The following is a 135,092-nucleotide window of genomic DNA, read 5'->3' on the forward strand; positions in this document are numbered from 1 at the left end:
ACCAGCTTTGAGAACACTTTCATGATCAATCATTATAAAACATATCATATATATTATTCTGAAGTGGACCAATCTGCACAACGACTACTTTTACTGTTGCTACTTTCACTATATATGATAATACTTTTGTACTTTTACTTGAGTAACATTTAGAATGCAGGACCTTTACTTGTAACAGAGTATTCCTACACTCTGGTACTTCTACTTTTACTGAAGTACAGGATCTGGTGGGGGGAGTACTACCCCCCTCTGCACACTGCCTGTTCCCAGTCTCTCCCAGGTCCCTGGCTCATGATCCCTCTGCTTCCTTTTACTTCCAGGCTTGTCTTTTGCTGTTTGGGTTCTGGCATTGTGTGGGCACATCATGCAGGCCATGCCTTGAGGTGTGAGCTGATGCATATAATATGTGGTATCAATAGAGACTCTGTTGTGCATATTTAAAAAAAGATTCAGAGTGTTTTGTACTTTTTCAGAGTCACGCATGCAGTCAACAGTTTCCAATTCTTCATCAAAATGTTTGAAAGAGCATATTATTGGTTGTCCCTTATCAAATATATCTGCTGCCTCTTTGTCATACTGAATTCAGCTTAGTTTAGCTTTATCTCATCCCTGACAAAGTGGTGTCACGGCCAAGCTTGATTCAGGTAGCAATAGAGAAGCTGGCTATTGTAACAAATAGACAAAATATAGTAGCTCCAGCTGGTGTCGTGGCTCCGTATTCCTTATTCACTGAATGTAAATGTAGCCTGCAGATTAGATGTCATTGAACATTACCAAACATATGCTGTATTATTGCAGTGGTACCACTCTTTACATTGAACTATCATTTATAACAACCCTTCATTACTCAATACGTTTCTATAGAGCCATGAAGTGAATATTTAAAGGGATACTTTCACATTTTGGGAAAAAAAGACAAAACAAATATATATATTGCAATAAGATATAAACATTTAAAATGAAAAAACAAATAACAGTTTATCGTTTGTGTCCGATTGTGTTGTAGCATTATTTCTACCATTGTCGCTGCATTTGATCTTGTTTTGCATAATACTTTTAACTTTTTGTATAGTACATATTGCATATTTTCTGTGTGGCTTTTCACGACTTCTGTAGCTCTTCCTACTCCTGCCTCTTTCTCCACCTCATTCCTCAGCTGGACAACATGCACAAACAGAAGCAAAGGCATTTTATCATTTAAAAGTGTAAACCCTTATGAAACTTTGGATTACAACCTGCATCAGAGAATAATCAGAATCAGACATGCTTGCAGTATCTTTTGATGTAAACAGACTTCAATTAGTAACCTGAGAGTGAATTACATTCCAAAACAGGAAAAACCATGTTATCAAACATATCAGTAACATTTCACCTATCCACAGTCCTTAGTTTACTTACTTCATCAGGCAATGCCACTTTGAAGCATTGGAATTGAGATTTTACCTTCAGGGTGCTCCAGTTTGCCATAATAGGCTGCTTTGTTACAAATATGATACACTTCTCTACAATGAAGCGATTGTGTTCCAGGAATACATGCACATGATCAAAAAGTGCATTTAGCATTGATAATATTTGACCCAACATGGGGCTGCTGCAGTGTGTGCTGCTGCTCAGGGACGCTAATGGTTCCCGGGCAATGGCCCGTTTTGGCTGACCTGCCCATCTGGAGAGAGCAAGAGTTTTTTTCTTTTTATGTTGTGGCTGAATCAACATGATAAGCCCACAATTAGTTTGTCAGCGCTGTCATCTTCCCCCAGTCACGTGACTTTGTTTACAATCTGACAGCTGAAAGCAAAGGAAAGCCCTCCGAGTCCGGCCTCATGGCCATCATACCAAATGCCTGCCCAGGTCAATCCGTCCCTGGAAATGTCCCCGTTTTTAAGTATGCTTTAAAAACACATAGCAATTAGCAAGGTAAAATAAAATGTATGTTTCAATGGCGTGGTGCTTGTTCGCAGCAATACAATTATTGTAGCCTTAGCAGCTTAATTCTTCTTCTACTACTTATTCCTCTCCTTCTTCGCCTATGTAATTGCGTGCGAAATGTTGAATGAAGAACTCGTTTCAGTGAACTCATTCCGCATTAGTGATGTGTCGCGAGCGAGCCGATTCTTTTGAACGGCTCTTTGGTACGAACGAGGGGAACCGAGTCGTACTTGGTGAGAGCCGTTCTTGTTATCGTTCTATCGTTGTTCCGCACTCACAGCCTGCCAAAATACACTCGCCTTCTAAAAAGCTTGATTTTATTCCCCAAACGTATTCTGTGAAGATCCGCCCCTACTCTGATTGGTAGGTTTCAGCACGAAGAGTGAGATGGGGTGGGTCTTAACGGAATACGCGAGAGAGAGAATTTATAACAACGCAGCAGCATTTGCATGCACTTCAACCAAAACCCAGGCAGTGATAAAGCGCACCATTTTATCCTTTAAAGCAGGGTCAACAAATAATCTCCATCGCCACTTAAAAACACAGTATCAAGTGTTGCGTGAATTTCATTCAAGGCAAGTCAACTTTATTTACTTAACACATACAGAGGGTAAATTCAAAGTACTACATTCACTGACATGAATGTGATAGATATGGCGCCACCTTGTGTCATGTTTACAATGCAGATTATTGACATTAGGTCTGGCAATACAGTCCATCATTATCCTGGTGATTATTTCGCAGATAAACCATGGATGTATAATAAGAATACGAAACGAGATAAACCTAGTAACCCCACCCCCTTTAAAAAAAACGGCTCTTTTGAACGGCTCTTTGAAAGGAACAGAGCCATACGATCTGGCTCCCTTCAAAGCAGGGGCGGATCTAGACAAATATTCATGGGGTGGCAAGACGGTGGCAGGAGATTTTGAGGGGTGGCATCCCCTGGCAAAAGTATATGCTGATTTAATCGCAGTCATATCAATCAATGTTAACTCGGAAAGCTACAATATTAATATTTTAACTCAATAACATTAGGTGACATTACTGTGGCATATCAGTAAAGCCTTAAATGGAAATATATGAGGTGGCAGACATAATTGAATGAATTTTAACTGAACAATAACTGAATGCATTTGTTTCACTCTTAGACCAGCAGGGGTACCAAATCTATGCAGACTGCTGCAATAAGTACATGAATTAACTGTCTCATCGATGTTTGTCTGAATGAATATGATAATATTAACAATCATATTATTTTTTCATATTATCATTTTCTGTGCTGCAGCACCTCTTTTCACCCTCTGTCTGAAACAAGAGCCCAGTCTGCTCTGATTGGTTAGCTGGCCGGCTCTGTTGTGATTGGTCAACCGCTTAGAGATGTCGCACCCATTAGCCTATCACGTACAATGTGTTAGAGAGCTAGGCAATAGAAGCATGAGTGTTACATAGTGATGTCAGTATATTACTGAAGTAAACCAAATAGTCAGCGGGGGGGGGGGGGGGTTTGGAGGGTGGAACCAGGGGACTGTCCAGAACCGGCTTGATTCGGCTGACGTGGAACGTTGGATGAACCCGTAGTGACCTGGGCAGACGGAGACGGACAGATACAGGATTGATTATTTTAGTGACAGGAAATGGACCCACAAACCTTGGAGCGAGCTTCTTTGACAAGACCCTGAGTGACAACCACACCCGCTGCCCCGGTCTGTATGTAGGTGCCGCCCGCCGCCGTTGATCCGCCACCGTCTTCATCCGAGCCGAATTCCTCAGGAGGACACGACGAGCTGCAGCCCAGACACGGTGGCATCTTCTGACTAAGGCATGAGCAGATGGCACCACCACCTCCTTCTCAGTTTCTGAGAATAGAGGAGGCTGATAGCCAAAGACACAGTGAAAGGGAGACAGACCGGTAGCAGAGGTGGGCAAAGAGTTGCGTGCATACTCCACCCATGTCAGATGCTCGCTCCAGGTTCTGAGAAACCAGGCAGCGCAGGCACGTCTCCATCTCCTGATTCAGCCGTTCCGTCTGTCCGTTGGACTGGGGATGATAACCTGAGGTGAGGCTGACGGACGCTCCCAGGAGGGTGCAAAACTCCTTCCAGAACCTGGAGGAAAACTGAGGACCTCGATCAGACACAATGTCTCAGGGAATACCATGAATACGGACAACATGAGTCAATAACGCCTGAGCAGTCTCTTTAGCTGCCGGCAACTTTGGCATGGCAAAAAAATGGACCATCTTAGAGAACCTGTCCACTACAGTGAGGACAGTGGTGTTACCCTTGGATGGAGGAAGACCCGTGACAAAATCCAACAAAATGTCAGACCAGGGCCTGCTGGGAACGGGGAGAGGCTGCAGCAGTCCCATCTGTGATTTTGATGACGTCTTGTTCCTGGCACAAACTACACAGGCAGCCACATATTCGGAGACATCCTTAACCAAGGAAGGCCACCAAAACCTCTGTCGAACGACGAATATGGTCCGCTTGACCCCTGGATGACAAGTGAGCAATAATGTGTGAGACCAATGAATAACCTGTGACCGCATGGATTCAGGCAGGAATAGCCTGTCCAATGGACAGCCACTAGGTTTCGGCCCCTCACCATTGACACGTTTCACCTGATCTACTATAGGCCATGTCACCACCCCAACCACACGGGAGAGTGGAAGGATCCTTGGCCATGGGCTCTGGGTCATGGAGGCGTGAGAGGACGTCAGGTTTGCCATTCTTGGACCGAGGTCTGAAAGACAATGTAAAGTCAAAACGGTTGAAACAAAAGTTGCCACCGGGCTTGGCGTGAGTTCAACCTCTTAGCTTTGCGGATGTATTGAAGGTTCTTGTGGTCGGTCCAAACCAAGAACGGCTGTGGCGCCCCCTCAAGCCAGTGCCTCCACTCCTCCAGAGCCATCTTGACTGCCAACAGCTCTCGGTTTCCGACGTTGTAGTTTCTCTCTGCGGGAGATAGTTTGCGAGACAAAAAGGCACAAGGATGCATCTTATGATCCCCAGCCGCTCTCTGTGAGAGAATGGCCTCCACCCCATCATTGGAGGCATCCACCTCCACAACAAACTGTCGTTGAGGATCAGGAACAGTCAGTAAGGGAGCTGTGGTAAACCTTCTTTTTAACTCATTAAAAGCCTCCTCTGCCCTGAGGCCCCACACAAAGTTAACCCCTGGTGATGTCAGTGCATGAAGGGGAGCAGCAACAGAGCTAAAGTTCCTAATAAATCGTCTGTAGAAGTTACCAAACCCCAAAAACTGCTGTACCTTCTTCCTATTGGTGGGGGTGGCCCAGTCTGCCACGGCACTGACCTTTGCAGGGTCCATCAGGATTTGTCCAGGAGAAATGATGAACCCCAGGAATGAGACAGTTGATGCATGGAATTCACACTTCTCTGCTTTTACAAACAGGTGATTATCCAGTAGGCGATGTAGTACTTGGTGGACATGTTGCACATGAGTCTCCTTATCAGGAGAGAAGATTAAAATGTCATCCAAATACACAAAGACAAACACGTTCAAAAACTCCCTGAGTACATCATTGACCAGCGCCTGGAAAACTGCTGGGGCGTTAGTTAACCCGAAAGGCATTACGAGGTACTCGTAATGTCCTGTTGGGGTATTAAATCCAGTTTTCCACTCATCCCCCTCCCTTATTCTTACCAGATGATAAGCATTGCGTAAATCCAGTTTTGTGAACACTTTAGCGTTCTGCAATAGGTCAAAAGCAGACTCAATGAGAGGGAGGGGGTATCTGTTTTTTACCGTGATGTCATTCAGTGGACTGTAATCGATGCAGGGACGGAGAGAACCATCTTTTTTCTTCACAAAGAAGAAGCCCGCTCCGGCAGGAGAGGAAGACGGTCGGACGAGTCCTGCCTTGAGTGAGGTGTCGATGTAATCCTTCATGGACCCCTATTTTGGAGCTGACAGGGAGTACAGACGGCCCTTGGGAATCGTGGATCCTGGCAACAAGTCTATAGCACAATCATAAGGCCGATGGGGTGGTAGTGCACTCGCCCTAGCTTTACTAAAGACTTCCTTTAGATCATGATAACATGTGGGGACCTTTGATACATCAGGGTAATCAGAAAAATAGTCAGAAAGAGGTTCGTTGTGACAGTCTGCTTTAGAAGTGGAGATCTTCCTCAGTATCAACTTACGCTGATCGTGTACTTCTGTTTACACAACATTCCCCACTCTTGTACTTTCCCTGACCACCAATCAATGACAGGATTGTGCAAAAGTAAACAAGGGTAACCTAAAATGATCGGGTGTTGAGCTGATTTAAACACATGAAAAACTATGTTCTCAACATGAGTGTCATTCTTACAGGTGTGGTGCAATGAGTCACTGTGAATAGTAGGCCCCCATCCAACGCGTTCGCTTTTAACGGTGAAGGTAATGGCGTCAACGTCAGGTTAAGCCTAAGAGCTAGCTCTTTATCCAAAAAACTCTCATCGGCTCCAGAATCTACAAGTGCCCCCTGTTCAATAACCTGATTACCTTCACATAGCATAACTTGAGTTAATGTGCTTCGAGGGAAGTCAAAAAAGTCAGATTGGCTCACCAGTGTCTTCCCTTCCCTGAGCCTGTTCTTTTACTGGACACATGGCTTGTTGATGACCCTGTTGACCGCAGTAGAAACATCTTGCCTCCACTAGGCGGCGACGTCGTTCCTCCGGTGAGATTCTGGCCCTGCCGAGCTGCATCGGCTCCTCCGAGTCAATGGGGGGCGCTGTGGCCTCTGAAGCAGGTGACGAGCCGAATGATGTCCTCCGGACAGGATGAACAGCTGTTGAGAACCCTCTGGTTCCGCTGGACGAAACGTCTTCTTTCTTTCTCTATCTCTCGCACAGATGCGATTTTCAATCTTAATAGCAGCTGCTACCATACTTTCTAAGTCTGTGGGAGGATCCATAAGCAATAAATGATCCTTAATTTTCTCTGATAGTCCGTTCCGAAATATGTCCCTTAACGCTGAATCATTCCAATAGCAATCAATAGCCATAGTGCGGAACTCAATCGCATAATCCGCCACTCGGCGTTGATTTTGCTGAATGTATCTCAAATTCTGTGCGCTCTCTTACAGCTCGTGTGTGATGTGCAAACACTCTCTTAAACGAGTGGATGAACTGAGAGACAGAGTTGCAAGTTGCAGAATTGTTCTCCCACTCCCCGTAGCCCATGCAGCCGCACGGCCGGACAGATGAGAAAGGATAAATGCAATCTGAGCATAATCAGAGCTATATATGTAGGGCATTAACTTAAAGTGTAGATCGCACTGAGTCAGGAAGGATCTACAGTCATTGAATCTCCGGAAAACTTATCTGGAGGGCCCAAGCGAGGCAACGGGACAGCATGAGATCCAGGAAGCCGCGCCGCTGTAGTAGGAGGGGCTGCCAGCTGTTGAGGATGAGCCGCAGCATCAGGTAATGCCGGAGCAGTGGCACCGACATCCAGGCGTGCCAGCACACGATGCACCGCCTCCGCCATGTCGCTGATTTGGGTGTTGACCGAGGCTTGGAGTCCATGTTGCTGCTCCGCCAGGTCCCTCACTGCCTGGTGTATGACAGAGAACCTCTCCTCATGATGGTGTGTAGACGTTCGCCCTGAAGTCCTATCGCTGTTTTAACTGGTTCTGCATCTGCTAATTCCATGTTTTGGCCAGATTGTACTGTTAGGGCTGTACAAGGGCGTGGAATCAAATGCACGACGCAGAGACAAACAAAGTATCAAAATAAAGTGTTTTAATGTAGACAGGTCATAACACACTGAATACATAAAGCAACAAAACAAAAACTACAAATACACTAATCTAACTCTATGGACGATAACTCTATGGACAATGACAAAAGGATCTTACGCTGGAAGGCTTGGAACACTCAAGACAATCTGGCAACGAGACAGGGGAAGACGAGAACTATATATACTAGACAGACCAGGGGAAGACAATTAGACAATCACAACCGTGGGAAAACAGACAAGGCAGGAAACGTACTTTAGACACATGAGGGTAGACAAGACTATCAAAATAAAACAGGAACCTATCTAAACACATAACATGAAACCTAAACTAGGGAACAATCTTAGGAGAGCGGCACAACAGAGTCTTATACAATATGTGTGTTATTGGAGAAATTCACCAGACTTATATTTTACAACTACTACAACTTTGCTTCTCACTGAACAGCTTCTCTCCCCCTTTAAAAAAAATATAATAACAATACTAATACACTATTTTAAATGCAGTAGGCTACTTCCTAATACTGGGATAGAGTGCCATAATTATAGATAATTTATTTGGGAGAGCAAACAAAAAAATGCTTATTTATTTGATTTTTAAATGGCCCTACTTTAGCTTTGTTTGTAACGTTTTGTATCACCTTATTAATTTAGGACTTTACGGTTAAAAGTGTCTTTAAAAGTGAAATCCGATAAAGGGACAGCATACTGAAAAGGTTTGCGTGGTGTGATATCTCTTCATGCTTCTAGCTGTTGACATTTACAGAGTGAACCCACTCCCACACATCCTGAACACGTGTTTTCTACCCATAGCGACTGCAGCCCAGGGCTGCAGTCGGATAGTTTAAAAATCAGCTCCTAAGTTCTAACCCTATCGTCTATTCCTTGACCTCTGAGTGAAACGTCACGGGGTTAAGGGATAGTGGATAGGAGAATTCAAAAGGATTTAGGAGAAGAGACTGCGGTACTTTAGAAAATCCGAATGCACTTTCACTATCCGACGTGTTTATGATGCGCCAGCGGACGTCATTGTGTGCGTCTGCTGCTGTGGGGAAACCATGGAAACCACAGTTTTCTATACAGCGGACTACAACATGGATGTTTAATAAGAACGAGGGACTACTGTGAACTCATCTAGAGACTCTGCACCGTGCTCTGATGCTGCTGCTTTGCTTTATGAACGGGGACAACAGAGAAACATATTCTTCAGGACCAAAGTTGGAATTGAAATACAAAAGGAAAGTGAAACTTCTGCTCGTCCCCCTCTCCCTCCAGTCCACATTAATACACATGATCCCAATAGGCCTACGTATGATTGTATGAACTAAAGATCTTAAAATCAATACAAATGTATTTATTATAAACGTTAGTCCTTAACATCTATCACTGTGTATATCACCATTCAAACATCTTTTAAAAGTTGAACAAACCCCACACAGCTCAGTAAAGACTGAAATGTTGACTTTATTTGATAACTTCAGTGAAAACTAACGTTCATATTTCTCTTTTTGATTATAATACTGATGAACGTTCAAAACAAAGCACTTTGGCAACTTACCACCTATGTTTTAAAAAGCTTAATAAGCACCGTAACTTTCATGATATCATTTCTCGGTCATAATCGGTTGTTTCCGTGAACGGCCGACTGTTGAGTGACGGCAAATGCTGCGGCTGCAAGGCATTGTGGGGCAGCATTTTCGCTTCTCCTGTCGGTTAGGGAGGTCCAGTGGTTCCTAAGCTAAAGGAGGTTATAAAGGAAGTTTGAAACCTCCTTTCCTATCATTCTCATCATTCTAGAGATTTCGAACAGCACTTATCATGGCTGCCACTGAGGGACTTCCGGGTCATTTCACTCCTTTAGGAAGGTTCCTAAGCTAAATGGACTATTCGACTTCAGCCCTGGATACAGCTGTTAACCTGTAATACAGGAGTGTCACCATGAGGGGGGGGGCTAACACCAGTTATCTATCTGTGAGTCTGCCTTCTAACGTCAACAAAGCAGCTTTAGGAAAGCAATCTGTGAATAATGTTCCTGTTTCTAAATCATAACATCTATTATAAAGATGTCTGCAGTGCAGGTCCAAATGGTTCCAGATCCCATACAGCCGTGATATTATCTGTGTTCGGCTCTGTGACAGACGTCATGTGTTACCTTGGCTACTTATTGGCTTGTGATGAATTTAATGGAGCAACAAGCTAAAGAGCAGGTGCCAGAGTAAACAGGTTAGTGTTGTTATGTTAACCGAAGGTAAACCGGATTAAGGATATACATTCTTGCAGATGTTTTATAGTTTTATCATTCTGAAGGTTACGTTTGTGGAGAAGGCTTTCATTATATAATACATGCATTGAAATAGAAGTCTTACATATTCCATCTCAGCATTTCCCTGATATGTTCTTGGTGCTGCTGCCTCGGTCGCGGCGTCAGCAAGGTTGCTGTTTGTTTGTTCTAATATGGGAATAGATTATGTTCTATCTGCCCACTCAAAGTGCCTCAAGGTAATCAGCATTACATAATCACAGGAAATACCTTATCTGCATCCCCTCTCTGTCCTCCAGGCTCAAACAAGTCTCCTCCAAACCACAAGCTCCTCTTCCAGAAAATCCAATATTCCAGGCCTTGATGCCAGCTTTGTTTCTTTTAATATTCTCTGTATAAAGAATGTATATCATTTGCTGTTGTGCTGCATGCATTCTTATGTCTTGTGCAATAAAATCTGTCATGTCAAGACACATTGCATCGGTGCTTTCACACATGCCAATTGTGTTTCAATCACAGAAGTCAGTGTTGTCTGCTCTGATGGATGATAATGCACGCTGCACGTTAATCTGTTATATAACGGAGTGCACATTACCTTTGATGGTGCGTTCCCTCGAGATGCAGTCTAACAGTGTTCTCTGAAAAGATGCCAGCGAGAGAGATCTCCCAAGTACAGACACTTTGCAAACATTGCAGGGAAAACATTAGAAATCTCCACACTTCAGGCAGCTCTATCCAAAACCATATACAGATCATTAGTGTGATATTTATGCTTTATTGATGAACATCTCCATCTGAGCATGATGAAGAGGATCACCTAAGCATGTTCCCTCTGCTCTCCAAATGTTCAAAAAAACCAATGATGAAATACAACATATGCACTCAATAGGTTAAACCAGGGGTGTCCAACTCAAGGCCCGGGGGCCAAATCCGGCCCGCGACTTCATTTCATGTGGCCCCACAAGAGCTTGCAAAGAATATAATATGTTTATTATACGGTTAAATGCCACTTTACAGAAGCACATTGTCCATAAACTACATGTCCCACAATGCATCTGAAATTAGACTTTTTTTCTCGGAATTTGACTTTTTTTCTTCAAAATGTTACTTTTTTTTCAAAATGTCACTTTTTTTTCAGAATTTGGCTTTTCTTTTTAGATCATTTTGTCACATGCGCACTGAAGAGACTTGCAAATGTTTGCCCTAGACTTCTGCTTTCAGACGTAGTTAAGTATGAAGTTATTACCCTATCCGATAATAATCCAATGCAGAGGCAATAATGTAATATAATACATTATTTTATATATATTAAATATTTATATATTTATTCTTATATTTGAAACTGGCCCTTTGAGTGCAACCATCATGCTAATGTGGCCCGAGTTGAAATTGAGTTCGACACCCCTGGGTTAAACCCTATGGACTGGATGATGCCAGTGGTGCATTCACTTGCTCCTCGGATGGTCCTATTTGCTAAATTACCCGGTAAATAATGAATTAATACAATATTTTAAATAGGATGGAATTATTCATGACTCCATTGTGGTGTTCAAGCTGAAAACACTTCCCATGATTTTTTCTGGAAATAGGCCATTTGTTAGCTTTAATAGGAGGTTACTTTTTCGGTTTGATTCGCTGGTTGGAGTGGATCCAAATCACAGGGGGTAATACTGTACATGCTTTATTTTTTAATTATGGGAACTATAGTACGCTAGTGGCAGTTCTAGAGCAATTTAACTTTGTTTCAGGTTACAGCACAGTATTTGCAGCAACACACAAATGGTATCATAGACCCATGGCTAGTTGACCTGTATCACTCTTTTGAGCACTACATACTGTATGTCCCTCTATATCTTCACATAAAGCTAAATTACATTTATATATATTGGACAACTGTGATAAAAATGTAGTAAGATCCTAAACATTCATGCATTTAACCATTTCACATTGATAACATGAAGTAGTGTTATTATTACATTTTGAACATCTCCAACAGCGACAAATCAACAATCATTTGTATGTTGTTATGGTCACTACATCACTGACAGTCCCATATTCTCCACCACACCCTGAGGGAAATATCGCCCTCTATCAGCTCAATGCTTCACGGTGCTCACCAGCCGCTCATGTGGTCCGTTTAGCAGTTGGTTCTGAAAGGCTGTGTGCAGAACAGTAGCCTAAAGCTATAAGTGGATGTTAAAAGTGTTTACGCCTGGCTGAGATTGACACATCACTTAAGGCAAAATGAGACAAAGTGCACTTTAGAGAATTAATGATGATGAAGCATGTGACTTTAAAGCAATGTAATGTCAACACAATTTCATATTTCAATCCAGTTACAGTAACATGGTTTCTCACCATTTATGCTTTGCACTTTAAAGGCCCCATGACATTGGTTTCTCACAGCATCTCTGCATAGTATGTGTATTCACTCTTTGTCCTACACGGCTTGTTGGAGCTCCTGCCCCTCCCTGTGAGCCCAGTGTGCTCTGATTGGTCAGCTCGCCCACTCTGTTCTGATGAGTCCACCACCGTTACAGCGGAACATCAGTGATTATGTGTTACCATGGTGTTTGTTAGCAACCAGGAAATGACACCAGTAATGACAAACAGATGAGAATGCTGCGTGGGGTCTGGGTGCCGTGTTGGCGGGACGTTGCTGGGCTCGCTGCTCCGCCCTTTGAGGCTCGAGGAGCGGACAGTGTGAGCTGTATTACTGGTGTCGTTTCCTGGTTGCTGCGTGGGGTCTGCGAGACAGCGAGAGACAGAGACACCGCAAAACTCAGCCTGAGCACACACACAGCAAGGCTGTTCGCCACACAGTTCGCCACACTCACAGCCTGAGAAAAGATAAGGCTGAGTGAGTGTGTGTGCCAGCGAAACTCCGCGGGGTAGCGCGGCTGAGAAAAGATAAGGCTGAGTGTGTGTGTGAGGAGCTCCACGGATTAGTCCATTTGGACCTGGGTATGGTCATGTCCAGTGGCGACTGGTCATTAGGGGCAGGTGCACAGCCCCACCTAGTGTCAGCAGAAAGTATTAAAAATAATGATTACAACAAAATGCAAAAAAAAATATATAAAATATATTTCAAGATCTGGTTTAATCATCTGATTCGTCTGTACATTGCTGTTTTAGTCTGTGTTCTTCTAATTAGTGTCTACAGTGTGTGTCTATTGAGCTGTTTCGAGCCATGTGGGACAAACCCCGATCCTGCCCCTCCCTCTCTCTGTCAAAGTGAACGGTGACTGTAAAAACTACACTGCGCATGCTCAGAATATTTTCCTATTTAATGTGTGTGGCAAAAAATAATGACCATAGGGGCATAGTGCTACCATCCCTACCATACGTCATCTCACATCATTCAGAGCTGATTGGCTGTAAGTACATGTGCCGCGAAAAGTGTGGTGTGTGAAGAGGAGGAGAGAGAGCTGCAGTGACGTCCTAAAACCCGGAAGTAAGCTGCGCATGGCTTCCCTCCACAAAATAACAATGATATTTCTCCATAGGATTTTAGAAAATAGCTCAAAATAAGATCTGTGGGAAACGTAGCTGTTAGATAAATGCACGTTTTGTTCAGCCGGTTAATATCCACATGTCTACCCTACTTTTATCATTTTCGAATCATAAATCTATTGATTAGATTAGATTTTTATTTTTTTTGAACAAAATGTTTATTCAACCATATGCAGATCAATTTTACATTGTTGAGATAGAAAAACAAACAAAACATTACTTACAGTTCGGCAAACACAGATAATTATACATCATGGTATCTTAAAAGTTACATCCAAACAAAGAGTAATGAGAGAATAGTGAATCGGCAACACACAAATACATTTAAATAAACTAGACTTAGTTTTGTTCAAGTCCAACCTTATATCGTTACAGCACCTTTTCACGCTACGGGGTGTACTTTGAGGGATTGTGACTTTGCAGACCGTTACATGCATAAAAAGCTACATAACACACAAGGGGACGGTTGATAACTGGAAAAGCATGACATGGGACCTTTAATGTTGCCATTTTGTTGGATTCTGTTTGTAGATTTTCTCAAATTTGAAATTACTTACATCACTAGATCCATTGTTTAAACAACATATTGCTTAGTGAAGACGAATGAAGCAGTTTACTTAGAACAGAATCCGTGTATCTACCGTCCTTTTTTTATTTTTTATTAAACAAGTAAACGGAAGAGCGTCTGAGAGGCCTTTTTGCCTTTTGCCTCACTAAATGGTCTAATGGTCATTGGAGCGAGGGGCGGGGCGAAACTCACAGAAGTGATTTCAAAACAAAAGCACTCATTTGCTTGGAACTGTGATAATATTATAAACAAGGGGAATTTAGCGATCAGAATGAAATCGGCCAAAAAACTAATTATTATTAAGGGCTGTAAATATAATAAGCCTATTTCTAAAATGGACAACATTGTAAGGAGATTTAAACTGCAGCGATTCTGCGGTCAACTCAGCCGTCTCTCGAGTTTGTTTTTTCAAATCAGCTGCTCTTCATACAGGCCCAGTTCTACGGGGGTGCATAGGCATGCATTGCACTCCCACTTGAATGTTCTGCACCCTCTATTCGAAAAAGAACAGAGCGAAAAATACAAACAACAAATTGTGTCAGGTGCGCGTGACCTGCTTCGGTGCGCGTGCATCATTTCCAAAGTGCTTCCACAGCAGTGACACACATCTGTGTGGATAATCATGGATATATACGAAAATGTTTAAAGCAACCATCACTAAACGCCAGCAACACTGCATCTACTGCAGACAATAGCAACAGGTCAGATGGGGACATCACGTTACCCACCGTCGTGGACACTAGCTTACTCCCGCCTGACTCGCCGCCCTTGCCCCTGGAGCAGCAGTCTTCGTCGCCCGAAACAGCCCGCAGGTAACAGGACACCTCGGCAAAACAGAGCCTGCCCAGATATATCTAAACAAGTACCCAACTCGCCTGTACATGTTAAGGTTCGGCAAAAGTTAGGACCCAAATGCAGATTAAAAGGGAAGTGGCTTTCAAAACAAAAGCGAGCTTTAATAAAAAAAAGCTGATGAACATAAATAACATGGCATGAAACACATAGGTAACACGAGGAAGATACAATACCAAAAACTATCGTGACCAACATGGAGCGAGACAGGAAAAACAATGAACCGACAAGGCACACAGGGGAAGACAAGACTAAGTACAGAGAGGGGTAATCACAGGACAAGAAACAGCTGGGTAAGGGAGGCAGAAACACAAGGGCAACAGGTGAACACAATAGGGGCGTTCACACCAAGTTCTTTTCCCACAATAGTTCATGAAAACTCAGTTCATGAGAACTCTTTTAGTTCTGATGAACTAAAGCAGATCGCGTTCACACCGCAATGAGTTCCTGCGTCGTGGATTAGGCAAATTAAGCCGCTGACGTCACTTTTTCTTCTACTTTGGGTTTACTGGCAGGCCGCAGACAACTTCACGGCATTTACTGCCACCCGAAGTTCCCGGCCGGAAGTCCCCGGAGTTGGGGACTGGCTTTTATTAGAAGCTGCTGGGAGTCCCAGCAGCTTCTACTGATGCCTTCCAAGTAAATCGCCAGAACGCCGACACCTCCTCATCTCCACTGCTCCCATGTTTTCTTTTGTGTTGCCATACATTAGTCTCTCTGCGTTTCTGCGCTGGGCTAATGCTAACAATGCTAATGCAAGGATAATAAAATGGCGGCTTCACAAAACGTTTTTGGAGTTTTACGGGGCGTGGTTTGCATTCCGCCGAGCCAATCAGAAATAGGAACCTTTTTCTCCCATGAAAGTCCCTGCTCTCTAGCAGGGACTGAAAAGGGGGTAAAAATGGTTCTGATGAACTAATTTAGTTCAGGGTTTTTTTTGGTGTGAACGCAAATATATCTGAGTTCTGATGAACTATTGTGGGAAAAGTACTCCGGTGTGAACGCGCCTAATGAGACAATCAGACACAGGAAGAAAAACATAGGAAGGAAAACAAGAGACAGGGAGAACAGAACAGCAAAACAAAAGCCATTACGGGTTTATCACGGCAAGACGTGAACATGTGAAGATTTACCATGCTGGGAGAAGTGAAGATGTCACGATTTCATCCCTTCAAACGTGACAGTTACACGGTATTGTTAACATGGCCCAACCAGTGGAGAAATACCCGGAAATGCCAAGCAAATCCTCTACCCCGACGGTCGGTTGTTATTGTCAATATTAATATAATAATGATTTATTTTTTGATAGTCACACTTCATTTCGCCGATTTTCTTGTTGCCCCAGCTGGTCGACACCTCTTTAAGCAGAAACAAAGGCTACATTCATGTATTAAATCGATGTTAATCCATGTGTGTCGTTGTGGAATTAACGGACGTGATGTTGTGTGATTGCGTTGCCAGGCAACAGCTTGCGTTCATGTTAATTTACAAACTCTTCAACTAGAACCGTAGTTATATTTAAAAACATTTTAGAAGGCCTCACAAAATACTTTAATGTAAATTTCAATTTAAATGTGAAGGAATGTGTCAGGGTGCGTGGAAAAGGTAGGACCCAAATGCAGTATTAACGACCTTTAATTTACAAAAGAAAGCCGATGACAAAAGAAAACAAGAGACAATCTTAGCATTACCAAAACAGGGGAGCACGAGTAAATAATCCAGGACCAAAACTTCAAGGACAAACATGGAGCGTGACATGAAGGGAAAGACAAACAATGAACCGACAGGAAGAGACAAGACTAAATACAGGGAGGGGTAATCAAGGAACAAGAAACAGCTGGGTAAAGGAGGGAGAAACACAAGGGCAACAGGTGAACACAATCAGACAATTAGACACACCAGGGAAACTAACGACATGGAGGAAAACACAGGGAGAAGGACCAGACAAGACACAAGGAGGAAAACATGAAACGGGGAGAACAAAACAGCAAAATAAACCCAAACCTCGACATACAAAACTAAAAACGTGACATAACATAAGAATCGTGACAGAACCCCCCCCCCTCAAGGGACGGATTCCAGACGTCCATAATAAAGTCCAACATTTCCAAAAGGGTGGGTGGAGGGGGTCTGGAGGACGGGTTTGGGCTGACAGCCCGGGGGCACGGCAGAGGACCAGGAAGGGGTCTCGGGCAGACGGCCCGGGGGCAAGGCAGAGTTCATGGAGGGGATCTCGGGCGGACGGCTCGGGGGCAAGGCAGAGTTCGAGGAGGGGTGAAGGCCACAGCGGGCGAACTCAGGGGGCCGGACACAAGGACGGGCAGGTAGGCAGCGCCGGGACAGTTCCGGAGGAAGGGCAGGAAGACGGCGTAGGCCGCGATGGGACCACTCCATTGTCAGCTGGATCGCCAGAGCACTGGGATTGAGAGCAGGAGCTGGTGGAAGGGACTCGAGAGAGGACTTGAGAAGGAACTTGAGAGGGGACTCGAGAGGAGACTTGAGAGGGGACTTGAGTCGGTCGGTACGCCGACAGGACACGGAGAGCTGGCGTAGGCCGGAGAGCCAACAGGAGACGAGGTGCTGGAGTCGGCCGGTACGCCGACAGGACACGGGGAGCTGGCGTAGGCCGGAGAGCCAACAGGCGACAAGGAGCCGGCGTCGGGACCATGACTGCTGGGCCCGGTACTTGAGCCGGAACCATGGCTGGAACTGGAGCCGGAACCATGGCTGTATGGGCCGGTTCTGGAGCAGGGACCATGGCTGCATGGGCCGGTTCTGGAGCCGGAACCATGGCTGTGGGAACCGGAACTGAAGCCTGGATCATGGCTGTGTGGGCCGGTTCTGGAGCCGGAAACATGGCTGTAAGGTCCAGTTCTGGAGCAGGGACCATGGCTGCTGGGGCCGGCACTGGAGCCGGAACCATGGCTGCTGGGCAAGGAACCGGAACACGGAACCATGGCTGTGTGGGATGGTACCAGGAATTATTGTGTGGGTGGGCCTGGAGAAATGTAGGTGGGCCAGGGGGAGACATATTAAGCGTGGGGTCTGAGCTGAAACTTCATTAATGATTTTTTAATGCACTAATAGAACATAAGCATAAATTAGCAGTGAAAACAAAAAACATAGGCACGGCGGCCTCAGAATGTGTGTAAAACTGACATCCACATAGGGATGGGTATCGTTAAGGCTTTAACGGTACTACTACCTTTATCGATAGCGCTTATGCTTATGCTCCAGGTTCAGTACCAACCACATCATAAAGTACGCGGATGATACAACAGTGGTGGGACTCATCAGGGACAACAACAAACAGGCCTACAGGGAGGAGGGGAAACATCTGACAGACTGGTGTAACACCAACAACCTGATCCTGAATGTCGATAAAACAAAAGAGATGAATGTCGACTTCAGGAACAAAAAGCACTGTCACCCACCACTCCACATCAACGGCACAGCAGTGAAGACTACAGCCAGCACCAAGTTCCTGGGGCTGCATATCACAAGCAGTCTGACCTGGTCCACTCACACTACATCACTATTTAAGAAGGCACAGCAGCGCCTACACTTCCTGCACAGCCCCCCCTCCCATCCTCACCACGTTCTACAGAGGAACCACAGAGAGCGTGCTGACCAGCGGCATCTCCATCTGGTCGAGAGACTGCAACGCCAAAGACTGGAAGTCTCTGCAGAGAGTGGTCAGGACAGCAGAGAAGATCATCGGAGTTTCTCTCCCTCCCATCAGAGACACCGCTCAGAAACGCTCCCTGACAAAAGCACAGAACATTTTTAAAGACCCCACTCATCCTCACCATGCTCTGTTCTCCCTGCTGCCCTCCGGCAAGAGGTTCCGCAGCATTAAGAGCAACACAGCCAGATTCTGCAATAGCTTTTCCCCCAAGCCATCAGACTGCTGAACAGCAAGCAGACCAGTAACATAAAGATTACATTATTATGTAAAGAGCACATATTTGTTATAGTATGTCTATTTTATTTATATGTAGTAAGTCTTTATATTTGAAATGCACAATTTATCTTTAATTGTATCAGCACCACGTCACTATTATTTATTTATATGTACAATTTTAGCAAGTTTTTATATTGTCCTGTTCCTGTAAGCCAGTACAACGAAATGTCGTTTTAATAGTACACTCTGTGTCTTGTTGAAATGACAATAAAGTATGTCTATGTCTATGTCTTATCGATCCGGTCCTTTAACATTACTTTTATCGGTTCTTTTGGAGAAAAAAATAAGGTAAACTAACTTAACAAATTGTGAACAAAACTAACATTGCTTTTTATTTAAATTAAATACATAATATTTCACATCAAAAGAAACAACAATGTTTTAATAAATGGTATTAAATAATGTGATGACAGAACTGTAAACAGAATAGCTGAAACTTTAACAAAATAAATAACTCAGTTACCTCTAATCATAACCCATGTTTGTATAATGGAGTATCTCTGTGTGTTGCTGCTAGCATACATAACACCTGACGTGGAAACGTTACTCGTGGATGGAGCTACAGAGCTGCTAGAAAGACAGTCCAACCCGGTGCATTCCTCCGTCTGGATGTGGAGCACTTTTGCTAAATGTTTAGACACATTGCTCGTGTTACCGCCCTGACATGCTAAACTCTTATTGCACTTTTGGTAACGAGTATTGTCCACATCGAGACGGCTAAAGTTTAACCACACCTCGGAGCGCGTTCTCTCCGCCATCTCCTCCGTGTGTGTGTGTGTGTGTGTGTGTGTGTGTGTGTGTGTGTGTGTGTGTGTGTGTGTGTGTGTGTGTGTGTGTGTGTGTGTGTGTGTGTGTGTGTGTGTGTGTGTGTGTGTGTGTGTGTGTGTGTGTGTGTGTGTGTGTGTGTGTGTGTGTGTGTGTGTGTGTGTGTGTGTGTGTGTGTGTGTGTGTGTGTGTGTGTGTGTGTGTGTGTGTGTGTGTGTGTTGCTGCATGTAGCAGCTGCGTGTGTGTAAACTGCCCCGCCCCCTCGCACACAGACGGGGGATAGATCTCTTAAACGGAGTTGGCGACACTTAAACTGCAATGTAATGGTGTAGTTAGGCAATGAATGAAAAACTTGGGTCGCAGGTTCCTCAAAAGTGCATGACAAGACATCTATCAATATGTGTGTATACCTCTACCATTAAACTGTCATATTCTGCACATTTCTTATACTATCTACATACATCTTATAAGAGTATAATACATATATATAATATCAGTTAAAATAAGTGCTTCAACACAGTTAACATTGCAGGAAAGCAATATATTAGACGTTAAGTACTTTGGCTTATATGTATCTGTAGATACCAGAGGTGGGAGTAAGTCCTACATATGCAAGTCATGAGCAAGTCTCAAGTCTTGACCTACAAGTATCAAGCAAGTCCCAAGTCACTGTGGTGAGAGTCAAGCAAGTCAAGTCATTGCTCAGGTCAAGCAAGTCAAGTCAAGTCATTGCTCAGGTCAAGCAAGTCAAGTCATACGAAATTCTGATGAATAAGCCCAGTTTCCGCATTTCCGCATCAGTTAAAAGACAGTGGTTATGAAAATGGATTTAACTCACACTATGATCTTCATTACATACACAGTTAATCATTTGAAATCTAATTTAGATCGATGACAATCATATTAGATTAATATTAACCTTAGAACTGCAGACAACATAGCTAGGACTCAATCAAAAAGTCTGTTCAAAAAGGCAGAATTCCAGGTAAGAAAATCATATATGGCATTTGTCATTACACATATTTAATTTAAATTTTTGTTAACACTAGAACCGCCAACAGCGTCAGCACCTACATACATATCATTTTCAAATCATTTAATTTGTTCCTCTTCATAATTTCCTTATAAACTAACAGTGGCGGCTGGTGGAAAATATTTTTGGTGGGGCTATTGATAGAGTGAGTAAAAAAAATTTTTTGGGAGAAATGACCCCTTAAATTAGGACTTCTGGTGATGTAATGGCGCGTTTCCAGTGCAGCGCGGAGCTCGCTTTAATGCTGCGTTCAGACCGGACGCGATGCGAATATTCGCTTCTCTCTAAACGCTCCTATCGCATCGCTCTAGTCGCTCGAGTTTCACCCATAGACTGTATATATAAATGGACGTAGGGTCCGTGACGTCACCCATAGGATTCTGCAGAGTTGCCGTGAAGCCCTTAGTAGGCGGAGTCGGCCACTAACGGCTCGACAGTGACGTCAGTGTCTAACTCCCGCCTTCTCCCGCCTGCTCCAAATAAGGGCAAAGAGGCGGTGCTGAGGCGGAGCCGAGGCGCGACAGGGCGGGACCTGCTGCCACCGAGCGTGACGTTCCAGACCTAGCTCAGGCTAAGAAGCTAAGCTAACATGCTCTCAGTATTAAGCTAACAACCTATGCTAACAACAGTCTATGCTAACAACCCAGCTTGCGGTCACTGCTCCTCGTTCCCGGCATATTCTGAAGGTAAGATACCCTGTAACTTTTGATTTCAGATGGTTGACATTACACACAAACATACTATACATATATGTATATATACATGTGTGCACAATTGTAGATAAACAGCACACAGTATATACATATATATATATAAACTGTGTGCTGTTAATCTGTTTTTTGAGGTTTTGCTCTCTTGTTACTTTTAACCATACAGGTGTGATTTCATAGTTATTTTGCATGTTATTGTCAAAGGAACAAAATGAGAAACCCTTTATAATTCATTTGATATTCCTCATTATCTGAAGCATTTGTTACTCTCATTTATTTTCCTCCCATAGTGACTGTATGGATAATTGGAGACAGCTATGGAGCGTGGAGCCCAGAGAGCTACAGAGACCATCGGCAGCAACCTTGGCCTCGACCTGAGGGTGTGCTGGTTCGGTTGGGGTGGACTGCGCTGGAGAGGTGTCCTCCCTTTCTTTTCCTACTCCCTGAGAGGAAGAGCAGTCCCGGATGTCCTCCTCATCCACTGTGGCGGAAATGACTTGGGGGATGTGCCCAGTGTTCAGTTGCTGAACCAGATGAAGGAGGACCTGGACCAGCTTCACCATCGGCACCCTGGCATGAAGATCATGCTCTCCCAGAGGCGCCGGTGGAGGGCTGGTGCAAATCCTGTCAAAATGGACAAGGCCCGGAAGTTTGTTAACAGTGTTATGGCTACTTTTGTTCATAGCCTAAATGGTGCCATTGTTGACCACTCCAACATGAGACATGACAGTCCTGGGCTGTTTTTTTTTCCCTAGGGGAAATTATATATTTTTTAAGTCACTAGCCAATTGCCTGAAAGACCACCTCCAAAGACTGTGAACTGCTTAGTCAGTATCACTGTCTTTGGATTTGGCCTTTAGAGTATGTATTCTAAGGCCCTTGCTAAACCCAGACTGCCATGGCTAATGTTGAGTTAGATATTACATCTGTAGCCATAACACTGTTGACATGGCTGCTCTTCCTCTTAAGCTTACCATACAATACAGAAAACATTACACATTAAGGCTCAAATCTTTTCCCAAGCCGGAGCAGTCTGAAAAGAGTCCCAAGTTTAACAAAACAAAATCTTGACAATGAATACTACGCTGTCATTTATCAGTGACAATGCAAACAACAGGAAGGTCTCCCCTAATCCCATGTATTTTGGCATCAAATATGTCATAAGCATACCATAGAATGTAATTACGAAGTGCAATCCCTACAGGGTCGTACCGTCACAGAAGATAACACCTTTTAGAGAGTTTTGTTCAGTATGCAGATAAATATTTGTTTTACAATAGAAACATTTTTCTCCATAAATGTTCCCACATGTTGTGAGCATCAACTTTAAATCTTTTGTCAACAAATAAAAAACATCTTAATTTCCTTTAGGACAACATTTTGTTTATAACACCACTACATTAACAATAAGCATCGGAAAATGATAAATGTCAACATTTAAGATTGTGCTTTTACTCTTTATTTAATCAGATCTATTTACATTGAAAATGTGATAAATACACATTGAAAGTTACATCTTGCATTTTATGAAAAGTAAAGGTTTCGAATCATTGTATGACTTAAGTACACTAGAAAATAAATTAAAGATGTGCAACAACTGTATCAGTAATTAAAATGATATAACTTATGTACAGGCTTGGAAGGGCTACTTGCCAAAAACACAACCAGTAACTTCATGTGCGTATCAAGATATAAAAGTAATGTAACGTGATAACTTTCTTTTTCTTTTGGATTACCTCAATATCAAATGCAATGCAAATAAACACAGGAGAGAAGGAATATGAATATGATTTTTGTACTTAAATGTATAATATAATACCATAAAGCAGATTCAGGCAGTAGGTGTATAGATTCACAATTAAAGTATTAGCCTACAGAACAGTACGGCTTCCAGAGAAGAGATACCATTTGATCATTTTACAACAACCACTATATGCTCTTTTTAGGTTTTGAATAAGATTGTAATCCTGAGTTTCCCTATTATTAAAAAAAGTTAAACTAATCCGATTACATCTTTTCCTATGTATCTAAGGATTACACTTTCCTTTTTTTCTATACGATCTTGATTCGTGTTAGATGTAATCCATTACTGCCTAAGCCAATACAAGTCATAACTTTTGGAAAATGGTCTCAAGTTATAAGTGATGCCTTCAATCTCTTTCACGTGGAGAAGACATCCCATTGGCCGAGGCGTTGCAACTTCCCTCAAGCGTCCTACATGAAAGAAAGATCACATGTTAAAAACGTGTGCACAAACTATTCAGTATGACCCGTCTTAGTTTAAAGCCCACTCACCACGACAAGGTGCAGGTCAGGAATGGGAACATATAAGACGGGACAAAAATGCAAAATAAACTGAAAAGCATGGACACAGGACATGGACAAACAAAAAATAAAAATGAGACAAACACACACAACAAAGTCTGCACACAATGCTAAAAACCAGTGCAGAAGGGTCAAGAAGAAAAAACAGGTTAAGGCAGTTGTCAAAATCTTGAAAGATAGAGCTAAGATAAATGTTCGATAACAATGTAATAGGAACGTGAATTTGATGAACAATCAAAAAGAGGTAAACAATGAACAAAAGATCACTGATACATTCCAAAAGTATGTTTGTACAGTTATAAACGACCTATATCAGAAAATATATAATATCACGTGCCAAAAGTTACTTAGCCTTTCATCAAAACAGCAATCGAAGAAAGAAATATGTTTTTTATAAAAGTTTTACATTTTATAGATATATATTTTTTTATTTTATTTGCATTGAACTGATCCTTAACTTGGACAAACACATCAAGAAACCATAGCATACAAATGAATATTTGAATAAGCATATGTTTAACAAATCAATATGAGATTAGGCCCCGTTCATGCAGACTCTAAGACATATTGAACAGTTTTCCATATGCTTACTCGTTTGGCAATGAACAGTTGTTTAACTTTGACACACAACTTATGAAACTATCTACAAAAACATGAATATGGAGGACGTTGCAAATGTGGTTTATGGATCACAGACAGTGTTGGGAAAGTTCACTTTCTACATGAACTAGTTCAGTTCACAGTTCACACATTTTAAAATGAACTAGTTCAGTTCATAGTTCATAATTCAAAATGTTGAACTAAAGTTCATGGTTTCAAAAATGAACTAATTTATAGTTCATAGTTCTTTTTTCAATACGTTGCTGCGAGCTATTATTTGTCTCCTGTACGATGTTAATGGGCCATTTCAATTTTTACAATATCCTCAGAGGGCCGTACAAGTTATTGACCTCTGCTTAAAAAAACTAAAATCACAGCCCATTCATTTCATTCTGTGCAAAGAAAAAGCAACCTCTTAATCCAGATATCTCACCATGACTCGCGTATGCATGCACGTGCAGGGTGTGGCGTGACCACCAAAACAGAAAGATAATTTATGGACATGCTCCCCTGGGAAGATTTGTTGCACTTTGAGAGCAACATTAGGAGATCTATGGGCACATCTCTCAACACCCAAACACAACTGTAAGCAGATTTTCTTTTAATTTATGGATATTTGACAAATCACTACCCTTTCAAACTGTATTCTTCTTTATTAATAACTGTCATATAGTATTTTATACCTGTTTACTTTATTCTCTTATACTATAATGATCATATAAAGATGTGCCTTTACCTCACTGGTTGTAGACAAAGCTTCTTATATTCGTTAGCATAGCTAGCTAACCAGATGCTAATGATAACAACACAGTTATTGACTGTCTGATCAGTATGACAGATGAGCAGATCGCCACTGGGCTTTCAGCTAAAGAGACAGACACGCAGAAACTGCGGCATGTGTATGGACTTATCAGTACTGCAATTTCTGAAGTGCTGGAGTGGCGTTCTGGTGCTCTCCGTCAGAACTGCACCCCTGTCAGTCGAGACATATACCACGTGATGACACGTTAGGCTCGTGTTGTGTTCAAGGACCCTGACCGTGGCCAGGAAAAACAAGCACTCGCTTGTTGAATTTTTTTGCGGTCTAGATTTCTTTCATTTTTTTATTTTTTGCGTGTGTTTATAAATTACCTCGAGGGCCGTACCAAATTGTCTCGCGGGCCGTATACGGCCGGAGGCCGGAGGTTCCCCACCCCTGCCGTAGAGTCTCACTCTGAGCGAGTGCTGCTGCAGCTGCTCTCGGCTTCCTCCATACTAATTCATTCATTCATTCAATGCTCGCCGGTTCCGCGGTTCCACATTGTTTGTTGTGAGGAGTCTGATATATTTAGTATATTTATATTTTAGTGCGACAGCCAGGGGTGACAGGCGCGTACGCGTCACAGGCAGCTTGCTGTTGCCAGATTGGGTGGTTTTCCGCATTATTTTGAAGCCTGTTTACGGTGTGTTTTAACTGGGTTTTCGGCTGAAAGGCATATGAAATCTGGCACACTTTTGAACGCCGTTATAATACAGTGCTGAGAATGAACGCACTTTTGAACGCCGTTATACGCGCTGAGAATGAACGCGTTCTCAATTACGTTCATCTAGCGGAAATACAGTACGTTCAGTTCACGTTCGCCCAAAATATGAACGCGTTCATGAACGATCGTTCATTGAACGCGTTCAGGTACATCACTGATCACAGATCAATATAAACTTAGGCCCCATTCATGCAGGCTCTAAGATATACTGAACAGTTGAGGTAGGCAATATGTTAAGGCTCTTTGAACAATTTAGTATGATACATTCCGATGGTTATGTCTTTGAGTCGCATCCCGGCTTGGGTTTGAGAGTATCTTACAGTTGGGCCCCGTTCATGCAGACTCCAACTGATAATCGCAATAAACACTGCAAACACTGCAAACAACAAACCAATAATTTAATATATATTATATAGATGTATAATTATATTTACAGATATTTACAAATATGTACACACAAGTATAGACAAACACAGATAATAAACAGTTGTGCCCCGTTCATGCAGACTCCAACTGATAATCACAGTAAACACTGCAAACAACAAACCAATAATTTAATATATATTATATAGATGTATAATTATATTTACAAATATGTACACACAAGTATAGACAAACACAGATAATAAACAGTTGGGCCCCGTTCATGCAGACTCCAACTAATAATCAGGTTCACACAATACCCACACTGCAGTGCCACGAATACGTTGAAATTACCCAGAATATTTAACAGTAGACATTGAAAGTTACTCAGGCCCCTTTCATGCGGGCTCCAAGCAACATATACAATGTTTTCCAAAGAGAGTAAGGCTTGCCACTAGCCATGTTCCTTGTTCTAGGTCCGTAAATTACAAAAAAGGTATTAATTGGCCATGACACGTAAAACACAAACCAATAACTTAATATATACGATATAGATATATGCATACACAATTTTTGACAAACACAGATAATAAACGTACACCTGCAAAACACAGAAATGGCCAACAACCTTTTTTTTAGTCTCCGTAAAAATGGATTAATTTGGTCAGTTTTCTACGGACTACTTTTCCTTCTTTAATCTTATCCGTCTGCCGTCTTGCTATATGATTTAATCTGACTTTGCAGTACAAGGCAGAAGCCATCTTTACCAGAACATGGACATGGTTAGCTTCAACACACATGTCAAACATGTGGTTGTGCAGCTGTGGGAAGAGATTTTTCTCAGAACACTCAGAAAGCACCTGATGGACAATTGCCGCTGTTGTTCCTCTTCCCTGTGGAGCCTTTCCCTCATTGGCATTTAGAAGCCGCTGAAAACATCTTTCGGTAACTTGACACACTGAAGTGATGCCTGGTGATGGTTTCTGTAGGCCACCTCTGTTCTTCAAAGTTACAAATGGATGCACAGAGTCAGCTGATGTCAGTGCATGTGAGCAAGGCATGCAGGTGACCTTCTGTTCTATCTGTTTGACAATGAAGCCTGCGATGTATGAGATCGCTGCTTCTTTGTACTCAGAGAGATGGTTAACATCAGGAAGGTTAGCAAGGGTGTCATCCTCAGTCAAAATCTCTTCCACTGGCTCAATACCCAACCTGCGTTGGGTATACCCTACCAGGTCTTCGTAGATGCCAATAACACTTCTCCCACAAGCAATGAAACCACAGATGGGTGTTTTCTTCTGTGTGGCATGTAAAGGAACAAGTTTGTTGTCCTTTCCTTTCATTTTAAGCCCACGGAGAAGGGACTCAGCTTCTAATAGAATACCTATGGCACGGTGTTTAGTTGCTGGCTTGATGGGTGCTTTGTGTCCTCTTCCGAGTGGGTTTCGGCTGTTAAGGACGTCAAAGGCTGCATCAATTGTGCGCAGGAACTGAACTGTGGCTGCACTTCCAGTAAACTGAGGATACTTAAGCTCCTTTTCTGAATATTCAAGGGCTTCTGCCACACTGCTGCTAAATAGTTGGGCTGCAAGATTGACCTTCATTTTCTGATTTCTCCACTGGATGTGGGCCATTTTTAGTTTGTTGCCAAGACGCAAGCCCTCCTTCTCCTGCAGCTTGTGCAGCTCCTCGATGTACTTCCACATTATCTGCTGGCCATCTTCTCTTACCAGAACCCCAACTGTTGAGAAGACATTTCGAAGAAGCTTGAGCATATGACATGGATCAAGGATCACATAGATCTTTTGTGTGTGATCCTCAGGATGGAGAAAAAATGATCTCATGTCAAAAATGTCCAATTTGGCACCAAGCTCCCTTATCATGGCAAAGTTTTGGGAGGGTCCATCGCATGTCAAAGAGATAACCCTTACTCCAATTGCACGAAGCCTAACAAGGCTCTCTCGGATGAGGTTTGCTCTCTCGGTTCCAGTCATGCTGTTTATGAGGAAGTAAGCAATGGGGATCTTTCAAGACTCGTTGATTGCAACAACCATAAGGACCAATGCTTGGGTTGCAATCACATTTTCAATTTATCCAGAGCCAATGTCAACATACCCATGACAAGTAAGGCAAAGCCAAGTAAAACTTCTCTCTGACATAGTCATAGGCCTTTGGAGAGTAGAAGTGCAATGTGGTGGCAAATTGCTTCATGTTTTCAGAAAACACTGACTTCTTCTTTTTTTGTATTCTCTCAAAGACATCTCGGGGAACCTCATCAAGACCATCAAGAAGAGAGGCACAGTCAGTTGAAATAAGGAGTTTCGTCTGAAGTACTTTTACAATACCTGCCAAGGAAGAAACTTGTGCCGTCAGTCTCCTTGTCTGCTGGGCCTTCAACCTCAGTTTTTTGCGAGCTGCGCATAGCTTAACCTCAACGTGGGAATGTTTCCTTTTCAGTGTTTTTGGAGACTCAGAAATAATGTAGCAGTGATCACTCAGAGAGCTGCTAGCCAGCTGTGTTGTAATGGTGTAAGAGTGAACGGAGTCTGCCTGTTTTCCAATTTGTTTTGTTTGTTGGCTGCTGCTACCCAAACCAACATCCTCACAAGCATTGACTGTTGGAATGTCATTATGCTCGACATTTTGAACAACAAAGGCTTCTTCAGGTGTGTCTTGTATCATAATGATATTGCTCTGATCAGCAGCAAGACTGTTTTCACCACTACCATGGTCTACATCTGCAATTTCCTCCTCATTGCTATTAACAGGCCAACACGGAGTGTCACTTACCTCGTCATTGCTACTCACCCTGCTTTTCCTTCCAGGCTGTTGTTCTTTGGTGAAATAGAAAATGGTGGGCACTGCAGTGTTTTTCAGGCATCTCCTTCCCTAATAAAAATAATAAACAAAAACACATAAAATAACTGTTTGAGGTCTGTAGATATTCAACTTTCTTTTGAATAATATTGTTTTAAATTTAAGAGTGCATTATAAAAGACAATAGAGGGTCAACAACAATTGACACCTACAAATTGAACCATAAAAGTTATTTAATAAAAAAAAAGTATCTGTACCCATGAGTCTGTGCTGAAGTGATGACTCTCAAAGTGTTCACTGCACAGGCGAGAACACACTTTGGGGGTCCATTTATTTCTCCGGATGTTCAGCAACCACTGGTCCAGCCTGTCTGGATCATCTAAAGGAAACCTTTATACAAAAATACATGAGAAGTTATATGTTAGGTGTAGGGTTACAGACTGATTAACAAGCAACACATAGAACTTAAAATAGTGATGCAATGCCGAAATGTAAAAATGTGACAGTCAAAAAGTGTTTTCCCCCTTAGTTTGGTGTTCGCGGTCAAATTTGACCAGTCCTGTTTTAACTGCGATTACATTAACACAAAAACCATCACCACATTTAATTTAACAGTCTTTCAAACTGTGGGGGGATGGGCACATAAGAGCGGGAAATGTATCAAATTGTTCTCTGCATGTTTGTGTGTGGCAGGTGTGATAGGCACATAATGGGGAGGGGAAACCTTTATATGCTTTATATACAGTCTATGGGGAAAACACATCTAGTGTGTGCGTGGGTTTGTGTGTGTGTGTTTTATCTGATCTGGATGGTTAGTAATTCCTTTTCTTTATGGCGGTGACCGGGAACACCGTGGGTGTTACAACGTTGACTAAATCATCCATAATTTAATGAAAGTGGTGATCAGTATGTTCAAATGTGTAATGTGAAGGATATCATAAAGCCTTAATGCAATCGAATGTAAAACATGATTGATGAATGTAGTAAATCGGTCAGATTTGACCCGAAGACAACAGGAGGGTTAATGCCATATTCACTTAGTAACGCATGAACAACTTTTACAAATATTTCTATATAGTCTGTGTTGGTAAATGTAATCTAGGTTGCACATTTCCTGCTGAAATACATGCATGGGCCTACCAAGTTACTGCGTGGCACTTTAGTTTGGATAAAACTAGTATATAGTTTCACTATATAAACGTTACATTCATAATCAAACGAGACAATCTGCAAGATAATTAGCTATTTGGTATTATTCTTAATGCTTGTCATTCACAATAAAATAAAAGAAGTACCGATACATAGCAGAATAATTGTGGCGGTGTTCAGCTTACCTTGTTCAACATCATTTATTTAGCTAATACTACAGCGGGCTGCAGGCGAACCAAGTCCGAGTTTCGATGCATTCCTTGATCTCCAGTTATAACGCCGGACTCCGCCGCCGGTCAAAGCTAACGGAGCCCCAAGGGGCTAGTTACGGCCGCCGGGACCTATGGCCGGAACGCGCTAGCGAGCTAAACCCCCTGCAGCCCCGTTAGCTTCGGCGGCGTGGACTCCGGCGGCCCCACTGGGATAATTGGGTCCCCTTTTAACATTTGCTCCCGTTTAGCATTATCCATATAGTATAAAAGTCTTACCCAAGGCTGAATCATAAACTAAACTGTATATATATATAAAGGGTTTGGTCCTTAGCTGGCTAATAAGCTACATAACAAGCTAAGCTAACAAGCACACAAACACCTGCTAACGGGGTGTATAATATTATCATTTTACTCACCGAAAAAAGCTGAAAGTAGACTTCTTGGAAGGTCTGTTAGTACATTCAAGCGCACAGCACGACATTTTAATTATCTGGTATTTGTAACAATATTCCCTAACAGGCACGATCACCACGAACAAGGCTAAAGCTAAAGGGTCAAGTACAGTAACTACGACTAACTAACGTTGTAGCCTCTATGGTTGTAGCCTAGCAGAGTGGACAAGTTGCTGTTAGCTGACAGTGAGGCACGTATCTGTCAATCAAAGTGACCACGCCCTAATGTATGCACAAACTTTAAGACCTAATATAAATAAAAGGGTCGCGTTAGAAAACAATTCACTCACAGATCCATAATCATGAAGGTGGAATCTAACTATATTGATAATAAAAATGTATGGAGCCAGGGAGAGAAACATGTTTTTTTCCGCTGTAAAGTTGGGCATTTTAACATGGGGGTCTATGGAAATTGCTCCTTTCTGCAGCCATCGCCTATCGGCCAATATATGAACTGCAGTGTGTGGCACTTCCGTATTGGCTTCCCGGCTCTTCCCCAGAGTTTGCCGCTTGGTTTACTCGCATCATTCAAACAAGACGCGCTGGCTCGGGAGCTACAGCTACAACAACATGAACATATTTTACCGTGATTAAATTGTAATACACGTTTCTACATGATGCCGACGTAACAACATACTGATACCGGTTAGTAAAAACCATGAATTAATGCTTTGACAAGTCTGCAGACAGACGGCAGGCGAAAAACCTTTTAGAATGCTTGTTCCCTGAATGGAGCTTGGCTAAGCTAACGCTATATATGCTCCGACCATCCACACTCACAACAATGGCCTACAGACATAAATAAACCAGCGACTGTATTCTCCATGACACAGACAGTCTGTGGTTTGTACTTGTTTAACTTTTGTCTAGTTTCTGAACAGATCGTATCTGTCCCCGGCTGTTTGAAGAGCAAGCATGTGAAACAAAAGATAGCATTTACCTGTTTGCATCCAGCTAGCCATGTGAGAAGCCTTGTTGATACTTTTGTCTTTTTCACGAGCTTGCTGTGATATATAAAAATCGGGTTGGTCCGGTCCAAGGTCTTTAAGTATCAATTTATCTCCCAAACTTCTCCTTTCAAAAGGATTGAAGAGTAGCTCTTGGGCGGACCGAGGTTCCGGCGACTCCACCTGCACACCATTCTCATCCAAATACTGCGTCACCTTGGTCACTCACGAGTCTAAAAAACAACTCCTCACGTCAACGCACGTAAGCAACATGGGCGCCAACGTGAGCGCCCACGTGACCAAAATATTTGATGGCGCTGATTGGCTGAAATTATGTTTCGGCGGCACAGTTTACTATTGAGACTTTTGCAACCTGCTGGTTGCTGCTGTTTCGCTCGGGAGCTCTGCCCCGTAATGATAAACTAATGCCATGGGCAAGGCCAGGCAGGAAACAGGTGACTTATCAGTAACTTTAGACATCGTAACACAATTTTAAACGAGATTGTATTGTAGATTATACATTTTTGTGATACTAATTGTATGATATTTACCTTGTTCATTAAAAATTAAAATATAAAATATATATATTTTTTAAATATATTTGTTTTAAATATATATTTTTTTATTTAATATTTTTTTTTTTTTTTTATTTTGTATCTGGCAAGAGGTGGGGCGGCGCCCCTAGCGCCCCTATGGGCCGGCCGCCACTGTAAACTAAGTAGGACGATTTAAAACTCACTTAATTGGGTTAATTTAGAAATTGCTTCAGTTTATCATCATAACAGATTAAAAAGTTCAGATTCATTTTACAATAAATCAAGGAATGATGCACTTCTACAAACAAAAACAACATAATTAAAACATTTAAACAAACTACTAAAAGTAGATGAACTACATTATTCAAAAGTTTACACTAACTTCTGATAATAACACAGGGGAAATTATAAACGAGGCATCTCTTTTCCTCTCTCTCTCTCTCTCTCCCCCTCTCCTGACAGCCCGTCAGTATCAGGGTTAGTACAAATGAATCCCTTGGCGGTTCTAGTGTTAATTTACCGTTTTGTCTTCTCTTTGCAATGCTTAATCGATTTGAAACCAAGTCTAACATAGTTTAAACTTAACGTTAGCTTTCTAGCTAACACAACACATGCACGTACCTTTCTCTGTGTTTTTTTTTGTAGTGACGAATGAAGCTGGATGCTGCAGACCCTGCATACCGCTGTTCTCTTCTTATTACCGTCATCGACAAAATAATCCTTGAATCCAAACTTCACTATTTTTGGAGTAAAGCTAGCCGCTGCCATGTTAACTGAGACTCCTGCCTTCTAGTGGGTTGCCAGGTTTGCGCACATTTTTCGAAAAAACTAAACGTAATATCTCACTACAAAAACGCAAATATTTCATTTTAAACAGTGAAGTCCTTTCAAGTCATCTATCTCAAGCTTAAGTCAAGTCTCAAGTCATGAATACCAAGTCAAAGTCAAGTATTTTATCAATGTTAGTCAAGTAAGTCTCAAGTCAAAAAATATGCGACTCGAGTCTGACTCGAGTCTGACTCGAGTCCCCACCTCTGGTAGATACCCCCAAAGCTTTTTTCTTATTCAAAAGAAGACCATAACCTAAAGTATTCTTTAATGTTTAAATAAAGCCTTATTAGTTTGTCTGTTTTGCACATCCTCCAATTAATATCTAATAATACAAATAACAAAATTCAATAACGTGCTTTAACCACTAGGTGCCCTTTTCTATCAGCTGTGCACCGTTATGGTGTAAATACAGCCTATCTACCAATTGGATTAAATATAAAAGTCAGCCGAATTAGTGTTGATACTGCAAGGAGACGTATTGTGTGAAAAGAAATGTAAGATGTTGTTTAATTGCTGATATATTTATGATCCACGTCACGTTTTCAGTTTTGGCGGCAGTTCTTCCTGTTTGTCTAGAAGTCTTCTCTTCAGGGCTCTATAAATAGAGAACTACGGCAGATATGTAATATTTAATGCAGCCGAACCGTGTATTACAATGCCGTTATGTGATGACTTTCAAAGAGAAAAGCAAGCACTCTTGGAATAAAGTATTATTTTATAACACCTACGTCACTTCCGGGAAAAAATTACAGCCCCGCCCACTTTTGGGGGAAAACAACGCTGTCATTTGAATGGCGGTCAATACAAATTCTGAAGTTTTTGCCAATCCGATCAGAATTTTTTGAAAACCGTGGATTTTTGTATCTTCAAAGAGCCTGATTACGATGGCCAGTCAGGCAAACAATTACATTCAATCATTTGAAATCGACAATCGGTTTCGATATATGGTTAAAGGGGACCTATCATGCAAAATGCACCTTTGTACGTCTTTTATATATGAATATGTGTCCCCGGTGTTCCAGGGAACTCACCAAGTGTCAGAAAACACAACCCTCTCTATTTTCCTCCTTCGCCAAATCTCTAAAAAAGGGGCTGCAACGGATCTCCATTCCTGTTCATGTGTCTTCTCGCAATTATCACTGGCCTCGTGTATCTCCTAATCGCTATAACCGGCCCGCTCTCGTCTATCCCACGTGCTCCTCTGAGATCCAGCATCTAGTTTCAGGCGGCCTGTGGAACTGCCAGTCAGCTGTTCCTAAGGCTGACTTCATCTCTGGCTACGCCTCCCTACAGTCCCTGGATTTCCTTGCTCTCACTGAGACCTGGATTACTCCATTCAACACAGCATACTCCTTCTCCCATACACCCAGACCCTCTGGCAGAGGAGGTGGCACTGGTCTCCTGCTCTCTCCCACATGGAGCTTTTCCCTCTTCAAGCTACCTAACTTCACTCCTTCCACCTTTGAATTCCATGCCGTCACAGTGACCCATCCTATACAATTAACCATTGTTGTTCTCTACCGTCCACCAGGCGCCTTGGGGGACTTCTTGGAGGAATTAGATCATCTCCTCTCACACATCCCTGAAATCGGCCCTCCCGCTGTACTTCTCGGAGACTTCAACCTCCAGACGGGGAAGATAGACGAACTAACATCTCTGTTAACCGCCTTTGCTTTCTCACTGTCTCCGTCCCCACCAACTCATAAAGCTGGGAATGTCCTTGATCTCATATTCTCAAGGAACTGTGCTACTTCTAACCTCTCTGTAAACTCGCTCCACACCTCCGATCACTTCTTCATTTCATTCTCTCTACCCCTTTCCAAACATAACAAACTAATCTCTTCGCATCCTGCACTTGTCCGCCGTAACCTCCGTTCCCTCTCCCCCTCTACCTTTGCCTCCTCGGTGCTCTCAGCCCTCCCTTCCTCTGACTCCTTCCAACTCCTGCCTCCAAACTCTGCTGCAGAAACTCTCCTCTCTACTCTCTCATCCTCTCTGGACTCTCTCTGTCCTCTCACATCTCGGCAGGCTCGTCAGTCCCCTCCTGCTCCCTGGCTAAATGACGCACTGCGTGCTAATAGAACCGTCCTTCGGGCAGCAGAGCGGAAACGGTGGAAATCCAAACATTGCGACGACCTCCTAACCTATCAGGCTCTCCTCTCCTCTTTCTCTGCTTCCATCTCTCAGGCAAAAAGCACTTTCTTTCAAGACAAGATCCAATCTTCCTATTCCAATCCTAAAAAACTATTTTCCATCTTCTCCACCCTCTTGGACCCTCCCAAAGCCCCTCCCCCCTCCTCCCTTCTGTCAAGCGACTTCGTTAACTACTTTGAAAAAAAGGTTGACGATATTCGCTCGTCTTTTTCTGACTCACCTCTACTCACCGCTGGATCACCTGACCGACACTCAACCGGCACACTAACTACTTTTTCCCCTCTCTCGCCAAGTGAGGTTCTTACCCTCATTACCTCTGCCCGCCCTACCACCTGTCCTCTGGACCCTATCCCTTCAAACCTCCTTCAGACTATCGCTCCTGATATTCTACCGTTTCTCACCCATTTCATCAACACTTCTCTAACTTCTGGTCACTTTCCAAACAGTCTCAAGGAGGCAAGAGTAAACCCTCTCCTAAAGAAACCCACTCTCAACCCGTCTGATGTTATAAACTACAGGCCTGTCTCTCTCCTCCCGTTCCTGTCTAAAACACTTGAACGCGCTGTCTTTAAACAACTCTCCTGTTATCTCCATCAGAACAACCTTCTGGATCCGCACCAGTCTGGTTTCAAGGCAGGTCACTCCACAGAAACTGCCCTCATTGCTGTCACTGAGGAACTGCACACTGCTAAAGCAGCCTCCCTCTCCTCTGTCATCATCCTGTTGGACCTGTCTGCTGCATTAGACACGGTGAACCATCAGATCCTACTTCACACTCTCCAAGAACTTGGAGTTTCAGGCTCTGCACTTTCCCTCCTCACCTCATACCTCAAAGACCGCACCTACAGGGTAACTTGGAGAGGGTCCGAGTCCGATCCTTATCAATTAACTACAGGGGTCCCTCAGGGCTCTGTTCTTGGTCCCCTGCTCTTCTCCCTGTACACAAACTCGCTCGGATCTGTCATTAGCCCGCATGGTTTTTCATACCACTGCTACGCTGACGACACCCAACTAATTCTAGGGTGGTCGCACGCATCTCTTCTTGTTTAGCTGACATCTCTCAGTGGATGTCCGCTCATCATCTCAAGCTCAACCTTGACAAAACTGAAGTGCTTTTCCTTCCGGGAAAAGATTGTCCCACTCTTGACCTGACCATCAACATCGGCACCTCTGCTGTCTCCCCGACCCAGACTGCAAGGAATCTGAGTGTGATCCTGGATACAACCTGTCCTTCACTGTAAATATCGCTGCTACAACCCGCTGCTGCAGATACACGCTTTTCAACATCAGGAAGATACGCCCCCAGCTGACCCAGAAAGCGACGCAGGTTCTGGTCCAGGCTCTCGTCATCTCACGCCTAGACTACTGCAACTCCCTCCTGGCTGGTCTAACTGCATGTGCCATCCGACCTCTGCAGCTCATCCAGAATGCAGCGGCTCGTCTGGTCTTCAACCTTCCTACATTTTCCCACACCACTCCGCTCCTCCGCTCCCTCCACTGGCTTCCAGTAACTGCTAGAATTCACTTCAAGACACTGGTACTTGCTTACCATGCTGCGAATGGATCTGGCCCTTCCTACATCCAGGACATGGTTAAACCGTACACCCCAGCGCGTGCACTTCGCTCTGCATCAGCCAAACGACTCGCTGCACCCTCACTGCGAGGGGGACCCAAGTTCCCATCAGCAAAAACACGTGGGTTTGCTATCCTGGCTCCTAAATGGTGGAATGAGCTCCCCATTGACATCAGGACGGCAGAAAGCTTACACACCTTCCGGTGCAGACTGAAAACTCATCTCTTCCGACTCCACTTAGAGCGATAGAATGACTAACAAAGAACTGCTAACAGAGCACTTATATACTAATAAAGGACTGGCTTATCTAAAGCCAGTTGAGTAGCACTTGAACTGATTGGCTCTATGAAACCTGATGTACTTATATGATTCTGTTTTCCTCAAGGTTGTGTCTTCCTGGTCGAATGTACTTATTGTAAGTCGCTTTGGATAAAAGCGTCAGCTCAATGCAATGTAATGTAATGTAATCTGAAAAAAACGGATCCAGATTTCAACACTTTTCTACGTCACAGAGAAGTGCTCGGCTTATTGGTCAACTCTCCACCTATCATGGGAATGAGCCACGGCCACGTGCATTGCCAAACCTCTCATTCGCATATAGGCTATCGGCAGGCTAAATAATTAACCCCAGTCACATCTGTGTTTTTGCCTGCTTTTGCCAGGATGTTTAAGCCAGTTAAACGTTGTGTTGTTGTTGGCTGCAAGACTCGGGACAGGGGACTGCATGCAGATTTCTGTTTGTGTGTTCCAAACATTTTACCACGGACATGTTTATGAACTTCTCTCAAGTCCAACACGGATATGCCTCCAAACTAATGCTAAACCCGGGATCAATACCAACCATCCGGGACCAGGCCAGTGAGGACACATCCAATTTTGAAGCTGTAAGTTTTTATTTAGTGGTGTTTTTCCTGATAAAGCTATCTCTAGCTTGTATATGTAGCATATAGCTTCGCCGTATCAATGTCACCTCAAACCCAAATAGTAATCTGTTAGGTGTTTATATGTTTTTGTAACATTTTATTTTGTACGCTCCGCAGTCTTTGCTTTGTCTTTTATTTTAATTATCAGGCATTTGCTAACATGTTCAGACATACTGCCGTAATGGCGATCTGTGTGAAGGCTGTAAAGCCACGCCCTAGCCGATAACACAAGTATTTATTCTCCTATTATTAGTATTTAGTATCCTCTAAAATCATATTGAGTAAGTTATAATAACAAACGTAATCTTCTGTAGGCAAGTGCTGTTTTTTCCAGTGTTATATGTAAAAGCTTTTGTGATTGTAGTCTGTAAGAACGATCAGATATCATCGATCTGTAAGCTAAGCTACGCTACGCTAATGAGACATGCCGTTTTTTCCAGCGTTATATGTAAAAGCTTTTGTGATTGTAGTCTGTAAGAACGATCAGATATCATCGATCTGTAAGCTAAGCTACGCTAATGAGACATGCCGTTTTTTCCAGCGTTATATGTAAAAGCTTTTGTGATTGTAGTCTGTAAGAACGATCAGATATCATCGATCTGTAAACTAAGCTATGCTACGCTAATGAGACATGCCGTTTTTTGCAGCGTTATATGTAAAAGCTTTTGTGTGTTTACTTGTTTGCGGACATGAATATAAATGGGGGTGTGTTAGGATACAACACTGTGTATGTATGCGAGGGGGGACACACACCACGAGTAAAACTGAGCTAAAGCCCCGTTGGTCTCTTGTTGTTGACAAGGCCTTACCTCTAGCAACAGGCTAATTAGTGGCTAGCACTCATTACAGTCAGTCTACTGAGCTCAGCCCCTCTCCAACACATCACCTGTATTGAGTCAGAAACACAGCATGCACGTTACGGTTCAAAACTAACTCGGATTGGAAAAGGCTAAGCAAAGAGCTTTGCTAAATAGAGAGTTTTAGCCCCATCTTTTGGGATTTCAGACTATATTTATCCAAATAGTATTTTCTCATCCTGAATACTAAGTTGAGATGATTTTGTTCTAACTATGTGTTCTTCTTTACAGGCCAGCACCTCACATACTTACTAATTAGTGACAATTTGTACATCCTTTGCTATTATTTACATTTTTTTTTATCATGGCGGAAATGAAAGACTGTACCTGGCAGCCCTGCACTACAATGAAAACGCTGAGCGTGCACAAGCCACTACATCCACTGGAAACCCTCTGTATAAACTGCAGTTCCCAAAGGCCAGGAAGGGAGAATGCAGAGCAAAACCATTAAAGACTGACCCCACATTCCGTAAGTGATTAAAATATTTATTATACAACTATTTACAAATATAAAATAAAAAAATTAGAAAGAACTTTCAGTTTTTTACATGCATATACTAATCTAAACCACATTTATAGACGCTTTTATCCATAGCGACTTACATACTCAATACTGTGGGCAATCCCCACAGGAGCACTTTGGGGTGAAGTGTCTCAGGGACACAACGACATGCTGACTGCAGTGGGGTTTGAACCTGTGCTCCCCTGATCCCAACACCAGCACCACTATTCCACTGCGCTTCCCTTTTGCATTTTCATGAACTTAAGGGCATTTAAATATGGAATACCATTTAAGCCAAAATTAAATAAATACATAAATAATTAAATTAATACATATATATATATAAATATGCCTATGAAATAAATAAATGAGGCAATAAATATGTATACATGTACATTTAAATACACATTTATTTATTTCAAGAGACTTTTATTTCATAATGACACATTTATTTATTTATTTCAGGGGACTTTTATTTCATAATGACACATTTTATTTATTTCAGGGGACTTGTATTTCATAATGACACATTTATTTATTTCAAGAGGCTTTTATTTCATAATGACACATTTATTTATTTCATGGGACTTTTATTTCATAATGACACATTTATTTATTTCAAGAGGCTTTTATTTCATAATGACACATTTATTTATTTCATGGGACTTGTATTTCATAATGACACATTTCTATTCCTTATATGCAAATGAACGGGGCGTGGTTAGCTCACAGATCCAGACCAAAGCAACAGCACTACAACTGTCTCAATAGCTCTTGTTTCACACTCCAGTACTCTTAAGTGGTGCCAAACTGCCAATAAACCAAACCGGTTCCGGTTCAAGAACCGTTCTTGTGCTTTTCTGGTGCTTAACTGGTTCTTCTCTGGTTCTGCCCCTTTTCCACCAAACTGGTTCCAGAGCCAGTTCCGGGCTAGCCTGATTTAGCTCTGGTTCTTCCTGTTTCGGCCGCAGCGGAGCCGGCTCTAAACACCGAAAACCGGTTCTTAGCTGACCCCACTTGGCTGCCCGGCAAGAACCAAGAACCACGCTCATGTCGGAAGGGGGCTAGATTAACCTGAGCCATAATAACACTTTATGACGACTACGGAAAATGAAAGTAGTAACAAGCAGTAGCACTGAGCAAAGTGATTAGAACACACAAAGAACACACTTTATAAAATGAGGCAACACTAACCAGGCTTCGTGTGATTCTGTTTATTTGTACCTTACTTTGACCATCAGTTCACTGTCATTGATCATTGTGGAGAGCAGGCAGACGTTTTGTTTTGTATTATAGCAGAGAGACGGCTGAGTTGACCGCAGTTATGCAACAGCAACCAAAGCTAAACTGACTATCTCTCGTTTTTTTGTTGTACTCGCCGTGAAGTGGTTTTGCGGCCTGCCAGTAAACCCAGAGAAGAAGAAGACGAAGTGACGTCAGCGTAATCGTGCCTCAGGGAAAGTACTGCGGTGTGAATGCGATTGGCACTAGCCCCCTGGCGGATTTAGTGCCGTGGTACTTTAGTGCCGTGGTACTTTAGTGCCGTGGTACTTTAGTGCCGGCACTAAAGTACCGCAAGTCCTGCGCTGTGAAAGCGGCTATTGAGACAGTGTTGTGGTGCTGTTGCTTTGGTCTGGATCTGTGAGCTAACCACACCCCGTTCATTTGCATATAAGGAATTTAAATGTGTCATTATGAAATACAAGTCCCCTGAAATAAATGGAAATGTGTCATTATGAAATACAAGTCCCCTGAAATAAATAAACGTGTCATTATGAAATAAAAGTCTATTGAAATAATATGTATTTATTTAATTATTTATGTATTTATGGCTTGAATGGCATTCCATATTTATAGAGCAAAATAATGAACCCGTGAAATATAAACATTTTCAAAGAAATGTAGTTTGTTATCAAACCATAGCACGCCTGTCAGGCTACACCCCCGCCCCCCTCCTCTCTGTAATTGGTCAGAGCCCCACAAGTGATCCAACATGAGCCTCGCTCCGCTGCAGTCGCCCCGCCGCTCAGCCCTCCGCAGCCCGCCGATCAGCGCTCCGCCGCCCGTCGCTCAGTGCTCCGCAGCCCGCCTCCGCTCCACAGGACTACCGTGTCCAGAGCGGGGAAATGTGCACGGTTATTCCAGTGGGCGTTGCCTGATACCGTGCTGAAGTGTGCACTGATTTTTTCTTCCTGCAGCTGGTGTGAGATGTTCTGCATTTGCAATGGCAAGAGGTCTGTTTCCATGGGGGATCTTCACCAAGCCTCTGTACATCCAGGTAGGCTTCAGGGAATCCCACTCTGTGACACATCTGTTTACACGCGCGTTACCGGAAGCGACTGATCACTGTTATGCTATATTCTGATTATCATTTGACCTTCATGCTGCATGTGGATTGCTGGTAATGTGCAGCCATCACTGTAGGTTTTTGTGACTGAATCAGAAAGTCACTTGATGCTCGACAGAAATCAGCCATCCTCTGATCCCGTTGCTGTAGCAACCAGGTCCTGCATCTAAGCCTTGTGTTCATAGGGGATGTTTGAGAGGTTGAACAACTTTATTATCACCTTACATAATGAACTGTTCACTGTGAGAGAACAAGAAACAGCATGCACTTGGAACAAACAAATATGAGCATATTTAATCCTGTAGAGCAGGGTGCTCCAACACGTGGATCGCGAGCTACCGGTAGCTCGCGGGCAGCTTTTCAGTAGCTCGCCGCTCGCGGTTCACAGACTGTGTAGAAAAAATCCGACTACAATAAATGCACCTGAATCAGTCCGTGTCGCTGCGGCTCAGACACACATGGATTTATGTTTTTTTTTAAATACTCGCGTTAGCACCATGTCAGGTTTTTGGTGGATATAATCAAGTCTTGGATTGCAGAGTATAAACGTCCTCTTGCTATTTTTAGTTGATAAATACTTGTGTGAAGTTTGTGAAGGCAGTAGGAAAAAAGCTTCCGCGATCACCGTCTCCTCTGTTCCTCCAAACCCCGCCCCTCCCTAAAAATAATGAGTGACAGGCTGATAGTAACCTGATAGAAACTATATTATTCACTTATTCACTGATTGAGATATGATGAAGCTAACTTAATCTCATACATTCATGGGATTTATGTAACAGTGAGACAGAGAATGTAAGTGTGCACCCACATGCAGTATTTTTGTTTTTATATGCTGTTGTAAATACTCCTGTTGTCTGCTGTGTTCAGACTCAAGTCATGTTTGTGATGCCACATTCAGTGTCCTTTTTTTAACAGAAGACCGTTGCTAGAAGCTGTAGCTAGACTGCAGAAGTATTAGTTTTTTACAATTGATTTATTATGGTTTATAATTTCATGTCAAGACGAAGGAAAAGAAGAAGATGGCTGAACTGTTCAGTGTCAATCCTGTGGAGATGGAGGTTAGAAATCTCCATAATCATGTTCAGCTTAAGTCTCAGCAAAACTCACAACATTTCTGGAGCCTTGTAGACCCAGAAAACTATAAGAGCATTCACCAAGCAGCACTGAAAATGTCTGCTTTATTTGGCTCTACACACCTTTGTGAAGCAGCTTTTTCTGACATGAATGGCATGAAATCTAAATACAGAACAAGACTGATTGATGAACATTTAAGTGACTCTATTAGAGTGAACCTAAGTGGGTACACTCCAGCATACACCTCTATGGTGCAGTGCCAGTCATCTCACTAACTGTGAAAATTATTATTATTTTGCACATGTGCCATAAGATGCTTGTAAGGTGGTGATATGTATTTACTATGTGGGCCATAATAAGAAGTGAAAAAATTGTCTTTTTTTCTTGGACATTTATGTGAATTTTCAGTGATGTTTACTATGTGGGCCATAATAATATGTGAGCAATTGTCGTTTTCTTGGACCTTGATGTGAAGTTAAGATTTTTGATAAGCTTTAGATTGCAATTTCACATGTGTACAAAAGTAGCTTAATTCAACTGATGAGCGCTATGTGAATAAATGTGAGCGATGTGATGGAAGTAGCTCTTGGCCACTTTCATTTTTTCAAAGATAGCTCTCAGATGAAGAAAGGTTGGAGACCCCTGCTGTAGAGACACGGCACTGAATCTCATCAAGCAGATGCTGAGCATTATGTAACAGTTTGATGTGACACACGGGGTCTCAAGATCCATCATTTACACTCCACACACAGAAAGAGTATTATTAGAAATTCAACTTGGACCTACTAAGTGTAATTAAATACAATATATTGATCAATTAAAGACTGCCTCTATTAACACATTTGTCTTAGTTTGAGTTTCTTTTTGGAGGCTCCTAACACGTTTTCATGTAATCATTTATATCATTTATTTTGTATACTCTATGGTAGTTGTTATTTTACTTTTGAGGCCGTGAGACTTTGGAGGTATACTGGATGGAAAGAGTGATTGAGTGAGTGAAAATAGAAGATGATGTGTACATTGTATGATTTAGCTCTTTGTGATTTTGAGAAAACATAATATATTGAAAATTAACTTGAATACATGTATCTCTGAGTCATACTACCAAAGCCATACGTATTCATAACTCTTTACTCTTAGCTTAGGCTCACTTATAGCCTACTTCTTGTTTTTTAAAGAGGCCCTATACAGTTTTTTGGGGGGTTTCCTTTTCCTCTTGTGTGTTATACAGGTTTGTGTGCATATGGTCTGCAAAGGCTAGCATCCCTGGCAGGAAATCCCAACGCACCATTGGACTCCTTTGTTTACTTCTGTAACATAGTGACATCACTATGTAACATACGCTTGGCTAAGGGGCGGGACATCCAGGGCCGGCCCGTAGCACTGGCGTTATAGATGTTAGCCTAGGGCGCCAGATCTGGAGAGGCGTTGCGCTGGCAGCTCTGGGAGGGAAACACATTTTTTTGACCGTTGGTGCTCATCCTAATTTTCGACCTTGATGTAACAATATTCATAATTAATACATGAATATGTGTCCCCGGTGTGTCAGGGAACTCACCAAGTGTCAGAAAACACAACCCTCTCTCTTTTCCTCCATACCCAAATCTCTAAAAACAGGGCTGCAACGGATCTGATACAGACTGATACAGATTTGAAATTGTTCTGACGTCAGAAATGGGGTGCTCCGCCTATATGGGCAACTCTCCACCTATCAGGGGAATGAGAGGTTGCCGTTGCATGGTAACAGCATGGTAACAGCATGGTAACAGCATGGTAATATGATGCTTGTGCTTCACCCCCCTCCTTTGCAGGGGGGCGTGGTCAGCTGCAGCTCATTTGCCACAGAATCAGCCCTTGCAAAAACAGGGCTGGAATACAGCAAATAAAGCGAGGCATGGCTAAAATGCATGATCTGTTTGGTATTTTGAATAAAAAACTTCACAGACATGTTTTATATAGGAATGGCCCTACAATATATTATTCAAATATAGCATGATAGGTCCACTTTAAGTAAATGTAACACCCTTTTCACCCCGGTTACACTTTTCATTTGCCCTGTACGATGGGCGCTGTAAGTGATGAAAATGGGGGATGTTGGCTTATCTGGCGCCCGCAGCTCACAGCCAAAGGACGAGTGAGCGTGGGAGAGCAGGAGGGTACCCGGTAACGGCGTTGTTGTTATTAGAATCTGGTGCTAGCTGCTCTTACGGATATAAGAAGAAGCTGTTTCTACAATAATGTGGAGGAGAGCTCTGCTGTCAGACTGAGAGGCTCAGTGAGGTAAAGAACTCTGAGTGTTTAGATAGTTAACTTTAGTCTAAGTTATCTCAGTGGGTCTCAAACAGTTTGATCACAATTTATGTAAACACATATCTCCAAGGCACTCCTTTATAATTATTGGGATAAACAGGTTTGAAATCATTTCAATATACTATAGGACAGTAAACCAAAAATATCGTTTAATTAAAACAGGAGAGATTACCAAATAAGCATAAATAAATGTTAACTAGGTAAAATAAGATATGAATGAACAACAAAAATAAAATACATTACTTTTATTTGTTATTGGCTATGGTAGGCTATTGGTTATGTTCACATACTTATTTGATTATTAAAATGTAAACCAATATTTTTCATGTGGGTGTTCTAGAGTTGTACCCCCTAGATCTAGTCTCTAGTAATGTGTGCTCAAAGTGCACCAGATTGAAGCATTTTACTTTAAAATGTTCAACATTTTCTTCCCGGGGGGCACACCCCGGACCCCCCTAGAGGATGTGACGTCCACCCCCATTCTATTGTGTATTCCTTGGATACTCTATTGATCTTTATCTTTTCTACTGTACGATTCTCTGGGGGGGGGGGGGGGGGGGGGGGGGCGCCAGCTAAAATCTCGCCTAGCGCAGCAAATTGTCTAGAGCCGGCCCTGGGGACATCTCTAACCGGCTGACCAATCACAACAGATCCGGCCAGCTAACCAATCAGAGCAGACTGGGCTCTGGTTTCAGACAGAGGGTGAAAAGAGGTGTTGCAGCACAGACAGTATGAGAAAGATAAAGAGCTTTTTGAACATTAAAGCATGAAGACATGTCCCAGTAGAGACACACAATACTAATATAATATTGAAAATGAGCAGGATATGTCTTCTTTAATACATTCCTATATTTTATTCTATTCATTTTTCATATACTTCTTGGTAGAGGGAACGTTGATGTTTTAGAATGTTCTATGTGGCAGGAACTTGTAGGTTATAAGTGTATGGACTACTTTGGAGAAAAGATTGCTCTGTGTATGATTTTGATCTTTGTGTTTTTAACAACAAACATATCATCCACTGATTTATCCACTCACACATTTATCGTTGGGACATTCGGCCCCACAGTCATTTGTGCCCCTCATTTCGCTCCAACAATGTCTGATCTCTGCTGCCGTGTGCTTCCTGCCTGCCCTTGCATGTTAGAGACAAAAACTGTCAAGTGCTATGAACAGAGTGAGAAACAGGCGGTCTCCAGGGACAGCCACCAGCACCGCTCAGCTTTCTAGGCCACCTCAGCCTTCCAGTGACAACTTCAGAAGTGTCATTTAGTGATCCTCAGAGAGAAGCTATTTCCACTGAAATACAAGAAGTGACAAGTTCTGCAAGCCGGAAATGTGTGTCCAGTTCCTATGCAGATATTTCATCTTTATGTTTTATAATTATGCGAGATGAAAAGATGATTGTGTCTCCTATGTCTTCATGTCATGCTTCAGAGTTCGAACATATCGTTTAAAAATGACGAGTAAAAGCATGAACACTTCAGTGTCCATATGTTAAAGCTGGTGCTGCATAGTGACATGTGTTGAGGCTAATTCTCTGCCTTGTTCATTCTGAAACGTGTTCAATGCAATTTAATATTTCAACAAATGAACAAGCCATGTTAGCATCAATCTTTTTTTATTATTCACATGACTATTTAAAGGCTCTTTTCCACTGATGTTGCTGTATTTGTCCCATAGATTACATGTTATATAGTTTATGTAGAATTCTCTATTTAAAGTAACCCATATATAACATGAATTATTATATCGTATTTTTTCTGCAGAAATGATATGAATGTTAGTTTAAAGAAATATGGCAACTAGAAGCATTTAAACATTATGCATTTTGGAATAATTAAAAGTTATGATGATATATTCTCTTGAGGTGAGCATTAACTTTAACTGCTTGTCATAAATAAGATGCACAAACCGCCAATTATCCATTTGTAGTTGGCTCTATGATGAACTACTAATGCAAATATTTGCTGGCATGTTTTCACAAGCAGCAGTACAACAGGTAGAGATATAAACTACTTGGGTATTAGAGTGGACATTTGATACAAAGCCTACGAATATGCAAACATTTTGAGGCTTTATGAATATATCTCATATCTTATAAACTGAGATATGACTATATGTATTTTAGAGATAAGCCTAAGTATAGCAGACAATGCAGTCGCTAAAACAAGGTTTCCATTGTGTGATTCTGTTAAACCATGAGTATGTTTTATAAATACATTTAATATTATTCTTGTTAAACACTCGCAGAAACAATCAAGTCACTCAGCGATGTAGCGTCACATGACAACATCGCGTGACATTAGTCATATGACATATTGTTGGTAAACGAGCAGCGGTCTGCCAGTAAAGGTCCTGTTCTTGTTTGGTGCCCCCCCCCCTGCCCTCCAACAGTCTGTTGAACACCGTTATATTTACAGCATGATGACAGGCAGAACAAGCGCTGATAAAGTAATGTTCCCATGTGTTAATGTCGCAGTATTGAGTCAGCATGGAAAAGTGAGCGTTGTGTGTGTGTGGGTGGAGGAGGTGGTGTGTGTGACGGGGGTCCTGCTGTCTAGGCTGTGATGAGTCAGATCTTGTAGTGTCAGACAGTGTTGCATTCTTTTAAAGTCTGTGCGTTGGGGGGGCACAGTGACTCATTTGGGGGGGCATGGCCCGCGAATGGCCCCCCATGACGCCGGCCCTGGTGACAAGTGAGGATGCTACTGACTCTGCCAGGTAGCCCTTGACATCAATCTTTTATGCACATACTGTAAGGCTGGTATTCATATGTATCAGGCAAATTATGCTGTTTTCACTCCTGCAGCCCATCCTGTTGCTTTTCTGTTTTCACATCTGTCTTTTGGCTCTGCATATCAGTCCATTACCAAGCCACCTCTGAGGGATAGCTTTATAATCATACATTATGGATGAATGGTGTGCAGGCTGCAAAAACCGTGTGTCGAACAGTAATGTGCTGCTCTCCATCCGCTTTGATCTCCTCTCCCCCTCAGTGTCTCTACAGGGTGTATGCATGATCTCTCAGGGTTCAGATGGTTTGAACATGCAGGCTTCCTTACCCAGCAGTGAGGGGGTGCAGAGGAAGCAGTTCAACCAGTTCACGGCACACTGTGTTTTTTCCGCCCACCTCACACACATGGCCACAGCTCCCAGTCAGTCTCTAATTAATAGCTGTCACAGCAGCCACAATCGATATCACCTCATTAGCCATGTTTGTGTAACTCTGGCTTCACAAAGGGTCAATACATAATCCCTGAGATACAAATGCATCGGGCAGAATTGAAATGAAAGCCACAAATGATCAATTAGAGAAAAGCCAACCATACGTTGTTTCTCCGCAGAGTGTTATTACCATGCTTTTTGCTGCTGATGCATTTCACCTACGGACAGATCAATAGGAGGTATACTAGCAGCACTTGTGCGGTCAGTCACTGCAGTCGGGTCAGATTTGTAAAAAAAACAATCAATACTTAAAGCAGAAATAGCATTGAGTTAATCATTGATGATTGGATCGTTCCTGCAGGGTGTTTGCAAGATGATTTGTTTGTATATATTATAGCTGCATATGTCAATCTGACCTATTTTCTTACAGCAAAATTAGCAGTCAGAAAGAGACATGTTTGATTTCTGTATACGTGTGATAAAAGAAGAAATCCCTTTCTTATTATTTAATCCATTCATTTTAGTGACCAAAGCAGTTGAGATAAACCATGCACTTATCAATACCTTTATATTAGCAAATGATCAAATCACTTTACGAAATATGAAAGTAGTAGCTGATGCACCCCTAAAAACAAACCCAACCCAAAAACAACAACAATTAATATTCAGTCTCGAAATGATCGGGATGGTATGGTGGCCGACAGGTGCAAACACGCTTTAACGGCCCAAAATATTTCCATTAGGAGAAACATGCTGCAGCTTAAAAAACAATGCAAATAAAAAAGACGAAATATGCCAAAACACATGCTAATGAAGGAACATCTTCACCAACTTGACGAAACATGCGCAGCGTTTACTAAAAGTGCTGCATTAAAGGCGAGCATGGAGAGAAATATAGTCAATCGGAAGCTATTGGTACCTGTTTATGTGGATAATTATGTAAATGATGATGTCCTTTTGTTGTTCTATTTATGTTTATGTTTCATGTGGAACTACTTGAGCAGGTCTGCCTTGAAAAAGAGATCAAGGATCTCAATGGGATTTATCTGTAGGCCTATAAATAAAGGTTTGAAATGAAATATTACCGAGTGACATATGGCTGTCTGAAAGCTTGATATATGTATGATCTGATATGTGGTGTCAAAGACATTACATTGATTGAATATCCATTTACAGGCAGACACAAATGTAATGGATTGCCAATATGGAAGCACAAAAAAAAAACGTATTAGGTTGAGTGTATGGGAAAAGAGCAGAGTGACTGTTCTGGGAAACTGCAAAGTTGGGTTAGAACATCTCTGAGGAAGTAGAAGGGGGGGGATAGAGAGACTCACAGCAATACAGAATATTGGAAGTGAAAGGGAGCACATGGGAGTCCATCACTGTCAGGCACTGAGTGCAAGAATCATTAATATCAGGACTGCTAAAAACTCTGTTCACTAATGCTCTCCATTGGAAGGCTGCCATTATTGATCAGGCAGAATGTATTTGTCAGTGTGGGAATTAAAAAGTAAATCAAAAGACAAGGTAATGAGTCTGGAGTCGCGCTGGATGTTGGTGCTGTGCCAGCCCACAAACAGCATTTACTGTTAACGACCGCCCAGCTATCAGCTAGTACATTAGTGATGTACATTTGTGTTCCACTTATTCGTCTCTTCCCTTATTTATAGGGCAAATAATTTATCAAATAAATAATTACTATGTTGACGTTTTACTCATATTGTTATCTCTACATGCATGTTCCCTTTTATTTATTTAGATCCAAAGATGTGGGCCAAAGTGCTCCACTTTGTCATTTCAAAAGTGACAAAGGAAAGACTTCATTTTTAGTTTAAAGTACATTTATTGACACATGCGCCATATGATAACATGTTAAAAGTCTTTGGCGATTATACCCCGATCCTGATATTGTATATCTTAAAGAGGATATGTAGCCGCGAGCATATGGAAACCCCCCCAGGGTCTAGAGACTGGTGGTGATGTTGAAGATCTGGATTTGATGAGGAGATGGGATGAAGAGGAGGTGTGATGAGGTCTTTGGATTAGCTCTCCTGGCACCGGAAGTGATGGAAGGAGGTGATGGGTGGGAGGCCGCAGCATGAACACCTCAAATCACAGCTGACTGCAGGAGAGAACGGAACCATTTTAAAGTGCGACTGCAGCACGATGATTGGCTGCTGGAGATTGAGGTGAAATGTAAATGGTTAAAGAGAACGACCGTGTTGAGCTGATTATATGTAGCTGCGGAGTGAATGAATATACCCAGTCTTCCTGAAAGAACTTGCGCTGAGCTTCATTTACAGAACAGTGCTGCAGATTGAAATACTATGTAGTCCCTTGATGTTAAAAGTAAAAATCACAACAAGTCAAATCGAAAGCTGAGAGTCTCACAGGCTGAGGAAAGAAGCTGTTCAGGTAAAAGACAAGCTGGTAACTTTGCTTTTCTACAATCTCATATTTTTTCTCATGTTTTAGAGTCTAAGTGACTTTTGGGGACAAACAGTTTGATAGCTGACAGCTGCTAAACGGGCTGTAAAGTAAACCATCGCGCAATTCCACACCGTCAATGTACAATCACTACAAGTGCATGTATTTGCCCCCGAGAAGTGTAAAGAGCTCTCACTCGATACTGGACGAAACATTGTGCTCCCCATTAAAAAAATATTGAAAAAGTTGTTTCCAAAACACAAGTGGATCGGGTTGGAACCAAAGTAAGGCATGTCTCTCTCTCCCCCCTTCCTGTCTACTCCGCTATACTCAAGCAATATTACGCCAACTATTATAAATTAAAACAAACACGTGGGAAACTGGGTTCTAAGTTGAATATACCAAATGAGCCTGTAATACTCTTTGTGCTTTTGTTACGTGGTCAGACAAGACTCGAAATTAATGTTAATGGGAGGTGTGTGGCGCAGTGGAATAGTGCGGTGGTGTTGGGATCAGGGGGGCACAGGTTCAAACCCCACTGCAGTCAGCATGTCGTTGTGTCCCTGAGACACTTCACCCCAAATGGCTCCTGTGGGGATTGCCCACAGTGTTGAGTAGTAAGTCGCTTTGGATAAAAACATGTAATGTAAAATTGTTGCTGCATGGTGTCATGTTTGCCGGATAATAACTTTTGCTATAGCAACTCAATAAGGTGATAATATGTCCATATTAGTGCAGTGATGTTATCTTCAAAGTGTGGGAGAAAACACATTTGGCACTTTGTGATTATTATTTTGTGGACAGTAATATATTGTGCAGCTCCCCAGACTGAATACTGCTTCTAAGAATGTTCAGGTTAAAAGAAAATAAGAAGAAATGTCACGGTGAAGGCGAAAGAAGCATGACGCAAACACTATTATAAATCTCCTTGATGTTTATGTAAAACCAATTTGAACAGGCTGCCTCAGATCACCAGATCGCCAGGCCTTTGCACAATCCTAAGAGTCCACTTTCAAACACTTTTTTTAAACAGCAGCTCTTCCATTTTCAAATGCAGATATTGTGCACATATTTTAATTTGTTATTTTTGTATTACTTCTGTTGTAAAAATGGATATCTTTTGCAATAGTTTTAATGATATTTATATATTTGCTTTTACTTTACATTTTTATTTATCTTACTATATTTAAATATGTACCATTATATACCAAGGCAAATTCATTTCCAAAAACATCAAACGACAGATCATTTATCGAGTAGGAATCTGATTCAGTTATCCATTTAAAACTGATGAACAACCAAACCTTCACATTGGCCCATCAGTGATATTAATGTTTGTGTCCAACAGACCAAGTTCTCCTACCTGCACATGAAGTACCTGTTCTTCTCGTGGCTGGCAGTGTTCGTGGGGAGCTGGATCGTGTATGTGGAGTACTCGTCCTACACGGAGCTGTGTCGAGGGCACGACTGCAAAAACTCAATAGTGAGTATTTTATTTCTCATTTAATATGCGTCGACCTCACCTACCCAGGCCTCAGCGTACATGTGTCCTATAATGTTCTCTCCTGATGATATTGTTCTATTTCCAGTTTACCAATATTTCCATTGTATTTTCAGTGTGACAAATACAGGAAGGGAGTCATCGACGGCTCGGCCTGCAGCAGTCTGTGTGACAAGGACACGCTCTACCTGGGGAAGTGCTTCACCTTGAAGCCCAAAAGCCAGGTCCGTTTTTAATATCTCAATAAATCAAACACTCCTCTCCAGACTGCTTGTTGTTCAAGGGATTGTTTGGATATTTGAAGTGCGGTTGTTCTGTGGGATGAATGTGCATCGGTAGGTTCTCGTTCTTCTCCCATATGAAATGTCTGTATTCTCACTGTAATGCAATATTATGAAATATAAAAACTTTGGCCTCACTCCCTCGTCCTCGTCTTGAAGTTGTCATGAATTAGAACCCTGCTTCAACAAATTGGTGTTCAAGTTTGCTTATAGTGTAAAACGTTTTAAAATGTGTTAAATGACGATTAAAATACAACATGAACAATTAGGGCTGTCACAAAGCCCGACATCACAATCTATAGGAAATACACTGACCTCATACGACCTTCAAACAATGAGTATATTCATTTGACCTTCTTTAAGGTGTACTCTGGGACCTGGGGAGACCTGGAGGGAGTCATTAAGTGCCAGATGGAGGAGGCTCCTCATTATGATTTGGGAAATGCGATGCAGCACAGGAAGGAGTCTGCGGCCTTCAACCAGCCCACCAAGGGGACATCTGTGGAGAGGTTCCGAGAGATGATCCTCAACCACCTGAAGGTCAGGAAGCCTCCATCTAACACAAATACAATCCAACATAATGTGATTACAAATGGTTTTAAAACGTTTCTTTCCTGACAGTCTAAAGTGGGGGATCAGGCCAACCTCGCAGACCTGGCAACACAAGTCCTGTCCATAACAGACGCCAACAAAGACGGCCACATCTCGCTGCCCGAGGCCCGCTCCACCTGGGCTCTGCTGCAGCTCAACGAGTTCCTGTTAGCGCTGGTCCTGCAGGACAGAGAGCACACGCCCAAGCTGCTGGGCTTCTGTGGAGACCTGTATGTGATGGAGAAGGTCCCGTACTCGCCCCTGTACGGGATCAGTCTGCCCTGGGTCATGGAGGTGTGGATCCCGGCCGGTGTGCGCCGCAGCATGGACCAGTGGTTCACCCCCTCCTGGCCTCACAAGGCAAAGATCTCCATCGGACTGCTGGAGCTGGTGGAGGACGTGTTCCACGGAACGTTCGGCAGCTTCCTCATGTGCGACGTGAGCGCCACCAGGTTCGGATACAATGAGCGGCACGACCTGAAGGTGATGGACGCAAGGTACATTGTTCCGGAAGCCATCTTCCAAGAAAACATTAGACAGCAACGATGCGATGTGGATGAGGATTGTCTCTACGGGGCAGACTGCCTCACGTCCTGTGACCTCACCAAGCACCGCTGCACCCCCGAGGTCACCAGGCCCAACTTAGCCAAAGCCTGCGAGGCCCTGAAGGACTACACTCTGAGGGGGGCCCCGGCTGATGTGAGGGAGGAGCTGGAGAAGCAGCTGTACGCCTGCATCGCTCTGAAGGGCTCCTCAGAGCAGATGGAGATTGAGCACTCGCTAATTCTGAACAATCTCAAGACTTTGCTTTGGAAGAAAATCTCTCATACGAAAGACTCCTAAGCGCCGAGAGGCACGACAACCATACCTGAATGCTTTTAAATATTGTACAATCTTTACGTACGTTTAGGATTCACCTTATATCCCTTTGACATGTGTAACTGATGGTAAACCCTGAAGCTGTCGGGCATGGTGACTTTATTAAATCAAACAAGTAGTCTTTGTCAGTACTGGAGCAACATTTGACAAATGCAACACCTGGATAGTGAGGTCTTGCTTAACCCCTTTCAGTTTGAGAGCACTTTAAACTGTTACTCCACTTGTCTTTGCACGTGCTTACCCAAGTTCTAAAAGTTATGTCATTGACAATCATTAAACTATGGATGCCCAAAGGAGGCTACATTAAAATCTACCATTTTATTCCAACCCAGATTTAAGAGAAGTTATGAGATAAAATGTTCAAAGTGGTATCCTACTGTACAAAAATGTGTATAAATATATATACTATATATATATACACACAGTACGTATCAGATCTGAAAAGACTGTCACCAAATGTTCGATTCATGCAAGTGAACACATGACATTCACTCAACCGGTTGGTTGGAATTGGATGCCAAGTTTAGTTGCACTCATTTATGAATCCCTTCATGTGCTAATCAGTCCTTAGTGTCGAGTGGTTAAACAACACTACTGTAAAGAGTTCCCTTCAAAGGGCACCAAGAGGCTGCTGTAGTTTACAGAAAGGACACCAGAGGGTTGGATTCTTTTTCAATAGATTTATTAGAACAAATCTTGATGTGTGGAGCGGAGCAGTGACTCCTCATTCTGGATCCTCCTGTGCCTGAGCGCGGAGGAAGCTGGCCTTCTTCTGGGCGACACGGTCCTTCCTCTGGGCCAGGGAGAGCTTGGCCCGGTTCCACCTGTCACAGCAGAGGCACCATTAGCATTTACCAAGTGTCTGTGCTTTCCAGGTGTCTTAAACGTTTAAATAGCCAACACTTGGCACATGTGAATATCTCATCCACATTTTAACAGTGTTTCTCCAAATGTCAGCATTTCTCACCTCTTCTTCTTGACATCCTTGACGGGCTTCTTTTCGTGGACTGGGTTTTCACGAATGGCAGCTTGAGCCTTTTTGTACATTTCCTCGATCTGAAAGACATTCCCAGTCAAATGCTTGTCCAAGTGTTTACTGCACAGAATTCAATCTTTACACATACTAGCTTTCTTAAACCTTTCAAACTAATTCTGTACCCTAATATTTAAGCTCAATGTATATGAAAATATGTTTTTTGCAAATGTCTGTTTATTGAATAATAAGACATGTATTGTGATTGGTGGATTTATACACCAACAAGTCCACAACTTTTTAATGTGATGATATCTTTCAGCTGTCATTCTGATTCCCGTTTAGCACAATGTATATTCTATTGCAACATGTAGGAAGAAGCCACTCCTCAGTACGAGGTTCAATGGCTGAAGTGAAAGCTAATCTAAATGTCCAAAATGTATGAAATAAAGAGTGGCATTGACCGTACTAAATTCATAAGGGTTTGTTGCTTATTTTGCAGAGTCAAAGGCTGAAATCCCTGTGCCATGACTCAGATCTTTCTCATGAGGAATTACATGTGAAATCTGCCACTAATGATAAATAGCTCTTCAACCATGAGATAATAAGTTCACACATCACATTTCTCCCAACTCAACAGCACCCCCTACCTGCTGAATAAGTTCATTGTGGACAGGCAGTTTAATAACAGTGCATGAAAAGGACTTACCGCATCAGGGGCGACTCCGTTCTTGATGAAGCGGGAGAACTGCTTTTTGTAGGCGTCCTCGTCTTCCTCCATCAGGTAGCTCATGTACTCGGACACGTTGACGCCCATGATGTGCTTGCGGTGAACCTCTGCGTTGAACTCCTTGCTCTCTGTGTCGTAACCAGGGAAGCGCTTGGTGCTGGAGAGAAAAACAAAAAAGTTCAAGCCCAGCTAAATCAACTTAAGGTTTACATGAAAAATTACAAGACATCCAATTAGAACCTCCGGACTTAATATCATGACATAAGTCAAGGCACAATGAACGCACCACTGCTCTATGGCTCGTATAGGTCATCATTTCTTACTTGTGTATCATCAAAACTAAGTGTAAGGTCAAAACACCTCAACATCACAATGTTGTATTATCCCGTATCGTTCTTCAAAAACAGCAAACAGTGGAAAAGAGTGCCGTTTGGTGTTATTGTAACGGAACAACGCATTGCGCCGTAAACAATGTAACATGTTAGTATGGCCGGACATTAAAACGCATCTAAACGTGTATTCTGACATATCACACCCTTTATTATAACAGGCTGTCAAACTGCCACGTGCCACTTTCAACTTATGAATGCAAACAAACAGTATCGACCGCATTTAAACTAATCTGCGAGTGTAAACCGAAAGCCCACGAGCTGATCCAGAGGCATACTATAGTCTGTACAGAATGAAACAGTGTTCAAACAGGAAACTGACCCTCCTATAGATACTTTAACTGCTATTCAGTTTACTGTAACACCTGAGAGAAATCATAGAGTATTTTCTCTCTTTAGATTTACACTTTGAATGTCTTGGCAGAACCGTCAGTATCAGAATGTCAACATGACATTTCATTGTAAACTGTCCAATAGGTTACAACAGATTTTGCAAACATAAGTGAATTGTTTTTAAAATCTCAGATGAAGTCTGGCATTTGCCTTTGCTAGAAGAACTGACAGGATGTGTGGACTGATGGAGCTGAAGGCCTCTACACAACAAGTCCCTTTTAATTTAAACATTTCATCCAGTCATTCAACTGCACCCCAGATCAAACATTCACTGTGCAAATACTTTCCATTGTCAACATCTTCACTATCCCCATCCCTAAGAGCGATGCCTGTTCTCCTAGTCTTCTGAAATCACTAGTTTTGACCCCATTGCGGTGTGTCTGATTGGGGACTTCAAGCTCCTCTGACTTCTTTTTAATAAATACATTACATGTGAGTTTAAGCAGTTCGTAGGCAGGGGGAAACCAACCGTAGTGAAAAAGCAGTCTGAAATCATGTCAAAATTATATTAAATAATCTATAAAGCCAGCATATCTCCATCAAATAAAACAAATCTTATTCAGGAACAAAACCTCATTCCACATTGCCAGGCAAAACAATCATGTGACAGGAAGTTACCTGTGGGGGATGGACAGACCTCCATCCACGGCCCCCTTCACGGCACCGAACACCTTGTTGCCTGTAGTGGTTCTTGCGAGCCCAGCGTCCAGGTAGCAGGTGAACGCGCTTGGCTGACCATCGATGCTCTCCACGTTGAACTCATCGCCTGTCACCTCCACCTGGCCTTCATACACCTTATCCAGGCCAAACTTGTTCAGAAGCTGAGAACAGAAATCAGTCAAGATAAACATCTGGTTCAGCAGACAACTTCTATTTATGTACTAATCAAAACATCTTCTCTTCCTGGTGCCAATTAGTAGATGTAATCGAGTGGAGGAATAAGTTCTTGAAACTAAAATGTGTTGTTGGTTTGAAGCCAGGAATAAGGTCTGTGGTTAAGACAAGCTGAAGTGATATGTCAGTAAATACCCCACAGGTGAATGTGGCTTCTATGAGTCATACAAATGGTGGCTAACAACAAGTAACTGAATAGACTACTAAACGTCCTCACAGCGTTTAGCTTGGTTTAGAGGATGTGCAGCCATGCGTCTGTGATGTGGTTTGTTCATAGTCCAACATTAGCTTTCTTGGCGATTTCATGAACACTACAATAAATCACAAAGTAATGTTAATATTGGGATTGTGATGCCAACTTCCAGGTTGGCCTACAAAAATACATCACTGCACCACTATGACTGCACTCCCTCTAAGAGCTCATCTGGCTAAGTCTCCCTCCAACATTTGGAGGTGACTATGATGCGGAGAACCAGCATGTATAACATGTTAATACTTACTCGGCGGGCCAGCAGCAGACCAGTGCAGTAGGATGCTGCGTAGTTCGTCAGACCCACAGCAATGCCGTATTTTGGGAGCTCGTGTGAGTAGGCAGCACAGACGATCATGTCACCCTCAATCTTTGCATAGGCGATCTGCAACACAATCACAAGTAAACATGAATTTAGGGCACACTTGAACATGTGGATTGAAATGGATTGCAAAAGTCTTGACCATAGTTCTACACAACACAGGGGATGTTCTATATAACCTTTGTTGGGTGATTTCTTCCCCAGAAATGGCAGTGAACAATATTCGAAAACTATTTTACACCACTGACGATCGTATGGCGCAAGTATAACTTTTCAAAGAGAACTGAATTTTTAACCCTTCACTTCAGACATTGGAACATTAACATGATCTCTTGAGCTCTGTTAAAAGAAATGTCCACACAATGCTTGAGTCCTAAAATTGTAAGAGAAACCACACTAGTCTCACTACAGGTCGATGAAATCCTTTTGTAAACACAACGGAGTAGAAAACTGATAGCCATGTTTATAAATCTTGCATTAAGTCAACACATAACTTTCAGGTTATGTCCATAGAACTTCGATTAGGCCATACTATAATTGTAACTCATGTAATGTTGTAGCATTCAAACAGCATTTTATAAAAAGCCTTATTGATTCGACAAGGCATGTTGCTCTCAAGTTTAAGTGAAAAGCTATTAGCATTGTCTGTCATAGAACTATAGGTATTGGAGTCAATACAAGCATGTACCCATCTACAAACATAGCACTGTTGTTTTGAAATAAAAACTGGGTGATCTTAGCACGTGCTCACCTGGCAGCAGATGTCCCTGTTAGAGAAGCGGACAATCAACCTGTACTTGGGGGTGTTGTACTTGTTCTTATCTTGTACAACCAGGCGCTTGCGGGCAAAGAAGTCGGTCTTTCCCTCTGGAAGTAAAACATACACATTAGCATACAATACCCAACATTACTGGGGGGAAATGTAACTGTCATATGGGGTCTTACCTCTCCTCCTCCTGAATTTGACCTGGTACCTCTTGAAGTAGGACTTGTTCTTTACCACTTTTACAAAACCCTGCAAGAAGACATGCATTGATTGATTTAGCATCAGGGACTAACCAAGCAGTCACAACAGGTAACTTTACGTCAGTTTAGTGCATTACTTTGTCCACAGTAGCTGGCTGTCACTGTCATTTGGGTTCCGTTAGACCTGGCTAACATTAGCTAGCTTGGCCAATGAAAGTGAACGAGCTGTTAGCACAAACACCATTGTTCGCGATAAGCAAAGGGAAAATAGTTAGCTGTATAAAATGGAAATACAGGGGGTTTAAACTTAAGGGTCTAACTGGTCACAACATTGGGAAAATAAGACAAGTAGAAATCAGGGGAAAGGAAGCAGTGGGCTTGTGAGGGAAGCCATTAGGCCACGTTTAAGCAGACCCGGGTGAGCGTTAGCATGACTTAATCTATCTTCATCTGAACACCAGAAGCATGTTTCAAAATATCTGACACCACACAGCACATCATGTATGTCTTAGGTATGCATGAAGACACATATTGGGACGAATTACAAACCATTTTTGCAGTCTTTTTGTCTCCTTATGAAGGAGCCCGGAGCCAGAGACTGGGGTTTGACTCCACTGCACTGGAAAAAGGAAGAGGAGCGTGCGCATGCTCCGTAAATAGCGTGTCACAGGATGAGTCGTAGACACGCCATGCTGCACAGGATTTACAACTCTGCCCCTAGCGAGCTGGAGCGGTCCTTACACTAATGAAAGCTGGTGATAACTGCCCATGACTAAAGTGACGCCATCGAAGACAGAGAAAATGTTTACTTTTTGAGAACCAGAAGTGTGCTGAGGTAATTTGACAAATTGTACATATAGGCCTACCCATGTTTAAGCAGTAATACAGCTGCCAAACAAATGTATTGAATAACAACTAAAAGACAGCCATCTCAAATTGTAGTTCAGAAGAGATGTAAAGTGTCATGACACCTAAGGCCATATACGTTCCAGGCCCGGTTCTACGGGGGTGCATGAGGGTGCATAGCACCCTCAGTTGAGTCGTTATGCACCCTCATTTGAAAATAAGAATTTAGTTGAAATAAAATAAATTGGAATTGTGGTTAAATAACATTGCTGCATTTATTTGTCAATTTAAACGGTAAGTAACGTTATTATGTCAGGTGCGTGTGACCTGTGCCGCTGCGCGTTCGTCATCCGCAAGGTTCTTACAAAGCTATCAGTGTCAGTGATGAAAATGGTTAAAACAACCAGCCCTTATCGCCAGCAGTAACACTGCATCTACTGCAGGTAATAACAGTTCAGATCATGGGGACATTACGTTACCCGCGGCCACTGTCGTGGACAATAACGCCCGACTCGTCGGCTTTGCCCGCCTCGCCGGCTTTGCCCGCCTCGCCGGCTTTGCCCGCCTCGCCCACAGAGGCGGAGCAGCCGCAGCCGTCTTTGTTGCCCCAAACACCGCCACCCCTCAGCGGCCCGCAAGTGCCAGAGGACCTCGGTAAAACAGAGCCTGCCCAGGTATATTTAAAAAAGTCCCCAACTCGCCTGTAGGCTACTCATTTTGCAGCTCATTGTTTCAAAACAGAGATTGGCTGGAATATTTATGTAAAAAAGATGCCATCTTCTGCTATGCATGTAGACATTTCGGTTCAAGTAAGTCAGATGTCTTCACCACAACTGGCTACAACAACTGGCGCCATGCTCTTAGGCTACGTGATAAGGGACTGGGAAGGCATAAATCAAGCAAAGAGCACATAGATTCATAGATCTCTTCATTTTGCTCTCAAAGTGCACCAGATTGATGCTTTTAACTTCAATATTTAAAAGAAATAATCTTCCCGGGGGAGCATGCCCCCGGACCCCCCTAGAGGAGGTGAGGACCCTCCTAGAGGAGATGAGGACCCCCTAGAGGGTGTTAGGTCCACTCCCCACTTATAAAAATAGCACTTTACCACTGCACCCTCTCTAATCTCAGATGCACCCTGAGTCATTTTGTTCTGGAACCGGGCCTGACGTTGACCCAATCACACATGTGTACACATAGGCAGAGACTGTCATGCCATACAGGGTTCCACCTGTTCGGGAGGGCCAAGCAATCTTGAGCAATTGAGGGTTTGCCCAAGGACACTTCAGCATGTTGATTAGGAGGGCTGGTAATCGAATGCTCAGAATCAGAATCAGAATCAAAATACCTTTATTAGTCCCACAGAGGGGAAACGTACATTGTTACAGCAGAAAAAAGCCAAAGACAGCTTAATTTTACCTGAGTAGCATGCATAAAAAATATATATTAAAGATACAAAAAAAAGAAAAGAAAACTGATTGATGACGACTTTACCTCCTGAGCAACAGCTGCCCCAAAAAGCCACACTCAAGTAAGTACTTGTACTACATTGTAGTACATTGGTAAATGTCGCCTAGTTACATTCCAACATTGCTGGTCAAGGTCTCGCATTTTAGTCACATTACCATTTTAACGCCATGTTTTTTTTTTTCTGTTTGAAATAATATGGGCAGAATTGCTGGGGAGTTTTCAATGCCATTCAACACTACCACCTTTTACATTATGTTATTGGGTTTTTTAATTTGTAGTAAGTAATAGAGGTGTTGTTTTTGCATTGTTCGGTTTTCATGGGAACTTGTTGGACATGTTACAGTTAAACATAAGTATAAATTAAAGATATGAATTATGGCAACATTTCGTTTGGATGTTTCAGTTTCAGGATCCCGCACTTGAGCAAGTTGGCTCACACTGGCATGGCTTATATTAGTCTTCATTAATATAATTTGAAACGATAAGTAACACTGTTCTTAAAAACTATGAGAAATGAATACAGCTCATTTCTGCGATTGCTACAAAAATACAATAATACTTTGAAACAATCCTGGCTGTTGATCAGCACATTTTTCTACTAATAGTCAAATTCACGCAGAGATGATAAAGCGATGGCTAGACTACTGTAATGGTTAGGCTAAAACTCTAGTGGCTGACAATGTATAATGTCTAACATTAATAGTATACATCTGTATCTCATCTCTCATTGAGTGATTTTTCATTCACCTCCTATATCCTTGTTTCATTTTTCTTGATTTCTTACAAAAAAAGCTTGTATCACTGACTCTTTGAAATTAACTCTCCTTCTTAGCAGGCATTTCACTCACCTGTGTTGATGATGAATACAATGAGGTAGGATGCAAGATATCTTTCAGATCAGCCCATATATTTGAAAAGTCCAAATCAAATTCCTATCAGAATTAAATACACCAATCATACCTGAGTTGCAGATTAAATCAGCAACAGTGATGCACATTGTTGCTACATTTTGCAAATGAAAACAGATATAATATTTGTGTTGATAGTGCAGCAGATAGTTATATTTGTGATATTCAAAGATTGTATTCACGTCTACTGTATGTCTGCAGTTGTAACCGTCCTAAATCATGTTAGGCAGAGGTGGGAGAAGTACTCAGATCTTGAACTATAATGTAGGAATATTCTGTTCTGCAATCAAAATGTTACTCAAGTAAAAGTACAAAGGTATGAGCATCAACATATACTTAAAGTACGTATTATGCAAATTAGTCAATTTCATATGATGTTTTTTATAATGATTGATCATGAAAGTGTTCTCAAAGCTGGTAAAGGTGCAGCTAGTTTGAATGACTTTGTATACTGCAGGGTAGCTTGTGAATTTACTCCAGGTGGAACTAAAGTCTGATTTAACACTTGATTATATTTCACATTACATTACATTTCATTTAGCTGACACTTTTATCCAAAGCGACTTACAATGACCGATTACAGGGACATTCTCCCTGAAGTAACTAAGGGCTAAGTGCCTTACTCAAGGGCACACTAGTGCTGATGTTCCAGGCGGGATTTGAACTCACAACCGTCCTATCTTCAGCCCACCTCACTATCCATTAGACCACCACTAAATAAAGTGACTTTGTAGTCTGATTACATCATCAAGGTTGCATATAATCTGTTACTACCCCGCCCTTACCTGATGGAATTAAAGGTGTATATAGCACGATGTATCTGGGCATATGGGTGTGACTGCAAGCAAAAATCATCAAGGCAAGGCAAGGCAAGTTTATTTATATAGCACTTTTCAACACAAGGCAATTTTTACAAAAAACGAAAGACATTAAGAAAATGGCATTTAAAATCAGTCATTAAAAATAAAAGCTAATAAAATAAACATAAAAAGAAAAAATACATGGATAAAAGTTACAGTGGAGTCTAAGATATGAATAGTTCAATTAAAAGCAGCGACAAAAAGAAAAGTCTTCAGCCTGGATTTAAAAGTGGTAAGAGTTGCAGCGGACCTGCAGGTTTCTGGGAGTTTGTTCCAGATATTTGGAGCATAATAACTGAACGCTGCTTTACCATGTTTAGTTCTGACTCTGGGGACAGAAAGCTGACCAGTCCCTGAAGACCTGAGAGATCTGGATGGTTCATAATTTAACAGGAGGTCAGAAATGTATTTTGGGCCTAAACCATTCAGTGCTTTATAAACCAGCAGCAGTATTTTTAAATCTATTCTTTGACACACAGGAAGCCAGTGTAAAGACTTCAGAACAGGAGTGATGTGATCCACTTTCTTAGTGTTAGTGAGGACTCGAGCAGCAGCGTTCTGAATCAGCTGCAGCTTTCTAATAGATTTTTTAGTGAGACCTGTGAAGACACCATTGCAGTAGTCCAGTCTACTGAAGATAAAAGCATGGACAAGTTTTTCCAAATCCTGCTGTGACATTAGTCTTTTAATCCTAGATATGTTCTTTAGGTGATAGTAGGCTGATTTAGTAACTGTTTAAATGTGACTGTTGAAACTCAGGTCAGAGTCCATGACTACACCTAGATTTCTGGCTTTATCTGTTGTTTTGAACATTGCAGGCTGAAGCTCAGCGCTAACTTTTATACGTTCTGCCTTGGCTCCAAAAACCATTACCTCAGTTGTATCTTTGTTTAATTGGAGAAAGTTCTGACACATCCAGTCATTGATTTGTTCAATGCACTTACTCAGTGTTTGAATTGGAGCATAGTCTCCTGGTGAAATTGTTACGTAAATGTGTGTGTCATCTGCATAGCTATGGTAACTTATTTTGTTGTTTTTCATTATCTGAGCCAGTGGTAGCATGTAGACGTTAAAGAGAAGAGGCCCCAAGATGGAGCCTTGAAGTACCCCACATGTCATATTTGTCAACTCAGATGTGTATTTACCTATAGAAACAAAGTTGTCTCTGTCCTTTAAGTAGGATTCAAACCAATTTAGAACTGTTTCCGAAAATCCCACCCAGTTTTCCAGTCGGTCTAGTAATATGCTGTGGTCAACAGTGTCAAACGCAGCACTGAGATCTAATAATACTAACACTGAAGTTCTGCCACTGTCTGTGTTTAAGTGGATGTCATTAAAGACCTTTACAAGAGCAGTCTCAGTGCTGTGGTTTGGACGAAAGCCTGACTGGAACACATCAAAACAGTCATTTAAATGCAAGAAATTACTCAACTGTTGAAAAACAACTTTTTCAATGATTTTACCTAGAAATGGAAGGTTTGATATGAGCCTGTAATTGTTCATTACTGAAGCATCTAGATTATTCTTTTTTAAGAGCGGTTTAATGACTGCAGTTTTCAGGGCCTGTGGAAAAATACCTGAGTGAAGAGATTTGTTTACTATATGAAGTAGATCTGAGGCCATGCAAGGCAAAACATCTTTGAAAAATCCTGTTGGAATAATATCAAGGCAGCAGGAGGAGGACTTCAGAAGTGGTATAATGTCCTCTAAGTTTTTATCATTAATCTGATGGAATTGTGTCATGGTGTTTGACTTGATGTTAAGTGGACACAGAGACAACACATTTGCTGTACCTGATGCAGAGGCACTGACTGCTTGTCTGATTTTCTGAATTTTGTCAGTGAAAAAGGAGGCAAAATCATTGCACGCCCTGGTGGATAGAAATTCAGAGGCCACTGACACTGGGGGGTTAGTTAGTCTGTTGACGGTAGCAAACAAGGCACGTGCGTTGTTTTTGTTTTTGGTAATGATGTCAGAGAAGAACGATTGTCGTGCGTTTTTCAATTCCAAATTATAAAGGTCAAGTCTCTCTTTATAGATTTCAAAGTGAACCTGGAGATTTGTTTTTCGCCACCTGCGTTCCGCTTTTCGACATTCTCTTTTTTCTGTTTTCACGGTCATGGCCTTTCTCCATGGAGATATTTTCTTGCCAGACACTTCCTTTACCTTAGTTGGAGCAATGGCATCTATAACATTTTTAATTTTTGAATTAAAATGATCTACTAGCTCATTTACTGAGATGTTAGCAGGGGCAAGTGTGGAAGAAAAATTCTGAGTAAACATTTCCCTAGTATTTTCAGTTAAATATCGCTTTGTGGTTATCTCTTTTTGAACATTCTTGTGAACAGAAATAGAGCTCTCAAAGAAAACACAGGAATGGTCAGAGAGTGCAACATCAGTCACCACAACCTTAGAGATATTCAGACCCTTTGAGATAATTAAGTCCAGAGTGTGCCCCTTATTGTGCGTGGGCTCCGTCACATGCTGAGTCAGTCCATAGTTATCAAGAACACAAAACAGTACTTTAGCCCCTCTGTCCTGGGGGTTGTCAACATGGATGTTAAAATCACCAACAATGACTAGACGGTCAAAGTCAATATACACTATAGACAGCAGTTCGGTAAAATCGTCAAAAAAGCTTGCACAGTATTTGGGTGGTCTATAGATATTTAGGAACAGAGCTCGAGAGGAGCATTTCAGCTGAAGGGCCACATATTCAAAAGAATCAAAGTTTCCATACGATGTCTTCCTGCATTGAAGGGAATCATTGAACAGAATAGCAACTCCACCCCCTTTCTTATGCATTCTTTCCTGACTCATAAGGGAGGGGTTGATTCGATAAGAACAGCTGCACTGTTATTTTGTTCAATCCAAGTTTCTGTTAAAAACATAAAATCGAGATTGTGCTCAGTGATAAAATCATTGATTAAAAATGTTTTTCCTGCCAAAGACCTGACATTTAATAAAGCTAGTTTAAGTTCGTTAAACACACTATCAGTCAGGTTTTTTGTAACAAGCTGTGGCTGACATGGAATCACTGCTAAATTAGATAAACTCACACAAACGTTTGAGCGCTTCCTGTATCTAAGATGATTCACCGCTCTTAATCTATTACCTATCAACACAGATATCGGTAAAGCTACAGGCAGGCAGGGCCTCGGCATGTCCTGGAAATAGTTGAGAGTGCCATACGCCCTTGAGCCTGGACCCAGCAGATATCAGTTTGCAGCGTTTTGTACACACACATCCCTATCAGGCTTTGAAGGGGAGGGAGGACCCACCACCCTGCTCCTCTCAAAGGAGGGCAGGGTGAGGGCTACACTGTAAGCCGGGGGAGATGGTGCGCATCTCTGCTTCGGTGATTTTGGTGGGCGTCGTTGAGGGGCAGGGGTAAAGGACATGCTGCCAACCCTGCGTGTCGCCTTCATGCGGTCATCGAACTCCAGGGGGGTGGGCGAGGGTGAAAGGGTGAGCGGAGAGTAGAGAGAGCTGGGGGATGAATGAAGAGTATCCTCGAAGGCGTTGACAGGGGGGGTGACGGGCAGTGGAGACTCCTCCATTTGTGTCATAGGTCTCCCATAATCAGAACATTCCTCAGGCGGGTGCAGTGATACTTCTTCAAGGTTTTCTGCGCGATGTGTTGTGTCTTTCTCCTGTTTTGATTCCTCTTGCCGCTTGTCCTTGGCAGAGGGAACAGATTGATGACGCAGGCAGTTGAATATGTTAGAGATAAACAATTTCACTCCTGACTTGTTCAGGCAAACTCCATTTGCCTTGAAAAGATGTCTGCGGTCCCAATTGTCAATAAAATGGACAGAATGGTCAATACATGCAGTTGAAAGCCAGGTGTTCAGTGCAAACAATCTGCTGAATCTCTCCACTCCTCTTCTGACTGGCGGTAGAGGGCCACTGATGAACACCTCTGCATTTAGAGAGCTGACAGTTTCCAACAAACATTTAAAGTCTTCTTTCAGCACTTCTGACTCTTGTTTCACAACATCATTTGTTCTAATGTGCAGAACCACATTCTTCACAGTCGGATGTTCAGCCCCAATATGCAGGATCTTCTCAGCCAAGTCAGAGACCGTATCCTTGGGAAAACAGAGTACTTTGGTGTTGTTCTTACTACACATACCTTTTACATCTCTTACAGCAGAGTCACCCACAATCAGAGTTTCAGGCCCAGTCGTTAGCTTTCCCCTTTACTTTTGGAGTAGCTATTGGTCCTTACCCTGCTGTGTGAAGAGGACAGGTTATCCAGGTCATCAGAAAGAGATCTCCGGCTCTCGGTCAGCGGAGCGTATCTGTTCTGGGTTGGCACACTTGGTGGTTTAGGAGGATTTTTTGTAGTTCTCCCTTTAGCAGCTGTCCACTGCTGTTTAGGGGTTGAAGAGGCGCTCTTCCTGGGTGATAACAATGCAGGCCAGCCGGTCGCATCACAGATTTCAGAGTGCTGGGCTCTGCCTGTTATCCGTCCTCCCAAATCCCATGGAAATGATTTACTCTTAGGCTTTGCATCCAGAGAGTTCCAGGGAGGACGGTAGTGGAAACTTCTGTGTAGCAATGCAGTGGGAGTCACCGACTCAGAAAGGAGACACGGTAGAGCAGGAGCTTTGATGTCAAACACTGGAGGTTTATTTGGAGTTACGGCCGGAGGATTCACATCACAAATCACAGCAGTCACGGTGAGACTGCACGGGAGAGTTGCCACGTCAATTCTGGAGAACCTCTCTCTCGTTAGCCCATTTAACTGGTTTCACAGAGAGTAATCAACATATTTTGATAAGATAGTTTAACCAGTTGGGCACACTGAGTCACTTGCGTCCGTCACTTATGGCCTCAAAGATGTTATACCTTGGAGTCCATAAGCAACAAAGAAGGAAGTGTCCCAGTGCACCCACAACAACAGACCGTCTGTGACCTAAGAGGCTTCTCAATACTCAAATTTCCCCTCCTCGACTCCCCTCCTCGAGACTTAGACCCGCCCACAGGAGATGCGAGCGGAGGACCGAGGAGAGAGGAGGGGAAGCAGCAGACGTTTAAAGAAATGAGAACTCCTCTCCTCTGAGCGGTCATATTAAAGCGACGTCCGTTCATTATTACGTGGCAACAGCTGCATCAGCTGTCGAGTGTTTTGTCATATTTTATAATCTCTGTTAGATCAGCTGAACATTGTTCCCCCACATATTTACTTTGAATTCATTGAGAGTGCGGTCTAATGAGACAATAACAGGCTACAGATGCGGACACACACACACAAATATATTTATATAAATATATACAATTTAAAGTATGAGAGCACTCTGATAATAACGTAACACAATCAGAGACTGGATATATCCCCCCACTCTCTCTCTGGTCGCTGAAATGGGGAATTGAAATTACGGGCCAAAAGTTGTATTTGCAAGTATTAAAAGTAAGGACATCAAACCAACTGAGACCCGTCTGTCCGCGGCATCTGCGCACTGTACAACACACACCTACACACTGTACAACACACACACCTACACACTGTACAACACGCACCTACACACTGTACAACACACACCTACATACTGTACCACACACACCTACAGCTCCTAAAGCATAATCAGGCTACAGCCGTTGTGTATTTTATTATGTGAAGCACTAAATGGTTTTAGAAAAATATGGACTCTTTGTAGATATCTACTAAACTAAAGCAAATAAAGAGAGTAGGTCTGTTCTACTGAGTGATATATATTTTACACACTGCTCTGCTTTCTGCATGGGCCTCACAGCTGTTCTCACTGTAAACATCAGATGCGATGAGAGCAGGTTCTCAAATAATATCCAGGGGATGCATGCAGAGCTGTCATTGGCTGAGATAAGTCCGGCCGTGCGTCACGCCTCCACCGTTCCCAGAAATGCATCCGCGGAGGAGCCGTGGAGGAACCATCAGTGTATCCTCGGTTATAGCTCCTCCAGAGAGCCTCCTCGATGCTCGATCCTCGGTGTGCATTTAGAGAAATGAGACGTCCTTCAAAATGGCGCGCTGAAATTCATTTCCGGGTCACTACCGGAGGACCGAGGAGTCGAGGAGGGGAAATTTGAGTATTGAGAAGCCTCTCTAGTGTTGACCGGTCACAGAATGGGAACAATAACATTATGGCTCAAGCAGCCTATGTCCTTAAAGGAGATAAACAAACGTCAGGGTTGGTCCTGTACGTCATATCTAGGAGTCTAGGTCAATAATTTCCCTAACAAGGACTACCACTTGTAGATTTATTACCCGGTACACAGCCCTCCTGTTCCTTGGAATCATTGTAGCTGCTAACTAGCTGTGAGTTAGCATACCCTTTTCCATTATTTTGCAACACTGGTAAAGTGGTGTCATTCCCACAACATAGTCCATTCACTTCCACGTTAACTTCCAACCGTTGCATTTTCATTTCCAACACAGCTATCTTCTGTATAAGTTTGTGGAAGTCATCTGTAGAGAACGGAGGCATTTTGCTACCGACTAGCTTAAGCTAAATAGCCAACCCAGTCTCACGGCATTTCGTGTTCACCAACACGATTTTTAATCTATTGATTCGTGTTCACCCACACGATTTGCCCCTTTTTTTCGTGTTGCACAGCACGATTTTAAAAGCAATGTATTTCTACTGGTAATGTGTTTCGTGCCTGCAGGCTGCAGCACGTCTTTTTCTCCGGTCGGGTCGTGGAAGACCGGAAGCTGTGTGGTTCATAAAAACATGTTCTTACTCAATATCAAGCCACAGTTATTGCTTTTATTTTAAATCGTATAATTTCGGACTTTTGTTGCCGTCTGTGAGGAAAATAAATGGGGCTCAGAGCCTCAGGATACTGAAATCTGTATTTTTAAATATTTGTTCCTTCTAATTTGTTATTCTTTTCAAAATAACACACTGTTATTTACTCACCAATAACACACAATTATCCTTGCTTTTATTTATTGGTTTAATTCCATAATCTCGGGCTTTTTTGGTGTCCGTCAGGAACTGAATTTCAAAATAAAAATAACCGGAAACAGACGTAGGCCTATAAGGGACATTTCGAGCATCATTGCGATTGTCAACATTTCTGAGTTTAAGATGGCCGAAGACACTACACTACCCATAATCCCCAGCTATCGTTTAGGACTACAGTCCCCGTAAGGTTACGCAGAGCGTCAAACAGCTGTGTGAAATAAACCACGCCAGACTATCCAAAACTGGAATCGAACACCCCCCCAGAACTACACATGCTGGCTATTGTGTTTCGCAAAATGTTCTATGGGACATCTCTACTGAACGTTTTCGTTTTTCCCACAATTAGAAGTTGCCATTATTAAACACATTGTTGTTATCAAATGTAAAACATATAATTAATAAATGGGTGAAAATCGCTTGTGTCCATAATGCGCAGCATTAATATATAGCATTAATATATACCCACATGACAGCTCATTGCTACTTTGTAATTCTACTCCACTACAATTCAGAGGTTAACCTGGTATTTTTACTCCACTGCATTTATTTGCAGTAGCCTACCAGGCTTTAGCTGTTGCTAGGCCACGCTACTGTAAGACTGAGGTCGTCGTAAAAATGTTGAAATATGGCTGAAAACCTCCATCTATTTACGAACTGTCCCAGTGATAAGTTAATGTCCAGGAGCCGCTGCTCGAAGTTTTCAGAGAATAAGAATAGGAAAATCAGCATAAAAAGTAAGCAGAGGCAGGAGCAAGCAGAAAAGCGACATGCACTGTAAGAAAGATAAAATCAGTGCCCAAGGTGAAATAAATCCTGAAAAAGTAACTTGTCCTTTTACTGTTAACATTTATCTGCATTCATGTTCAGTCCATTTGATTCCTTTTAGGTGCTTAGTTTACGCCTTGCAGGCTGAGATGTGCTTATTGTGACACTGCGACAGTCACATACAGTGGCCATGGTGCTGCCATGTCTCCCACCACGTCAGTTGCTTTTCAGCTACCTCTATGAACAGAGGAATGTCCAACAAGCGAAAAAAGATATGCGTCACTGCTCCTTATGTGAAACCTGAAGAGTAGGTTTTAGGACTGTGTGGTATGTGAGTGAAGGCAGTCTGCTCCGTCACATTTTCATCAGAACACCTTTGCCTGAATGTTTACCTCATCATGAGTTTCTGTTGATATCTCTCGCTCAGTGAAAGTCAGCTGTGTGAACCTACCAAACCGAGCAAAGCAGCTCTAAGCCATGTTTATAGTTTTATTAAAGGCCTGGATACTTCAAGTTTTAGTTTAACCTTTATTTTTTAAAGAGCTAACCACAGAGTAAAGGTGGAGCTTTTCTAGATAGATTAATGGTATTTTCGGATTCTACGAGCACTGAGACCACGGTGTTCAGACTTCCAGAAAGAATTGTTTCTCTCAGCGATGAACCTGAGGTAAGTTATTAGAGATCAGATATTAGATAAGTGTTACTACACCTATAGAGCTACAGGAAGCCTGAGAAAATGTTCCTTGACTCAAGTCTTAATAATGTGCTGGATGAAACACACAAGATTGTACATTGTAAGAACTTCAATTGGCCTGTTAATGTCTCAAGTGCAGTTATATGTAATCAGAGATGTGTTGTTAAAACGAGCAGGTATTGGGTGCTAAGATGCTTCCTTTACTCGGCTTCTCTTTCTGAAACAAATGGTCTTAATCCACAGATCTTTTGTTTTTTCTATGGAATAAACACAACAGATTGAGGACATTAACTTGTCTAAGTCAAAGTCAACTTTATTGTCAATTTCTGGTGTGTAGGGGAGATTAAAACGTCCTTTCTCACCTCTCATCGAACTGATAAGATACAACTTTATTTGACATCAGTGACTAACAGAATAGCAGAAAAAGTAAGATTATTTTAATAAGCAAACTATAATCGGAAAGTTGTATTGGACATAAGATTTAATGGTGACAAAAAGTAGTATTGCACATGATACTGAAAGGTATTATTGCACATTATATTGAAAGTCATATTGCACATGTTATTGAAAAGTATAATGTCATTCCATCTACGATCGATTCATTCATCTGGTAATGTTTTTTTAATCAATCTATTCCATAAAATGGAAAAAGAGGTGAAAGCCAGCAGAGTAAAAGGTCAGACAGGGAAGTGCAGGCGGATTTAGTTTGGATATTTGTGTGAAGAACCTGTGGCAGCTCCAGCCTCCAGGGGCTGCTGTTGCTTGAAGTCAGGGGTGTCCAAACTACGGCCTGGGAGCCAACTGCGGCCCTTGGTCCATTTTGTATTGCCTACCACCTAAAACTTGTGCTTGTCTTAAACTTCTTAAATATATATATATATATATATGTTTTTTTTTTTTTTCTGCATGTGGCCCTCAGTGAAAAATGTTTGGACACCTCTGCTATGAGTAAAATATATGCTGTCATGACCTCTGGATAATCCACAGCAAATTCACTTTCATGTACTTTGATTGTTTAAGCTATTTTAAAGGTACAAACATTCCATGGTTCTATCTCAGCAAGAGAACATAGAATAGAATAGAATTCCTTTATTGTCATCGCACCAGGTACAACGAAATTTAAAAAAGCAATCCCCACATACAACGAATAAATATATATTTATATAAACATATACACATTAAACATGCTCACACATCCATACCAACATGCATACATGCCCGCACATTATTTAAATACAGTTTACAATATAAAAAAACACAGGGATGATATTTTGCATCTCTGATGTCGATCAGTTAATAAGTTAATACAACTATTAAAAAGTAGTGCAGTTGGAAGTTGTAACTGCGTTTGACGGTGTTCAGTTCTCAACATATTTGTTGTTTAGCTATTATAATAATAATAATATAATAACGTTAATAATTGTAATGCATTACTATTAATTAGACAAAACAAACATTGTGAAAGTGTCACTTTGGTCTTTGGGTAATTATGACAGCATTTCTTATGTTTATCACTAAACACTAAAACACTAAACCAATACATCACTAAAATAATGGGGAAAATCCTCAGCAGAATAATCATTTTACTTAAGGATATTCTGTCTCTGCTTCCACCCCTGACCGAATCCCAAACACCTCTTTTTGTTTAAACTATAACTCCACTTACACATGGAATGGAAATAAGTAGTAACACGTTTTGAAGTGCAGTTGTCATCGTGAACACTTGATGGCAGTGTTTTGTCAGGTTTGAGCAGTAAGCGCGTGCGCAGTGCGATGTAAACATTTGGTAGGCCGCCGCCGTCTGTCTGCTCTGCAGACTGTGTACACGTATTATACGCTGCATGGGCTGGACCGGAGAGTCAATGGGAACTAGCTAGCTAACCCAACACTGGCTAGCTTTCTAGTAGAAAAACCTAGATATGCTAACTTGGGAAAATATAGCTAATGTATTCCGATAAAGTGTTAGGAAGCCGGTCTTTTTCTTTTAAAAGTGGGACTATAAGTTTGTGCATGGGAAGCAGAGGACAGTTGGTGCGGCTGGTGAAAAACATTTCAAGGTAAAGGCTGTTCTTGTTTTCTCGGGCTATGACTAAGTACTGGAATAACCACTTACTCATAAAACGAAGCGAAGTTATCTCTGTATCAGTCCAAGTGTATGGCATGACATTTCATTTATAAAGAAGACTGTTTCAAAACGTAACTTTTGAATTTGTTTTCTCGGAATATCAGCTTGTTTACACTGGTTGTCAGTTGTGTCATTGAAAGCTTAGCTATGTGTTGTACAACTAGTTAATTGGATGGCTCCGGGCTCCAGCTATCGCCTGGTTTTCCTGCTTGGCGATGTCAAATGACTCTATCGATGTAACTTTGTAATCCTACTCTTACCCTCGTCGAGCTAGCCGACGTTAGAGCCTTCTGGAAGAGGACAGTATTCTGTTGCATTTGATGCTAGATCTCCATTTCAGCTCACAACACCAGCGAGCCAAATAAGGAGCAGAGACTTCTCTAATGCATCGGCCCTGTCTGCTGTAAACTAAACATGTTTTTCATAGGTGCTAGCATGATGTGAAGCATTTAAACCTCTCAGCATTGGCATGGGCTGTATTCAAGCCAAGGATATATTTAACTCCAACTTCGGGAAAGTTACTTACAAGTGACAACAACGCGGCTTTGTGTACAATAACCCCGCAATATAACTCTTACAACTGCAGAAAGTACTTATTTCTCGACTGTCATAAATAATGACAGTAAACAGCGGCAGGTCTGACAAATATAAGCGAGATGGATAAGGAGTTAAAGAGAGAACATGGAACGCTCAGTGTAAGCCGATGATGTTATGGAATAGTGTTTCTTGATGATCATGACTGTAATACTTTAACTCGCAACATGTTGGGCCATCCAATGGGGAACATTGGATGTGCTATCAGAGCTAAATGGCTCTCCTAAAACAAATCCTAATGTTTAATGGGCTGAGTGAGAAGTGCTGTGACTTATGTCTATTAAGCAATCAAGTAGAACATTTCACAGTCTTGCCAAACAGATATTCTCAAGTAAAATGCTAGTGCTTTTTAAATGTAGCTCATCATTTGATGGCATTCTGTTTCACTACACTTGTGCAACTGCATTCACACCTGGATGAATTTAGTTAAATGCATTTCTGTTCTCAGAATGTATAGTGATTAAATTAGCAGGGTTTTGTATGGGTTTAAAGGGAGTTTCCTGGTAGGACATACCCAGATGCTTCTTTATTATCCTCACTTTTCAAGGTGTCAATTGCAAACCGTCTGTAAGACTAGAGATGTGTATGCAGTTAAAACGGAAACCTCCAGAACCTCAGGATTGGCATGCATGACCCAAGGGAGTTATGCATCTTTTGGGACAAATAACAGGACAGATGATGTACTTTTCAGCAGTATACATATTTTTATTATTCACAAATAGTTTCAGAATGGAACAATAAATAAATAAAAAACACTTTGAGAAGCTGTCGTAATACCTGTCAAATTGACTGAGAACAAGTCAAATAAGTGATCTTTTTTAGTACTACCACTTACTGCTAAGAGATAGAAGGAGTCCGTTGAAGAACAGTCTCTGGTTTAGACAATGGAGATAACACACACAGCTTCGCACAATGATAAGTAGTTGGTGTTACCATAGCTTTCTCTCCAACAAAACACACTAGCAAATGCTGACATTTATGTGTTATTGATTGAAAAATACAATTCACAACACATTACTTTAAGGCTACTTTTTTGCAGTGCAAGTTTTCCAGGCAAATTGGAAAATAAAAGCTAGTGGTTGTAGCCCTCACTATGTGACAGCGTAATTAAGAATAACCTTTAGAAAGACTGATTGTACACTTGGAAAAATGGAGCTTCTCCCGGTATGTTCCGGAAAGGCCTTTCTTCTACCCAAGTGTTAGTGTGTCATTGTAGCACAGTCAGGCCTGTGTTTTAATTCTCTCTCACTCAGCAAGTGGGCAGCATGTTTCCCTGAAGATAGTCATGCTCTTTCCTGCTGGGACAGACATGTTTGTGCTTATTCATCGCCTAGAAATGGCACGTGATGAAAGAGAAGTAAAAGTGAGAACATTAATTATTGTATGACTGTTATTAACACCTTTTAGACTTCTACATGTGTCCTGGCTTAAAAGTTGATTCACATGTGTTTGCTTGGTTCTGCACTTTGAGATATATGTGAGGTGCTGTGCATTTTGAATAAGGAAGCCAATCCCAATTGTTTGGAAACTGTATCGCCGAGGCTTTCTTCTTGCCTCACTGTGGGTTGCATTAGCTATGCACACTGCATCTCAGGGCCCCTTTGAATTCTTTGGCAAACAAAAGCTGAACAAAAATCTCTGTATCCACAATTGATAGAGAAACCTTGCTTCAGTTGGCTGGACTTGATAGAAGGAATGTTTTCTAAAACCACCTGGACATAGACACATCCCTCAAATCATAGCCTTCCCTGCCCTGTCCTGACGGATTTGGATCTGCTCATACTTTGCTTCCCTCTGGTTTTTCTTGTCTGCTAAAAAGTGCAGTAAGACACGGTGTTGTTTTTCAAATAAGGTTAATTAGGTTCATCATTGATCAGACTGAAAAGTGCAAGGCAAGGTGGAGGCCTTACCTCTGCTGGGTTCAGCATGGTGTTTAGTCCTCCTCAGGGTCCTCTTTTCTCTCCCCTGTTAGTCCTGCATGGCAGCCCACATTGGGAGTCACTCTGTGAAGAAACCTCCGGCCCTTCCATTTCCCCTGTGCTTTCAAAGAGACACATTACAGATACAATGCTGGCTGGCTCAGCGGTGCAGAGCAGAGCTGGGTAGAGAGGGGAGTCTTTTTATGCACCAACTGTTTTTCTATTGTTTGCACATTACTTACATTACTGATTATGTTCACAAAGAATATGTAGTTCATTTTTTATATTCATTTAAGATTGAATGATTTCATAAATTATCTATAACTGGATCAGCGGGACATTAAAGGTGGGGTAGGTAAGTTTGAGAAACCAGCTCGAGTGCGCTAGAATTTGAAAATACACAGCCGGAAAAAATCTGCCACTTCCTCACAGAGCCCCTCCTCCAACACACACGAACGCGCACACGACCAATGAGGGCACGAGATAAGTTTGTGCACAGATGGAAGGCTGACAGGCAGGTAGGCCATCCAGTTATTTTAGCCGGGCCGGCTCAGATGATTGGTCGTGCTTTTTACAGTACTACGGCTTCCACTGATGACATTTATTTATGTATTTATTGTCAAAGCACTTCAGATATTCATTGTATCGGGACATTAAGAGCATTCCATGGAATATAACAAGAAGTGTATCTCGAGCCGGTTTCTCAAACTTACCTACCCCACCTTTAAGGAAGATAACATTTCCTTCTTTAGTTATTTAGTACTTGTTAATGAAGTCACACTCTTCTGTGATATAAGCAAATGAAATGAACTATTGAAGTGGTCTATAGTTTAGCCTTTAGTTTTCTGCTGTTGAAGTGGTATGTGCTGATCAACATCTGAGTCGGTTTGCACTGCACACACCCGCTGAGATAATCTGTCTTCGTGCAGAAGCGCCATACGTCTGTTACTGCTGTGATGGATCCTGTTATTATTTGTAATTACAGTCATGTGGGTAAATGCAACTTGCATTTTCAGAATCATCATTGTTGTGGTATCGTTGATGTGAGCAGTGTGCTGGGTTGTATGGGAGACAAATCACATCTGGTTTGTTCCTCACGTTACCAGAGACATATAAACAGATTTCGTCTGTAATATGGACAAATCATTTTGTAGATTGTTTAATTATATGTATAACACAGTGATCCACAAGGTATTAGGAAGTCAAACTGAAACTGTCAAGAAAACCTATCTGGAGATTTGTATTGTCATATTTCTTCCTTCATTATTGATAAGTCTTGTAATACAAATCATTGAAGTGAGGTAAGGGGTCCTTATTTTCACATCTATCTGCATGTACACTCGTGCACCTGTTCTGCAGACCTTTGTTGCTCTGGCAGCCGCCCAGGAGGATCTACAGGATGTGGATCTGTTAGTTTAGCTGTTCTGTCATATTGTTGATTGAAGGTCAGTAAAAATACGCCCCCCCCCCCACAGTGAAAGCTCTGGAACAGGGTGTTACTACAGTAACAGTAACAATGTGGTGTACCCCCACTTCCTGTTTCCATGTGGTAGAATGTGTAATGTTACATACAGAAGCTTTTATGATGCATACATTCAAATGTTTTTACTATATTTGCCGTGCAGTGTATTCATAATTAGAGATGCACAATATATATATTGGGTTGATAAATCATCATAAGGGGAAACTTATATTATAATGTATTACACTAACAAACTAATATATTATTGGAAAATAATACAATGCCAAATTGCTTTTGTTGGCTTAACAAGTGCAGCTTCTAACAGCAATTGTGGGTTAGCAACTTTACAGTTGGTTTGCGGATCTGTCAATAAACACAGAGAAGAAGAAGACGAGCACAGTACACTGACCAAAGAGCAGCATGTTGTTGCCTTTGTGGACCATGTCTCTTTCCAGAGGAGATATTCACTTGGAGTTTGCAAAACAAGTTTTTTTTTTAATGTATTTTACTTGATAAAAGAAATGAACATTTAAAGAGCTTTCTTTGTTTTTGTTGTGTTCGCAGTAGTGATGTCACTCAGATTGATTTGGTCAGACCTATGAGATATCAAATGTCTTTCTTTGCTCACTACATCTTAGCCTTTCTGTCCCTCAGGAAGGGGTGCATAACTACAGGCTTTGAACTAAAAAGATTGATTATAATATTCAGAATTGTAATGTTGCCTATATTACAGTAGATGGATCATATTGATGACTACAGTCCTCATATTGGTATATAACCTAGGACGCCACACTTATCGATTATATTTCATAGCCACTAAGCTTCCAAGGAACCTTGTAGACTGTTACTTGTTTGATTCAAAGACAAATATCATATCATTATTTGTTTCGGTTGCCGAGACATACTCTCTCTAAAGGGAAATAAACCATCTCTAGAAATATTCATCAACTAAAAACCTGATTCCTGGCTTTTTGTGATACGGGAGACACAGCATTTCTCACATATATGTTCAAATGTGTGATTGTAGCTTTCATTCAGTGTAAACAAAAATAGTATTGCTTTCTTTTTAAGTAATAGTTTATTTAAAGTGAATCAACTATAATATTGCTCTAGCTTTCACCTCTGCTGTGTGGTATCAGTACAGCTACGCAGTGTCTGTGTGTGTACAGGAGGGTAGCAAACCTCAGCCATCATTATACTTTCAGTGTATGGCACATTCCTCTCACCACATTCACCACACACTTTCCTTCACCTCTCCTTCTCTGCTATATCTGTGTCCCTCTGTAGACCTGATACTCGCAGACAAATGACTCATCATTTAGTGCCAAGTAAGATGCATGGTATGGTTTCCTGCCTGGTAGAACCCAGACTTCCTGTTGGGTTGAAACCAAAGAAATATTTGTTTTACTCAGGTGCGATAGGAATTTCAGAATCCCTTTTTCCGCTTTGTGTGGAGGTCTACTTCCTGTTTTACCATGACTTCACAGGAGACGTTTATAAGTCCTATCTTTAGTGGAGCACTTTGACCCCTCCTGACAGTGTGATCAGCATGACTACAGTCTGTCATTTCATAGGTTGAAGGTTCACAAGAGTGGATTACCATGGAATATTTCTTTTGTCTTTTTGTGGTGTTCTCTAGATGAGTGCATACTTGATTTCCTCATGGAGTATGTTAGCTGCTGAAAGATTGTGGATGATTTGGAATAGCAGGTATGAGTATAGAAGATTTCCTTCATGAAATGGTCAGGCTGTTGGTTGTGAACCAGGTGGCACATCCTCTCTGAAGTCTCTCTCTTTGAGGACAGTAGATTGGCCATTGTTGAGCTCCAACCACGTTTACTGTTAGCCATGATTCTTGCATTTGTCAGTTGTATACAACACAATATACAAACTTAATGAATGTGTTAAATGTCAGGAATAGGGGCTGCAATGAACAGTTATGTTCATCATTGATTGAATTGCTGATTATATTCTCCATTAGTTGTTTGATCTGTAAATTGTCAGGAAAAAGTCAGACTTTTTAATTTCACTCAAGGTCCAAGGTGATTTCTTTAAATCTTCTTGTTTTGTCAGTCCAATTTGTCTGCAGTGTGCAGGTGAAGACATGTGTCCATCAAACAGCTTATAGCATCTTACATCTGAAATAGAACAAATTGTCATTCAATTAAAGCAATTACTAAAAAGTAATTTAATGTTTTTTGCTAATGCCAAGTATGAAAACTATGCAGCTGTATGGATTTAGCAGATACTGCTATGTGCTACCTGTGCAGCTATTACAACACTGATAATGTATTTCTGGCAGGAATTATGTTTAAATAAATTCATGTTAGAGTGCTCTGTGGTGGTGTAGAATATTTGTATTTTTTGTATTACTAGGATCTAGTCACTGAATTAAGAGGTATTCTCCGTCCTCTGCAGGTGGCGACAGGTGCTGGTAAGCTGAGTTCTACTCTCTCATGGGTGAAGAACTCGGTGTCCCACACGGTCAGTCAGATGGCTAGCCAGGTGGCCACGCCCACGTCCCTGCAGACCACTGCCACCTCGTCCTCCACCTCTCTGTCCTCAGCCGGCCTCTCCCCCTCCTCACCCGCGCTGCTCAGTCCTGACGATGTGGAGCTGCTCGCCAAGCTGGAGCAGCAGAACAAGTAAGCAGTCTCTCTGGAGCTTCTCCTGCCTATCAAATGGAGAGGTACCCATGGATGGAGAGAACAGTCTGCTTGACAAGACAACAACAAGAAAAACATAATCTTTTAAAATGTTTAAACATTAAAAACATACAATAAGTCCATTTCCACAATATAGTAAAAATATTTTAGATGGCCCCTCGTTAGCAGACCCACTGAACTACTACAGTGTGAGGTTACCCTTCACTAAATTGTCTTCTTACATACCACCTTAAAGACGGACAACAACCCTAATGGATTCAATTACGTTACTTAATTTCTTGTGACGGTAAATCCCAGAAGATTAATGAGAAAAATGTAGGTTCATTTGGAATGTGTACCTAGGCTTGATAAAAAAATCCAACTGCTCAAGCATATAATCAACATTTAACACGTTATCCCCACTCAGCAGCATCAGTTATCATTAGTGCATGACTTTAACATTGTTTACTTTGTTAGTGAGTGAGGTTTTAGCACACTTATGGTACAGGACATAACAATTTGACCTGGGTTGACCTGGCCCATGAGGGTAGACGCTCAGAAAGAATGTACATAGGGGGGATACTCACCATCTTCTATCAAATGTGAGATGGGTTATGGGCTGTGATCTACAGATGTAGCACTCCAGATCAGACTCAAATGGGTGTGTCCCAGTCAAAAGCCCAGCGGATGCCAGTGGCTGGGGGTGTTGCCAAATTGCTAGAGGGCGTTGCCCAATTTCCCCATTTGTTCAATTACAGGATTTAACCATGAGATGGTGCTTCATTCACAAAATACACAAAGACAACTGGGTGTTGTAGAAACATCAATATGTTAGATCAAATAAAGTATATAGTTTGCTTTATGCAGTATATTTCTTGTAATATTGTTGGGGTGTTTTTACACAGTACAGTAGATTGAAGTAAATCAACTTATACATTAAGATAAGATAAGATGGACCTTTATTAATCCCGTGGGGAAATTCAGTAGTTCAAACAGCAACAGGGTGAGAGTGAAAAACAGGACAGCACAGATTCACACAGATTAATAAAATCAAAAATAAGATGAGCGATAAAAATAATAATAATGAGAAACTATGGAATAAGAAATGAATAAAACTAAAATGTAATTATCATATCATATATTATAATGTATTGTATTATTAAGTAATATCATACATTAACCCCATTATAGCAGATGCCACATTGAATGGATGAACACATGTATGCATCAATAATTACAACAGAGTATTTCTAAATACAAGTTGTAAAAATACTTATATGTATTTAATATTAACCCTTTGGAGTCGACCGTCACACCGGCGTGATCAGATCACATGACCTGTTCAAGCCGGTGCCACATAAAAACAACAGTCTGGACAACATTGCCGTGTGTTTCTGTCGAAAGTACTGGCTTGAAACTACTGTATATCCCAGTCTTCATGCAAAAAGACCCAGTAAACATGGAGATACGATGACATAAAGTTAATACATTTCAAAAGTATGAAAAATGGAAGCACATATTTGAATATCTTCGCCGTATTTGATCATTTTACGAAACGGAAAATACTGGAAACTGTAGATCCTGCTCAACAGGATGTATATGTGTATTTCTGTCGAAAGTACTGGCTTGAAACTATATGCCAGTCTTTGTTTCATGCAAAAAGACCCAATAAACACGGACATACAATGATATAAAGTTAATACAGATATATTTCAGAAGTATGAATAATGGAGGCACATATTTTAATATCTTCGCCGTATTTTATCATTTTACGAAACGGAAAATACTGGAAACTGTAGATTCTGCTCAACAGGATGTATTTACCAGGGAGGGGATGAGGTAATCAGGTAAACGGAGTGATACGAAACGAGACGAAAAGAGACGAAGAGGGACGGCGGGAACCGAAGAGAGATGGCGAGAAATGGAGAGAGACGAAGATATACGAAGACAGGCTGCGGGAGACAAAGAGAGGCGGCGGGAGACTGCGATTGAAGTAAAGTGACAGACAAACATTGAGAATTTAGATATAGTTAGATATATTTAGAGTTTTGAAGACTCAACTATGATGAAGAGAACTCTGAACGTGAGTCAAGCTTTAAGCTTGTTTTTTGACATGGAGGAGGAGGAACCTGTGATGTTGCCCTCTGTGTCGTAGTTGACAGAAACCGCTTTGAAGCGTGGCACAGATAAAGACAGAAAAAACTGATTTTTGTACATAATGTATATATATTAAGGCTGTCAGTCGATTAAAATATTTAATTGCGATTAATCGCATGATTGTCCATAGTTAATCGCAAATTAATCGAACATTTTTTATCTGTTCTAAATGTACCTTAGAGGAATATTTTTCAAGTTTTTAATATTCTTATCAACATATGAGTGGACAAATATGCTTTATGCTAATGTTTATTATCATTTGAACAATGACAAATATTCTCATGAATATTAAACGCAACAACCTCTGAACATTACAAATATTCGCCTCAATTCAACCTGGAACCTCTCATACGTGTGTGTGTGTGTGTGTGTGTGTGTGTGTGTGTGTGTGTGTGTGTGTGTGTGTGTGTGTGTGTGTGTGTGTGTGTGTGTGTGTGTGTGTGTGTGTGTGTGTGTGTGTGTGTGTGTGTGTGTGTGTGTGTGTGTGTGTGTGTGTGTGTGTGTGTGTGTGTGTGTGTGTGTGTGTGTGTGTGTGTGTGTGTGTGTGTGTGTGTGTGTGTGTGTGTGTGTGTGTGTGTGTGGTATTCTTCGTCGGGACTTCCTGCAACAACACCACGCCGTTATCAAAGATGTTCTATTGAGAAGACGATCACTACGTGATAAAAGTTTTCAAAACCGTGGCTACTGAAATCAATCTTATTAACTGCTGTCTGTACAATTTACTCCGCGAGTTGGCAGACTTTATTTTGCTTACTTTAACATCATTTTTCATGGTGGGGCTAAGCCATTTCTTGGTATGGGTGTAGCCTACCCCAGCCATACCCTGGCGCTGCCACTGGTGGCACGTATGGGGCGGGCCATTCTGCACATGCGTTAAATGCGTTAAATATTTTAACGCAATTAATTCAAAAAATGTATTACCACCGTTAACGCGATAATTTTGACAGCACTAGTTTTATTACATTTGAATTCAAAATGTCAAGTCAGTATTCAGTAGGGGTGTAACCGTATCCGTATCCGTCCCGTACCGTCACGGTTCGGACGTCACGGTTTGGCACATGCAGTCACACGGCGAATACGCCTTTTTTTACGAGTGGGGAAAAAAGTCTGTTCGTCACGCAGTATTACACTATATATAATCCAGGGGGCGGTATTGCGCCTAAAAGCCAGCCGCCCATAAATAACAAATGAAGAACAAGAACAAACACAACAAAACCAACACAATACATGAAGAAGAACAGTTGGTAGCTACGGCGAGTTCACACAACACACAGGCGCTAGAAGACCCACCTGCTTCTTTTAAATCAGCTGTGTGGGAACATTTCGGGTTCCCTGTGGACTACAACAATGATGGGGTGCGAGTTGTGGATCGGACGAGGACGGTGTGTCGGCGTTGTTCGACAGCGGTGCGGTATGCTAGAGGTAACACGTCAAACATGCTCAATCACATCCGAGTCAGTCTCAGTCCCCAGCGAGAGGGTTTTCTCGACGGCAGGTGACATAGTTACCGCCAACAGATCTGCCCTCACTGCTGACAACGTAGACTAACTCATCTTTCTGAAGACAAACTTGAAAATAGAGTAAAGCTTGAGTACCTTTATTTAGGCATAATGGCCTCACACACTCACAAGTTAATTACACATGTTAGACATTGCTCCTAAAGGTACAGATTTTATTTAGTTTTATATTTATCATTGTATTTATTTTATATTTTGACATCAGGAGATACAGTTCTGTATTGCCTTTTATTGATTGTGATTGAAACACTTACTTGTTATTTATTTTAATATTGTCAAGACATTCTTTTTAGTTGTACAGCTTATTTAACCTTTTTGTTTGACATCAGCCATTATAAATAATATGGCCATCTGAATGTGTGTGGTACTGTTTGTGGTTTGTTTTTAACTCTGTAATACAGTTAATGATTCCAAATGTTAGTTCCTTTTTTTCATACCAAAACTTGCACTACTTTTAAAAATAAATAACAGCAACAAAAAATTATGCATTTGGGTCTTTTTTTTGCTTTTCCTTGTTGTACCGAACCCGTACCGAACCGTGACCCCCAAACCGAGGTATGAACCGAACCGTGACTTCTGTGAACCGTTACACCCCTAGTATTCAGACATTTGTCCACCTTATTGTTATGTCTTTGCCTTGTCCTTTGTACACATCGGATTCTGCACCACTCTGACAACTGTAGGATCTTTCTGCATCCCCCTCCTAAACTACACATACAGAAGGTGACGTTCAACATGTTGTGACAGGCTGGGGAATATAAAGAGTCAAATACTGTTGGGAGAAGATGTACCAGTCTCCTGTTTTTACAGGTTCTGTGCTGACTTGTAATTAAAGGGTGTGTGACCCTGTTTGACCTGGCCTTCTGTGACCTGACTGCAACTTCAGGGAAGAAGAGACTGTCTGGTTTAAAGATGTTCTCAGTGCGTGTGTGAGAGATGGTTGGCCCATTTGATCTCATCCACTGGCTTAACAGAACCTGGGAGAAAAGGTTCAGATTTGTGGGAGAATGCACATCCTGCAGCTACTGAGAGGGCGTGAAAGAGAAGTTAAAATAATAACCCGTAGGATAGAAAAGGGGGAAGTGACGTCTGACTCAGAGGTCGCGCGGCTGTGGAGAAGAACCAAGCGGCAAATTGTGGGGTAGAGCCGGGACGCCAATACGGAAGTGCCACACACTGCAGTTCATATATTGGCCGATAGGCGATGGCTGCAGAAAGGAGCAATTTCCATAGACCCCCATGTTAAAATGCCCAATTTTACAGCAGAAAAAAACATGTTTCTACCCCTGGCTCCATACATTTTATTATCGATATAGTTCGATTCCACCTTCATGATTATGAATCTGTGAGTGAATTGTTTTCTAACGCGACCCTTTTATTTATATTAGTTCTTAAAGTTTGTGCATAAATTAGGGCGTGGTCACATTGAGTGACAGCTCTGTCAAGTGACTGCTGCTGCTAGCTTCTTGTCTCTCTGCTACCTGCTCCGTGAAGCTACAGGGACTCTGCCTGCTCAGTTCATCCAGGGAACACAACTTGAAGCCGGCCGTGGCAGTTTGTTCTTCATGCTTATATATCGGACTATTGTGACTCGCTCTGCGGTTAAAACAGATGGTGCATGAATGCGGTAAGTGAAATTCGAGTGCTTTATTTATGTGTTAATGATTTTAATCAGCTACGTAATGAATGGTAAGGCTTGGGTTAGCATATAAGCTAGTGGTAGCTACATCGGTGCTAACGATGCTAAACGTAGCCTCCAAGTTAAAATAATAGACAGTAGACTGTATATATAAAGGTTAAAATGAAATGGACAAGTGTTAAGCGTTAAGTGGGATAATACTGTTGAACAAACGGCTTCTGTTTGAGGTTGATAAAATAAGGTTACATCCTTGTAACTTAGAGAGATATTTTATTATGTAGGTAGGAACTGTATGCATCGCTAAGGTTAATTTAAATTGGCTATGCTCAAGTATGTAGACAAGTTAACGTCACAATAAGATGTGTATATTACAATTATTAATGTCATATTTCAAGATGATTACTTAGATATTACAATATGGCTGGTTGAGCTGGAGTTCATTTTCGAGCTTACACGTTAACGTCAGTCATCTGAAGAACAAACCCAAACCTTGTTGTTTTTATTAATTGCATTACCAAATGGGTATCAAATAAACAGTAAGCAATGGTAACACAACTTCCAAAGTTACAGTAAAATAAAAAGGACCCTGACTCGGACAATACACAACCCAAAATGTTCAACTGAAGAGAATCAGTTATATTGTTTGAACACATGGTACTTTACATATCTGTTTGTTTAAGGTGTCCAGGTGATGCAGACAGGCTGGACCAGAGAGTGAGAGACAGAACTGGACTCCTCACAGCAGTGAACTTCAGCACAGGTACAAAGACTCTATACTGTACGAAGAATCAAGAAAGATATTGGTTTAAATGAATGAAGTATTGACTTGAATACACTGATATACATTCCATTAAACAATACCAAATACTAGATCACCAACACATCAGCTAAGTTGAGGGTTTTTTCCATGCAAAAAGTTACATTTATATGTTAACAAGCACTATGATTTAGTCAGCTTTCTAATTTAATGTATTGAAGGCAAAGATATTTAACACATAGTGAGAACTGCTACTATTTATCTCTCAATATTGTCTGTAAAAAACGTGGTAAAAGTTATTCTTTCAGTGAGACAACAGAGCAAGCTTCTACAGTTGCACTACGTTTTGATAACAGTTAAATATTATTTTGATAATAACATATATTTCAATGTTGATGAACTTCATACTGTTCATTCATAATCTGATTGTCTTTGTAGCTCACTGTTGAAATAAAAAAAAAACATTACAATTACAAAATAATTATATCTACAGCCCCTAAACACACAAACACACTGCTTTCATAAATAACACACTTGTTCTGCAATAATATGTTTTATGTTTCCTGTAATTTTTGTTAGGAAAGGACATGCCTGAAAGACACAACATTTTCTCCTTCTCTGAGGGTCAAGAAGAACATCCAAGAGGAACATTAAAAGCTGATGTTATGAGATTTTAAGACCAGTACACTAAGAAACTACTTTTATTGTAAAAACAGTCAGCTGATCGAATGCAGCTATTTCCACATCTACACTCCATCAGCTGATTATTTCTATTTGCCTCACTTTATGAGCTTCACATCGCTTGTGCCTTGTACCGCAGAGTTTGCAACGTCACAAATAAATGGGGCCAATCTTCAGTCAGATGTGAATGTGTAATCGAACATTTTCAGTAAGAATAATGGACAAAAGGAGTGCAAATACAAATACAATGTATTGAAATGTGAACCAAAAGTTAATCAAATGTTTTAAATAAAAAGCACATATGCACAGAAGGTGTAAACCTATTAAATGTATAAGTGAACACATTTAGTCAAATAAAGTGACGGACTAGGCCTGTGCAGTTGGTATCAGCTTTGCCCAGCATGGGCTCCTCCATCAGGCCTGGTCCTCCTCGCTGAGGAAAGACCCTCAGTCCTCTCCAAACCAACAGACAGGACGTCCATCACACGGAGGTTTCTCCCTGAAGTCTCTGCAGCTTTCTGGACACCACGCTGTCTCAATCCGTCCACACTGAATATGAGAGGGGGAAAATGAAAATAATAAATGCTTTAGACAATAAGAAACATAAAGTTGACTGAGTTGCTCAGTTTTTTTAGATTGTCAATACTATTACTGTATAACTAATATCTCAGGTTAAGAGGCACATTCAAATAAAGATTGGTCTTTAAATACATTTTGTCTTTTGAATTGTTTGTCTAAAGTCAATGATCTAGAACTGGTACTTAGTTTTAATGATACAGTCTGGTTATGATGCTGTTTGGAGGAGGCCTCACAGGTAAGAGCACTAACTCTGCTTTATCACTGTTTTTATGGATGTGTTCTTATTTATGTTATGTATTGCATTGAGAGATGCCAACTGAATTTCGTTGCACTGATGTGTGATGACAATAAAGATATATTCTATTCTAACTAGCTACCATCACATGTACCTTAGCTTGACTTAAATGTATTACATGTATAATTAAGTGATATCAAAATATAAATAACTGTCATGCAAACATATTAATATTTGCTTGATTCCAGTATTGAATTTAGCACAATTGCATACAAACGTTAAGGGATTTTAAGATTTATGATAAGTATTATGCTAAAAACTCAATAACTTAGATTATTATTTATAGTTTTGTTGAATAGTTTCAAGGCCGCTTACCTTAGAAATGTAAAATGCCACGGTAGTGTGCAGATGGGGAGCATGATAGCTTAGCTTGGTAGCTTCAGCTAACTCTGGAACTTCCAGCTCGGTGGCAGCAGGTCCCGCCTCGGCTCCGCCTCTTTGCCCTTATTTGGAGCAAGCTGGAGTAGGCGGGAGTTGAACTCTGACGTCACTGTCAAGCCGTTAGTGGCCGACTTCGCCTACTAAGGGCTTCTCAGCAACTCTGCAGAATCCTATGGGTGACGTCACGTACCCTACGTCCATTTATATATACAGTCTATGAGAAGAACGTGTTGCCCACATTCTGTAACAGAGTTTAGGCTAGTTAACGAGCAGGTTTATTGTTTTGGGTGCAGTCACTTTTGCCTCCACTTGCTGTTCAAATAAATGTTGAAAGAACGTTGCATTTAACTTCAACATTTAAAAAAAAAAAAATCTTCCCGGGGGAGCATGCCCCCGGACCCCCCTAGAGGAGGTGAGGTCCACCACCTGCCCACACCCCCTGTTAAATTGTCTCACCCACATTGAGGATGCTTCCTAAGCCCATGTTTTATTTCATGCGTCAAGTCAGGCAAATTGGGTCCAAATGTTATTGCATCAATGATCTGTTAACATTAAAATCAATAAATATATGCTGTAACTATTTTTGCTCTAGGCAACTCAAGGGCTCAGGTAATGTGATTTATATATGAATAATGGTCCAAAATAACATAAAATGCATAGGGGTTAAGTAACATACTTTCGTCGCCGGCCGGCCGATACATGCCGCGCATTAAGTGGGCCTGTCTGTCAATTAATCCCCTGGCCACTTTCCCCCCCAGTCCGCCCCTGCTCCACTATGACATGTCTCCATGCTTTAATGTTCAAAAAGCTCTTAATTGTTCTGTACTGCTTGGGGTTGTGTGGGAGAGAAACTCCCTCTGGTGGGAACTTTGGGATGTTAGCCTTTGCAGACCATTTACATGCACACAATCCTATAGAACACACTACAAGAAAAGGAAAACTAAAAAGCAATAAAAGGGACTCTTTAAAGTGCTGTTAAAGGGTAATACAAAACCCTTCTACTGCCAATTCTTCCTCCGTTGTGTCAGTTGTAATGTGTTAGCATGGAAACCAAGCAAACAGTTCAGAGTTCAGGATTGTGTCACAGTTAACTAGAGGAAAGTAGAAAGCAAATGTCTGTTGAATGTCATGACTCATAGGTACGCCCAGAATGCCAAGTGACACTTGTGATGTTTTCCCTCATTAGTGTTGATCAAAACTAACCAGGGAAACGTTTCATTTTCTCCCTAACTTGCTTCCATAAAGCTCCGAGGAGACTTCAATCTGGTGAACAGAAGGCACTATGTCAAAGGGCTCATAGTTCATCTGCCCTTTGACCCTAGCCTCCAACCCAACATATAGTGGGGCCCTTTCACAAGACCCAATTTCTCTGCTGCCCCACTCCAACCAACCTGTAGCATGTGAGCAACAAACTGTGAAGAGTCCTGCGCTTGCTTACCAAGTGTTTGTGTGTTTGGTGAGGCCTTTGTACCCTTCAGAGCAGATAAAAGGTACGAGCGGTCATTCAATAGTTTCACACAGACGAGGAAGTCCCCGGCTGACTTCTACAAATATCGGACATGCCGTTACTGCTCCACAATTCCGAGAAACCAGAAATATGAGGAATACATCATGAGTTTGTCTTGGTAAGGTTTGTTTTGATCAGTTATAGGCTTGTTCTCTTGCTGTTGTGAACTGCGAAAGGAAGTCATGATGAAATTGTTACACTGACACATTTGAAAGAGATTGTCCCTTTTAATTGTGTGGCGTGTAGCTCAGAATTGTATTCAAACGTATCTTTTAACTGCAAACATTGCTATACTAGCTAATTCTCTTCATTTTTTAGTTTTCATATGTCTGAGACTTCAAACTTGTGTTTGACTACTGGTGAATTATTAGCAGAGGCCTCGCTATGTTCAGGTCCATGGTAACAGCCTGTTGGTGTGCTTGACCATTTGTGACCAAATAACTGAAATGCTTCAAAAAAGTGGAAACTCCTACCAAATTCTCTCTGTAAGATGTTACTTTTGAATCGCTTTACGTCAGAGCTGAATAGAAGTGAAGCAGCTCTGTTGCAGGCCGGTCTTTCTTGGCCTCCATTTCACTCCCTCCTCCACACCACCCACATTTGGCTGTAACCCTAGCCTTTCTGGGAGCACCCTCGCTGACGTCACGGTGCTTCGGCACAGGCCCAGGCCTTTTTCCGAGATCAGGTGTCTGAGCCTTTGTGTGTCGGGAGCCACACAAGAGCCGCAGCCTCTTGTCTCTGCACACTGATCCTTGATTGGGTCACTCAATAATTCCAGTGACAAACTGATAAGAGTGATACAGATTGACCTGCTGAGAAGCACATTGGTTGAGCTGTTCGTCCCCCACAATGCACTTCAAATGCAGACTTTGAGTGTTTACAAGACCTTCAATATTCATTGTAGCTTTTACGTCAGACCTGTAGTAGTTATTTCAGACACTCAAAGTTGCTGCCAGTGCCAACACTCTTCCTTTAAGTGTTTGATATCCATTTTGGTAAAGTCATTAATTGTTCCATAAATATCAGTTGTTTATAATCACATTGTGACTCATATCAAATACAAGCTATCTAATTGGTCAAGCTGTTTAATAGTTTTTTCACTAATGGTGTCATTTATTCTGTGTCTGAGAAATTCTTTAATCAGATCTGACATTTAAGATTTGACACATGATCTTGAGAAGGGAAATAGTTGTCTGCAGACTATTCATGTGTAAAGTAATGCATTGGCTAATGATCACAAAGCTTAGTACATCAGTGCAAAGTTTTGAAATAAGATCTCCTCATTCACAGACAAACTGTAATTCTTCTTTACAGGTTTGACTGTTTGCAACTGTTAAGTTCAAACTTAGGATTGCCTGTAAACATATCTTACTTCCAGCCTTTAAAGTGAACTTATACACATTCCTCAAATTGTTTTGTTATTTTTCCAGTTAGTCTGCCACTAGATTTATAACTTAATTTCCAGTAAATGTGACTAAAACTAAAACATTATTTTATCAAACTTTTTTCCCACTTATATTTTGACATACTGATTTTCAGAATGTTGTTCTTGCGTATGTTCCATTTCAATGAAATGTATACTAATACTGACATTTCAAAAATACCAATAGGGACAATAATACAGCATCACATCAAGTCAGTATCATGTAGTACTTAAACAACCTACACTTTGTATAAGAAGCCAGAATGTGTTACTCAAGGAAAGGCAAGACATTCGCGTCAAGATAGTTCCATTCAAAAATAATGATGTTGTATCCGTGATTTGTGTCTTTAAAGAAGAGACGTATATTCTGATAAATGCTTGAAACAAACATGCCTTGCTTGTGGACTTATTGATAAGGACATGTTGTTGGCTCTGCACAGTGATAACAGTCCCTCGTCCCTTCCCTGCAGGCTGCTGGAGACAGACAGCAAGTCTCTGCGCTCCATGAACGGCTCCAGGAGGAACAGCGGCTCCTCGCTGGTGTCCAGCTCCTCCGCCTCCTCCAACCTCTCCCACCTGGAGGAGGACATGTGGATCATGTGGGGACGAATCGTCAACGAGTGGGAGGAGGTGCGCAAGAAGAAGGAGAAGATGCTTAAGGTGAGACTGGTGTGAGGCGACCTCAGAGTATGTGCAGCCCTGCTTATAGCATTAAGAGCTTAAAGCTGTTCCAGCCATCTGCGGAAAACAGGGATAAGGCAGTCATTTAATAAATGATAGTAAGAAAAATGAATGCATTTGACTGAAATAAACATAGTCCAGGTCTAAAAGAAATAGAGAAAAGATTCCCTGAGGCTCTTTCTGGAACCACATTGCCCTAAACATTATAAGTCTTGTGATACAACTTTGTTTTTAAGTGCTGGCCTGAAAGCTACACTGGTCATATCTGTTTGAATGTTTACTTGGTCCAGAAATACATTTGAAGGCTATCTATGTTCGAGGTGACACTGCAGTGTTTTTTTAGTACTTGACATTTGAAGCTAATTTGAGCTTGCTTGTTTCTACAGTGACTCTCTGAGGACTTGTGATAGTCCTGTGCCGTCACAAGTGACTGAAAGAAAGGTCCTAATGGCAGTGACAGTTGATGTGCATTTGCTTGGTGCTGCTGTAGAAGTTTGAAGGTTGAATTGATTGTGATGCGCAGGTCATCAAGGTCAAGTCAAACCTGTCCCGATTATTCTTGCTCTCTAACGGGGAGAATTGTTGTTCGGATTTTAAATTCTGTCCCAGCAGATCCACAGTCTAGATGTTGACACACTTAACTGCGTGTTTTACACCCAATGAAAATGCCTTTCTCGTATGCAGTCACACTGTCTGTGATGCGTTCACATGCGTGTTGCTAGTGTGGAGACGGAGAACCTGTTGATGAAGAAACACATGCAAATGGGGGGGAACATTTTCTGCATGGAAACTGTTTCTGTTTTTTCTTTTGACCCACTATCTGTGTGTAAAAAGGGAAGTATCGCATAGCACCCGAGAACATGCATGATTGCGATTATGTAATTTAACAGAAGTAGTAAATCAGCAGACGGGTGCAGCTGGTGAGGGATGTTGATCATAACTGCTGAGGCCTCCACAAAACGATGTGTTCTTCCCCTTGGCTCACAGAGACCCAGTGTGTGTTGCGCAAAGGATGGAACGTTGACTTTCTGTCCTTGTCAGCAAAACCTTTAATGTGTTTATGTTTATTCTTTATATGTGACCCGCTCTATTGAAATCAGTTGGAAGTCGCAACGGCTCATTTCAAAATAAACGTGGATTTGCGTGGGAACCCGGGGTTCGGGTGTTTTGTTTGATTTTAAACAAACAAAGTCTTGGCTTTCAGAATATGAAACTTTTATTTCCAAAATCACACGATAAATACATGTTTGAAGCTTGTAAAGGGACGAAGGCACCTCTCACTCGCAATCTGCTCTTCCGCAGCGCCGCCCCCCCTCCCTCCGGCTGAAATGATGAATGTACGCGTATAGTAATCATAAATAACACGGCAGGGTCCGTTACAGTTTGTTTTCATCTGATTTCAATTAAACAAAGTCTTGGCTTTCCGAATATTAAACTTGTTTCATCAAATTCAGATGATAAATACAACGTTGAAGCTTGTAACGGCATAATTACAAGCGGAGAACGGAGTAACTTGACGTCACAGCAGGCATAACAACAGCCGGTGTTTCTCGTGAGGGTTTTCCCCGGGAAACAAACACATTACACACAAACGCAAAATTACACACACACACACACACACACACACACACACACACACACACACACACACACACACACACACACACACACACACACACACACACACACACACTCGCGTGCTTCCCCCAGACCAGTAATCCAAACGAAGATATCTTCCCTCCGTAGTATTATGATAATTTGCTAAGAACCAATCAGATCGATGGATTCCAGAGAAGAGAAAACTTTAAAGGCCTTTTTCTCAAAATGATGACTCGGTGAAAGTCATTATATAATGTGACATATTTCGCTTAATATTTGGAGTACAACAACAATCCTGATATCATTAGAAAGCTAGGGATCTCCTCTTTCCAGCAGTGTATACAACTCAAAATGTGTCTTCGGGTCAATGCGACTGATTTCGATGGAGCAGGTCACATATTTCATGGATGGCTTACTGAAGAAGATCATTATATATCTACTCCAAATAAGTTAGAAAAAAGACAGAACACACTCATTTGATATGTTGAAGCTAGGATTGGTTCGTGATTTTTTTAAAATGTCCAATAATCATTCAAATACAGAATGCAGGAATGTATGCGAGCTATCATATGGTCTTAAAAAGATTATCTTCTATTGTTTTCATCGCAGGTGCCTCCTTGTTGTAAGGTTACCACCAGGCGATATTCTAAGAATGATATAATAGTTCCCCAGTGTTATATGTTATGGTATTTTTGTTTGAAATGCACCATCTGTAGTTGGTGCCTGGCACAGAGCGTTGATGGGGAAACAAAAGGCTGCTTACTGTAGTGCTGTGCTCAGAAAGCAGCTTTGCTTCAGACACAGTGAAGACATGAGGCGGGGCATTGTTTCAGTACAGAGCTCCATTTAGTCTGACCTCTGAGAGGGGGGGGGGAAATCCCTGCTGGAAGCCTGTGTGGGTGGACCTCTGCTCCAGATGCACCCTGGGCTGAGCAGATGTACGCACACACACACACACACACACACACACACACACACACACACACACACACACACACACACACACACACACACACACACACACACACACACACACACACACACACACACACACACACACACACACACACACACACACACACACACTGTTCTCTGTCAGCACAGGAAATTGCTTAATCAAATTGTATCAGCAGTAATACATGGAAACAAATCACACTACAAAGTACCTCGCTGACAAGAGTATATTTGTCAGTGGATATCGTATTATAGTGAGATGTGCTGATATGGAAAAGATACTGGATAACGAAGCTACACATGGCTGTATCGTGTTGTAAGAAATGCTGCCACCCAAAGGAGTGGTTCCTTACCATCTACAGTTTTTTAAACATAAACAGACAGACTTGAAATGGTCATTAAAATATTTAAAATCTAGATATATATAAACATTCATGTCACAAAGTATCTATTATTATCTTTTCCCACAGGATCTTGTCAGAAAAGGGATTCCTCACCACTTTCGGGCAATCGTGTGGCAGTTGTTGTGCACCGCCCAGAATATGCCCATCAAGGATCAATACTCGGAGCTCCTGAAGATGACGTCGCCCTGCGAGAAGCTGATTCGCAGAGACATCGCCCGCACTTACCCCGAACACGATTTCTTCAAAGAGAAAGACAGCTCGGGTCAGGAAGTGCTCTTCAACGTCATGAAGGTATGTCTCCATTTTCTGTTTGAGGAACCTGGTTGTAAGATGATGTAGACAAAAAGGAATTCTAACGACTGTGAAGTAAATCCATAATGAAGTGAGTGCAACGACGACTCACCCAAAGCTCATCTGTTACCTCAGGCATATTCTCTGGTTGACCGTGAGGTTGGCTATTGTCAAGGGAGTGCATTCATTGTAGGACTTCTACTCATGCAGGTAACAATCCAATCCTCACCACACACACACACACACACACACACACACACACACACACACACACACACACACACACACACACACACACACACACACACACACACACACACACTGATTCACCAGCTTCCAGCAAATACCTTGTCATGTTTTTTTGTGATGAACGGACAGATTCGGAGGTTTGATTTCATCCTGTTATTTCCCTAGATGCCAGAAGAGGAGGCGTTCTGTGTGTTTGTGAAGTTGATGCAAGACTACAGATTACGAGAGCTCTTCAAACCCAGCATGGCGGAGCTGGGCCTCTGCATGTACCAGTTTGAGTCTATGATCCAGGTAGACGCCTCATACTCGGTTCTGAAACGGTTTCTCGTGGTTCTATGAATTGTAGTAAATGGCGTGAATCCATATTATCTCTGCCTCTCAGGAACAACTCCCGGAGCTGCATATACATTTCCAGGCTCAGAGCTTCCACACCTCCATGTACGCCTCCTCCTGGTTCCTCACCATCTTCCTCACCTCCTTCCCTCTGCCCGTCGCCACCAGGATCTTTGACATCTTCATGTGTGAGGTCAGTTGAAGGGAAGCTCTCATCTGCTTTGAATGATATATTGAATCCACTTACATGTATCAGTTCAGACATTGTATCTTTGCATATCTATGTATTGATACTCTCTAGAAGAATGCTCTTAGGGCTTTGTCTTTTACCCCTAATTTACTGTCTTTTTATGTTCGTGTTCTTTGATTGAATAATATCCTGCACTTTCTGCATGTCATTCACACAAAATGTCTAGAAAGCAGAAGGGACCTTTGGAAAGGGACACTGCACTAAAGGAAAGTGTTTACACTTAGAAAGATGTAAGGTTGAAACGTGTTCTACTGGTTTGAGGATGAATGAATTGGTAGATGAGATGAAGTGAGCTGTCTTGTAAAGGTTATCCATTAGCACCACCTGTTGGAGACAAACGGAACACCACATGCTGTAGTGACACTTGAGTTGTTTCACCACTCCTATGTAACCTGATCTTCCTGATCCTTAATTCTCAGTCAACTTTAGAAATCCTTTCTGAGCAACGTGTTTTACTTAAGATGGCTCCTCAGTGAGTACTGTTCTCTCTCTTTAGGGTCTGGAGATAGTTTTCCGTGTGGGACTGGCCATCCTTCAGATGAACCAGACTGAACTCATCCAGCTTGACATGGAGGGAATGTTACAGGTGACTTCCACATAACACGTCATGCAAGCAGCTCACATTTCTGCTGTTACCTCGAGGGAGGAACCTGCACCACGCCCAGATAATTGAAACAATGACTGTGCCAACTACATGCTGTCGTTTGAAGTGAAGCTTTGAGGTTTACGCGTGCGTGCCACTAACACCGTCTCTGTTCCCTCTCGGCTGCAGCACTTTCAGAGGGTCATCCCACACCAGCTCGACAGCGGGCCGGATAAGGTCATCACGGCTGCCTATCAGGTTAAATACAACGCCAAGAAGATGAAGAAGTAAGCAGTTCATCAACTCCTAAACCGCCTCTCCTTTTGCCAATGCATGTATTCTGTGCGACATAGTATTCGACATACTTATCTCATCGTATTCTCCTTCTTCCGCCAGAAATGTTGTCATACTACTCGTCCGGCAGCGTTGGCACGAAACACACACAAAACACATCAAAACGTGCGGACTGACCGGAATCGCGTTGCTATGTCTTATATAAGAGATTCGCATAGCCGTTTTCATGCAAATCGCAGACAACTGCGATCCTTTGCCACATAGGAATGAATGGGAAATCCATTTGAACTAAAAGAAACACCCCACTTTGACCCCATACAGATTCCACATACTTTAACGTTGAACAGAAATGACAAGTTTACTCAGTTCTCGAGACTATGGACTTTATTAGACTAATTGGATATGTTTTGATAGCTATTACGGTTCTCACGTAGTCGCAGCTTACGTTTTGTGAAAGTGTCACACCGTTTCACATTTTATAATGGGTGTGTATGGAGAGCTCGTTAAGGCTTAGGGGTATTCTTTGTTGTAACTTAACTTAGCGGGACGCGCACCCAAGGTTCAGTCACTAGTTTATATATCTTATCTACTGCATCTGAAGGATTTGTATTGCTCTGGCTTCTTTCACTAAACAATTAAACTCACTTTTTTCTAACTATTTCTAACTTTATACATTTCCAGCTAACAGAATGAATTGTACGGCAGCCGTATGATTTTGCAGTGTTACATGTTTTGCTATTTGAGACTCATCAGATGTCAGCCTGCTCGGCTTTGTTAAATGTTTTACAAACTGTAATTGTAACCCTTGGATACGTTGTTTTGACATTTGGCCCTGATTTGTTAGTTTTCCTCTTTTTTAGCACTCAAGCCGACGCTAGACAGACTTGACTGTGTTCATTACCCGAGCAGCTCTATTATCCTTGTCCACATTCTTTCAGGCTGGAGAAAGAATACACTACAATCAAAACGAAAGAGATGGAGGAGCAGGTGGAGATAAAGGTGCGTGGAGGAGATATGGGAAACTAAATGTTGTGCATGATATGTGCACTTAGTCTGATGTGATCTTTGTACTTGTTTTGCAGAGGTTGCGCACAGAGAACCGGCTCCTGAAGCAGCGGATAGACACACTAGAGAAGGTGAGTGGAGCAGAACCTCTTCATCAGCATTACATCAGCCCCAAACAGCTGTACGCGCTCATACATCATGCACCTCTGCTTCACGAAGGACTCTTGTCTTTCACTAACTGGGTTAAAAGTGCGTTTGCATGATGAACCATCGCTGCTGCAGTATGGGGCATTTTCTGATTGCAGATAAAGCAACGATCAGAAGGCAGAATGGGACTTGAAGTTGTCTTGTTGTCACGGTGACTGTCTTTGTGGCTCAGACACTAACTATTGGAATGTGAAAGTGTCGATACAAAGCACTGCATGCCAAGCTGCACCGTTTGCATCGTCCTGCAACATGTTGTGTCTCTTTGAATGAGCACTACTGCTGCTGCCTGGTTGAGGCCCCTGCATGAGGGCCCCGGGGCGTTTGCCTGCAGGCAGGAACACTTGGGTCTAAATGAGTCCGCTACTCACCGTCCAGCTGGAGACTCCTGCTCTGCCACCTAACTCCCAGGACCTTTTAACTCTTCACTAACTGTTCACAAAACATTAACCACATCAAAGCCCGGAGCCTCTGTTCTGTTTGAGACCGTCACCTCAAAATCCTCTTAACTGTAGCGCTTTCAATCCATACAGATTGTTTGAAGGGGAGGTGCGGAGTGATGGAGACATCGGCCGTAGAGATGTGCACCTTCTTTTAATATAATGGAACTTAATGAACACCAAAGCAGACAACATGTGTATTATAAAACTCAATAGCAGTTTCTTGTTCCAGAAATCGTGACCGGGTTCCTTTTCATACAGACCTTGTTGAGAGTAGTTTCATATTGGAACTATTTTCTTTCTACCAAACTACACTAAGCCTCTCATCCACGAGTAGATGCACGCGTTCTCCTGCGCAGGGATGTGGTCGTCGGGTGCAGTTTGGTAGAAAGAAAATAGTTCCTACATGGGATGACTCTCAAAGAGTTCTGTGGAGCACGCACGTTCTGTGGAGCACGCACGTTCTGGGGAAAACATCTTAGCAGCTGATATCTCCAACCGTACGCAACTCACCTCAAGACACTGTGGATTGAATAAATAGCACCAAAGCTAAAAGGAACACAAATATTTCGATATTGGGTGAACTGTCCCTTTAAACAACAATTAGCTCCGAACTAACTTGTTGAGCTGATTTCCACTCTCTTAACTCTAGAGCAGTGTTTCTCAAACTTTGTCATACCAAGGACCACTTATCCAATAAAAAAACACTCGCGGACCACCTAACTCCACAAATATCCAAAATCACATCGTTTTTCTAGAACAGATTACAAATCGCCTGAAAATGGTACAAACAAGTGGCAACATGTGTGATGAAGGTGTTGCGCTGTGCGATATCATACAATCGGAAGTGAAACTTAAGCTTGCTCCATTGCGGAGATATTCCCGCGAGAGTGCGTACAACTTTAATTTATTAATTTATTTAAAATGTGAAATTGTACCAATATACTCACGGACCACTAGGGGGCGCTCCACACTTTGAGAAGCACTGCTCTAGAGCTGTCCTGTACTCCTTCCTGTCTGAACCTCTCACTGATATCAGCACCGTCTCATTCTCACTTTGTGCACCCTTTGTTCATCACACCTGCATGCAATGTTCCTTTTCTACCCCTGAATGTAAACACCGTTCCACAGCCAACAAGTATTCCCGGATGGGAAATGAACATTGCATTTCTTCTCTTAAATGATCAGTTGTTCTTTTTGTGTGCTCTTAAACTGTCCTCTGGATTGTCTCTCTCTCTGCTTTCTCTTGTTGATATTTCTGTTTTGTAGGAAAGTGCTTCCTTGGCAGATAGATTGATCCAGGTATACTCCTCATTTTCTCTTTACCCCCATAACTTAAGTTCCTTCTTTCTTCTGTCTCTCGAGCAAAGCATGCTTTATGATTAGTTCAATGCAGAAACAGTAAAAATGCAGATTCAATAACTCTAATGATTCTCTGAATGAAGGACTAAACCAGATTACGATTACACTGTTGAATAAGTGCATGAAATAACACATTGTGGCATGTCAGAGAATCACACATACCGTTAAAGAAAGCAAAGCTAATGCAATATAAATCACAGGTTGCTAGATTTAAGCATGTCCTTAAAAAACCACCGACCCCTCATCCTCTCCTCTGATTTGCCCATCCCATTCCGCCCTCTCGTTTCACCCCGCCGTGCTCACGCTGCCCCCCCCCTCCCTCGGTTGGTAACGTCCCAAGGGACAAGTGACCCGGGCTCAGGAGGCAGAGGAGAACTACCTGGTGAAGCGGGAGCTGGCCACAGTCAAACAGCAGAGCGAGGAGGCCTTAGCTCAGCTGGAGCAGGCCAAGGCGACCATCGCACATCCCCGGCAGCAGCAGCAGCAGCAGCCACACGTGGTAAGGAGGCCCCCCCCAGTCCCCAGTGGGCCCCTGCACAGGCTCAGATCCTGCCCAGTGTGTGACAGGCACTGTGACGTTGACACTGGGATGTTCCCAAGATGTTGCAGTGTGCTAAAGCTGACACCTGGGTCAATGTAAATATGTTTCACGTGTCACCGTTATATCCGTGTTGATACTCATCGCCTAGCAACACAATCCAAGCAGTGGCAGAGCAGGGCCTTTCTCACTCAGCACATCAGCTTTGGGTTATCATCTGTTTTGGCATGCATGAATTCAAATTGGGACACGGAGCACGACACGCTCCTGCCCCATTTATTGTCCTCTGCATTCCCAGAAATGCGTTCATGAATTTGTAAGCAGTTTCACGGCTGGGAGATTTCACATACGGCAGCCTGTTCACAGAATCCTCTCGCTGCAGATAGACCCAACAGGCTCAATTATTGATGGTCGGATTCCACATGATAATGTACAAGAATTACAATGTTTAACATAATTTATCGTGCTTCTCGTGAATTATGTATGTGAAAGTGAAAAGGCAAACAGTTGGTGTGAGCTGCGCTTAAGGTCAGATTCTTTGTAGTGGAGAATGAAGAGGTATCGAGATGTATTTCTGGATCCTGGTTTATATCACTGAATGTTAAATATGTTACTTCAATAACTGCTCGTATTTAGGATACACAGGTATGGACATGTGTAGCTCTGCTTTAGCGTCTGCACTCACACACTATCCTGTTGTAGAAGGGAGCCCCTCGGTACTGCGAGGAGTCCGTCCTGCAGCTGGAGAGGGAGCTGGTGCAGGCCCGGCTGAAGGAGGCGGAGTCTCAGTGCGCCCTCATGGAGATGCAGGACAAGATCCTAGAAGTGGAGAAGGTGGGTCGTCTCAGAGACAGCCTCAATCTTAGCCATAGTACACTATCGTTTTATGACTTGGCTATAGCATTTTAATATGATGTCACATTAGGGCCATTGTAGGATACAACTATTTAAAACTAAAGGACCCAAGAAAGGGGGTAATACTTTGTAAACAACTGAGATTAAAGTGATACAATAAAAAACACCAATGTATCAGAAAAGTAGAATGTATTCTGTGAGTATAAAGACATAATACATTTGACGGAAATTCAATCTGAAATGCTCTGAGAATTAGGTGGTGGATTTAGAAGACAACTCTCACACATTTAAGAGAGAAGAGCTGTCAAAGATCCTCGAGGATGGATAGACCTCATCGCATTGCAAACAAGCCAACAGTCACTAACATCTCATTGGTCGATCAGTCGATATAAAAAGGTTATTGCAGCTACACACTGACATTTTTGGTAAATGCATTTAAAGCTTGTGACTCCTGGTTTTCAGAATAAGGTGTTATTATTATATTAAAGGAATGAAATAGATACATGGAAAAAGATTATAGATAATATTTACAAAAGGTATAAAACATACTACTTGTGTTGCTTATGATTCAAAAAGGAAATATCAGGGGAAATTATTAATAAATTGCTGGAAAGAAATTGAATATATAATTCCTGAAAATCTCTGACTACATCCAGACAAAAAAGATGTACACGAGCAATTAAGAGATTTGCATAGTTTTTTTTATAGCACCTCAAAGTATTCAGTCTCTGAACATTTAGCACCTACATCTTGGAGAACATCCACGTTTGTTCCTTATACATGTACAGTGTTAATCTGAGAACTGTGGCTGTACATCTAAGGCTGCATTCTAACTTGTTACAAACCTTCCTTAGAGGAACTCGTCGCTCCCTGATGACACCAATGTGGCGCGGCTCCAGGAGGAGCTGATCGGGGTGAAGCTGAGGGAGGCCGAGGCTGTGACCGGACTCAAACAGCTGAGGCAGCAGGTCCGAGACCTGGAGGAGCACTGGCAGGTGAGCAACAGGCCATTCATGGACAGGAATCTGTGTTGGACCGAAACAATCATTTCTGTGAAACCTGAAAGAGAAAAGGTGGAAGTTTGACCGGCTGCTCCGCTCCTCAGCGCCACCTGGCCCGCACTGCTGGCCGCTGGAAGGACACCCCGAAGAAGAACACGCTGAGCGAGCTGCAGGACGAGCTGATGAGTGTGAGGCTGCGAGAGGCCGAGGCTCAGGCCGAGCTGAGGGAGACACGGCAGAGGATGCTGGAGCTGGAGACGCAGGTCAGCTCATCTAAAGACGCTGGTTTTTTATTTTGTTAATGTTTTGTGCTGAATTCTTTGATTTGTGACTGTCCTTATAATGCCATAATACATAGAGATGTAAGCCATGCTGTAGTAGAGAGACTGGAGTAGTGCAAATCTTCAATTTGGAAACAGTAAATAAGCTCCAACAGAAGTGGTTCCTCCACATGTATTGTGACACAGTTTCCTTCAGAGGGCAGCACTCACACATGGAACTGTGCTAATGCAATGGTGTCACTCACATTCTCTTTGGTTTGAATTGTATGTTTCTCCCACAGAATCAGATCCACAGTAACCATCTGCGACGGGCGGAGCAGGAGAGCCGCTGTCTCCAGGAGTGTGTGCAAACAGTGACGGGGCAAAACAAAGACCTGCATGTGCAGCTGCAGGAGATCAAGAGGAGGCAGGCTGAGGTCGAGTGCAAGGTACGACCCCGCTCTGTAAGCCCAACGAGTGGAACATAGACAGAATTCTAGGTTTATTTTAATGATCAGAAACATCGTTGTTCTGTATTTAGCTTTAATGTATATTTCCAAGCTTGAGGTGTCTTGTTATAAATTCAGTTTGCCTGGTGTGTTGTTTCCTGAAGTTGTCACTAGGGCTGCAAATAACAACTATTTTGATAATCGATTAATCTGTCGATTATTTCTACGATTAATCGGATAAAAAATGCGCAAAAGAAAAATGTTTTCCATTATTTTATTCAGAAAACTGCATTTCCAAATTGACAACATCAACACACAAGAACAGCCCAAATGTAGGCTCTAAAACATGCAAAAGCGATATAACAGCTGGTTTTGAACAACAAATATGTCTCTTTAGGATGCTCGAACAAAAACAATGTCCTTTCAAATGATCCACCATGATAACTAACCTGACGATACAACATGGAAATAAAGATGCGTCTGTTTTGCTTCTTTTTTTTTTTAAATGCTTGAATGGACCTGTGTCTCAACCCGACCTACTTTCTGCTCATTTGCAAACACTTTGAAATAGCTGAATCAATACATTTGCATAGTTTAAAGTTAAGTTAAAATCGTTAGTCTTTTTTTTTTTTTTGAGTGACGTAGCCAGCTCGCAAACAGAGAGTAACAACATCGATAACTGAATTCGATACCAACTTTTTTAGCTATCGATTTGTTATTGCAGCCCTAGTTGTCACTGGCTATTTCTTGTGCTGGGTTCCTGTTAGACGTGTTTAACAGTAACACTGCCCATGTCTCAGGAACCCCCCCCCTGCATGAGCATTACACAATTAGAGAGAAAAGAGGCTTCACGCCTCCGGGGGTCTTGGTAGCACTGTTGTTGAAATAGCGTTGTTTGTTCTCTAAGAGTAAAGAAGAGGTGATGGCGGTGAGGCTGCGGGAAGCTGACAACATCGCTGCCATGGCTGAGCTCCAGCAGCACATCTCAGAGCTGGAGATTCAGGTAGAGTCCCAACACACGTCCTGCTCTGCGTCACATTTCCTTTTCCTTAAAGGTGGGGTAGGTATCTTTGGAGAAACCAGCTCGAGTGCGCTAGAATTTGAAAATACACAACCGGAGAAAATCTGCCACTTCCTCACAGAGCCCCTCCTCCAACACACACGAACGGGCACATGACCAATGAGGGCACGAGATCAGCTTGTGCCCAGATGGAAGGCTGACAGGCAGGTAGGCCATCCAGTTACTTTAGCCGGGCCGGCTCAGATGATTGGTCGTGCTTTTTACAGTAAAACGGCTTCTACAGATGACATTTTTTTATGTATTTTTTCTCAAAGCACTTCAGATATTCATTGCTATGGGAAGTTGAGAGCATTCCATGGAATACAACAGAAAGTGTATCTCGAGCTGCTTTCTCAAACGTACCTACCCCACCTTTAACCAACCACACTGAACACACGTCATCCCTGTGACTCACTTGTCACAATTGCTCTGAAGTCACAAGACAAAAAGGTCATAGGTTAAATATTGATATTATTCTCCATTCTCACTGAATGAAAAATGTTTAACCACCGTTACATTTGAACTCCATCAAATGCCAGTTTGTTTACATAATGCTACTGTTTTATAGGAATAATAACACAAACAATTATAATTTCTGTTTTCTAAATGAGAGGATATGACAATTATTAATTAGAATTGTTATGTGCAGTGTTAGATATGAAAAACAACTCCCACTTGTCCCCTAAAAAATAATATATGCGAGTATGAGCTGCCACTTTAACTGAGGTAAATGTCCGACCATAATGCCGCTGTTTGTTTATTGAAAAACAGCACAGAACAATATAATTATTTTCTGTATACTAAACATTTGTATGTGTCAATGAATAGTAACAACGTTAATTTTGATGGATTGCATCAAATATTATACAGCAGAAATGCCCAATTGGCAACAAGGAATACCAGCATTTATTAACCCCATAAGGCAAACATGAGTAAATTTCTGGCGACATATTGAGGCTCTGGATTGAAAGCCAATGGTGTAAATGAAGGTTTTAATGTGTTTCAATGGGAACACGTTTGTTCTTAAGGGTCCTGGTGTCTGTATTTTGGATATACTATTTGTATACATTTTTTGTAGGAGTTAAGCTAGAACTTTCCAAATAAAAAAAAATACAAAAAAAAGAGTTCACAACTTTGCCAACACTTATGGCATCTGCATTTGCCAAAAGGCTGAAGTGTTGACGCTGCCTCTGACAGCAGAACAGGAGGATGAGCTAGTGTCTGACGATAGGTGCTCCACTGTACCCTCCACTATCTCACTCTGATCGCTGGTTATTTCCAGTGACAGATTTCTGACTGTGGGTTAGTTCTTCTCACTGCTTTGAAATGTACAGGAAGCCAGAATCTGTTTTTATTTCCAACAAGATAAAAATCTTAATCTGATAACATTTTAGATGTCGTTTTGCTTATGTTGCCCAGGAAACGCCCATGTCAACAAAATCTGATCAAAACACACCCACTCATTCCCGATGACGCAGATTAGCGTTAGTTATTTCATGTTTTCCTGACTTTGAGTGATCCTTGTTCGGTCATTGAGGCTCAGACATTAGACATGCATGGTGAACATAAATCAGTAGAGAGGTCAGTACAGATTTGTGTTCTTCAAAATATCATCTTCAGTAAAAGGACAAATTGTTCTCCAAACCTGAAATCTGGAATTCAAACACGGTGATGATGTTATCAAGTAAGATTGTCTGGAACTGCTACAAAAGCGTTATTATTTGTTATTTCTGTGCAAACTCCAGATGTAACGGCAGCTTGTTTTCGAGCGGTGGTTGAAGAACACGACTTCAGACACCGTCATGTCTTTTTGTGAAGTTCTGTAGACGACGCATCAAAACAACTCCCTTGTTTGAATCTGTCTCAACAAGCAAAAGTGAATAAGTATTATATCCCTAAACAAATGTAAAGCTACACTCAACAAGGGTGACTACGAGAAATACAGGCCTGCTGGGACACTGCCAGCACTTCTGATTGACGGCAGATAAAGCATCAACAATAGATTGAGGCTTGTTTGTGGGCTCAACACACTTTCCAAATCAGTAGATACTGTTGGTGTGTGCTTTGATGAGCCAAACTGCCTGTTGGCTGTCTCTCTCTACTTTACACGCCTGTGGTTTTGAAATGTGTACCAGTGCTACAAACCCCTTTCAGACTGATATCATGTTAATACTTAAGTATTTATTCACCATGAATATACTGTAGATAGTATTTGAGTAACATTGATTCATTAAGTTGCACTTGACTTAATGTCCCCCTATTTAGCATCTATAACTGTACTTTGCAGGGTTCTTACGGTCATTCAAAACCTGGAAAAGTCATGGAAATGTAACTAAAGTTCCATCAAATATAATTTATATTTTATCTAATTGCCAAAATAGTAATACTATAATGATAATACATACTGTATCGTATAGTAATGAAGCGTAAAATGGCATTTAACTGACGAGGTGTTTTGCTGGTGAGAGATTTGAGTTGCTTTAGCCTGTAAGCCTGCTATTTGATTTGTTTTAGATAGGCTCGACATGTTTCATATGCAGACCTTATTTTCCTGTTCCATGTTCAAATAAACTATTTTCAGTGGTACCGCTGAGAAAGAGTAATGTGTTGGTCATGGAAAATTAGGTAAAGGTCATGGAAAATCATCGGTGAAAAAGTGTATGCACCCTGACTTTGGCATTTAATGAATGGTTTGTGTTTCAACGAGACAAAAAAGGATATACATGCAGTATATTTGAATACCCATTTCCATGTATATATGAATTATAAAAGCATATTCATTTACAGATGTAAAACAGATGATTATATTATTATTACAAACATATCTGTATTACACATTATATTGAAAGAGCATCACAATTAAACAATTTAAAGACAGGGAATTTATTCATTTTTTAAATATGAGTAAATAATTCAAAACTTGCCAAAGATCAAATAAAATGTGTATATGCTAGGGCTGTCAAACGATTACAATTTTTAATCAGATTAATCACAGCTTAAAAATTCATTAATCATGATTATTCACCATTCGAACTATGTTCAAAATATGCCATTTCTTTATGTATATTTTTGTGGGAATGGAAAGATAAATGAAAGAAGGCGGATATATCCATTTAACATACAGTATCTATGTTTATTATAAAATGTTTCTGCGTGTCAAAATGAAAGACAGCCCACACACCTATCAATCATCAAACCGTGGGGTCTTAATTCATTACGTGTTGATTTCTATCAACGGGGGAGTACTTCAGGAAAGTTGACGGGCGGCGGCTAGTGGAGTACTTCGTGAGTGTGAACGTTGTGATCAGCTGTTTTAGCGCAGTTCTCCAGTGAAGGGGGGAGTCTCCCTCCGCAGCCGGTTGGCATAGTTTTGGCACAATTCCGTTGTACAGACCGACGTTAACAGCAGCCCTGTCTGTGCACACGGAGACCGACTCTGTCGTCCGGTGATCTAACCGCCTTCTGGAAAAGCTTCACAAGTACGTCGGTACGCAAATGCGCTTTGTGACACAAGTGACGGTACGCATTTCAGATTACGCACATAACCTGCGTACCAGTTCCGTCGGGACTTCCTGCAACAACACCACGCCGTTATCTTGATTCTGATTGGCCAGAATACATTATCAAAGATGTTCTATTGAGAAGACGATCACTACGTGATAAAAGTTTTCAAAACCGTTTCTGGTCTTCGGTATTTCCAGACAAGTGGCTACTGAAATCAATCTTACTAACTGCTGTCTGTGCAATTTACTCCGCGCGAGTTGGCAGACTTTATTTTGCTTACTTTAACATCATTTTTCATGTTGGGGCTAAGCCATTTATTGGTATGGGTGTGGCCTACCCCAGCCATACCCTGGCGCTGCCACTGGTGGGATGTATGCACGCGTTAAATATTTTAACGCAATTAATTCAAAAAATTAATTACCGCCGTTAACGCGATAATTTTGACAGCATTAGTATATACTAAATAAGAAAACATACATACATTAAACCCAAGAAATAACCTTTATATTGAGAATGACAATATAATAAAACACAGCTGTAAAATATAACATATGTTTGCACACGGCTCTTTAATGTCAGCAGACTTTGTAAAGTACCGTTGTATTTGTAGTCCAGAGTTTAGGGTCTTTCAGAGAGGCTTACCTGAACACTCTGACTATTTATAAGTATGACACCTGCCAAAGCCTTCCCCTCTTCCTCCTCTTTACACACACACACACACACGCACGCACACACGCGCGCGCACACACACACATCACACACACACACACATCACACAGTGTGGTCTGAGGTTTGTTACTAAGTGATAGAGCAGCAACATGCAACACCAACATTTACCACTACCGCCCTCACACGTCTTAGAATCTGCATAATGCACTCTCAATGCAAAGGCAATCCACTTGATATTTGATATGTGATCAGCATCTAATAAAGGTGTGTCAGACAGTGTGTACACCTACCCTTATTTACAGCTGTCTGTCAGCAGCAGGGTGTTTACTGTAGCTTCTCCCTACCCAGAAATCACTACCACTGTTGGCTTCTTGGTCTGTGGTTTGGTGACTTGCCCTATAAATTGTGGGTGAACATTTTGAAAAAGAAAAAGGGAAATCAGTTTCTTGCCATCCTCGTCAGAACTGTGTGACACGTGTTGGTGGTGACGGCTCACTTCATGGTCGGAGAGGTCAGCGTATGATCAGATAAGCTTTGGGAGCTCAAGTACTCGGAACAGAAGATGCCTTATGGATCCTGTCTTTTTGAACATAAACGTTTAAAACAGATTATCCTGCAGAGATTTGTTTTGAACTGATACAAATGAATGATAACAACCTCTGAGTAATGATGGGAAACATCTTGGGTGAAACAAAGATGTCTAAAGGTTAATGTTGGAGCCTCTTTCACATCTCCTCTGATAGGAAGTGGTTTCTCATGTTGAAGCAGAGACTCTACTAAAGGTGACATGGTTTATTCTGAGGTTTCTATCACATACACGCTCACAGATTTAGATGTATATCCTATGAATGTGAAATATGCTACGAAAAATGTAAACTCTCTGCGGTCGAGTACAATGAAGTACATTTATTTAAGTATTGAACTTTATTACAACTTTAAGGTACTTGAATTTTAAGGTTTCTTGCATCTTTGTACTTTTACTCCACTACATTTTTGAAGACAATATTGTAGTGACTTGCTTACTAGTTTCAGATTCGTATTGTTAGCTAATACAAAGTACAAATTGACTAATTATTCAACAATGACATAAAATGATAGGTTCAAATATACAGCTGCAGCATATAAAGTCAATTCATTTAGCTTCACGTGTGGTAAAGAACGCATTCATTACCTAATCATTATAATCATGTTTAACATGAAGCCTTTTCCTCAGAGTACTTTTTTTACATTAGGTATATTTTGATGCCAATACTTTTGTCCTTTTACCAAAGTAAGAATTTGAATGCAGCACTTTTTATTTAATTGTTTCCACTTTAGTATCACTACTTTAACTTGAGTCACAGTTCTGTGTCCTTCTTCCACCACTGCAAACTCTGACAACACACATCTGTACACACATTTTAATTGAGTAATTTCCTCTTGACTAGTCGATCAATTGTTTCAAAAGTTTCTTTTATAGAAATGGTGTCACTTTATTCAAATGTTTTCACACATCCTTCACCGGGTGTCTTTGCACATTCAAAAGAAGTTGTTGCCAACACAACGAAGATGCATAGAACGTGTAAAAGTACCGTGATGACTGATACGGTGCCATGATTCTGCTCACTGGGTTAGACAGGATGTGTACTGAATACAGAAGCTGTTGAACTTGTCCAAGTCCAGTACTAAGTTGGTATACCCAGAGAAAGCCTATTTGTCCTTCTGTTGGAAGACATTTGTAGTGAGACGTTGCCGTCCCCGGCCACAGGCTGACACCTGTTGATCCACACAGCTGAACACCAGGAAGTGTCATTAACTGCCTGCCCTCGTGCTGCAGGGTTTGGAGGGCTAAACCTCAACAACTAAATATTCTTGGAATAATCTCACTTGTTTAGACTTCTTGTGAGAGAAGTCCCTACTGGGACCTGCCATATCCAACCCCCCCTTACCGCAGGAGCCCAACAGCCCATGTGTATTTTGGGGTGCGCTCGGCCTCACCTCTACCTCGACACCCCACCCTGCTGTGTGCTCGACACACATCTTCCCTTTTCTCTGCTCAGTGTTCCCGCGCTGCAGCCTGTGGTTTGCACTGCTCTGGTCTCACTGTCAAACTGGCAGCTCGAAGGGTGTGACTGAGGTTTGAAAGCATGTGTTTGTCTCCGATGCCTGCAGATGGCTTCACTGAGGAAGGTAAACATCACATGTTGTAACTGTTGGAGCTAACATGCAGCTCATCCCCAGGGCCTCAGGAGGAAGCCAAGCACAAGTGACAGTGTTGTTTTTCCACATCTGTCACTTTCAAATAAGATGTTGGTAATGTAAGGTTTTGCAAAAATGAAATGATGTTTCATACCAACTCTGGTTTTGGCAGTTCACAAATGCAGATAAAGGTTACTTTTGGTTTCACACGGGACGCTGACTGCCGTCTCCTGAGAGAAAGTCCTGAGATGTCTTTAGGGAGACTATGATTTGATGAAGGACAACGCTCCACCGCAGTATAAAGTTCTCCTCGGCATGGTAATGCAATCATCTAATGAATCCTCAAAAATACAACTTGCCTAATAATTGTGCTCACGGTGTATAGAAACAAAGGTCTTAGGAGAGCAGGCTGCTCTGTAGAGGGCTCCAGTGTGTGTTCTGAATAGGGTTGGGTATCGTTTGAATTTCCACGATTCTGATTCCGATTCTACTTTTCGATTCCGAGTCCTTTACCTCACTGAGCTGAAGTTATCAGCCTCTCAGTCTGACAGGAGAGCTCTCCTCCACATCATTGTAGAAACATCTTCTAATATCCGTTAGAGCAGCTAGCACCAGATGCTAATAACAACAGCGCCCTCCCTTTCTCCCTCGCTTGCTCCCACGCTCACTCGCACTTTGGCTGTGAGCTGCGGGTGCCAGATAAGCCAACATCCCCCATTTTCATCACTTGCAGCGCCCATCGTACAGGGCGAATGAAAAGTGCAACCAGGGTGAAAAAGGTGTCACATTTACTTAATTATGAATGTTGTTACATCAAGGCCGAAAATTAGGATGAGCACCAACGGTCAAAACTTTTTTTTTTTTTCCAGAGCTGTCAGCGCAGCGCCTCCACAGATCTGGCGCCCTAGGCGAACATCCATAACGCCAGTGCGACGGGCCGGCCCTGGTCTCAGGTTACGCTGTAGGAAGTGTAGGTACAACCATAGATATATATAAACACGTGTGTTTATATATATATATATATATATATATATATATATATATATCTATGGGTACAACGCTACATTTCCCGCCCCGCCGCAGTCATACAGTAGGCTACGGAGAGCGGCGAGAAACATTTCCCCAGGCATCGAAAAGCGGAACCGAAATTCACATGTCTAAATGATGCCGTTGGAATCGAAATGTTGGAACCGGTTCGGAACCGGTTCTCGGTACCCAACCCTAGTTCTGAATATACAGTACTCTACTCACCACACTGAGCCCCTGGGTATTCATGCTTCTTTACTTGAGTACAGTTTGTATCCTTTTTTCCCAAATTGAAACACTTGCTCTTTTACAAACTGAAACATGTCTTGACCTTCCTCAGTATAAAAACTAGCAGGTGAATCACTGAGAACAAGTCTTATTTTGAAACTCATGTCTCCTCTGCTCACAGAAAGAAGAAGGAAAGGTCCAAGGCCAGCTGAACCACACGGACTCCAGCCAGTACATCCACGACCTCAAAGACCAGATTTCCGAGCTCAAAGACGAGGTGAGCCCTGAAACGGCATCAGCTCTAATACCATGACCTTCTCCTTCCTGCTAGAGATTCTGATTTTGTTGTTGCTATGTCTTTGATGCAGCGATTGAGCAAGTTTCACAACATTCCCTCAGATATATTTTCTGTGAGGCTACCAGATAAGTACAAGTGTTAACTACACCCAGAGACTTCCTGTGCAGAGGTGACATCTCACTCCTCCTGCAGATACAGCTGCACAAGTAACCTGCAGACGCTCATCAGACGACAGCCCAGATGCATAACGTCGGACTTTCAGAACTTCAATATTAAACTGAAGATATGATAATGAATAACAGATTAGTGATGCATTTAACCTCAGAGGAGTGAAAGCATCTCATCACTAATGAGCACCAAATGTGTTTTACCTTTTACCTTCAAGGATTCTACTGAGGTTTTCAAAAGAAAGCGTCAAATATATTTTCGTTTTTTGACCGCTGTGAGATTGATAGAATAAACGTCATCAAATTTGGATCAAAGCAGAATATTCCAACACATGGGGCTTTTCGACTTAACTACGCTCTTGAGATGTTTTGCTCAGATCAGGAGGAGAACGTGCGACACGACCACCACTGGAATCTAATTCTACAACAAGTCTTTCAGTTATAATATTAGCATAGCCTAGACTTTATCTGCAGCCGTGCAGATATTTCAAATGTAAACACATGTGTTAATGTTCTGAATCTAGCTTCAGTTCAACCCTATTCATATCTGAGAAACGTATCTTCACGAGATGTCTCTGCACTGCAGATAAAGGTCCGTGTTGTCTTCCAGCAGATCGGCTATTACACAAAGAACATTTATCTCGACGTTAGTAGCTGTAACTGCATTGGTCAAAGCTAGTCTTCCTCCCGCCTGCTTTCATGTCAAGGCGCTGCCGTCACGTCCCCTCTCACCTTGTTCTCCTTGTGGTCGTCCAGAGTTATAGCGGCCTGCTACGAGTCATGCAGTGAGCAAACCTGAAAGCAGAGCCCCCCCCCCCCTGTTAGAACCTGCATCTTATGGCTGGAAATGTTGACTGCAGCCAGTCACATGTTGATCACAGCACAATTTCCTTTTCGCATGGCAACAACAGGAAGTGAACGCCAAATGTAGGCAGGTGCAGGTAAATGTAGGCTCACTTCACTGACTCTGACTGTGCTCTGAATGCGTCTCCTCCTACGTGTCTGGCTGCTGCATGGCAGGCCCACTCAGGTGAGTGGTACAGATCATGTGGCCACCGTGTACCCTCCTTACACCCTAGCCCCGTTTGAGTCTGTTTATTTCATGAACGATTCTGGATGCTTCGAATCAAAGGTGTCGAGCAGTGACTACATTGGAACTGGGGTTCATTAGTGAAACCAGCCTTATAATACTTTGATACCTAAAGACACTGCTTTGTGTGGTTTGTGGCAGTTTATTGTTTTGGTGCAGCCAGAATGTCCCCCCCCACGTGGCTGATGGAGTCCAACAGCACTGTGTGTGTTGTACCCCGTCCACCACACAGGGCAGTCCTTACATGGTGCGTTGGTAGTGCCGTCTGCCTCATCAAAGGGAACACGTGCCGGATCAGGACTGAGTTCCACCGGTGACTAACGGGCCCTTCTCTGAAGAGCAAACACTCAGCCGTCCCAAAGACAGTTGACCCGCACTCTTCTAGCTTTAACCCAAACCCGTAATACATGCTGACTCTAGTGATCCTGTAGAACTGGAGGAGTGACTCCAAAGCCACAGCTTCTCTTATATAGAAGCAAAGAAAACTGATTTATAAAGTGAAGTACTTTGCAAAAGCATTTCTTCTTGGTTCTTTTCCTGTAGGTACACAACGGTGAATTCTTTTTGAACTATTGTGTTCTTACTGTAAAAACAGCATACTATGTAATGTGCATGAAGTGCTTACTGTACACTAGTGGTATTTAGACACAACTCATCCCTCATGACATTGTTTAGTAGTATTCTCCCTGCTTTCTAAAGACATCTTCTTCTGTGTAACCTCCAGAGGTTTGCCTGTATCAGTTTGTACACGTCACATGTGTCCCCCCTCAGAATGTGTGTGTCTCACTTGGTAAAGGAGTGGCTCCTAATCCTCTTCCCGCTCCCTCTCACAGGTCCGCTGCCTGAAAGGACCGAGGGGTTTGGCCAATCAGACCAATTTTGACGGGATCCACATCGTCAATCACTACGTGGGGGACAACGGGTCTTACCAGTCTTCAGATGAAGATGCAGGCAAGGGCCCAGGCCTCCCGGGGGCCCAGCAGAGGAGCGGAGGCCGTATCCGACTGCGGCCCAACATCCCAGACACCGACAGTGAGGAGGAGGAGGAGGAGGAGGAGGAAGACGAGGAGGAGGACGAGGACGAGGACGCCCTGCGGCTCTCCGTACCTCAGAGCCACAAGTCCACCACCGTGTGACCTCCGGAGGAAGTTCCCAACAGCCATTGCAGTCTGGCTCTGGAGATCAGAAAGGAAATGCAGCATCATTTCATATCTTATGGATTTACTAATTTACTATACCGTTTTTGTAGTTGTGTCAGTCTGGCTTCAGAGAATGACTTTCTGTGGAGATATCAGAGGTACACCGCGGAGAGAGACACTGTGCAATAAACCCTGTATGCTATATCACACTCTTCATCCAATGGTTTTATACTTTTAAAGCATTTTATAAATGAACATTAAAAAGCGTATTGATGCCGTTACTACCAAGTGTCCATCGTGCAGAGGCGGAGTGTGCTCAGTGCTGTGTGTGTATCTGACGTCTGGCCGGTATCAAAGCCGCTCGTGTCAGCTGGCTTCAGGACATGTTGACCTTTGGCCTTAGCACGTGCCTTCCACTGGTGCACCACGAGGTCATGTGACAACCGCATACTTGTAAAATATGTAAATGTGTATGGTGTTTTTTTTCAATTCCTTTTGAACTGATGTTTAGAATATAATGTAAAAAAAGGGACATGAGTTAGTTTAATATGGTGTAACACATCCTGGTGAGTGACCTCCTGTGAAGAGAGAAAGAAAGCTGAGGTTTCATCGTAAGAAGAATCAGCAGGAAAGAGCACAGGTTTAGTTTTGAACTTGTACTGACTTTACTTTCTAAATAAGTCTACTCAGCACATATGTTCTGATCACGAGTCGACGTGAGTAATGACTGCACGTTTTGTGTATCACAAATTTTGGATAACAGTTTTCAGGAACTTTATATCGGGAGATGACACAACATCGTACACTTTTTTACAAACCCACTGTGGGGAGGAATCGGGAGTCTTCAAGTGTTGCCACAGTGAGCACTCTATCTGTGTGGTGCTCGTCCACGGGCCAGCCACTCCACTCCATGTGCACGGACCTGCAGGTGGAACCGTTTCTCTGAACGTCTGTATTGAACACTAACTCTATGAAAGACGAGGTGCAAGTGAACGCAGCGTGGCAGGTCCTGGAAATGCAAAAGATTCTGAGCGTCTACGACGATGATGATGATGATGATGATGATGATGATGTCCCTATATGATGAACAGGACCCCCGGTGTTGTTTGATGGGAGAGGAACACGTTTTGGCACTTTTTGAGTCTGCAGTAAGGACACGGCGACACTCTGGAGACCTCATGAGGTTGCTGTGTGTGTGATGAGTTCACAATAAACCGTTTGATAAACTCTTGGGCTGATGTGTCTCATTGCTGCGGGCAGCGGACCCCGGTGAGTGGAGATGACTGTGAGCACTTTGAGTTCCTCTGAAGTCTCGCTGAGAGTGACTGCTTTCAGGAAGTGATTTCTCGCGGTCTTCAGAGCGGAGCCTCAACTACTAACCATTTCATGCAGAAAACCACACTTTAAAGGAGCATTTGTCTTCGAGCATTCTCAACATCAACCAGGTTTGTTGCCACATTCTGATTTGTGTTCCACATCTGGTGTAACGGCCACAGAACTGTGTGCTCAGTGTTTGATGTACTTGTATTGCAGTGATTGATGCTTGATACTTTGAACATGCATTTAGTGGCGGTTACAGTTAATTACATTTCTATCAGGCTGGTTATAAAAAAGACACTTTTCGTATTTGTTTACCTGCTGAGCAGACCTGCGTCCCATTGCGTTGACGCATAAATCCGTTTGAGATTATTAAAAGGTGTTGAAAGATCAAATCCCTTTTGATGTTCACTCCAGTTTTTGAAATATATATGTATCCATATTGTAGGTCTGTCCTGACACGTTGAAAAAGAGCACATTAACACGTGACCGTGGGGAGGGGGGGGGGGCACGCGTCCTTTGCTGTTTTCAGTCATTTCAATAGAAATGATGAAATATTGGAACAAATGAGCAGAAACATAATAAGGAAATTAATTGAATCTATAATATAACAACCACATGATCACGATGCTGCTTTCAGACAGAAACACAGGTACATCCACACAATGTTATTATTGTAGCTATAATTATTAGTTTGTGTATTATTCTTTTTTTTACTATTTATCTTTTAGTATTATTTGTTCTTTTTGTATACTGTATAATTACCATACATTATAGTTCCATTTCCCCAAGTTCATTATATGTTATTTTAGAATGATAACTGTTGTAAACGTTGTAACTATTATTGTTATTGCCGTAGTTTGTGTTGCTATAGGTGTGTGTTGTGTGTCCGTGTTTGCTCCTGCAGGATGCCGGTACCGCAGCGGCTGCTTCTTTATCGGTCCGGGCTCCATATCTTTACCCACACTGAGTCCGGATGCCACGGCCTCGCGCTGTCTAATCGAGCAGGGCACGCGGCGCTTTGATTTCCTGCCCTCCATGTACTGATAGGCTGCTCTGTCGCAGAACGGGCTGCTGTGATAGTGTCGCATTCACCCAGTGACATTTACACGCTGAGGAGCTGTGCTGTTTGAAACGCTACAATGTGGGTGAAGAAGATTGTTCTGGAGAATAAGACTTAAGCTGATTTATTGATACATATGTCACGTGCATGTATCGGATGGATATGGCAACTACATGTTGCGTGCAATTCGTTTAAAACAGTCCCATTTGAATGTCCATTGGTTAAACATTGAAACACCAGAATAAGCATGGAAATAGAAAATGCTGATCAGTCCAGTTCCAATAAATATTGCAGTTAGCTTTCTTATGTAGTTCTTTGCCTTGCGATAATCAAAGTTCCCGTCACTGCCTCACTGAGTCCCTCTGCACCTGCAGCGCACAGCACGCGGACGCACGGCTCTTTGTACCGTGCGTAATGACGCTTCAAATGTGGCCGAACAGAAAACAAATGGTCTGTTTGGAAGCTTCTTCCTCTTGAGCATAGAGCCCCAGGTAATGTGAACTGCCACCGCAGAGTGTCTGTCACTGTAATGACAGCCCGCGGCCCAACTGACCACCAGACCGGGACTAAGCTCCTCCAAACCCTGCCATGTGTGGCCCCCTGGAGCCCGGGCTCTAATCACAATTAATATGCATTTAACGCCGAGACAATGTGCATTAGTGACATTTCTTCGTATGATATCACATTGTTAATAAGTGGAAATCCCTGCAGAAGTCCTTCCTAACCTGATGTACCGGCTGTTGTTGTATTTCTATCCGGCCCTGCCTGTACAGAGTTCGCCTCCCCCACCCACCCCTTTATTTTACCATACATGCAGGCTCTCAGACACCCTGGGGTGCGCCTCCGTGTTTCCTCTCCCCCTGTCAGACTGGGTCAGGCGCTGATAAGGCCTGCTGTATCACTCCTTGAGACACGAGCCGCAGTCTGATGCGAGGTGGGGGTTTGGGGGGGGGGGTCACCTATTGCCTAATCAAATAAGCTGAATTGGAGAAAGGCATACCGTACATTCTGTTTCCTGTTATGAGCAACGTGTACTCATCTCTGCATTCTACTCGCTCCCTTGTGTCCCTTGCACTGTTGTATTGCTGTTTCTCTTGAACTTGCTATGTTTAAAATAGATGAGATGTTGCAAAGACAGCCACGCGGTAACCATTGACAGTGGTGTAAAGTAACTACATGTATTCAAGTGTTGTACTTAAGACTTTAGTTCCACCTGGAGTAAATTCACCAGCTACCCTGCAGTCTACAAAGCCATTCAGACTAGCTGCACCTTCACCAGCTTTGAGAACACTTTCATGATCAATCTTTATAAAACATATATATATGTGGGTTTGCTATCCTGGCTCCAAAATGGTGGAATGAGCTCCCATTGACATCAGGACAGCAGATAGCTTACACACCTTCCGGCGCAGACTGAAAACTCATCTCTTTTGACTCCACTTCGAGTGATAGAATTACTAACAAATAACTGCTAACAGAGCACTTATATACTAACAAAGGACTGGCTTATGAGTACTTGAAATGTTTTTGCTCTATGAAACCTGATGTACTTTATGATTCTGTTTTCTTCAAGTTTGTATCTTCTTGGTCGAACGCACTTATTGTAAGTCGCTTTGGATAAAAGCCTCAGCTTAATGTAATGTGTATTATTCTGAACGGAACCAGTGTGCAGAATGATTAGTTTTACTAAGTATATTTTGATGCCAATATTCTGTACTTTTACTTGATTTGAAAGCAGGACTGTAACAGACCTGTAACAGAGTATTCTTAAACTCTACTTCTACTTTTACTCGAGTACCAGATCGGAGTCCTTTTTACACTCTATTGAGAATTTGAATCATGGGCCTATATGACCAAGAACTGCATTTGCGTTGATGTGAATCTAACAACCCCCCCCCCCCCCTCCCCCCCGCGGCAGACCTGTAACCGCACTCTGCGCACTGAAACGCCGCGGGCGGATATTTCTTTGCAGACAAGTGCGGAGGAGTCCCTGCAGTGACACCTGTCCGCACAACACCTGGCAGACGGGACGGCCGCAGTGCGCATGCTCTGTCGGCAGGTTGGACGCTCTCTTAAAGCTCCTGACCTCGCGCCTCCCCACCAGTGTTTAGTTCAGCGCGAGCAGCAGCGGTCCCCCTCCCCACAGCTGGATTACTCTCACTCACTGCAGCCCAGAGATGCCTCGCTCCTTCATGGTGAAGAGTAAGAAGGCGCACAGCTACCACCAGCCGCGCAGGCTGGAGGAGGACTACAGCCGGCTGGACACCATACTGGCGCACATCTGCTCAGGTGTGAAATACTTCACTGCGTAAAATGTGTCTTTCAATATTGCATCTTTTAAGCTTAATACCTTTTCCATGGCAGTATGTTAAAGTAGATGTATTATTGTAAATGTATATTAATTTGTATCACACAAATAGAAAGTGAATGAATTCAAGTATTACTTAGTTTATATTTCTTTTCTTTTTTTAAATGTAAATGTCGGATATTGATTAATAGTCGCTAGATCCTTATTGAGATTTCACGCTAGAGAAACATCACTTAAATTAATGCAATTATGACATTTATAGTGACTCATTTCTATTCTTTTTTTAGCCTGCTGTTTTTTTAATCCTATAACATTATAAATTGTTGCTAGAAATAAGATAATATTGGCCTTGACATTTTGTAATTGTGCAACGCTAAAAAATATTAAAAAAATTCTGCTATATTACCATTAATTTCAGTAGTTTATTAATCTCCAGTTTGTTCCTAATGTTAATGAGAGATGAAATACAGTTTTCAGTTATTTGAAAGCGTCGTTCCCTTCCTCGTCTCAGGTGCTGACAGTCCGCCGTGTGAGCTCTCAGAAGCGGACCAGCTGCAGGAGGACGCCGACATGTCTGCGGACAGGTACGGCCTCTCTCCGGCCTCTCTCCTGGCGGACGCCGCAGATTTCTCCCCGATGTCCCCGCTGAGCTGCGCCGACAGTCTGTGCGGCTCCCCGGAATATGAGGACTACTGGAGGCCTCCGTCCCCCTCTGCATCCCCGGGTACACACCGTCCACACTTTTATATATCATTTGACTTTTTAATCACAATTGTAAACCATGATACTGTAATGCTTGTTTGATTAATTAGTATGATCACAATCCCTAATGTTTCAACATTTTTCGTTTTTCATGATTCTAGTCACATTGTATAATATATACAAATACAATAAGTAGGATATTACTTAATTAACTCGGCTACTTTAAAGATGCTTTTATGATGCGAGTGAATGTGTCTATTTGTAAAGATGCAAAAGTGTATTGTGGCCTTGAAATAACTTTGACAATTCTCCATTGATGTATTATAGTGCACCCAGTAGCGTCAGATATTAGGGATCATCATCAGGGAGTTCTCTTCCATTGCATGACTTCTGATGCCCCTTCGGCCCCTTCGGCCCGCGGGCTCCCCATCGACCTGCTGTCATTAAACTTTCATCTCCTCCCTCTCCAGCAGACTCAGAGAAGTCCATGTCTCCTCTGGTGGATGAGACGCAGCCCTTCTCCGTTCCTTTCCGGCCGTACGCCTGGAGCAGCTTCCCGGGGCCCGGGCTGAGGCCGCCGCTGCTGCAGCAGAGCCTCCACCCCGGTCTGGAGGTGGACAGGGGCCCGGCGGCGCTGGGCTTCTACGGGGACCGGAGCAGCCACCCGGCGCTGTATGCAAAGAGGAGTATGGGAGAGGAGGCTTACAGGAGGCACGCGGCGGCTCTGCTGTTTCCGGAGGGCGGCCTGCACGGGAAGAGCCACAGCCGGAAGGCCCCGGCTGCCCTGCTGTGCTCCAGCCTTATCCTCAACGGGGCTTTCAAGTGCATCAAGTGCAGTAAGGTGAGGATGGAGATGGAATTATTTATAGAACACTAAAAACGTCACTGTGTTGTTATTTCCAACAACTGCAATGCCTTATTTCGTTCTTTCCACCTCCAGGTGTTTTCTACTCCGCACGGTCTGGAGGTCCATGTCCGCAGATCGCACAGCGGCACTCGGCCGTATGCGTGCGACATCTGCGGTAAAACCTTCGGACACTCAGTCAGCCTGGAGCAACATAAAGCCGTGCACTCTCAGGTAACTTCCGCATCCTGCGTGTTGTCGCACCTTCTCGTGCTGTGTTGAGGCTGAGGGTGTTGGCTTCCTGAAATCATGACGCTTCTGCTCACGTTTCAGGAAAGAAGTTTCGACTGCAAGATCTGCGGTAAAAGTTTTAAGAGGTCGTCGACTCTGTCTACGCACCTGCTCATCCACTCCGACACCCGGCCGTACCCCTGCCAGTACTGCGGGAAGAGGTTCCACCAGAAGTCAGACATGAAGAAACACACGTTCATCCACACAGGCAAGTGCAGAAAGGAAGGATGCATTGGTTGGAACGTCCGGGTTTCTTAAAGAATCTGTGCGTAAAAGTCCCGAAAATGCATGATATCATTTAGCTGTGTTCAATTAAAATAACACTCAACTTATTCGTTTACTTGATGTGATTTTAGGTGAGAAACCACACAAATGCCAGGTGTGTGGGAAAGCGTTCAGTCAGAGCTCCAACCTCATCACGCACAGCAGGAAACACACCGGCTACAAACCCTTCTCCTGCGACCAGTGCGGGAAAGGTTTCCAGAGGAAGGTGGATCTGAGGAGGCACAAGGAGACGCAGCACGGACTGAAGTGAAGAGACCTCTGAACACATGTCTTCCAAACATTACTCTTCCAATGAGTGAGGACATCTGACAGACATTTCAACTTCGCGTTTTTTCAGAATGGCTGCAGTTTGAGGACATTTCTTGGATCAATTTGATCTTCTTTGTAAATGTGAAAGTGCATTGGAAATATGTATAGTATCTATTTATTTTATTAAAGAAAAAAGGTATATGTTTCACTAAATAAGACGGATTTGAAACGAGAGGATTCAAACACTAACTAGCAGGTTGTTCTAAAGAACCGGAAACCAAGAGATAAGCATATGAACTGTGAGAAATGCAGATAAGATTAAATAAATGTATCATGTTTGTTATGTCGACAAATCAGCTTCATTTAACCCAAAATATGAGTGCCCCCCCCCCCACAAACCGGATTACGATAGGCCGCACAGATGAAAATCTGCGCCTCTCAGAGCCGAGGCACTTTGTTGTCAGTGAGACATGCTGCTGGCACAACAGCCTCACTGAGGGATTTCATCAACACGAGGGTTATTCGGACTTACTCACGAAGCTTCTCATGTTTCCATTTTGCACTATTTATTGTCAGAATGAACTTCTTTGTCGTTAACGAATAAACGTATTTCTTCCCTATCATTTGATTCTCTTGTTGTTGATGATAAAACCATAAAGTACAATACAAAGGAAAATGAAGGATATTGGTAAATCTCCAGAACTTGTGATTTTCTGTATTATAATTATAATTCAAGCAGAACCAAAAGGCCTTCCTCAGCACAATAAACCTGCTGCTGCCGTGATTGTGATTGCCCAGAGGCCACCGCGGCTCCTGTTTGTTTTGACCATGCAGCCCGGTGTGTAGACCCCAAACACCGAGCGGACTGAACCGCGAACCAGATGCTTGTTACCCTCATGACTGGTGTTTACCAATGAGAGGGGGAGAAAGAGAAACGCCGTGTTGTCAGGAAGCTGCAGCAGCTCTGTGATCAGCAGAGGGATTTCTGCGGGGATGGAGTTAGAAATAGTTTGTCAGAGTTTGATGGTGATAAGAAACGGATCTAATCCGAGGCCTGGAGTGGATCACAGTAAATGAGTAATTCAGGCAGAAATCAGTCATTAAGACTCTGACGCTAAGGGGATACATGAAAGAAAGTGTTTTTTATGGACAGTGACTTAAATAAAGGCGGGGTAATAATAACTTACCATTATAAGTCATATATGAAACAAATAATCAGTTTATTAGATGAGCATTTTACATTTTACATTTACATTTTATTAAAACTTAAAGGCAGACAGTTTCTCATTGCTTATTCCAAATGTTAAACAATGAAGATGACATTCATCAGCGATGTGAAATACAAATAAAAAACGGATTTCAGGGACACATCACCCACACATAGAACATCTATCCGTTAGTCAATACTTCTCTTCATATTAACCATTTACATACCATTGTACATCCACATGTATATTCTCCATGTGCCTACAGTATATCCACATTCACCCCCCCCAGTCATCTACTTATATTGTGTCTTCTCCCTGTATGCACCCTCTCCTCCCACTTCAAACGGTCTCATTAAGAAGATGAATAATAATATAATGGAGAGGGGGAGATATACATAACCTCCATCATGTGTTGCCTTTTTGCTTTATACTTACAATGCCAGTTAAGTGTTGTAATAATGACTGTCATCATTTGATTCTTTCACCGTTTCGTCTTTACTCTATCGAAGTAGAAGATAGAAGAGGAACAATCAGTTAGTCGCCTTCCTTCAACATTGATTGAAATCACTGACTCACAAAGATTCTCTATGCCTGACTTCCCCCAAAATCAAACGACATCCAGGCCTGCGAAAATACTGAATATTTTAAACCCCCAGATGAACAGACCGGAGGAGAACAGGAAGAGGCGAGCTCATTTCAAGCACAACTTAATGGAGCTGCACCTCCGAGCTGCCGCGTGCTGCAGTGAGAGCCATTTATTTCATCTGCAACTTCATCTGCAACAACTTCAGTGGCCAAAACACCTTGTATTTCTACAGATCACAGATAGGACAACAATGTAAAAAAAGGTAATCATAAAACATATTAATACAAATGTAATAAAAGATACATTATAAAAAAGCATATTAATACTGTGTGTCTGTTCTGTGTAACATTATAATTCTAGCGATGCACGATGACTGGTACCGGAAGGCAAAGGGTTCAAATCAAATATTAGCATCAGAGAAATACATATTCCCTCTGAAATGTTACATTAGACAAAATATGCACATATGAACCTGTAGCCTAAATTGAAATAGTTTCCTTTTTTGAAATGCATCTCCCGCTGCCATGGGCCATCAAGATAGCCGCACAATGTTCTTTCCCACCACAGGAGAGACTCATTTCTGACAATAATGTGTTTCCATATTGGCTCGAATGAGTTGGAAGATTAGGACGATAATCAAATATTGTACATACAGATTATTCCTGTATTTTTATAATCAGGCTTTACAGTATATCTAACTAAACTTCCTTTTCAAGTCACTCGTGTTAGGATATTCACAATTATCCGATCATTTCAATCCACTATAAGTTTGCCATTAACATGACGTGTCGCTTGTTAGACGTCTGGTGAGCACTTTGGGGGGATGCGTCTCAGGGACATAACGACATGCTGACTGCAGTGGGACTCGAACTCGCTATTCCCTGATTCGAAGTCCAGCACACTATCTACTGAGCCACAGCCACCCTCTGAAGCAGCTGCCCGACCATGACCTTATAAAGTGGGTAACTTCAGGTGTGTTTCTCAGACACAACTGAACATGAGATCAACCTCCCATCATCTCTCTGTGGCGACTGAGCAGCGGCTTGTTATGGTGTCGAGGTATTAGCGCCTCAAAGCACGGACACAGAGAGGAGCTTTCCAACAGACATCTCAAAACGAGCCATTAGGCTGGCAACATCTGCCTCCAAGGGCACGGCAGATATTTCAAAGCATTACCCCACTGCCCCAAGGCATATGAAATATGAATAGAAGACGGCTCGATCGATCGGAGTGGGCGAGTAATCAGAGCGTTGCATTCTGAGGCTCAAATCTAGGCCTCCTACGTCTACTACGTCCTACTCTACGTCTCCGTCCGTAAGTGCACACACTCGAGAAAACACACACATCTGTGCACACACAACCGCACACGCATAGACCCAGAGGTAATCCTTTTCTCTGACATATTTGTGCAATTAGAAAGTTCAGGGTCAGGGTTTTGTGGTTTTGGAGGATTCATTATTAATATGAAATTAAACATGAATAATAAAAGAGAGATTTCCAGAGACACACTATGCTGTTCCGTTTGAACACGATAGATGATTTCTCAATCTGGACTTCATTTATTATGAGTTTTGATGTCAGATAGACTGCAGAGAATAATGTTGTACGTAAAATGGAACACAATGACACTTCAGCATTGTTGGGGGAAACACCGCGGCTCCATCTCCTGGTTTACACACATGGAGAAAAGAGGGATCCAGATCTCGCCCAAACAGCTGAAGAGTGAATATCTGGAATCAGCAACATCTGGTGAACGGTCAGATTGTGCTTTCCATGAGAGAGCACCACGTGGAGAGAGCTCATGTTTCCCTGAGGGCGGCAGACCGGCTGTATATTGTAATAATAATGTGCTATTTGCTCTCACGCTCTCATCAGCACATTCCACTCAGGTTAGACGGGTTACACAGAGAGACAACCTGAGAGACATCCAGGATGCTCTCAGAGCCACAGCACTGATTAGTGTGTGAGATGCAGAACACGATTGAGGCAGATGCACTTTTAATTTAGGGACCTTTCTGCGTCAGAGAGACTCTCCGGCTCACCTGTCCCCCGCCTTGGCGACTGACACGCCGCCTAAAGCTGGGGCCGACGAAGAGAGGCAGGGCGCATATAGGACATGGCTCTTTTGTTGCAGAGGCTTATTCATTATTCACCTGATCTGAAAAACAGACTGCAAACCAACTGCACAGCTGTCATTGAGCAACAAGGCGTAGACACAAATTATTCATGACTCGGCAAAGAAAAGGCAGCAGAATGAGAGGAAAATAATAACAAGAGACATCAGCGCGGCGGCTGACAGGCGTGTGGGGGGGGCTTCCTGCTGCAGTGCCAGCCGCGGCTATACACACGTCCCTAGACACACTTAACACACCATGTGCACTTTGAAATACAGCAATTCATCTGAACAGCTTATTCGTTTGAGAACATTGTTGGTATTACAGAATGATAATGTTTAGTCGCGCACATTCATAGAAAAGTTTGTCCCATTTCGAACAGAAGCATCCATCCATCCAACTTCATCCTTGGGAGGTTGGGAGCTGGTCCGGTGTTCCAGCACCCTCAAGTATGCTTCTCTGGGGAGGCTGAGTAATCTGGGGCCCATGTAGTACTTCTAAGGTACTGTCCCCAACTTCTACGAGACTAGTCCTCCATGCCTGTCCCTGAACCCCCAGAGCCTTCAGCATTTCTACACAGATCTCATCTCACTGGGAAGTTCTTTAACTCCTCAGTGACCTTCTCCTGGAGAATGATGTGGACCCACCCCCATTCTCCAACTCTTCCTCGAACATAGAGGGTGGGTTTGTTGTCGGTTCGGGAGTTCCTGAAAGTGTTCCCGAGGCACTAAGACCATGAGACCACAGCTCTCTGCAGCATGTTCTGGAATGGAGGCTTTGGACATCGCCCACTCTGGTCCGATGGCCCAGCCTTCACAGCGATACTAGGACAGCTCTACTGGAGTTGAAAGGCTACCGGACTGGTCCTCCTCCAGTCTTCCCAGGTGGTCGTTTTTGTGAACCAAAGCGTCTGCAGATTAAATCCACACTTAATATATTATCACCCAAAGTTAGGTATGAAACTAAATGAATAACTTGTTTTGGCCTCCATTTTGTCACTTGGTTGGGGATTATAATGATCTGAGATTCAATGTAATTCAAATGACAGGTAGATACCGTCAAATAGGGCCCACTGACCTGACATCAACAACATCAGAATCTAAAACATTTAGGTATTCCTATTCTTCACCCTTCAAAGTGAGGCAATTATAATCTTATCGAAATACCTTCGACTAGACATGGGATTATATTGTTCGGCCTTTCTTCTTTGGTAAGAGATTATTTAAAAATATTATCTTATTTGAGGTTTGCTGTCTTGCCTTATAAGGTCAAAATGAAGTTTATTACGGAAAGGTTTCACATACAAAAAATATGTCAAATCTAACTATGCTTTTGCTAACAATGCAAGAAGGGGGATATACCATTGTCTTATATGTTTACAATATTTGTATCATCGATGTCATTGTGATGGTCCATTGTTTTGACTTTGCGTTGAAAAGCCCAACATAATATGAAACATTCATGGAGGCCAATACAGGCCTGAGAGTGTGTGTGTGTGCGCGCGTGCGTGTGGGGTGGGGGTGGACAGTGTTGTTGTTTTCAGTTTTCAGACCTGTTTATAATGGCGTGTCCCAAGGTGTGCGTGCGTGTGTGTGTGATTCTAAAGCCATGACCCCCCCCACACACACACAGTCATATCAGAAAATGGTGTAGGCCAAATGAGAGCCGACATCTTTCTCCAGCCGCCCTGAAAGCTTTCCATTAGCCGGCCTCTGTTCTGAGGGTCTGGGGCCCTGAACAGCATGAGTCCATGGGGGACCGCTGCTGGCGTGTGGGGGCTGCCTGAGATGGGGACCCACAGGTTTGATTAAAGAAGGGCGGGGAGGGGGGGGGGAAGGCTGTCCATTCATTTAAAGACATGTTTATCCGGTTCATTTAGCATTACATATCACTAGACAATTTGGATGTGAGCTGTCACTCAGGAACAGAAAGGCTGCTCTGCTGCCGCTCACTCAGAGTGTGTGTGTGTGTCACACTGCTCCATGGATGGTTTTACACAAATCATTTTATATTCTGTATAAAAGAACCTGTGTTCAATCCTTTTACCATCTCTGCTCTCGTCTTGTTTGCCTGGTTTCGCCTTTAATCTGAAGTCATGTCTGATAACATATGAATCCTGAAGGTGACATTAAAAGGATCTTCTAAGGCTAAAAGGCTTGATAACAAAGTCTTCTATTCTCTCCAGGGGACAGAAAACACATGGAAATGAAATCTTATGAACACAAGTGACAAGAAAGAGAGCTGTGTAGCCTTTTAGTGTGCAGATTAAATTCTTGTTCTCCAGTAAAAGGTTTGACATGACTGTGAACGTGGTGTGTGGAATGTAAAGCCTCAGACCTGTGCACACGTCCTATGCTATACCTTAATGCGAGAATAAGAACAACTGGACACGAAGAACCAGAAGAGAAACTCGTAGGAACGCTCTGATTTGTACTTTTTTCATCAGATGTATTTTATTAAATTAAAAGGTTTTTAAACATGTGTATACATCTTGAAGTAAGGAACTCAAAAAGTGTGCTTTAATGTAACATTTGTGAACTGATCAGCAGAAACAGCCTCCCTAATGCCAAAGAGAAACAGGGGGATCCATGGCGGACCTGAAGATCAATCTCACTCGGTCATTATCGTGAAACAAAAAGAACATTTTTTTTTCTTCTATTATTTAAATAAAATGAAAGATGTAAAGAAAGATAAATAAAAACTGTGATTGCCTACATTCTGTCACATATCTTCACATGTTGAACCTAACCAGTTCAAATAGCCTTTTCCTTTCATTATTATTTTCATAATTTGTAAAGAAATATTAATCAAAGTATTTTAAGCAACAATTGTAAGTAAGAAGTATATATTTAAATGTGTACATGTTAGAATTGAACCACCAGGAATGGATCATTTCGATGTTCAACGTCTTAGTTCCTAATGTTATGGCTGAGCTTCCCGATTTGAATGCTAATGAGTGTATTAAACAGAAAGAGTATTAGAAAGCGAGGCTTGCAACAGCGTGGGCGTACACCCGACCAAAGACAATTGCAATATACTATTGATGTGAAAGGTCTGATGTTGTAATACAATTCTGCCGTTATTCAATTAATCAATAATTGAATAAAGTCCTTTGATTATTCGCTAACTGTGAAATATTGAAGGTAATGCAGGTGATTCATTGATATATTAAATATATACATTTTGGGGATGGAGTCTACTCTAACTGAGTAACTTTTGAAATCCCTTTGTATTTGTTTGTATGTCCGTGACGTAAAGCCTGGTTAAAGCGTTGATTGAATGCAGTAATAAATGAGTAAAGGAAGCATGTACAGTACGAGCACATTGTGTGGCCAACATGTAAATGACCTGGTGTTAAAACAGAGGAATGTTTAGTGCCTTCGACCGGTAGCCTCTTTCAGAACATAACACCATAAGACACATGACAACCTGGCCTGATGGCAGCTAGGAATCTTTCTAAAAGATGCATAAGATCCATTTCACAAATGACCCAGCCATGCATGTGCCTGTATCTAAATAGCTAAGAGAGAGCGAGGCGAGGAAGATCTATAAGGGGCCCACAGCAGGAGGAAGGAGAACAAAACGACAAAGATTTATTCTCAGCCACGATCAAATATTTATGCTGAGGCATTCAAGTAAAGTTACTTTTTGTGTTCTGATTTAATGAATGATTTGAGCAGTGGCAGTGCTGGGAGGCACAGATGCTGGGTGTGCTGAAGCCAGTGCTAATGCCCATTCAGGGGTCTGTGTGGTCATGTGTCAGACTGCAGCAGGATCAAAGCAGAGTACTGCCATGGTGGGATCGCAGCATAGAGGAGTAGGCTGGTAAGTACTTCAGCAGCCCCAGAGGCCTACAGCGGGACAAGGCTGCATGGGGAAGCCAGAGAGGGGGAGTCATGACTTCATGCTAGGTCCTCTTTGTTGAGACCCTGCTGGTCAGATGATGCTTTCCACAACAATCTATGTTATCCATGAAAAGTGACTGAATTGTTTGCTCGTATTAAAACCACATCATTAACCTAACACCTTAAATCGTTTTATCACGTGCCAGTGTGTTGCCAATCTCCCCATTAGAGATGAGCCACAAAAGGCCTACGTTGGGTGGGATTGATTCAAAATGACAAAGCCACAGTGAAAGGAAATGGATCCCGGCAGTGACTCTCTCATTCTCCCTCTGGCGTCCTCTGAAACATTAATGATCCAAAGCTGAATCTGATCTGGCCTTCTTTACTCACTATCTGCACAATATTCACTTAACACCATCACACATACATACAAGTCTTCAATCCTAAGCATCTTCTAGAATTTTAACCACAATTAAAATGTAGGTTAAAAGTAGACACTACAGGTAAATAAATAAGTTGATCAATTTAACTAATCAATATCACCATGATATTTCACCGGTTGATCACTTAAATGAAGTCAATCATTTTTTATATGACAAGTTTTTCTGAAAATAGATTTGTAAGAATTGTTGACATATTAGTATAAAATGTTTATACTGAGAGGGTTTATTTGATGTGTATGACTACATAAATAAATAAAAATATACTGTCAACAGCCATTAAGAAATTAGGAATAATAAATAAAATGGTGGATAAATCAGGCTATGAATGAAATATAACCAACACTCAGAATATGAAGAAAATAGAGGAATAAACCTGGAAAGTCTGATGTCTGTAAGTGCTGCTGAAGCGGAGATTCAGTGCTAAGAGTGAACAAAGTGTGCTTATAGTTATCACTATGACATTTCCAATTACATTTATGTCAAATGTACGAACACACATTAGTAAAACAGTTAGACAAAGCAAGTCAAATAAACACCTATGTGTGTTTTAAAAGTGTCTAGTCATTATTCTGTAAGAACATGTTATGGAAGCAAAATAGCTAAACATCGCACATTTGACCAGTGTGTCTGTGTCAAGGCCAAGGGATCACACAATAAATACAAATAATATAATAGAAGTATAAAGAATCTGAAGATAAGTGACCTTCATAACTAGTAAGTGTGTACATTCAAAGAAGGGTCTGGCCAGATGACCTGAAGGAAGATGTGAGTGCGCACAATGTGCCTGGAGACGTCTGTGGCAGGTGAAATAGAAATGCTAACACTTGAGTGCACACTTAAACGGATAAAGGGAGTTTAGAAAAAGGGCTAAAAGCCTCCATCACTTCTAAACAAGACATTGGTACCCCAAACACAGTGTGTCAGCATCTTTAAACACCGGAGAGAAGGGGAGATGACAGAATCGTTTTGACAGCCAGTTCACATGTAACATCTCCGATTCATCCACCTTGGGGAGTTGCTGGGCAGTTCTTCCCCGCTGCCGGAGCAAAGCGGGCCCGTGTGTGATAGCAGAGTGGGCAGGGCTAAACTTGTGCACCGCGCCACTTATTGATCAGTCAGACAGGGTGTCAGTCTCCGCAGCCCAGAGACACAGCGGCCAAGCAGCAGTTTTCTGTGTCTATTAAGGCGTCCGCTCTGTGTGTATTGATTGGGAACAACGCAACACTGGGAATTGTCATCAAAATGCCGATTTACAAAAGGTTGAGCAGGCGGTGGTGAAGTCTGCACGGTCCAGGCAGTATGGATTTGTTGATGCCGTTCCCCAGCGGTGCTGGATAGCAGACAGATGCTGCAGCTCAGGAAACACTGAGGCGTCTGGCCGGGCCTTTGTCTCGCCCTGGGAGCTTCCACCTCACGGTACACATTGTACACACAGCAGCTTTACGCCATGTTGATAGATGGGAAAAGGCTGGACTACATTACGACAACAGCCTCAGCCAGAGCACAAACAAATGTTCACTAAACACACTCACACACTCAGACTACACCCGTGCAGCCCCTCCCTGCAATTGTTTGCTACAGGGGCAAAGCTTTTACAAAAAGGGGCCAAGGTCAAGATTCCCCCTTGTGAGGCCACCATCTCCATTAGCTCTCAGTTCACTGGGGTATCTCTCCCCCTGAAGGTATCAATATATTCTTCTTCTAGACTTGGTTTAGACTGGCCCCATCAGTGAGAGAAGAAGAAGACACAAGTGAAATGAGCTCCACCTCGCGAGGACTTTTCTACTAACTTCTAGCCAGTGGCGTAACAAGGTTGTGATTGGCCCCGGTGCAAATATTGTTTTGGGCCCCCCCCCCCCCAAACATAAGCGCACGCTGATGCGCTCACACACACATGGACATACACAATAGGGATGTTGAAAATAATCGTTTTTACGATGCATTGCGATGCGGACGTGGACGATTCGGTCTCGATGCAGTGACGGAAGATAATCGGTTATAGAGTAGTAACGTTGCTTCCTGATTTTCCGGCCGCGGCTTTACTATAACGTTTTTTCTGTCACTTTAATATCAAATCGGTCGGTGACGCAGAGATCAGGGAACAGACGTGACAGCGGCACAGCAACACCGAACACGGAGCAGTCTGCTTTATCCACCAACACAAGAACACCAGTCCAGAACCAAAAGCAGAAGGACCCGCTCCGAATCACTCCGTGTCGCTGCGGCTCAGAGACACAGACAGGGATTTATGTTTTTCAAAAAGAATCGCGTTACAATCATGTCAGGTTTTTGGTGGATTTAATTAAGTCTTGGATTGCAGAGTATGAATGTCCTCTAGCAATTTTCAGACGATATATACGTGTGTAAAGTTTGTGAAGGCAGGAGGAAAAAAGCTTCCGCGATCACCGTCTCCTCTCCGTTCCTCCAAGCCCCGCCCCCTCCCTGAAAATAATGACTGACAGGCTGACAGTGACCCGAAAGAAACTTTATTATTCACTTAATCACTGAGATATAATGAAGCTAACTTAATCTCATACATGCATGGGATTTATGCAACAGTAAAACAGAGAATGTGAGTGTGCACCCACATGCAGTATTTTAGTTGTTATATGCTGTTGTAAATCCTCCTGTTGTCTGCTGTGTTCAGACTCAGGTCCTGTGTGTGATGCCACATTCAGGACATTCAGTGTCCTTTTTTAACAGAAGGCCGTGGCTAGAAGCTGCAGCGAGACTGCAGAAGCATTAGCTTTTTGTTTTTGAGGATGGAACAACTTCACACACGGAGGCTAGACCTATACAATTCATTTATTATGGTTTATAAATTAATGTCAAGACATTTATGTTATTGATTTCTGAAGCACATTCTAAATAATAAAAAGAGAGTTCATATGTATTTACTGCATGTATGCGTTGATGAAAAATAAGCCATGTGCAGTAATATAGAAAATTGAGGATGCAACGCATTGGTATGAATCGTGATGCACCGGGATATCGAACCGAATCGAATCGTTGACAGGATAATCGTAATCGAATCGAATCGTGAGACCAGTGAAGATGCACAGCCCTAATACACAACCACTCAAAAGCGCCACATGTATAGGCTTTCAACAACAGCCTGCCCTGGCCTCAGACCACCACAGACTGACAACGGCACAGCGAACTAGGAAGAGGATTAAACCTGTTTCCTTGATGTTTGTCTCTGGGGAATGGGCCGGTAGGCCTACATAGACCGGTTGCTACAATATAGCTTTTGATCTTGGCTTCGGGGGTCTCAATAGCGCCATAGAGTCCCCTATCGGTTGGGGCCTTTGGGGGTACTGTTGGACCACAGCCAAATACAGCCTCTCCTCCTGGCTGGCTGGAGAAGAAGGTTGCACAGCCACGGCCAAGGATACAGCTTCACTTGTGGAGCTAGATAGCAATGAAGGAGGTGAGCTATCGTTAGCCTCCGGCTCCGGCTGCCGCTATACGTCAACATTGCTAACGTTAGCGCTCCATTTCGAGGACGATGTATGACTAAAAAAACGGTCTAATTTTGTCAGTTTAGCTGTTACATCTCCTTGTTCTCTCTTGTCCTTTCTCTTTTGAGCGCCGCTCTTGTGCTTTGGTTTGCTGTACATTATAAATGCAAGCCATTACATTTGTTATAATGCTGCCTAACTTGCTGCTGCTAGCTACAGCACAGGACAGGTTCGCTCATCACGCAAGGTATCACATGACATGAAAGGGAGCAAGGTCATTGGAAAGACAAATTACAAATTAATTTAGGTTGCTTGGTTACTTTGAAGACTCCGTGAACCAGTCAAAAATAAAAATAAAAAAGAATATTAAAAAATATATATATACATTTTTTTTTTTTTGGTGCATGGGCCGCTTGCCGGCTCGGGGCCCCGGTGAGCTGCACCGTCGGTAGTTACGTCACTGCTTCTAGCCATGCAGATACTGTAGTTAAAGTTTCATCTATTTAAGGTGTTGAGATGTCTGACTTAGTGCTGCCACACGGTTACAAATCTTGGACAACACGGATGATGAGTTATTATCACCAAAAGGCAGGCCTCTGTCTGTCTTTCTGTGTGTCTGTGTGTCTGTGTTTGTGTGTGTCTGTCTGCCTGTGTGTCTGTCTGTCTGTGTGTCTGTCCGTGTGTCTGTCTGTGTGTCTGTCTGTCTGTGTGTCTGTGTGTCTGTCTGTCTGTCTGTCTGTCTGTCTGTGTGTGTGTGTGTGTGTGTGTGTGTGTGTGTGTGTGTGTGTCTGTCTGGCTGTGTCTGTGTGTCTCTGTGTCTGTCTGTCTGTGTATCTATCTGTCTGTGTCTGTCTGTGTGTCTGTCTGTCTGTCTGTCTGTCTGTCTGTGTTTGTGTCTGTGTCTGTCTGTCTGTCTGTCTGTCTGACCGTCTGTGTGTGTGTGTGTGTGTGTGTCTGTCTGTCTGTCTGTGTGTGTGTCTGTCTGTCTGTCTGTCTGACAGTGTGTGTATGGGCTCAGAACAGTCTCATAATACACACATGCGCACAGAAGGATTCACACTTGTATTTCATGATCCGCAAAAGGATTCAAACTTGTATTTCCGGATCCACACTTGTGTTTTTCAATGCACACACAAATGTATTCCGTTTCATATACATGTAAATAAAATCCAAATACAGAAAAAAGTTTTACATATGTATTTTTGATCCTCACATATTAGTTTTCCGTTTAAATCCTGTGAACCTGCAAACACAAACCGCTTTCTGTGCACGGATCGCTGTGCATTCGTGTGTGGGTTTTTTGAGACTCCCCTGACGGTCAGCCGATTCGTACTTGTAATTATTTCTATCTATAGCCAATCAGATGTCTCCTCAATTCTAAGCCAATCACATGAGCGCGCCCCCACGAGGGTAGATTTCTTGCGTTCATGACGTAGTGCTTCATGTACGCATTTTGCGCAGTCCGGAGCCGACAGGTCCATGGAGCCTGCCTGCAGGCGCTAATGTCAGGACACCTCCACTCTCAGTACAGCGCCACTTTCCGAACAGGAAATGCACGAAAATACAAGCCTTTATATTATTAAGGTACAGCGCCACTTTCCAAACCATTGATGAATGCTTGTGTACACAAAAACGGCAGGCAAAACCGTTTTAAATGTGTGTTTCCTGTATGGCGAATACAGCTGCTTTATTTATGTCTGTATGAAGTTGTTGTGAGTGTGGAGGGAGCAGCTACAGGTTAGCTTAGCCTAATCGATCAGTGCACTACGAAGCCAGTGCTAGACAGTGACCTGTTAACGGGGGGAGCCCCGCCGGTCATTATCGGCCGATATTCACTCTTAATAGGTTGATCGGTGCTCACTATAAAGGCCGATCAGGAGAGCTGGATCTGATCGATATGGACATAAACGCGAGTGAAGTATAACCGGACGCGAGAGAGAGATCAGATCAGCTGCTGAGTCTGATGGAGACACGCTGCTCTGCATGAGCCTGATGCTCCTCCCTCTGTTTAGCGAGCTGACCGGACTGCGCAAAATGCGTATATGAAGTAATTTTACCCTCGTGGGGTCGCGCTCGTGTGATTGGTTTAGAATGAAGGAGACATCTGATTGGCTATAGATAGAAAAAATTACAAGTACGAATCGGCTGACCGTCAGGGGAGTCTCAAAAAACCCACACAAAGCGAAGCAAAGCGATCCGTGCACAGAACGCTGTTTGTGTTTGCAGGTTCAGGGGATTTCAACGGGAAACTAATAAGTGAGGATCAAAAATACATATGTAAAACTTTTTTCTGTATTTGGATTTTATTTACATGTATATGAAACGGAATACATTTGTGTGTGTATTGAAAAACACAAGTATGGATCCGGAAATACAAGTTTGAATCCTTCTGTGTGCATGTGTGTATTATGAGACTGTTCTGAGCCCATAGTGTGTGTGTGTGTGTGTGTGTGTGTGTCTGTGTGTGTGTGTGTCTATCTATTCTG

At 42.2% G+C, this 135,092-nt stretch overlaps 4 protein-coding genes across 10 annotated transcripts; 3 read left to right on the forward strand and 1 right to left on the reverse strand.

The window, feature by feature from the left end:
- The first annotated feature begins 41,106 nt into the window (after positions 1 to 41,106).
- Positions 41,107 to 54,271, forward strand: dipk1ab (divergent protein kinase domain 1Ab). Of its 3 annotated transcripts, none has more exons than XM_034081355.2 (5): positions 41,107 to 41,385; positions 51,782 to 51,916; positions 52,051 to 52,158; positions 52,579 to 52,755; positions 52,837 to 54,271. In XM_034081355.2, the coding sequence occupies exons 1-5, from the start codon at positions 41,332 to 41,334 to the stop codon at positions 53,647 to 53,649; spliced, it is 1,287 nt and encodes a 428-aa protein (XP_033937246.1). In that variant the 5' UTR covers positions 41,107 to 41,331; the 3' UTR covers positions 53,650 to 54,271. The 3 variants fall into 3 exon arrangements, with proteins under 3 accessions (XP_033937246.1, XP_071059050.1, XP_033937247.1); XM_071202949.1 differs by lacking the exon at positions 41,107 to 41,385 and adding an exon at positions 42,466 to 42,512; XM_034081356.2 differs by lacking the exon at positions 41,107 to 41,385 and adding an exon at positions 50,372 to 50,421.
- Positions 54,272 to 54,350: 79 nt separating this feature from the next.
- Positions 54,351 to 59,260, reverse strand: LOC117445603 (large ribosomal subunit protein uL18). The gene is made up of 8 exons (XM_034081357.2): positions 59,152 to 59,260; positions 58,582 to 58,651; positions 58,388 to 58,503; positions 57,565 to 57,699; positions 56,789 to 56,991; positions 55,368 to 55,545; positions 54,653 to 54,741; positions 54,351 to 54,509 (listed from the first exon to the last, which is right to left on the reverse strand). The coding sequence occupies exons 1-8, from the start codon at positions 59,152 to 59,154 to the stop codon at positions 54,410 to 54,412; spliced, it is 894 nt and encodes a 297-aa protein (XP_033937248.1). The 5' UTR covers positions 59,155 to 59,260; the 3' UTR covers positions 54,351 to 54,409.
- Positions 59,261 to 72,915: 13,655 nt separating this feature from the next.
- evi5b (ecotropic viral integration site 5b) lies at positions 72,916 to 115,117 on the forward strand. 4 transcript variants are annotated; one of them, XM_034080358.2, is made up of 20 exons: positions 72,916 to 73,155; positions 79,617 to 79,843; positions 91,250 to 91,439; positions 94,484 to 94,708; positions 94,844 to 94,918; positions 95,123 to 95,248; positions 95,340 to 95,483; positions 96,037 to 96,126; positions 96,313 to 96,410; positions 97,356 to 97,416; positions 97,500 to 97,553; positions 99,336 to 99,368; positions 99,769 to 99,927; positions 100,669 to 100,800; positions 101,676 to 101,816; positions 101,927 to 102,085; positions 102,385 to 102,531; positions 103,439 to 103,534; positions 111,378 to 111,473; positions 113,585 to 115,117. In XM_034080358.2, the coding sequence occupies exons 2-20, from the start codon at positions 79,692 to 79,694 to the stop codon at positions 113,885 to 113,887; spliced, it is 2,481 nt and encodes an 826-aa protein (XP_033936249.1). In that variant the 5' UTR covers positions 72,916 to 73,155; positions 79,617 to 79,691; the 3' UTR covers positions 113,888 to 115,117. The 4 variants fall into 4 exon arrangements, with proteins under 4 accessions (XP_033936249.1, XP_033936250.1, XP_033936253.1 ...); XM_034080359.2 differs by lacking the exon at positions 99,336 to 99,368; XM_034080361.2 differs by lacking the exons at positions 72,916 to 73,155; positions 79,617 to 79,843 and adding an exon at positions 89,333 to 89,474.
- Positions 115,118 to 115,219: 102 nt separating this feature from the next.
- gfi1ab (growth factor independent 1A transcription repressor b) lies at positions 115,220 to 121,560 on the forward strand. Of its 2 annotated transcripts, none has more exons than XM_034080363.2 (7): positions 115,220 to 115,335; positions 118,189 to 118,559; positions 119,090 to 119,302; positions 119,751 to 120,121; positions 120,221 to 120,358; positions 120,458 to 120,623; positions 120,772 to 121,560. In XM_034080363.2, the coding sequence occupies exons 2-7, from the start codon at positions 118,448 to 118,450 to the stop codon at positions 120,948 to 120,950; spliced, it is 1,179 nt and encodes a 392-aa protein (XP_033936254.1). In that variant the 5' UTR covers positions 115,220 to 115,335; positions 118,189 to 118,447; the 3' UTR covers positions 120,951 to 121,560. The 2 variants fall into 2 exon arrangements, with proteins under 2 accessions (XP_033936254.1, XP_033936255.1); XM_034080364.2 differs by having other exon boundaries at positions 119,754 to 120,121.
- Positions 121,561 to 135,092: the final 13,532 nt, after the last annotated feature.

The sequence above is a fragment of the Pseudochaenichthys georgianus genome, chromosome 4 (genome assembly GCF_902827115.2).
Source record: "Pseudochaenichthys georgianus chromosome 4, fPseGeo1.2, whole genome shotgun sequence".
Lineage (NCBI taxonomy): Eukaryota > Metazoa > Chordata > Actinopteri > Perciformes > Channichthyidae > Pseudochaenichthys > Pseudochaenichthys georgianus.

Bases quoted from the DNA above. Each gene is read 5' to 3' on its own strand.
- dipk1ab (XM_034081355.2), top strand. From the start codon at position 41,332: ATGGCAAGAGGTCTGTTTCCATGGGGGATCTTCACCAAGCCTCTGTAC. The intron at 51,917-52,050 runs GTGAGTATTTTA...TTGTATTTTCAG, and splicing joins ACGACTGCAAAAACTCAATA to TGTGACAAATACAGGAAGGG. The intron at 52,756-52,836 runs GTCAGGAAGCCT...CTTTCCTGACAG, and splicing joins TGATCCTCAACCACCTGAAG to TCTAAAGTGGGGGATCAGGC.
- LOC117445603 (XM_034081357.2), bottom strand. The intron at 54,742-55,367 runs GTAAGTCCTTTT...AATGTCTTTCAG, and splicing joins ACGGAGTCGCCCCTGATGCG to ATCGAGGAAATGTACAAAAA. The intron at 54,510-54,652 runs GTGAGAAATGCT...CTGCTGTGACAG, and splicing joins AAGGATGTCAAGAAGAAGAG to GTGGAACCGGGCCAAGCTCT.
- evi5b (XM_034080358.2), top strand. From the start codon at position 79,692: ATGGCTAGCCAGGTGGCCACGCCCACGTCCCTGCAGACCACTGCCACC. The intron at 94,919-95,122 runs GTAACAATCCAA...TTATTTCCCTAG, and splicing joins TAGGACTTCTACTCATGCAG to ATGCCAGAAGAGGAGGCGTT. The intron at 103,535-111,377 runs GTAGAGTCCCAA...CTCTGCTCACAG, and splicing joins TCTCAGAGCTGGAGATTCAG to AAAGAAGAAGGAAAGGTCCA.
- gfi1ab (XM_034080363.2), top strand. From the start codon at position 118,448: ATGCCTCGCTCCTTCATGGTGAAGAGTAAGAAGGCGCACAGCTACCAC. The intron at 119,303-119,750 runs GTACACACCGTC...CTCCCTCTCCAG, and splicing joins GTCCCCCTCTGCATCCCCGG to CAGACTCAGAGAAGTCCATG. The intron at 120,359-120,457 runs GTAACTTCCGCA...CTCACGTTTCAG, and splicing joins ATAAAGCCGTGCACTCTCAG to GAAAGAAGTTTCGACTGCAA.